This window comes from Protopterus annectens, chromosome 2.part1, assembly GCF_019279795.1.
Source record: "Protopterus annectens isolate FY-2018-M chromosome 2.part1, PAN1.0, whole genome shotgun sequence".
Lineage (NCBI taxonomy): Eukaryota > Metazoa > Chordata > Ceratodontiformes > Protopteridae > Protopterus > Protopterus annectens.
Genome location: NC_056729.1, coordinates 1,507,881,869 through 1,508,026,047, shown reverse-complemented (window position 1 = coordinate 1,508,026,047; position 144,179 = coordinate 1,507,881,869).

Here is a 144,179-nt window from a genome sequence, read left to right as displayed (position 1 = left end):
AAAACAATCAGTGAGAAGTGAAAGAAGCACTGGGTACAGGCCAAGGTAGGAGTGGCAAAGAGAAGGGGTATAGAGAGGATGATAGATAAGGTGGGAGAGATGGAATACAAGTTTAGATTCTCAGAGAGGTAGTACAGTTGGGTGTAGTAGAGAGATAGAAGTGGGGTTGAGACCAGGATGATATCATGAAGAGAACTAAACTCTGGTGAGATAGTTAGGGATAAGAGGTTAACTAGGACTAGGGTACCACCTAGTGGTCAAAGTAAAAAATAAGAAGAGGCAGAGCAGGCAAAGAGCAAATTACTGGGAGTGTGGGGAGGATTAATAGTACAAAGACTAAAATTTTATAGAAAAAAGATAAAAGTATATATAAACTTATCTCTTCACTAAAGTTGCTTGAGAGCCTAAGGCGACCATGTCCAAATGCAAAGGTGACAACCGAGATGAGGTAGATTAGGGGTTGGTGTATTATGGCTAAGAGAGGAGCTTGACAGTTTTTTGGTGGCCACGAGCTAAAATAACATCAGAGTCAGATCTGAAGGTTGGATCCAAATCCAACTGTTGAATGAATGAAAAAGTACAGTTGTGTACACTTACCATAAATGTAGATGATCGAGTGTATTCACTGTTGCAGTCATTATATTTGGGTAATCCTGCTGGCAGGTTGCCCTCAGTCGGCCTGAATTCCAAAGTCTTGGGTTCTGCATCAGCTGCTGTTGCCCCTTCCCTGACATCAGGTTGTCAGGGGTATAAAAGAAGCAGGTGACGCCATTTTCTTTAGTTTTTCTTGCCCCAGATGTCAGGTGCCCCCTACAAGGGTAGCCAAAATGTATATGCATATATATATATATAGAATTACATGCAGCAATATAAACTTTACCTTCATCTACCAGCAAATACACCACATAGGTTGTATAATCAGAGAAGGAAAGATAGGTTCCATCAGAAGAAAAGGGGGATGGTGGGTGGGTAACCTGGACTGCAACAGTGAATACACTCAAACATCTACATTTATGGTAAGTGTACACAACTGTACTATGTTCTTCGTGTTTCACTGTTGCAGTCATTACATTTGGGTAGAGTCCCAAAGCTATGGTAGGGAGGCTGGTGCTAAACAGCATTAGGAGCGGCTATGAGACCCTGCAGAACTGCAGTGGCAAAGCCTGCCCTGGATTTAGAGTAGAGTGGCAGATGATAGTGCTTTGTAAAGGTGTGCACTGAACTCCAAGTAGCTGCCTATAAAATGTCCTTGGTTGGTACTCCGCTGAGGAAGGCTGCTGAAGTGGCTGCAGCTCTGGTGGAATGTGACCTAATGCCCTTAGGCACTGACTTGCCATGGTGTAAGTAGCAGAAATGAATGCAATGGCCTATCCACTTTGAAATAGTTTGCTTTGAGATAGCCTTTCCTTGTGATCCTGCAGCATATGCCACTAGTAATTGCTCTGTCTTCCTGAAAACTTTGGTTCTGTCCAAGTAGAATCTAAGCTGTCTGTGTACGTCCAAAGAATGCAGAATTCTCTCCCCCTTGTTCTGCGGATTTGGATACAAAGTTGACAGATGAATGGTTTGGTTAAGAGCCACACTGGACACCACTTTAGGCATAAATGTTGGGTTTGTCCTCAGGGAGACCCTGTCTGGATAAAAAATGATAAAAGGTTCCACAGCCATGAGTGCCTGCAGCTCTGAAACTCGTCTTGCAGAAGTTATTGCTAGGAGCAGAGCTGTTTTCCAAGATAAAAACTGTATATCAGCAGTAGCAGCTGGCTCAAAAGGAGGCAGGGTGAGTTTTTCCAAGACATAGTTGAAGTCCCATGCAGGCATTGGTGATCTCCTTGGAGGCCTTACATTTTTGGCTCCTCTGAGGTACTGTTTTAATAAGGGATAAGAAAAGATTGGTGGCTCTGCATTGTAATGAGCCAAAATGGCAGAGGCATGAATTTTAATAGATGAGAAAGATAGGCCTTTGTCTAGCATCTCAGTTAAGTATTGCAAAATCTGAGGAATATTTGGCACACCTGGCTCCAAGCACAGAATCTCTTCCATTTTCCAGCATAAGATTTTCTAGTACTAGGCCTTCTGGCTTCCAAGATGACATCCATCACAGCTTTACTGAAAGGTGTGTTTTGCATGACTACATTATCCGCCATGCTGCCAGGTTTAAAGTCCTGAGTTGGCTGTGCAGGATCTGATTGTTTTACTGGGACAGTAGATGAGGTACTTGAGGTAAGGTCCAAGATGGGCATTAAGACAAGCTCCTTAGTATTGGATACCAGTACTGGTGGGGCCAGTCTGGGGCAATCAGTATCATCTTTGGCTTCTCCTGTCTGACCTTTAGGAGTACCTTGGGGAGGAGAGGCAGAGGGGGAAAGGCATATACTGATAGGTTTTTCCAGCTGAAAGATAGTGCATCCACTTTCCATGCTTGTCTGTGATAAATCCTTGTGCATAATCTTTTTAGTTGGTAGTTGTGAGGGGAGGCAAATAGATCTATGTCCGGGCATCCCCATTTGCTTGTTATCATGTGGAAGACTTGTGGATCCAGCTGCCACTCGTGGTGATCCATAAGGTTTCTGCTTAGTTTGTCTGCCAGAGTATTTTTCCTTCCTGGCAGGAATTGTGCCTGCAGATGTACTTGGTAAGTCAATGCTGTGTCCCACAAAGTCATGGCTAGTCTGCAAAGGGGGTAAGAATGTGTGCCCCATGCTTGTTTATATACCACATGACCGTGGTGTTGTCTGTCTTTATCAGTAGTTGTCCTGGATGAAGTAGGTCCTTGAAGGCTGTCAGGGCATTTTGAACAGCTAGCATCTCTTTTTGATTGATATGTAAATGCATTTGGTTTGAGGTCCATGTGCCCTGAATGCATATTCCTGCCATGTGGGCCCTCCAGGCATAATCTGAATCATCCGTTGTTAGTGTCTGCCTGGCTGGGGGTAATGTGAATGGCTGTCCCTTGTTTTGGTGACAAGACTTTGCCCGCTATTGAAACTCCTGTTGCAGGCAGGGAATGAGAGTAATCATAGTTTCCAGGCTGTGGCAATGTTGAGTCCAAACCCTTTTTAGGTACCATTGAAGTTTCCTCATATGCAGTCTTGCATATGGTATTAGTAGGATGCAGGATGCCATGAAGCCCAAAGCCTGCAAAATGTTTCTTGCAGATAACTGGGCCTTTGTTGCTAACATTTTGAAATAGGTAGTCAGTTGCCTTTGTTTGTCTGGCGTGAGATAAGCCATCTGGGCAGTTGCATTTAAGTTTGCACCCAGGAATATTAGCTCTTGAGAGGGTACTTGTTTTGATTTCTTTTTGTTGACTGTGTACCCTAGGCATGTTAGAAGTCTTTTCGCAAACGCCAGATGCTGTAGTAGAATGTCCTTGTTCCCTGTTTGAATTAGACAGTCGTCCAAGTAAGGATATATTTGTATTCCTCTTTGTCTGCAAAATGCAATTACTGGTGCCAGGCACTTTGTAAAGACCCTGGGCACAGTAGATAAGCCAAACGGCAGTGTAGAGAATTGGTAATGCATTGAGCCAGCCTTGAATCTGAGGTATCTTCTGCATATTTGTCTGATTGGGACATGCAGTTATGCCTCTTTTAGGTCTAAAGTCACAAGCCAAGCGTTCTTGCCCAGCATGGGCAGGAGCTGCTGCAAAGTCAACATTTTGAATTTTGGTATATCCAGGAATGTGTTCAGAAAAGATAGGTCCAGTATTGGCCTCCAGCCCTTGTCCTTTCTGGGTACCAAGAACAGTCTTGAGTAAAATCCTTGTCCCCGTTCTTGCTCTGGCACTTGTTGAATGGCCCTCATGTCCATGAGGGATGAGACTTGTTTTTGTGCCTCTGCCCATTGATTTTTTGGCAGATCTGGCCAACCGTTTGCCTTTGGCAGGGTATGGAAATGGAACTTGTAGCCTTGTGACACAATATTTAGAACCCATTTGTCCTGGGTTATAATGTGCCAATTTTGAGAAAAAAGTGCTAATTTTCCCCCTAAGCTGCCAGGAAATAAGTGCTTGGTGCAGGCAGGGGGAAGTCATTGGGACTATTTCCTGTAAGGTTGTGATTTGTCTTCTCCACCTTTGGAGGTAGAAGCACCCCATTGCTTTGACCTGTATGAACCTTGCTCCTGTGATCTGCCTCTAGGGTGTCTGGATCTGCCCCTTTGAGGTCTGTCTGACACAGGAAAGGACCAATTCTTTGTAGGCCAGTGTCTACTAAACCTCGGTGGCTGTACTTGTAAAAAATCTTTGACAGTTTGCATAGATTTAGCTTTGTCCTCCATTTTCTTTAACACCTCTTCTGCCTTAACATTAAACAAAGTATCATGCTGTAAAGGTGCATCTAATAATTTAACTTTGACATGATCAGGCAGATTTTGTTCCTTTAATCAAGCATGCCTCCTAATTACAGAACCTGTAACTGCGGCCCTGCAGGAGGCCTCCAGAGAATCAAACCCACATTGCAAAGTATGTTTTCCAACTTGTTCAGCTGCATGCAATAAATCCTGCATTTCCTTGTTTTCTGCACATCCAGAATTTAATAACATTTTCTGTTTAAGCAATGCCATGACATGTTGCTGATATTTAAGCATATGAAACTGACAGTTTAAGGCCCTTATAGCCAAAGTAGCAGATGTGTAAACCTTTTTTCCCCATCTATCCAGTGCCCTTGAATCTCTGTCAGAGGGGGTAGGGTTTTTTGCAGCAGAAGCCTTAACCCCTTTAGGACCCTGTGAAATAGTTTCTAGGTCTGCAGCAGGGTTTTTGAAAAGGAATTTATGAGAGTCAGGAACCCTGTAATATCTGTCAGGCTTGACAAGAGCAGGAGGTAAGGAGTCAGGGGTCGACTAGACTCTGAAAACACATAATCTACAATGTCTAACACAGGTGGAATGGCTAGAGGCCTGTGTTGAGGTAGTAAAAGGAAGTCCCTGAGCCTCTTTTTAGATTCTGAAAAATCTTGGCTCTCCCAGTGGAAGTGCTCCCTCATGGTATGTAAGGTTTCCCCAAAAGAATAGTCCTCTGGAGGAGAAGCTGAAGGAATAGATTCTTCAGCATCAGAATCCTTATAGGGGGAATAGAATATTCCTGGTCAGAAGAGGAATCAGAAGAAATAGAAACCCGATCTGAAGATTCATAGTCTGTATCTTGCCTAGGCCTCTTATCAGGAGGGGGATGGGAACCTCTGATCAAGGTAATCAAGTCTTCAGCCATTTTGAGCATCTGTTTTTGGGCATGGAGGCCTGTCCATGTGGATCTTGAGTTTGTTTCTTTGTCTTTGAAGGTGCTTTAGTCTTTGCCTTTGAAGCTGAAGTCGGTTTAATGTATAGATGTTTAGGTCTGAATACACCCTCAGAAGCCGGTGCCTGCTCAGCGGCTCCAGACCCATCTGAAGGAATAGTGTCCGAGGCTCCAATACCTTGAGTTTCCAGCTGCATAGCCGACTCCACGTGGGAGTCGGTAGTGGCCTGCGACTCTAAAGTAGCGGGCGTCAGGGGCTGTGAAAGCGCCTCACTGAGAACCGGCGAACCGGCGACTGGCTTAGGAGAAGCTTGTCGTCGGTTTTGGGCCTCGGTTGTCTATCTTTTTCTTTTTCTATGTGTTTTTTGTGAACTCCGGTAGTCAGATGGCTATCCAACGACATTTCTGGATAATTAAACCTGCGTCCAAAATAGTTTAATGCAAAATCATACCGATGCTTAATAGTGCATTGGTTAAATCTAGCACAAAACCGACAACCTGAAAAGTTATGGTCAGGGCCTAGTCAAGGAATACAGTAAGAATGAAAGTCCTTATGAGGTATTTGCTTTCCACAAGAAATACAATTATTTTTTCTGACATCTGTCTGCAGCAAGAAAAAAGTTTCCCCAACGGGGTACTTAGCTTTAATGAAGACTTTGGATCTGAAATTCGAACATGAAAATCTCAGGAGTCGGCCGACCGGCACTTGCGAACTGCTTCTGCTTTGGGCACCGCGCGGCAAGAAAAACAAAAGAAAATGGCGTTGGCTGCTTCTTTTATACCCCTGATGACCTGACGTCAGGGAAGGGGTGACAGCAGCCGACGCAGGACCCAAGACTTCGGAATTCAGGCCGACTGAGGACAACCTGCCAGCAGGATTACCCAAATGTAATGACTGCAACAGTGAAACACGAAGAACATCAGATTACATATTTGCTTATATTTGTTTATTTTCAGGAAAGTACTAAGAATCTCTGCTGAACTGGACTTTGGTATTGCTTTGCTGCAGGGGGAAATGTGCTAGATGGGAAATATTAAAGCAATGCCACCACCCTTCTTCTTTATATGGTCATTACGGATGATATTACAGGTGTGTAATTTCAGAAATTCCAGGATTAGGATGAATATCTCCTCCTAGAAAAATGTTGATATATTAAGGTATTATTGAATGTTGTGTTTTGAGGAGTATTTGACAGTGGTCAGCTTAGTAAGTGGTCCTTAGAGTGTAAGGACTACTCCTTTGGGGGAAATATCCCAGCCACTTTCCAACACAGAGCAGACATGCATTTGACTAGTTAAAGTTAATACAGACAAGGAGCTTCATGTTAAACTTGCTTACACTACACAATGACAAAGTTCTCAGTGAAAACTTTTGAGAGTTTGGCCTTGTGGCAGAGTTCCTGCAGTATCAGGGTCAGGATTGGATGGATTGACCACTGGCTATTGCACAGTAGTAAAGTTCTCAGTGAAAACTTGTTTGAGACAATGTCTTGCCAACTGCTCGTATAGAGGAAAATAACTTCTTTACTTCTGTCAGTATTGCTTTTTCCTGTGCGTCTCACATTCCACACGTGCTTAGTTTAGCAGAAGCATATCAGTGTTAAGCAGGAATGGAAATCAAACCAGAAACAGACAAAAATCAGGCAGCAACTGAATGTGCCAAAAAAGAAAAGAAAGAAGAATGTAAGTCGAAGGAAGATGGGTAGGCAAGAAATGTGGAAAATGCATAAATATAGCTGTAAGTATAGAAAACTCCTGGAACAACCTCATTTTGACCAGGATCTAATGCAGGAATTGTTAAGAAGAGGTGAATTTAAACCAAAAGATGAAAAGTTAATATTGGCAGCCCATGATTGTGGACTATGTACACGTTGGTTTATAAAGTCCATTGAACATGTCAGAGAAACAGACAAATGCAGTTTTATAAAACAGATTTGATAATAGTCGCATATCTTGTTGCTGGATAGGATACACTAATGGCAAAAGGCCTGTATATTGAAAGGCATAATAATGTAGCAAGAATGTTGCATTGGGGACTGTGCAAACATTATAATATTGAAGCAGCTGAGATGCATTGGGATAAGATCCACAAAGTATTATAGAAAATGATAAAATTTATATCACATGGGATCACCCATTACCAACAGTTCAAAAATAGATGCGAGAAAACCAGATATAGTAGTTCATAAAAAGAAGGCAAAAGCGGCATTGATCATTGAAACTGCTACACCCAGTCATAAAATATCAGGATTTGCAGGCAGAAATGAGGGCAACATGGAAGGACAACACCCAGACAGTTCCAATAGTAGTAGGAGCAATGGGTCTCATAAAAAATAATTTACAGTCACATTTAAGATACGTTATCAATACATGTACCTCTATATGAAATACAGAAGGAGTCAGTTCTGGTCACACTGCAGGTGCTGCGAAGAACACTTTTGCATAACATCAAAGACTGAAATAATACTAAATTCATGAAGTTTAATCATACTTTGACTAAGAAATAAGGTCCATTCCCATCATGGTATTAGAAACCCAAAAGTCTTGGTGAAATTAAAACAGTGAAATTATTTAAAGCTCTTTTCTGCATGTGTTAATAAAATAACTTCAGTTCCCTCCAAAGTACTGTCATGTTTTTTTTCCAAGTACAGTGACTACAATCTGCTATACATTTGACAAGCCCTAAACTCCTGCCATGTTTCTTTTATCTTCTCCATTCACCCATATACATGTTTCTGTTGTAAAACTGAATAATCATTCAACATAATGAACTTTTCTCACTAATCCCTTTGAAATGTAAGTGAAGCAGAAGCTAAATAAAAACAGTCTTATCACTAACAACTTGGGGCCTCATTCATTTACTCTCCAACCACTCACTCAATGCAGGATTGCTGAGGATTTGTTGTGTATCCCAGTACTCACTGTGCCTAGTGCAGAAGAACTAATCATGCAGGGGGTACCACCACATTACAGGATGTGCACACTCTCTATGTCTTACATAACAGTGAAGCCCACAGGAAATATGGAAAAATATCAATTCACCCATGTCTTTAGGATGTGGTAGAAAATAGCAGCACCAGATAAAAATCAACAGGTATGATGGAAAGTGCAGACTCTGCATAGAAAACTGTTAGGAACTGAACTGTAGAATCAGGTACTGTGAAAAAATCTATGCTAATCACTACACCACTCTGCCCCCCATTTGAGACTTCACTAGTAAAAAAGACTGTTTTCTCCAATGCATGCACATTACCACTGTTATGTAGCGATCTTTTTATGCAAACAGTTACCATAAATTTCCCTTTAAGTGTCCAACTTCTGTGCTAAACTTTTGTGTGGCACCAGAAGCTACATCAAAAGAACACCCTGGCTTATGACTTTAGTTACCGAAGAACAATTTCACATTTGATTGACAAGATTTTCTTATTGTTGCACATAGTAGGATTTTCCTGTTGTTAACCCAGAATTGTTTGGCTCTGGCATTCCACTAGCATCTAAGTGTTAAATAAGTCTTTCCTCCACTTTTTTTTGTGTGTGTGTGTTTAGTTTAATAAACATGGTGCTCTGGCCAGATCCAAATAGGAACATTTTCAGACAAGTCAAAACATAATAATATAAGTCATAGAGATATGTATTATGTGAAATGTATTATATAAAATGTCAAGATATATCAAGTGTGTATTAAATAAAACCATCACCAAGCACTAACTGTGACAGAGAGTCAAAGAAAAACAGTAAGAACGTTATGCCACAAAAAATGAAAAACTTTATCAAACTTTCATTGGGAAACAGCCACGTGTAGAACTGGCAAGCATGTTAAGTTTGAATTTTCTTTATTAACATTATATATTTGCTTCCTGGATGTTTGGTTGTCTCCTGGCTGATGGTTTGATGTTTGGTAATCATATTACCGATAGCGAAGAGCGGAGCAGTATTCTTTTAGAAGTGAAACAGGGCTTTAAAATGATTTATTTTTCATTAAATGCTTTATGTGATGAGTGGTGAGTCTGGACGCTGAAATTAGCAGCTGAGTGGATAGAGGTTTGCGGCTGTCAACACATCACAGAGGTGTAATGGGTCTAAACTTTCAAATGGTGCTTGATGAGTACACTGAGCACATTTTTAAACGGGACTGGCTGATGCTTTGTTGAGGATAGGGCAGTCTAACAGTTTGATATAAATAATTACTCTGAAAGTTCCCCATCTCCCCAAAATGTCAAACTTATGGAGCATGTTGCATTCATCATACAGCTTTGCTTTATTTTTGTTAAATCATCCACACAGCAGTAAACACTGCTAGTAGACCAATACAGTTACAAAATAACCATTTTATAAATGTGCTACAGGGAGGGTTTAAGACTAGTTGATTTACCTGAGCATACAATTAACACTTTTAGGGAAGCAACACGATCTGGACACACTGACTTTTTTGTAAGATCAGACTTCCACAGCGTACTACTGCAAGACTGTTTTATTTTTATGTCTTGTAGTTTAGATATGTAAAAGCAAAGATGAGGTTTTTGATTAGTGAAATATTAAAGGTTGATGCAAGTGGGCGAGTGTCCTGGTGCTGAGGATGTTAGTTTTGCAAAGGAATGTTAAAAAGGAAGAAACCTATACTTTTTATGGGTGTAGCTTTCATTATTGTGGACAATGTATGTAACTCCACCAACATACTTCAATGACTTATGCATTTGGAATTTATAAAGTTCAATCCTGTTTAACAGTTATGGAATTTAATTTGACATTCTGTCAAGCTAATTTTAGGTAAGTACACTATATCCTTTGATTTGTTTTTATGGTGAAGCTTATAATACCCAGTAATATTGAATAGGCTGCATTGTACATTTAGTTTCATCAAGATATTTTTCCATTACCCTGTATGGTCTTCTTCCTGTTTCTCACTAGCTCAACTGAAGTTGAAGAAGCATCACATTTTGGTTATGCCGTTCATTTGGGAACTAATGAAGTAATAATTTCATATTGTCATATTTTTCATAAGCATGCATGCACACCCCTGCACTGCAGTTACTAATGTGTGCTAACCATAACCATAACTGTGGACCTTATGTTAGAAAAACCCTTGCCATAACACCATAACTCTGCCAGGCAGTTTCAGACAGACAAACACACACGAAAAAAACATGCACAAACTGAAAGTGATCCTTTACCTAACTCTTACTTTAACCCTAACCCACAAACACTCGTACAAACACATTCCCACTTCTTATATTAACCCACTTAATTCTATCTACACACTAAATTGTCAACATTTTGATACTTTAGCCCAGACTGTTGACATTCTGGACCATCAACATTTTAACTGCACTTGTATACGTACATATGGGTTTCATTTAAGGCATCAAATACTGATTGGACTGAACATTTTCAGTTGCAGTAAGATTCACTGAATGCATAAGTAATCAAAACTCATGCACATCTGATCAAAAGTTGCTGCTTCTGTATTATGCAAGGTCATGGCATGGGGGAGTGAGGTTGGAAATATTTATTTATTGTTTATTGACATTTGATTACTGGGAAAGCCCGACTGAGTAGAAGCCCATTTTCAGTGAAGGCCTGGACAGAAAAGCTTCAAACTGTTACAACACATTTTAAGAAAAAGAAGTTATGTACTCACCATAATGTTCCATGTTTGTAGTCCATCTCGCCCTTCATTCTTACATATGGGATCGGAGCCAATCCTCGGCTCTGACTCGGCCTATTTACAAGCTGGAAGTCTTCTAGTTGGCTTGTGGCTAGGTAGGTATCCCATGGTGCACCAGTACAATCCCCAGATCTTGTTTGCTGCTAACTAGGAGAGATAATAACAAATATACAGAAGAAAGCCAATACTAAAAGGTCTCCATAAAAAAAGGTAATAGTATTTTTCTGTCTCCAGGTACTTCCAGGATGGGGGTAGGAGCATGGGTTTGTAAGAATGAAGGGCGAGATGGTCTACAAACATGGAACATTATGGTGAGTACATAACTTCTTTATGTTCTGTAGTCCTATCTCACCTTCATTCTTACATATGGGACAGCGTCCCTAGCGCCTTATTCTTGGGTGGCTCAAGGAAAAATACTCCTGAGTACCGTGGAACCAAATGATGCTCTACCCCTGGAGGTTAAATCCAATTTGTAATGAGTACTAAAAGTGTGAGGGGTAGCCCACGTTGCTGCTGCACAAATATTATTAAGTGGGACCCTGGCTTGAAAGGCTGCAGAGGTAGACTGAGATCTGGTAGAATGAGCCTTGATTTTAAATGGTAAAGGTCTACCCTCAGAGTTGTAAATGTAAGCTGTACAGCTAGAAATCCAATTTGAGAGTGTTACTTTGGAAACTGGTAAGCCTGACCTCGATTCGGAAAAGAAAATAAGTAATTGATCTGATTTCCTGATTTCCTTAGTCCGGTGCAAATAAAAACGTAATTATCTATGGACATCCAGCTGATGAAACCTGTATTCAGCTGCGTTGGAATGATTTGGAAAGAACACGGGAAGTTCTATGGATTGATTCAAGGTGGCATGGGAACAGACCTTGGGGACAAAAGCAGGATTAGTACGAAGGGACTAGTCTTTGTGAAAAATCAAGTAAGGAGGGTTCAGACAATGCTTCCTACTCTGACACCCGTCTGGCAGACGTGACAGCCACCAGAAGCAAAGTCTTCCAAGATAGGAATTTCAAAGGGGATGAATGAGAAGGCTCAAAGGGCGGAGATGTTAATTTGGATAACACAGAATTTAAATCCCATGAGGCCACAGGTTCTTGCAAGGGAGGTCTTAACAAAGTGGCACCTTTAAGGAAAGTTTTGCGCAGCCTATGTGACATCAGATTAGAATCTGGAAAGCCTAGATGAAAATTTGAAATTGCTGCCAATTGAACTCTGATAGTGGCAGCCACAGATCCCTGGCGAAAAAGCTCAGACAGGAATTCCAAAACCACTGGAATAGAGGCAGTGTAAGGATCAACATTCATTTTCTCTGCCCAGATAGAGAATCTTCTCCATTTACTGGAATAAAGTCTCCTAGTGGAAGGTTTATGAGAAGACATAAGGATATGAGTCACAGAGGGTAAGTCATGAAGCCTGACTAGGGATGGAACTGGAGCAGCCACACTGTCAAATTGAGGGTGTGTAAGGAGGGGTGAAGTGAACCTGACATGCGAGTCAACAGGTCTGGAACTGGGTCCAGAATCCAAGGATTGTCTAGGAGAAGAGGCCCGAGAAAGGGTAACCAAATCTGACAAGGCCAGTAAGGAGCAATGAGGATCAGTTTGCTTCCCAGCCATTTCACTTTCTAAATAACCTTGAGAATGAGAGGAAAGGGAGGAAAAACATAAAGGAGACCCAGGGGCCAATCGTGAACAAGTGCGTCTCTCTGTGACACCCCCAGAGGGGGGATGAGGGAGAAGTAGCTGCTGCATTTGGCATTGATTGGACTGGCAAAGAGATCGCAGCAAGGCTCTCCCCATCTGCGGAAAATCTGTTCTGCTGTTTCTTGTTTCAGAGACCACTAGTGAGGCATCAGGATTGCCTGGCTGAGCTTGTCGGCTATCACGTTGGTTGTCCCTTGAATGTGCATTGCCACCAGAAAACACTGGGAAGATATCGCCCATTTCCAAACTCGAATGGCCTCTCGACATAGTGGTTAAGATCTGGTTTCACCTTGTTTGTTGATATATACCATTCTACCAACATGTTGTCTGATTGTATTGCAATAGTCCCCAGAGACAGAAGGTCGTGAAGTGCTTGCAATGCCAGGAGCACCGCCCTCATCTCTAGAATGTTGATATGCAGGTGAGCCTCATGATCTTGCCATGTGCCTTGGACAGTCCTGCCTAGATAATGCCCCCCCCCCTATCTGTGAGGCATCCATGGTCACAGTGGCAACGGGTTGGTGAGGAACAAATGGAGTGCCCGTGGTTAACTGATTGGGTTGAGTCCACCAAATGAGGTCCTTCTTGCAAGAGTCTGTCAGCAGAATATGATGAGATAACGGTAGGTGCTGAAAAAAACATTAGGACAACAAGAGCCACTGAAGAATCCTCATGTGTAGTCTGGCTAGTGGCACTAGCAATATGGTGGAGGCCATGGTCCCTAAAAGCTGTAGAATAGTCTTGGCTTTGGCCTTTCATAAGGGGAGAAGACATTGAATTTGAAGAACCAGATTCTGTGCCCCTTCTACAGGAAGATGAGCCAACATGTCTACTGTGTCTATCTCTGCGCCCATAAAAATTACAGACTGGGATGGCAATAAGGCAGACTTTTCCCAATTTAAAGAAATTCCCAGCTAGGCACACAGCTGAATGGTAGCGTCCCTGGTCTGAAGAAGTAGATGCCTGGTGGGGGCTGTCAAGAGCCAGTCATCCAGATACAGAAACACCTGGAATCCTCGATGTCTCAGGTGAGCTCTCACTACTGCCATACACTTGGTGAACACCCTGGGGGCTGTGGTGAGACCAAAGGGCAGAGCACGAAACTGGTAATGACTGGGTCCCAGCCAGAAGTGTAGATGACTCCTCGACACCCTGTCCATTTTTATGTGGTAGTAAGCATCATGGAGCTCTTGAGCACATCCAATTGTCTTTCCCTAATAACAGGAGTATAGACTGCAGTGTCACCATCTGGAACTTGTCCTTCTTCACTGATTCATTCAATCTGCTGAGGTCCAAAATGGGCCTCCAGTTCCCTGTACATTTTGGCACTAAGAAGAATCAGGAGTAAGTTCTGGATCCTATTTGGTCTGCTGGGACAGTTTGGATGACTCTTTTTGACAGCAACTTGTTGACCTCCACAGTTGCCTGATCCCTGTGATTGGGTGGAATATCTGGGATCCTCTTGGGAACAAACGGTGGAAGAGAAAAGGGTATGACATAACCTCTGGTAATAATTCTTTGTACCCGCTTGTCTTAAGTGATACCCAGCCAGGCTTCTGGATACAAAGAAATGAGACTCCAGACTGGCCCCAGAGAAGCACAGTCAGGCCCCACATCAGGAGCGCTGGTAAGGCTGGCCCCGTAAGGAATCGCGACCTCCCTGGTTTTGCGGACCGCCTCTGCCTCTAGGGCAATGTCTACCATTTCCTCCTCCTCCTCTGCCTCTGAAGAAGGAGTCACCCTGTGCATCCTGGAAAAACCTCTGGGACTTCTTGAACCACATCTTACCGCTCCTCTGACCCTTAGGATATGGTCTAGAGGGTAGAGTAAAATATACTCCCCTGGCAGAGAGTGTTTTTCCTTCTTGCTTGCACCAGGTGAGAGTGTCCTTTACCTTGGGTCCAAACAATAAGGAACCATCTAAGGGGCTGTTGGTAAAGGTAGACTTGAATGGTTCCGCAAAGTTACACAAACGCATACAGGAATAACGCCTTAGGGAAATTCCTGAACCCGCTGCTCTACTCACTCCATCGACTGCATACGAAATAAGCCACATGGATGAGTTGATGATAGAGTTCAAGGTGGACAACTGGGCAGACACCTTATCAAGGACTCCCTCAGTACATGTACTTTGTAGAGAATCTCCTAACTCCTTAAGGAGATCTCTCTGAAGCCTCGTGAAGTGTGTAAGGTAGTTGAACGATCTACGGGTAAATGCTGCTGAAGAGAAGATACCCTTCCAATACCTGTCCATCATTCAAGACTCCTTATTCGGTGGACAAACAGAAGAAGAAGTCTCTGCTAGCTCCTTCTTAGTGGCCACCGCCACCACCATGGCATCTACGGGAACACCTTTAGACAAAAAATCCTTTTCTGGAGGTGCAGAAAGAAACTTATTCGGTCTCCTGGGGACTGGCTCCACAGCATCAAGAGTATCCTACACCTTTCGACTAACTAGCTCCATCAGTTCATCAAAGGGTAGAGACACCCAAGAGGCTAAAGGTTGAGACCAGAAAGCCTTCAGGTACACCGAATCCTCATCAGAAGGGGTGACAGTGGGGCAGCCGCACCTCTGTTTAAGGATTTCCAGGATGTCTACGAAGAAGACATCATCAGAGGATGACTTGGGGGATCCTTCTGACTCCTTGAGGTCAGTGTCAGATGTCAGAGACTCATCCTGGGAGTCTACATACTTCCACTTACATGTTCTCTTCTGTGGGGACCCCTCGGAAGGATATTCCAGGGAGGTCTTCAAAGAGTGGGGGCCACCAGCCGGTGGCTCCTGAGGCTGAGGATCTCTGCTTTCCATGGAGAGAGTAGGAGCTGAGACAGAAGTAGGTGCCTTAGGGGGAAGAGAGTCGGTACCCTTGGTAGGAGCTGAAGATCGGGACAGCACACTTCTCATCATCTCAAATGCCGACCACTCTGGCTCCAAAGACCTCTCCGGCTCTGAGGAGACCAAAGATGCCATCGGCATCAGAGCCATTGACTCCGAGATAGACGTAGGATCCAAACTCACCCTCGCTGACATGCCGAAAGGAAGACTCGGAACTGGGGAGCTTTGGCTCCTAGACACAATGGACAGCACCGAGAGTGTCGGAGCGGAACTCGGCTCCGAAACAGCCACAGGGGGAGCTGGAGCCGAGGGTTCCACCAGTGGTACCAAACACTCTGGCTCCAAAAGGCCAGCATGGCTCGCAGGAGGAATGACCAAAGGAGGCTTAATGGACTCGAGTGGCTCTGGAACTGACTGGGTCTGAGCCAACAATTTCGGTAAGGCAGATGACTTTAAGAGTCTCAGCACTACCCTCTCCACATCTTCTTCCGATAAACTCCTGGAAGACCTGGCGGACAGAGTAGGAGAACGGGATCTCTGCAGTATCAGTGACTTCAATGTAGGTGAGACCGGTAGAGGATCCATAGACCGGCTCCATAAAATACTCTCCGAGGTCGGCTCTGAGCTACTTGGGGCTGACCCTGTAATCACAGTACTACTCTCAATCGGCACCAAACTCTGTGGAGCCGGTGAGACAGTGGACTTATCAGAATTAGTCATTTTAAGAGGTGGCTCCGAGACACCAGCCGGTGCCGGAGAGGGCCTCTTAGAGGACTTAGACTTTTTCTTTTTAGATCTCTGAGCTCTAGAAGAAGAGGAAGAGCTAGCCAGATCTTCATCAAAGGAAGGATTTAGAAGACCTTTTAGGATGAGCTTATTTTTTCTTTCTTGCAACACCCTAGCACTGAAAGAGTGGCAAAATAAACAAGCTTCCTGTAAGTGGATGGCCCCTAAACAGTAAACCCAGTTACTGTGGCCATCCGTTATGGACATCTTCTGTGAGCATTTTATGCATTTCTTAAAGCTAGATGGCTTATGGTCCTTGCTTTCTTTAGACATTCTCACAGAGAAGAGCTCACACACACACACAGAAAGAAAAAAGGAGAGGACTAGGTCCTCTAATTTAAACGGGTCTAGCCCTGCAGAAAGAGAAAGACACCACAAGGACTAGGTCTTCTAACTTAAACGGGCCTAGCTCAGGCAGGAAAAGGAAACGGAAAACTAGGTTTTCTAATTAAAACAAACCTAGGGAAAGGTACAATAAGAAGAGTTGTCACACACTCAAACAGGAATAAAGTGTAAATTTCAAATTTACTCAACAAGGAAAACAAAACCTCATTCTGTTAACAACACTAACCAATTTAGCAAGTGGAAATCCACAAAAAACTTTGACTTATGACTATTAAACAACACACAGCCTAACTGAGAGCAAAAGGTGCCTACAAATACTAAACTCTAATTATTAAACAAGAAAAACCAGCAGAAAGGATACCAAATACTAGGAAGCCAAAAAGCCAATTGTACTAAAGAAATTGCACACAAAAGGCGCACTTATAAATGCTAACTATTCTAGCTTGCAAACTACACTAACTATGACTAAACAATGATATAATAACAGTTTAAGTAGAAAAGTCCAAAAATTTTGTGTAAACTTTGAATAAATTGAAAAACTTAGCCACAGCTAAAGAGAAGCACAACTGAACTCGTCGACGCGGCAAACGAGATCTGGGGATTGTACTGGTGCACCATGGGATACCTACCTAGCCTCGAGCCAACTAGAAGACTTCCAGCTTGCAAATAGCCAAGTCGGAGCCGAGGATCAGCTCCAATCTCATATGTAAGAATGAAGGTGAGATAGGACTACAGAACAATAATAATTTTACAATCTTTAAAAATAAAACAAAAACATCTGCAGTTTAAATAATTATAACAAATTACTAATAATATAAAAACATTGGTTAAGAACTGATACAACTTATATGGCAATCATTTAATATATATAGCAAATTTAGATAGTTTATAGAGAAATTAAAGGTAAGTTAGTCTAATACAAATAGGAATTGCAATATAAAGTCAGGGAAAAACGGGCTTATGGTATATTTAGAATGAAAGACAGGGAAGAGAATTTAATAGAAGTAAGGAAGTAAGTGAAGAAGGGTAATTAAGGAGCTATAAGGAATGAAAAGGTACTTGTTCACATTTAGGGATATAGTTTATCCTGGTTTTGAGCAGGAACACAGCCAGATTTTAGCAAGGAAGTCTTTCAGAGTGGTTTTGAAAGATAAGAGGGAGGGTATAGACCTGATGAATACAGGTAAGGCATTCCAGGCCTTAGCAACCTTGTATGAGTACAGACAATGCCCAGCAGATCTGACAGTTTTGTAGATGGACAGGAGTTTTTGGTCAGTGGATCACAATTACCAACTGGGAACACAGTTGTGTAGAATGTTTTTTTTACTGCTGGACAGGCAGATGGATTCTGGATAATTTTATAGGTGGTGAAGTTGTGTATGTTAGTTGATGAGGCAGTTCTAACCAATTTAGTCTTTTTAGTACTATAAAGTGGTGGGTTCTGAAAGGGGTAATTGCTGCAAATTTAGCAACGTTGTTATAGCACTGTCCAGGGTGGCCACAGTGGTGCAGCGGTTAGCGTTGCCGCCTCACAGCAAGAGGTTCTCCGGTTCGATTCTCGGCTGGGATGCCTTCTGTGCGGAGTCTGCATGTCCTCCCTGTGGTCGCGTGGGTTTCCTCAGGGTGCTCCGGTTTCCTCCCACATCCCAAAGACATGCTGTAGGTGGATTGGACACTCTAAATTGGCCCTAGGCGTGACTGCATGCCTGTGTCTGCCTTCTGTGGAAGGTTGAGTGCCAGGATGGCAACTCGAAACTGTAAAACTCCACTGCCAATCATGAATGGTGATCTGCTGTGGTGACCCCTAACCGGGAAAAGCTGAAAGAAGAAGAAGAAGAAGTTATAGCACTGTTCAAGTTTTAATGTTTGTGAAGCCTGAAGGTTAATAAGGATGAGTGCGCCATAAGGAATTGTGAAGAGGAGATAAGCAGTGGCAAATGTAGTTTCAGTTGCGCTGGTGAGAAAGTTTCTGGCTCTGTAAAGCATGCCTAGTATTTGATGACTTCTTATGCAATTCTGTACATGCAGGTCAAACATTTGCTTATCATCTACTATCACCCCTAATAATTTCCTATGAGAAGTGACTTCAGTGGTTGCATTATCAAGAGAGAGGACTTTAAATTTTGTTGTTTCATGAGAGATGAATTTGGAGAAAAAAGTAGTAGTTTGGCCTTTTTTGTGCTGAGCATGAGTTGTGAGTTATGAAGCCACGTTTCAGTGGCTGTTAATGCTTCCTGAGTAATTTTTTGGAGGTGTACCATGTTGTCAGATATGCAAATGTGACTGGAATCATCTGCATATTGTATTAGGGTGGCTTGTTGCGTTAATGTATAGAGGGTGTTAGTGAAAATGTTAAAGAGGAGGGGACAAAGGATAGAGCCTTGTGGTACACTGATGGTGACTGAGACATAAGGAGACAGCATGGAGTGCCATTTTACTAACTGGTGGCTTTTGAACCACAGAAGGGTGGATTTAGAGAGACCTAGTGAGGACACCAGAAGTAGATGTTTGCTGTGACAAACTGTATTGAAAGCTTTAGACAAGTCAATAAATAAGGAAGACACTAGTTTGCTGTTACCTCTAAACTTATTGACAGTATCTTTGTAAGTTAGAAGGGCAGTGCTAGTACTGCGGGAATGATGGAAGCCATGCTGTGTGGGGAATAAGAATTCTATGTACAAGAGATAGTCTAGTAAGTGTTTTTGATTATATTTTTCAAGTATTTTGGTAAGGGGAGATAAGATTGCTACAGGCCTAAAGTTATTGATGTCTGTTGAATTTCCTCCTTTGTGCAGAGGGATAATATGTGACTTTTTCCAGAGAGAGGGAACGTGGGATTCCCAGACTAACTTACTTATAAGAAATGAGACAGAACAGGCAATGCTACTGGCTGCTGTTTTTATATACTTGCTTGGAAGATCATCAGCTGAAGAAGGGCACAGTTTAAGTTTGTTTAAGAGTAGTTTTTTATAGGATGTGGGCACAGGTTTGAAGATGACAAGGTTGTGATTAGATGTTAAGGAATCCTTGGATAGAGATTATACACTATCTTTAAAATAACAGTGGAACTGTATCGCAGTTTCGAGTGGTTTGAATTTTTGGCCGAAATGTAAGATTTCTTTAATGGATGTCCAACATTTTTTAGAGTTGTGTTAAGTATTATTCTGAAAGTTACAGTACATTTTTTTGTTTTCATTTATTTGCTTTTTACTACAATTGCAAACCATTCTAAAGTTTTCAAGATATTGAGGTGTTTTATATTCTGCCATTCTTTCCATGCTTTTTCTCTGCCATGCATTAGCCTTTTACTCTTTTTGGACAGACAAATTTCATTATTTGTTTTAAGTTTCTTCCTTCTAGGAGGTGCAAGGCTATTTAGGATATGTAGAAGAGTTGTATTGTATTCATTTACAGCATCTTCTAAGGGGAGGATTTTAGGAAGTTTCAGTTAATAGATGATTCTGTAGTAATGAACATTTCTGTGTTAAACTTGAAAAGGTTTCCTGTTGTTTTATAAATACGCTATTTAACTAGATGTATGAGATGTCTGGTCATATAGCTTAGCAGATGATCACTGAGAGAGTCTGACATTATACCTGATACTAGGATCTAGTCTAATAGGGAATTTGATGTCTTGCTATAATGTGTAGGGCTATTAATTAGTTGTGTGAAACCATATAAGCTCAGGCTAGATGTACAGGAGGAGAGTTTTTGTCCAACCAACTGACATTCACATCACCTAGTAATATTTTTTATTGTGGAAATGTTATGGCTATCCAATGGATGATATTTCAGTACAGCTGTATTGTTGCCAGGAGGAATGTAAAGGACAGCAATACATATTTGTTTCTAATTGTTTATTTTGAGGAAAGTAATAAGAAGCTCTGCTGAAATGAATTTGGGTACTGATTTTCTGTAAGGGGAAATGTGGTAGGTGTTTGAAAATATTAAAGCTATTTTATCATATTTCCTCTTTATACTTTCATTATGGATGATATTACAGCCAAGAGGGCTAACTTTAGAGTTCTTTAATGCTGGGTTTAAACCAAGTTTCAGTTAAAGTGAAAATGTCAGGCTTTTGTTGGGTAATCCAGGCATGTAGTACAGCAGTTTTATTTCTTATGCTTCTGCTTCTAACATTTATTGCAGCAAATATTATATTACCAGGGTTGGGGATTAGCTGTTGTTGAGTTAGACAAAAGTATGGGATAGAATGATCTTTCTGTTCATTGTGATAGGTGGAGCCAGGATTAGGGTGGATATCTCCTCCAAGAAGGATTTTAGTATACTGGAGAATTATGCATACTTGTTTTTTGGAGATGATTCTTGCACTTAATTTTGTTTTGGTTTGAGTTGAATTGCAGTTAGCCAGTCTATATTTCCAATAAAAGTGAGGGGCAATATTAAATAGGTTTGGTGCAATGTTTGGAGAATGTAAAGAGGAAGTATGGATACATGGTTGGGACAGACTTGGAGAGATGTTGAGACATATTATTAAGTCATGGTAGGAAGAAGGATGGCACAGTAGAAGGAGAAGAATCGAGGATACACTGAAGAGTAGTATAATTAAGTACAGGGGTCTGTATTTTATAGATGTCAGGTAGTACAGAAGTAGCAATGAAGAAAGAAACAAGAAGTTGCAGGGCAGTAAGAGATTATGTGATGGTGGATTCTGAAAGCTGGTAGAGGATAGGTAAAAAGAGAAGTACTTTCTATAAAATAACAGAGTTAGGTTGTCCTGGTATCTTGTCTGGAATGTAAAGAATAGAGGGGTACGAAAGGCTAGAGTATAATTATGTAATCAAATTAAGAAGAAATATGGCTTTATTTGAAAAAAGTAAACGATATAATGTGGAATAGAGAGGTATTATTAGGGAGGATTGTGATTATGAATGGATATAATGCAAAGCAGTATGGGAGGGAGAAACAGTTGGGAATGTCAGTTGGTTGGACAAAAACTCTCCTCCTGTACGTCTAAATGTAGATAAGGAAACATGAAAAAAGAAATAGAAGTGTATGTATAAAAGTAGTAAGGTCATTTGGGGAGGATTTTGAGAGCAATCAGTTCATAGCTAGTACAAAGCAACTAACAAACATATACAAAGTAAAACAGGTTTTCTGTCACTTCCTATGCAGTACATTCTACTGCTAAAGAAAAAGGGAACTTTGACCAACTTAGTAAGACGTCCCTAGAGTGCATGTACTATTTCACAGAAACTTTCAGTTACAGAGCAGGCATGAATTCAACTGATTAAAGTTAAAAGACAGTAAAGCTATTCATGATAAATGTGCCTGCATTATACAATGACAAATTTTTCAGTAAACTTATAGGAGTAGGGCCTTGTGGCAGAGCTCCTGCATTATCGAGATCAGATGTACTGACCACAAGCTCTACTCTTTGACAGAAGGTAGTGACTAATTGTAAGAGGAGACAACACTCCTATGCTCATCTATGCTCATATGCCCTTCCTCACTGTTGTGTGATATGGGACTTGGTATAGGCCTCCTATGTAATTATAAAACTAGTAAGTGGGAGTCCTGGGATTATGAAAAAATGTATGAAAATATAGGAGAACAGCAAATGTAAAGCATAGCTGTTCTCCTTTAAAGTTATTTTTGCAAGGACGGCAAGGCCTCCTGCACACCACTGTGGGATGCAAGACCCCCACCCCCAAATATGTATGCATGTGTATCGATATGGGTTCCCTTCATAAGATCGAAAGTTCAAAAGGCTGAAAATCAAAATATCTAAAGCTCAAAGTAACAAAAATGGAATTTGCCCCTATGTTGTGTGATCTCGGAGTTGGTATATATAATTAGCAGCGGGTGTGGGGGAGCAGCCCCCCACTTGAGGGGTACAGGTGGGCTTGTCCCCTGCATTAAAAATGTTTTCAATATTTTGAGTTTTAGAGATTTTGATTTTCAGTCTTTTGAATTTTTGATCTGCTGACATAGACCCATATATATATATATATATATATATATATATATATATATATATATATATATAAAATCGACTTTTCGGAAAACTCAAACATCAAAAAAAAAAACAAAATCTACCCTTTTTATATTTTTACGGGGGGGGGGCAAGCCCCCCTGCATCCCCATACCCCCTGCAATTATATATACCAACTCTGAGATCACACTACAGTGAGGAAAAGGGTAAATTTCCTGATACTTGCTGTACTGAGACCTCCATTCAAAAGCTTTGAGTTTTCAAAAACTTGATCATGTGGTCTTTCTGATCAACTGATAGGGACCTATATAGGTTCATAGGTTCATAGATTAGTACTAAGCTAACTGCCCTTGCGAGCCATTTTAAGCCTAGCCAATTATCCCTTGTGAGACTCAAACCCTGCACCTTGTGTTTGTAAGGCAAACACCTTAACCATTAGGCCACCCTCCCACCCTTATATATACCACACACACACACACACACACACACACACACACACACACACACGCACGCACACACACACACACACACACACACACACACACACACACACACACACACACACACACACACACACACACACACACACACACACACACACACACACTCTGAAATTGCTGTATCTTGGAGAAAAGGGAATACTCACAGACACATCATACTCAGCGTTGGTATATATAAGTCTGAGTTTCATTAAGTTTTGCTTTTCATGGACTCCTCACAGTAATGAGCTTGGAATATTAAAATTATCATTGGTATGCATAAAGTTGTTGGTGTTTGTGGGCACAGTCCCTCATGTGGGGGAGCAGAGGCAAATAAAAGGTGGTGGTGTATGCGGTTAGTTATTTTTGACTGCCTAAGTTATGATCATTATTACTTCAAGGCCGGCCTTAATGCCAATTGGCCTAATAGGACCCCTAACCCTCAGGGGGCCTGTACTTAGCTGTGGTAGGGTCATTATGTTTTACATGGCCCAGACCCTTGCCTGAGAGACACTACAGCAAAGTGCAAGGCATTTCTGTACTGGTAGTCTTGCTCCCATAATGAGGCCACAGCTGGACTAATTGTTAAGGAATTCACCTTCTATGCACAATTTTCAAGGTTTGATCCTTACTGCTAACCAATTCCTGAGTGTACTTTTAATTTTCTCTCTGTGTCTCTATGGGCACCCTCCACCTCCCAAAAAGTTTGGGGTCTGTATCTATAAAGCCCAGCAGCCCCACATCAGTAATCTACTGGCTGGCGGGCTGTTGTCAAGTGGCCTAGCTTGGGTTACCTGGGATAGCTCTGTTGAGTAAAAGCTAATGGAAAACTAATCAACCTGTCAAACAAGAACTAAGTATTGCTACACTCAACACAGGTTCAATGGGGATGACTTCATAAAAGGAGGAGAATGGACATCCTGTGTATCCAAGTGAAGGCAAGAGGATACAAGGGCATTCAACAAAGAGATGAATGGATTGAGTGAGAGAAGACCTTTGGCAATCAGGTATGACCACTTTGGAAGGTAGGAAAATGGCACTGAATCAAAAAAGATAATGAAAATTACAGCTGACATGGCAGCCCAACCCCATGTAGAAAAATGTAAAAAGGGGTTGTTGATGATGAGTCTTTGTAACTCCCTCCTTTGCCCCAGGAGGAGTCTTTGCCACATGATTCGTGGAAAGGTCCTTGGGATTTTCTAAAACCTGGCTTCCCACTTCTATGCTTCCTGGAGTACAACTGCTGAGGATTGGAAAAGTGTAATCCAACAGCAGAAACGGTCTTTCCATACTTCTCACATCTGGCAAGGGTCTCTTTAACTTTAGGGCCAAAAAGGGATGCTCTGTTAAAGGTAGCACTGATGAAAGAAGACTTGAATGGCTCCACAAATTCACATAAGTGCATCACAGTGTGTCTCCTCATGGCTACGCCAGAACCTGCTGCCCTAGTCGTCCCTTTGGCTGCGTGCGCAATGAGCCTCATGGACTGATTTTATACTGAATCAAGGGTTGCCAGCTGGGACGCTACTTTATCCTGAACCCATCTACTCTCCAGTTAGAGTATCTGATAGCTCCTTTATCAGTTCTCACTGAACTGTACTGAAATGTGCAATGAAATTCAAGAATCTGAGTGCAAAGATCAATGAAGCATATACGAGCTTCCTAAATCTATCTTGTGTCCTACACTCTTTATTAGGAGGATGTAAGCAAGTTCCTTTTTAGTGCCTGCTGCAACCACCATGGCATCTACTGGTATCCAATTAGCCCAATATTGCTAATCTTCAGGAGCTGACAAAATGTGGTCTGGTCTCTTGGGGATTGGCACGATGGAATCAGATATCTTCCAAGCCCACTGTGCAATCAATTAATTAGATCGTCATTGGGCAGAGAGATCCAAGAGATAGATGGTTGAGCATGGAACGCCTCCAGGTATACCGATTCCTCTGAGTAAGGCTGATGGGAAGTCCAGCCACCTCTCTGCTTCATGATCTCTAGTATTTCTCCAAAAGAGACGTCTTCCGTGGGTGACTCTGGGGAACCTTCCCCTTCACTGAAATCAGTATCTTCTGAGGAAGACTCTTCAGGGGAGTCCAAGTGCTTCCTCTTGCACTTTCTCTTCAGGGGTACCTCCTTGGTGGGATGGGCTGGAGAGGTGTCTGAAGAGGACATGACCACTGTGGTTAAATCCTGAGGTTTCCATGTCCGTTGTCGCAGAGTAGTGGCTGGAGGTAGCTCTGGAGAGGGGAAGGGCAAGGATGTTTATCCAATGAAAAAGGCATTGACTGTGAGCCTGCAGAGGACAAGGCCCTCTCTATGGCAAGGAAAACAGGCCCCCCATACAAGAGTGGGAGCCCCGGAACAGATATAGACTCCCTCGGAGCCATGGTCCCATCCCGCACTGAAGAAGTCACCTCCGAAGCCGGAGTCAAACTCACTTGTGTCAATGCCCCGAAGATTATGGATGGCTCTGACAACATTGGAGTGCATCCATGCTCCCCAGAACCAACAATGAAGCTCTGACTCCAACAAGTCTCCTGTTCCAACAGAACCAAAGAGCTCAGGGTAATTACTGGTGCCAGAGATGAAGATCTAACTGGCAACAATACAGTTGACACCAGGACTGTTGGAGCTGAGAACTCTGAAGGCTCAGAGTCAGAGGAGAAATAAAAAACAGTGTTGAGATAAGGTTCCAGAGCCACGGCGGCTAGGAACTGATGAAGTGGCTAATCCCCTCGCCACCAGTAGCTGGTCCACCAGCCTCAAAACATTGGACTCCATGAGGGTCTTGGTGGAACGGATCAAAGAGACCAACAGGGAGCAGGGTTTCTCCAAGAAGGAGCTTGGAGGTCGGTCTGGAAAGGGGTCTGATGCTGGTGAGTACCTTGTGCAGGGCCTGTCTTTAAATGAAACCTCCTTCAGTTCTGAAACAGCTGGAACCAAGGAGAGAGGAGGTACTGAAATGGTTTTGTCCAAAACAGTAATGGTTGCAAAAATGATCGGCACCAACAGCACCGATGTTCATAGGTTCATAGGTAGGTACTAGGCTATCTGCCCTAGGGCATTTATAAGCCTAGCCAGAATGTGTTGGCTTTCACCACCCTTTTAGACTAGATTCCTGAGCCTCTGTCCAGCAGGGCCATAGAAGTGATCCCAGGAATAAATTTACGATTTCCCATCTACTCATCAAGATTTCTCTTGAAGAGGGTCAGCAAGGGGCTCTGCCTAACATGAACCGGGATTCTATTCCAGAGCGAGGGAAGCCTCTGGGATATGACTCTATCCCTCCAGCATGTCCTATTTATTGTTGTGCTGAGGTTTAAATCCATGAAGCGTGTAGCTCTAATGGATTTGGCTTTCTTGAGGTGGAGCATGTCCATCAGTTCTGGGTTAGACATGGCCTTGTACGTCAGGCAGAGATGGTGTCTGAGTAGGGAGTAAGCAACTGAGTAGAGCTGGAGTTTCTTTAGTCGAGCAGCATAGGGCATCTGTTTGAGGCCCACGATCCTCTTGGTGAGGTACTTTTGAGGTCTCTCCAGCTGTTGCAGGTGTCGGGTAAGATACATCCCAAATGGGGCATTGTACTCAATTAAGGGCCAGATGAGTGATGAGCAGAGGGGCACAATGACCTCTCTTGATCCAGATGCGGACCCTTTTGTGATTAGGTGAGCTATATAGAAGGTTTTTCTAACCACTTTGGCAATGTGATTGTCAAAGGAGAGGTTACTATCTACTTAGGTCCCCAGATCCCTAATTACTTCTTCCGTACTTAGTGGATTACCTCCTATGTGGTAGTTTGTGGGCACTTTGTTTTTCCCAAATGGGATGACTATGCACTTTTTGGCATTTAGCTTGAGGCCATGATTCTGACACCAGGTATCCATCTCTGTAAGTCCCATCTGGAGGATGCTTGTGTCAGCCAGAGAGTCGATTATGGCTCCCAACTTGCAATCATCTGCGAACTTGGTCAGCCACAGTCCTCCTGTGCTTGCCTGTACCTCAGAGAAGTATATACCAAACAAGAGGGGTCCCAGGACTGAGCCCTGTGTGACGCCACTTGTAACCGGTTTAGAGTCGGACATGGCACCGGCAACCCTGACCATGTGAGTTCTATTGGAAGCAGTTTCCCAACTGGTTTGGCTGAAACTGCGGGAACTGGGGAAGTTTTTGCCATTTTAATTGGTGGTGCCAACGAGACTGTTGGAAATTACTGGCTCCTCTTCTTGGAACCTTCATGTTTGGATGAAGAAGAAGAAGGGAAGCTAATGCCAGTTTTAGATTTGGCAGATACAGATATGGCCTTGTCAAAGCTATATTTAATAAGGCCCTTTAAGATGAGTTTGTTTTTTCTTTTTACAAGGGCCCAGTGACTGATGCCATGATAGACAGCACAGTCTTCTTGAAGGTGCATCAGGCCCAAGCAGTAGACACATAAGGAGTGCCCATCATAGTTTGGCAATGTCCAATCACACTTCTGGAATCTTTTGAAGCCAGAAGTGCCTTTAGCCTTCTCAGCCATGTCAGAAGGGACACACACATGCAAACAGTCTGAAAGAAGGGAAGTTAAGGTTACAGTTTAAGTTTGTTTTTTTTTGTTTTGTTTTTTTAAAGATAACCAGGGAAAAAAATGTACCAACAATGGTACAAAAGGTTTACCATTAACAGTAATTAGAGAGAAAGAAGAAAAGTACTAACAATGGTACTAACAGTTTACCGTAAAGGTAAAAAGGGAGAAGGCAAAGCAAAAGAGAGGGGAACTACCAATGACAATATTTAGTAGAAAAACACTACTCATGTTAAGGAAAAAGCTAACAGAGGAGCTGGATAAGTGAAATATAGATAATGAGCATCTAACGAAATATTTTTTTAAAGAAAGAACACTTTCACTTTTGAAGAAATAAGTTTGCTCAACAGCTGACAGGACAAATGCGTCTGGCACTAAAAGCAGCAAATGAGATCTGAGGTAATCCTGTGAGGAGCATTATGGGTAAAGCTAAGCTCGAGAGTCTTTGTAAGGCACAAGCTGAAATAACGGCCAAGTCAGTTCCGAGATACAGAACCGAACCCACAGTCAAGGATAAAATGAAGCTTGACAACATCAGATCAATAAACTTTAATCAGTGTCAGTATAATGGTGGTCAGGCAGCAGAAAACATGCAGATGTATGATCCAAGATATGTAGCATAAATGAACAGACATGATACAAGAATTTGGTCAGTAAAATAGGTAAGATTAGTACCTGTACATTGTCAAAACAGTATATAGTATAACAATTCTATTGGGAAACAATATACATGTATTCACATACATTCTTGATTAAATGGAGGGATTGAAAGGAGTCACTGATGCTTTAAAGTCCCTCTCCTGCAGGGTTTGTTGATATGACTGGAGCCTCATTTCTACATTATTCTACTTTTACTACATTTACACTTTATATACTTTGATATTTTTTGTTTTTCAGTTGGGGCTGCATAGCTGTTTCTAACTTGCTTGAGCATTTATGATTTAAAAACTGAATACATAACTTGACTCCAATATTATATAACATTTAGTGCTTAATTAAGAGAGGTTTGAATAGGATAGGTTTGAGTAGGGTAGAGATACCAGGGCATGAATGTATGAACGTATGTCAGTGAATAAAGTTATGCAGCACCTACGTTCAATGTTTTACCCCATTTCACCCACGTACTTGGATTTACATATTCTTAAGATGATAAGCTATCCATTGAAAAGGTTTTTAAGAACTTTCTTGTATTGCGAGAAACATTATGGTACAGCATTACAGTGAAACAGCAATTAGTGTACATAACGTTATACAGCCTATTGTTAATTCAGGAAATCTGTATTTAATTACAGCAAAACAGAATCTGTTAAGCATCATAAGTGTATTATATGTTGCACTATGGATAACATTAATTCTACTGAGACATAATAATGTATCAAATAATGCTGCACGATGCCTGCATCACCATCCAATGTGTTGCAACATCAGTATTTTTTTCAGATCTGAGAATAAATATTAAGAGTACACGCTCATTTATGTTCAGTTGTCCACTAAGTAGGTAGCTGACTATTTGCTCTTGACAGTAACTGATCTTAGTCTGGAGGGTGTTCTTTTATGATCCAAAATAACCAAAGCGGCCTCTTTGGGAGCTTTGTTGGAGGACGCAAAAATGATTATTTAATCATGGTACAGAAACTGTAGCAATGATCATGTAGTATGACTTGGAGTTTTAAGAGTTTTAGCTTAGGATCTGTGACACTACAATCATTTAATTCATGTCAGACAGATTTTACATTTTAATATAAAAGAATTCAAAATTAAGAAATTTGCCATCATCTACATATAAAGAAAACAGACAATTCATGGAATCACAAATATACTCTTACACTGAAAACAATAAAATAGTTGAATGTCTCTACAAGCAGTTTCTAAACAAGAATTTGTGTTATGACTTGGTGATTACTTCATATTCCACAGCAAGAACATGCAGTTTATAAATACATGTAATCACCTCAGTTTATGTACTTGACGTAAGTATGGTAAAACATAATTGCAAAATAACAACTATGAAAGTTATTTGGGTTGGCTTGCTTTACATGTTGTACGAGTGTATGCTCTGTAGATAAATTTGGTTTTGAATAAGTAGGTGGATTTATAAATCCCCTAGTATGTAATCAATGGAAGAGAAAAGAAGATGGGAAGAGGTAGTTCACGCAACTCATTAAGAAAATGTTATTAGAATAACTACAAGATTGCACGTGTTCAATGTATGATTATTGTGTTGAATACGTCAAATGACTTATACATTGAGACTGATATGGTTTGTAAAGCTTATAGTTTAGCACACATGAAAGAATGGGTAATATAGAATGAGATCTTTATTGTGAATATATGGTTGGCAGAATACATGGATTGCACACAAATACATATATATATATATATATATATATATATATATATATATATATATATATATATATATATATATATACATATGTAAAATAAACTTCTTTGGCATAGCATAAATGAAGCAAGGACAAAAACTTCTCTGGAACCTATTTATTTTAGACTTTTGTTCTCCCATATTTAAGAACTTTTTCAAAAAAGAGATCAGAATCACAAAGGAATGGAAAAATACTGTTACACAAAGCAATAAAATCAGGATGAACCAATGAGATCTTAGAAATGCAAAACAGGTAACACTTCCTGAAACATGAATATAGCATGACTTGATGTTCTTTGATTCTATCTGACAGTTTGTGGCAAGTCTTTCCAATTTCTTGTGTTACAGTCAAAATGATGTGCAAAGGACAGTTTTAAATTAATGTGCTGGAAAATGTAAAAGGTCCCCATGTAGATGTACTGACAATATACACATTTCCCACAAGTGAACATACCTGCAGGAGCTGTAAAAAGAAGTTATGTACCTACCATAATGTTCCATGTTAGTTGTCTTCATCTCGCCTTCTCTCTTGCTTGTTGGGATCGAAGCCGACCCTCGGCTCCGACTCGGCCATCTTCTATAGCTCGAGAGCTGTTTACTGGCTCGAGGCTACCCCTTATCCCATGATGCCTAGTGCTAGCTACCCAGATCTCATTTGTAATAACTAACCCCAGACATATCAAGAATAATCTGACCAAACTAACAGGTTGTGCATATCTGTTATACTCTTTAAATCAGTAGAGGAAGCAAACCAGAAAATACTCAGCTGGTGAAATCTAAATTCCTCTCGGTCCAATAGGACAGGGGGATGGAGGGAGGGACACAAGAAAGAAGGCCAGATGAAGACAAGTAACATGGAACGTTATGGTAGGTACATAACTTTTTTATGTTAAGTTGTCTATCTCGCCTTCGTTTCTTGCTTGTTGGGACAGCGTCCCTAGCACCTATGATCCTGGGTGGCTCATTAGAACAGACTCTTCAGAACAGTGGAACCAAAGTTAGCTCTATTCCTGGAGGTCATATCTAACTTGTAATGAGAAATAAAGGTATGAGGTGTTGCCCATGTGGCTGCGGCACAAATAGAGTCCATTGGTAACCTAGATTGGAAGGCTACAGAAGTAGCTAAAGCCCTAGTAGAATGTCCTTTCAGTTTGGCAGCCAATTCTTTGTTTCTTAGTTGATAAATGAAGGTGATAATGTGAGACAACCACCTAGACAGGGTCACTTTGGAAACTGGGAGACCCTGTTTACCCCTAGCATAGGAGAGGAAGAGTTGATCCGACTTCCTTATATCCTTAGTTCTGTGCAGGTAAAAACGCAATTGTCTATGCACGTCCAAAAGGTGTAACTTGTATTCTGCCTTGTTGGTGTAGTTAGGGAAGAACACTGGAAGGTCTATGAATTGGTTTAGATTATTTTCTGAGCACACTTTAGGAAGGAAGGATGGATTAGTTCTCAGTGCTACCCTATCCTTGTGAAAAACTAAGTATGGAGAACGAATGCTTAGTGCTTGAAGTTCCGATACACGTTTGGCTGAAGTAATAGCTACCAGAAAAAGAGTTTTCCAAGATAGAAACTTAAGGGAGCATGAAGCCGCAGGTTCAAAAGGGGTCATAATCAAGGAGGTTAATACCAAATTAAGGTCCCAAGGAGGAGGGGGATCTCTCACTGGGGGCCTAAGGAGAGTAGCCCCTCTAAGAAAGGCTTTACACAGCTTATGAGACATGATATTTAGATTAGCAAAGCCAACATGATAGTTAGAAATGGCTGCTAGTTGAACCCTGATCGTGGCAGAAGCGGACACAGAGTGAAAAAGCTCAGTTAGGAATTCTAAGATCTCATGAACTGGGGCTGAAAAGGGATCTATGTTCCTAGCCTCTGCCCAATAAGAGAAGCGTTTCCATTTACTAGCATACATTTTCCTAGTAGCTGATTTGTGAGAGGATACAATAATATCACGCACAGCTGGGGAAATGCTGGGAAGCCTGGCTAGGGTTGGAATTGGATCAACCAAGCTGTGAGCTGGAGGGTCTGGAGGGATCAATGCAGCTCTCCTGATTGATGGATGAGCAGGTCTGGAATAGGATCCAGGATCCAGGGCTGCTCGAGGAGATAACGGTGCAGGAATGGAAACCAAATCTGTCGAGGCCAGTAAGGAGCAATGAGGATCATTTTGCAACCCAACAAAGTCGCTTTCTGTATGAGTTTGGTTATAAGAGGAAAGGGTGGGAAGGCATAAAGAAGTCCTTGAGGCCAATCGTGGACTAGAGCATCTCTGGGAGGATGACCGGGAAGCGGTAGAAGGGAGAAATAGTTGCTGCATTTGGTGTTGAAGGGGGTTGCAAACAGATCGCAGCAAGGCTGTCCCCATTTGCGGAAGATGAGATCCGCAACTACCTGATTCAGAGACCACTCATGAGACATGAGAATAGCTCTGCTGAGCCTGTCCACTATGATGTTGGATTTCCCAGGGATGTGTGTTGCAATCAGAAATTGTTGGGAGGAAATCGCCCACTGCCAGAGTCTGAGTGCTTCTCGACATAGGGGGTAGGACCTGATTCCGCCCTGCTTGTTGATGTACCACACTACTGACATGTTGTCTGTTTGAATTGCAATTATCCCAGGAGGGAGTGAGCTCTGAAGTGCTTGCAATGCTAGAAGCACGGCTGTCATCTCCAAGACATTTATGTGCAGATGGTACTCGTGAGGTTGCCATGTGCCTTGGACTGTCCTGCCCTGATAATGCCCCCCCCACCCCATCAGTGAGGTGTCCGTGGTCACCATGGCAACTGTAGGGGGTTGGATGAATGGTCTGCCCAGAGACACTAGTGGGAAGACCATCCACCAGGAAAGGTGTGTTTTGCAAGTTTCTGTAATTATAATCATGTGGGACATGGGGAGTTGTTGAAAGGACCACTGTGTGAATAGAAGCCACTGCAGGATTCTCATGTGAAAGCGGGCTAGAAGTATCAGAATAATTGCTGCGGCCATAGAACCCAGAGTTTGAAGGACCAACTGGGCTTGTACCTTTTTGCATTGCATGAGGATATGAACTTGCTGCCGAATTGTGGCCACCCTGTCCGGCGGTAGTCTTGCGGACATACTTCTTGTATCTAGATCTGCTCCTATATAGGTAGCAGATTGACAGGGCAACAAGGCAGATTTTTCAAAATTTATGGTAATGCCTAACTTGGCACAGATTGCGATTGTATAGTCCCTGGCTTGAAGAAGTTGATGCCTGGTAGTAGCAGTAAGGAGCCAGTCGTCTAGATAAGGAAACACCTGGAATCCTTGACATCTCAGGTGAGCCGTGACCACTGCCATACATTTGGTGAACACCCTGGGGGCTGTGGTGAGACCAAAGGACAGAGCTCTGAACTGATAATGACTGGCTCCCAGCCGGAAGCGAAGGAATCTCCTGGAGCGCCTGTCCATCTTGATGTGGTAGTACTCATCCTGGAGATCTATTGAGCACATCCAATTGTCCTGACCCAAAAAGGGTAGACTGGACTGATGCGTGAACATCCAAAACTTTGTTCTTTGAACAGACTTGTTTAGTCTGCTGAGATTCAAAATTGGTCTCCAGTCCCCTGTCTTTTTTGGTACCGAGTTGGTCTGCCGGGACTTCCTGGATGACTCTTTTTTCTAGCAGTCTTGAAATTTCTATGACTGCTTGGGCCCTCAGATTGGGTGAAACATCTGGGGGGATTTGTTTGACGATAGGAGAGATTGGAAGAAGGGAATTACGTAGCCTCCGGATATGATTGATTGTACCCATTTGTCTCGCGTAATGTCTTGCAAGGCTTTTGGGTACAATGAAAGTCTTCCCCCGACTGCCTCCAGAGGCGGGCAGTCGGGCAACCCTTCAGGGGTGCTGGAAGGGCTAGTCAGAGAACGATTCCCTGCTGCCCTGGTTCTGCGGACCCCCTCTGCCTCGAGGGCGGCGTCTGTTGTTGTTATTCCCTCCTCTGCCCCTGGAGGAAAAATCACTATGTGTATCAGACGAGGCTCCCTGGGATTTCCGAAACCACATTTTTCCACTCTTCTGACCTTTGGGATATAATCTGGAAGGAGTGGAAAAATGGACTCCCACGGCAGAGAGAGTCTTGCCTTCCTGTTCACACCTAGTGAGAGTGTCCTTCACCTGTGGTCCAAAGAGAAATGAACTGTCAAAGGGGGTGTTGGTGAATGACGCTCTAAAGGGCTCTGCAAAATTACACAACTGCATCCATGCATGTCTCCGAAAGGCCACGCCTCTGCCTGCGGCTCTAGCACCATCGGCTGCATAGGAAATGAGCCTCATGGAGGAGTTAACCACTGAATTAAGGGTCGCCAGCTGAGAAGCTTCTTTAGCTTGAACTCCTTCAGCTGATGGATCCTGGAGGGTATCTCCAAGCTCTTTTAAGAGATCCCTCTGAAGCCTGGTAAAATGGCATAAGTAATTCAGTGACCTCATGGAGAAGGCCGCTGAAGCAAACATTCACTTCCCATATCTGTCCATAGTCCTAGACTCCTTGTTAGGAGGATGGACAGAGGAAGAAGTCTCCGCTAATTCCTTTTTAGTGGCCGCTGCTACCACCATGGCATCCACAGGAACACCCTTTGTAAGGAACTGTTTGTCAGTGGGTGCAGTAATAAATTTGCTGGGCCTCCTCAGGGTTGGTTCCACTGTGTCCGGGGCTGACCAAGCCCTTCGAGCCACCACAGACATTAGTGGATTGAAGGGGGGAGACACCCAGGAAGTGGAAGGGCGAGAACCAAACGCATCCAGGAATATGGATTCATCCTCAGTAGGGGCTAGGGCAGTCCAGTTCCCCCTCTGCCTAAGCATTTCTAGGATGTCCGAAAAGGAAACATCTTCAGAGGGAGATCTCGGGGACCCTTCTGATTCATCCAAATCCGTATCCAAAGTGACAGACTCAGGGGAGTCAATGTGCTTCCTCTTGCACTTCCTCTTCCGAGGGATCTCCTCTGAATGATCAGGGCAGGCCTCGGAAGAGGAGGAAACACCCAGTGGGGTGCTCTGGAGTGCTGTTTCCCCACGCTTGGGGTCTGGAGGAGGGACAGAGGGTGACGCAGGTACTACAGGGGACGGAGTCAGTGGGGTTGAATGTGGTGCTGACTCATGGGCCAGTACACTCCTCATGACATTGAAGGCATCCCTGCCATGATGCAAAGAAGGATCCGGCTCCGAGGAAACCGGAATCCTCCTCCGCACCGAGGGGGATGGCTCTGAGGCCGATGTAGGAGCCGAGCTCACCTGCGCTGAAGCTCTGAGAGGGAGAACGGGGTCAGACAAGGGTCGGATGCCACTAGCCCCCTCGGAGCCGACAAAGGAGTCTCGATGCCCAGATCCCTCGACGGAAGGTAGCATCGAGAGGATCGGAGCCGATGATGGAACCGAAGGGGAAATCATTATTGGTGCCGATGGTTCCACGATTTGAACCCCAACAAACACCGGCTCTGAGCTCAGAGGAGTTGGAGGAGGAACATCAATTGAAGCGGACAGAGCCGACACCTGTTGAGGAGGGCTGGATAACATTTTGGCTAGTGCCTGTGATTTCAACAACCTACTGACCACTCTCTCCACGTCGTGGTCTGAGAGTCTAGAAGATCGAGAGGAGTGGGAGGATTTATGACTGCGGTCACTTTGCAATAGGAGAGACCGAGGGACCAAATGTATCGACTCTAAAGACAAGGACCTCGGTCTCTTGTGGGTCCGAGACGGCTCCGACAATACTGGTGGAGCCGACTGGGAAGCAGCCTCCTCAGTTACAGCCGGAACCGAGGTAGTTGGTAATGTCTGGACCAATGACAGCTCTGAGCTGGGAGCCGACAATTTGGTCGGTTTAGAAGATTTCACCGGCTGAGCCTTGGCTGGTGAATCCTAGGGCTTAAGGAGACCCCTTAAAATCAACTTATTTTTGTGCTCCTGCAGAATGCGTGGCATACAGAACAAGAGTCCTGCAGGTGCACTGCGCCTAAACAATAGACGCAAGAAGTGCGTCCATCTGTCGGAGACATTTTCTGACAGCATGAGTCACACTTCTTAAATCCAGATACTTTGGATTCTTTAGACATCTCTACAGAAAAAATCTTTGGCCAAAGGCCCAAACAACAAAAAACTATAAACACTATCTATAAACACTAATCTATCCCAAAAACATGAAAAACCACAGTGAAAAGTTGTTTTTTTTTTTTTTTTTAAATAGGAAGCCTCTAACTTAAACGGCTACCTATAAATTAAAGGACTAAACTAAAAGAAAATAGTACAATAAGAAGGGAAGAATGGGGGGGGGGACTCTCTAACTTAAACGAGTTCTTAGAGAAAATTCAATTACACTAAAAACTACAACAAGCTAGTTAATATGTTGAAAGACTAAACTATCAAAATATATCCCTAAATAGCTAGAAAAAGTGTTAAACTAACTTACTACAGCCTCAGCCAGTAATAATGAACCTCGCAGCTGAAGCGGCAAATGAGATCTGGGTAGCTAGCACTAGGCATCATGGATTAAGGGGTAGCCTCGAGCCAGTAAACAGCTCTCGAGCTATAGAAGATGGCCGAGTCGGAGCCGAGGGTCGGCTCCGATCCCAACAAGCAAGAAACGAAGGCGAGATAGACAACTTAACATCATTCGTTATTCTCTCTGTAGTAAATGCAGAGTCCCTGTTTTCAAAGGCATGTCTACATGTCTTAGATCTTTTATGAGAAAAAAGTGGAGCATTTCCCAGGATACTAGACAAGTGGTCAGAACTGTTAATAATGTTCCAATTATTAGAGACAATGGCCCTAATGCTATGCATATCTCTGCTGATAGGAATAGGAAAGCTCAGAGTTCTGACTTTTTCAGCTTGGGATTTAATGTTTTTTGGGGGTAAAACCACATTTAAGGATGGGTTGGAATTTATTATATCTGTCATTCATAACTTCCACAGCAGTTCTGTAAACCAAGTTCTCAGGGTAATGTTTCTGTAGAAACAGATTGCATAAAAAGTCTGCTTCTTTTTTAAAAAGTAAGTCATTACTAACCACCCTGGATAATCTGATAAATTGTTCTTTCAGTACATTCATTTTCATATAAAATGGGTGCTGGCTAGTAAAGTCAAAAAAATTGTTTCTATAAGTATCTTTTCTGAAAATGTTAGACACAAGGCAGTTGTTAGTGTAATCAATGGAAATTGCAGTATCAAGAAATGGAACAGAAGCTCCACAACCAGATTTAACAAATTGCAAAAACGTAATACTATCATTCATAGCAGTTAATAAAATCTCTAGTTGTGACATGGTCCCTGTCCATGCAAAAAAAAAATGTCATCAAATTAATGGTGATATAACTGAGTGTAGTTAAAACCTGGCAAGTGTATCAAAGATTCCATTTCCCAAGCTGCAAAAACAAGACTGGCATTGGATGGGGCCATCTTAGACCTCATAGCTACACCCTTGACCTGTTGAAACACTTTTCCGTTAAAATAAAAAAAAATGATTACACAGTATATATTTATATATGTGTGTATATATATATATATATATATATATATATATATGAGACCATAATAAATCGTTTCAAAACTTTTCCCACCTTTAATGTGACCTATAACCTGTACAATTCAACTGAAAAATTGTTAGGGGAAAAATATAAAAAATGAAAAACGTACAATACGCTGGTTGCATAAGTGTGCACACCCTTAAACTAATACTTTGTTGTGTGTGCAGACTGCACACCCTTAAACTAATACTTTGTTGAAACACCTTTTGATTTAATTACAGCATTCATTCTTCTTGGGTACAAACCTGCCATCAATTAAAGAGACTCTGATTAACCCCAAATAAAGTTCAGCTGCCCTAGAAGGATTTTCCTAACATTTACTGAGTTGCCTGCTACAGCAAAAGCCATGGTTGGAGAGCTTACAAAGCATCAAAGGGATCTCACTGTTTAAAGTATCAGTCAGAAGAAGGGCACAAAAAAATTTCCACAGTATTGGATATACCATGGAACACAGTGAAGACAGCCATCAAAAGTGGAGAACATATGGGACAACAGCGATGTTGCAAAGAACTGGATGTCCCTCCAAAACTGATGAAAGACAAGATGAAAACTGGTCAGGGAGGCTGCCAAGAGACTTACAGCAACACTGAAGGAGCTGCAGGAATTTCTGGCAAGGATTGGTTGTGTACTACATGTGACAACAATCTCCCGTATTCAACATATGTCTGGACAATGGGTAGGGTTGCAAGCCAGAAATCTTTTCGTACACAGAAAAAACATTCAAGTCCAGCTAAAATTTGCAAGACAATACAAGTCTCCCAAAACTATGTGGGAAAATGTGTTATCTTCTGATGAGACCAAGGTTGAACTTTTTGGTCACAATTCCAAAAGGTACGCTTCGTGCAAAAACAACACTTCGCATCACCAGAATAACACCATCTCAACTGTGAAGCATGGTGGTGGCAGTATCATGCTTTGGGGTTGTTTTTCTTCAGCTGGAACTGAGGCTTTAGTCAAGGTGGAGGGAATTATGAACAGTTCCAAATACAAGTCACTTTTGGCCCAAAACCTTCAGGTATCTGCTAGAAAGCTGAAGACGAAGAGGAATTTCACCTTTCAACATGACAATGACCACAAGGATACATCCAAATCAACAACAGAATGACTTCACCAGAAGAAAATTAAAGTTTTGGAATGGCCCAGCCAGAGCCCAGACCTAAATCCAATAGAAAATCTGTGGAGTGACCTGAAGAGGGCTGTGCACAAGAGATACCCTTACAATCTGACAGATTTGAAGCACTTTTGCAAGGAAGAGTGGGCAAATATTGCCAAGTCAAGATGTGCCATGCTGATAGACTTCTACCCAAGAAGACTGAATGCTGTAATTAAATCAAAAAGTGCTTCAACAAAGTATTAGTTTAAGGGTGTGCATACTTATGCAACCAGCGTATTGTATGTTTTTTTATTTTTTTATATTTTTCCCCTAACAGATTTGTTGTTTTCAATTGAATTGTACAGGTTATAGGTCACATTAAAGGTGGGAAAAGTTTTGAAATGATTTATTGTGGTCTCATTTTTTTATATCACAAAAAGCTGGCATTTTAACAGGGGTGCGTAAACTTTTTATACCCACTGTGTGTATGTGTATATATATATATATATATATATATATATATATATATATATATAAATAAACATAGATACATGTCAAGCAGAGCACCTCGCTGTCCCTCTTCAAGAGAAATCTTGATGAGTGAATGGGTAATAGAAAGTTCACCCCGGGGATCACTCCAGTGGCTCTAGTTGATAGAGGCACTGTGAACTAACGATGGGCGGCACGATGCCAGGGTACGTCTATGGACTAGGCTTGTAAAGTCTCCAGGGCCATTAGCCTAGTACACACCTATGAACATATATATATATATATATATATATATATATATATATATATATATATATATATATATATATGGATTCACTTTAGAAGATCGAATTCCCAAAATCTCGAACCTCATATAGTCGAGACCAAAAGATCGAGTTTTGGAAACTCGAACTTCTAAAATGAAACCCAAAAAAAAAAAAAGTCAAACATCACTTTTGCAGGGGGGCTTTGCCCCCCTGCACCCCCCATGTGGGGGGCTGTGACACCCCCCCTACTTAAATATACCAACTCCGAGATCGCGCTACAGTGGGGAAAAGGGAAATCTCCCATATTGCGCTGTATGCGGAAGTGCAAAACGGGAGATTTCCCACGTCCTGTCAACACCACAAAAAAGATAAAAACATTACGTACACACAGAGCATACAAGAAGCCTTGCCTCTGTGTGCACGTAACGTTTTAAGGTAAGTAAAGTGTTATTTTTTAAAACTTTACATATTCGATTTACTGAAATGTCGATCATATGGTCTCGACCATATGACATTCGAGATTTCAGTAATTCGATTATGCAAAGTGCTTCCATATATATATCTATGTTTAGATGTCATTTGTATATTTCTCAACTGTGCCACTGAAATATAATTTACCAAAGTATTTTTGTAATCAATTAATGTATACTCATCAGGCAATGGAGGAGCCAATGCCTTTGCAAGAATAGAAATGTGATCTAAATCAGGGCTTGGCTTAGCAACTGTGGGGCTCAATTTGGACCACTTTGGTGGGGCATCCCAACTAGCCACACCACCTACAACCACATCCCCACCACATCCTCCTTCCATCCTCAGATCTCCTGGACTTATGATTCTTTCAAATTAGGTATCAGGAGCATATGCTGTTACTGTCTATTAAAAACAGCATAATATTTAATTACTTTCCTGAGGAAACAAGCAGCAAAACCAGTAACATTTTAACGTCTTAAAAATCACTTTAATACACTTTGCCAACCACAAAAAGTAAAATAAACAACAGGTTCTCCACAGGAAAAAAGAGCACTCCCATTTATAAGTGTAGTTAAGTCTTGTGACAGTAAAACATGCACCGCTAGCTAAAGAATAAATTTCCTAAACAACAAAGTACAATAAAATTATTTCTATAATGTGGAATATTTTTCCCCAAAGAGAACATATCTTCCCAGCAAAGGAACAGCACAACTGACCATCGATCCTCGAAAGCCCGCACAAGAACTTACTTTTCTGCAGCAGAAATGCTCTCAAGGGCTGGGCACCCAAACCTATCTTTTTCAGCAACTCAGCTCTAGCAGACTGATGGTTTGATATGGAAAGTGCATTGAGGCTTTGGAAGCTGGCTGGCTGTTATATTTGATACAAGATATAACCCATATAGCTAATTCTACAGCAGCAGTCATCAACAGTCATTAACATGATGAGTATCATTGGACTTCCTCAGTTTGTTGACTGCTATTAGAAAGTGTTGAGAAGTCATCACCCATTATCAAACCCTCAAGGCCTATTGAAACATTGAGTAAGAATGTGTTCTTTTCTGTTTGTTGATACACCAGACTACTGGCATATAGTCAATCCAGACAGAAATCACACCTCAGGGGAGGGAGTCCTGGAAAGTTTCCAATGCCAGCAAGACTACCCTCACCTCCAGGATATTTATGTGAACACTGGCCTCTGAAGAGACCAAATGGCTTGGACAGTCATACCAAGAAAATGTACCCCACACACACTCTAGCTAGGAAGTATCTATGGTCACTGTGGCCTGGGAAGAGGGAAGAACAGTCGACCCTAAGATGCAAGTGGATATTCTAGCCACCACTGAATGCAAATCTTGCAAGTTCTCAGAAGAAACACTGGGAAACTCATGGGCTGATGATTCACTGACCATTGATCTGCAAGAGTCAACTGCAGCACCCTCAAATGAAATCTGGTTAGGGGAACTAAGGTAATGGTGGCTGCCATCAAGTTGAGAAGATGTAAAATGGGGACTTCTGAAGGTACAGTATTGCTACTGCTTGTGTCTGAAGCAAAGCAATGGGAGGTGAGCAGTACAGATTCAGATCAAGCTGAAACACAACTGACCCAATATTTGCAGTGAGACAGATAGTTGAGAAGAAGCTAGAGATAAATGAGTCAAACTGGGCATTCTTAGACTTGAAAAAAGCATAAGACAAGGCCCAAGAAAGTTGATTTAGGCAGTCCTGCAGTGGTGTGAAGTCTCAGAAACATTAGTAGAGTTAGTGCAAGCTATGTACAAGGACCCAATGACTCAAGTATGAACAGTGTTCAGTCTCACAGAGGAGTTCCCAATACGAGTGGGTGTGCACCAGGGTTCAGCTCTGAGCCAACTGCTCTTTATACTGGTGATGGACTACATTAGCAAACAGATCAGAGGGGAGAAATCAGCAAAGTTGCTCTATGCAGATGATGTGCATTTCAGGCAGACTCTGAGCAAGAACTTCAGCAAAGGATAGGGAATGGAATGCAAAACTGAATGTACAGAGGATGAAACTGAGTACAGATAAGACCAATGTAATGGCAAAACATGGTGGAGTTCAGAAGAAGCTGCAAATTGAGACATAAGGGAAAATAGTAGACCAAGGTAACAGATTCAAGTATCTGAGAGGGGCACTTGTGGAGAAGGGAAGTCTGAATGAGGAGGTCAAAGCTAGGATGGGTGGAATGGTATAAACTGTGGGACAGACAAAGAAATGAGGACACAAGGACAGAAGCCAAAGTAACTCCAGCTGCAGAAAAGGTCAAACAGATCAGATTAACATAATCTGGGCACAGTTAAGAAAAAAAAGACAATCTGGTGAAGAAGATTTGTGACAGACAGGAAGAAGGCAAGAGGAAAAAAGGCATCCAGCAAGGAGATGGATGGATTGTGTGAGAGAGGTCCTGTGACATTCAGGCATGAGTTTTGAAGAAATTAGGAGTGCGGCATTGAATAGAGAAAGATGGAGACAGCTGACACAACACCCAGGCCTCATGTAGAAAAATGGGAAAAAAGGCACTGATTATGAAGATGATGATGTGGAGTCAATGTGCATGAGTGCTTTCTTTTTTTAAACACCTTTACTGAATTATCACTTGAGACATAGGCAAATTTACATTTATATAAAAGCAATCAAACTGTATTAACAAGTTAACGTTTGCAAACATTATACTTCATGTATATTGCTATATATATATATATATATATATATATATATTATATGACGTAAGCAACATTACATAAATTATTCAGTTCCTACTTTTTTTTTAAACAAGAAACCTCTTTAATAAACCATCACTTATGACATAGGCAATCATACATTTATATAAATGAAAACAGTCCACACGGACACAATCCTACATGCAAGCATTTTACATCACAGCCCATACTGACATACTCTCAAACATTATACATCACTTAGAATCTACCACATCATTTTCAGTCAAACATTACATAGATCATTTCAGTCCTCTCTTCTTTTAAACTGCATTCCTCCCCCTGTATGTATTGTTCCCACAGTTCCCATTTTTTCCTATGCAGTTTGGTCATACCCTTTTCTAAAGATCTCAATTCCAGTTCTTTTACCTCTGTTACTATATTCACTACTTCTAGTCCAGTTTGTTTAAATTATGATTTCCATTTTCTAGTAATTACTTTTTTGGCAGACACCATAAGTAGACACAGCAAGGCCTTATCATGTCTAGGCAATTCCGATTCTGTATCATAGCTCAGAAAAATCATCTCCGTCATCACACCAACCTGCCCACTCAGCATCTCTGACAGTGCATCCCACAGAGAATCCTTAAAGTCCACCAACTCACCACACTTCCAGAAATATGTTCCTAATTACCTCTTTCTCCCCGTCACACCTCCAACATTTGCTGTCTACCTGAGGAAAAATTCTCTGGAATCTACTTGGGGTATAAAAATATCTACCTAAGCATTTCCAAGTAAAAATCCTAAATCTTCTGGATTTTGTTGCATATTTGGGAGACATACATATATCAGCCCACTGTTTCTTTGTGAATTGATTATCCAATCTCTCTTCCCAATCCCTTCTAACCTCTTCTGATTAATTCTTAAACTTATCATCCAATATTTATATGCTCTACTAATTATTCCTTAGCTTCTGTTCTATATTCTATTAGAAACTCTACCAGTGCTAGTTTTTCATTTAGGACCCCCCATTTCCTTCTCTTTGCCTATACTCTGCTATCAATCCAAGATAGGGAAGGCAATCTCTATACTACAGTCCAAATAAATTCTTAGTGTCTTCCCATTCTATCTTTCTTCCCTCTCTAGTTATTTGTTCCCAATACCTTGGTTCCTTGACCAGTTTTCTCCAATAAATTCAAGCCTCCTCTTGTCTGTTGTCTATATCCCTAATTGGAGTAATCCCTATCGGCAGAATCTCCTTTCTCCATTTCCATATTGGCTTAGTTCTTAGGATACTTTCTGTTACTTTATAGATATAATATTCTGTATGATTACTGTTGTTCTCCTTAAAGACCTGCAACCAAAATCCCAGTCTCTTATTTTTTTTGAGCTTCCCACCTGTTTCATCATTACCATCCCTTTCCACGTTGAATTATAGTTTCCTGCTAGTGCTATGTATAGGAGCCTTAGCTGCATAGCTCTGAAATACTCCTTAAAATCAGGGAATCCCAATCTGCCCTGCTCTACTGGACAAATCAGTTTATCCCACTTGACTCTTGCCATATTCCCCTCCCAGATAAAGTCCTTCAGCTTTTTATTAATTTTTATCCACAACTTCTCCTCTGGTTGATAAAAATATGCCTGACCTGCTTATAAGACTAATGGGACCAAAATATTTTAACTGCTTGTATCTTACTATCCATATCTATAAAACAAAGCTTCCATTTTCTCAGTGTTTCTATTATCTTTTGTTTAGTCTCTTCCCACATACCCTTAGCTGCCACACCAGAATACTTTTAATCCATACTCCTAAATACTTAATTTTATCATGTCCCCATAAATGTGGATATTGCTGAACCAATTCATATGTGGGTACATAATTTACAGATAATGCCTTTGCTTAAGCTTCATTAATTTTATATCTCAAAAAGATCTGAAACTGTCTCAAAATGTTCCACAACATTATAATGTCTCATGCAAATGCTTCCCTTAGTCCTAGCTTACTCTGTCAAATGCTTTTGCTGCATAAAGACTCACCAACAACAGCAGTATTTTCTTACATTTTGCTTCCCTCTGAATCATCAATGTTCTGTTTATGTTGTCAAATGTTTCCCTCCCCTCCATCAAACCACACTGATCCATATCTATCAATTTTGGCATTACATTTGCCATTCTTTTAGACATTATAGACAAACACTTTATAATCATGGTTTCATACCGAAATTGGTCTGTATGAAGCTGGATCTGATGGATCTTTATCCTGCTTTCTTCCAGATTGTTGGTACTTCTCCTCCTCTTAAAATACTGTAAAATAAAACCTTCCACATCTTTATCAGTTTTTCCCTCATAGCTTCCAAACCTCCACAGGAAAACCATCTATTCAGGTGGACTTTCCTGTAGATTGGCTATACATTACAGTTTTTATCTTATCTCCTCCTATCATAAGGGTGAGTAACTGAGCCTTATCTACCTCTAACCTTAGGATATTTAATTCTTCCATAAACATTTTAATTTGCAACTTTTCTTGATTTCCATATGTCATGGAATTTCCAAAATATTCCTAATACCTCTACAGGATCTCTTGTTACCTTTCTTGTTCCCTAAGTTAGTGACAGCCCTTTCTACTTTCTGTTGCCTGAGTCATTGTGCTAAAATATTTTGTGCTCTTGTGTTATCAAAAAACAGTTGCTTAACAGCAATCTTTCTAAACTCATACACATTACTGATGTAGTCTCGTATTCTCTGCTTAGTATTCTCCAGCTGATCCTGTTCTTGTTCTGTGAGATTCCCCCTATTCTGCAATACTTTAATAGTTGTCAGTAAATAATTCTTGTTACTTAACCTTTCTTTTATTTCCACCCTCCCTGTTTTTAAACTCTACCTTAACTTTATCCCACTCCCTAGCTACATTTTCAGACATAATTTCTATCCTCTCAAATAGCTTTTCAATAATCTCCACTACCCATTCCTTAAATTCCTCTCTTTATAACAGATAGGTGGGAAAGTGCCAATGTCTCATTTTTATTTCATTATCCTGTGTTTTTTATGTTAGTTATTATTGGAGCATAATCTGAAATAGTTATTGGGTGTGTATCAAGACCTTAATTTCCTGTGAAATGTAAATTCGGTCTAGCCTAGCCCAGTCTTTATATATTGGGGAGGGAATAATATGGAGTGAATTCACATCTTCCATGCCAAATGTTTTCATAAATTTCTTCAAAAAATCTATCCTCCTTTGTTAAACTTTCCCTTCTTGGCCCCCCAGACACATCTTCACTGCTACAAATCAAATTCCAGTCCCCACCTATAAGTAATATTCCTTGCCATAAACTGATTGTTTTTTCAGGAATTTCCCCCAGAATTTTCTTAAGCTCCATTACAGCAGTTTCAGGTGGAATATAAATATATGCCAGTGTAATCCTCCTACCTTGCCAATAGCCCCTTAGCACTACAAATCTGCAATTTTTATCTTTTTCTATTCTATCACTATTGGAGCTCCTCTTGCAATGAATATAAGTACTCCTCTTTTCCTTTATTCCAGATATCCCACTGAATAACCATCCCAAAAAACTTTTTTTATCAAATTCACATGTTCAGTTCTTTCCAAGTGTGTCTCCTGCAACTTAGCTATTTGCATTCTACATTTTTAACACGGTTCACTATTCTTTCTTTTTTGCATTTATCTGCGAGGCAATTGACATTTAAAGGCATTACAGAAAGCAACATTGTATTAAAAAGTTATTTTTCTCACCATTTATGTAAAACATATTTTTGTTAAATGGCTAGTTCCAGCTTTTGTGTTAAATGCATACACTGTTTGGCAGGTTGAAATTGTATATAGTTGTTTCTTGTCATATGCATTTGAGCCTATGTCACATCTTACAAAACTTTTTGTTTTATTGAAAGCTCTTAAGCAAAAAAACAAACAACCCCCAAATACCCCCTTAAAACCTATTAATTTATTACTAACACACAAAACTATATACATTTTCATGTACTGGAGTTTTATACTCCTAATAGGAACAAATGTCCCAAACTGACAGCCATACTTACACACCTGAATTAATTTAAAAGAAAGGTATTTCATGCTAATATGCATGGTGCAGCCTGTACTTCTACTAAGTGCTAACTAGTTTTGTCTTATCTTTATAGCCCTCCCAGCTGTGAAAACCCCTGAATGCTTTCAGAGAACATTATCTCCTAGCCAGTTTCTCTTTTATTTTCCCCCTAGCCAATCACGCTCCATCAGAGTATAACCACTTTCTCTTTATCAGATTGTCTCCATGGAGACATGAAAACCAGACAACCAATTTCAAGCTATCAGATTGTGTCCATGGAGACATAAGAACCAGAGAGTCAATTTCTCTTTATCAGATTGTTTCTATGGAGGCATGAGGGCCAGATACAGAATTGCCACTAAGCATACATTCATTTGCTAGAAAAAAGCCTCATAATATTCAATATTCTTTTTCATTTACTTGCTTTCTCTTAAAATGTGTTACTAAATCAATCCAAGGTCCTTAATCTAGTCAACTCCTATGGAAGAAGGAGAAAAAGCATATTACTTTTTTCTTTTGTCATGCTCTTTTAACATTTTTTTATTTTTACATTGCAGTGTCTACATTTCTTAAAACTGAACAAGAAGAAAAATAGATGGAAGAGAGAAATGGAAAAAAAACAGCAGCACCTACTTACAATCCCCAATTACATTTAAACATAACTGAGAAAACTTTACTTTATAGCATGCAAAGAAAACCATACCCCACAAAAATACTGCTATTATTATCACATTATTATGAAAAAAAATGTTTTATTTACATACAGTTAACTCCCCCCCCTTTCTTCCCTCCCCAAAGCATTTTCCGAACATTAATGACATAAAGCATGAAAAGTCCAATATTTCCAGATTTCCAGATTTTCTTGTTCTACGATATTTCACAAATATAATTATTTCATTGTAATCCCATAATAAGTTACTGGTTTTATTACTGTTCATCTCTATCTCCCAAATCCTGCCTCTGCTTCATTTCCAGCTTCATTTCCAATGTACTTGTTTTCTGGTTTTCTCCCACCTCCCTATCCTGTTGCTGTTGTGCTCTTAAAGTTGATAAAACTGGTCTAACAGCTTTTGTGTTATCTGACTGCCTGAAGGTTTTGCCTCTATCTTGCGGGTATAAAAACATTACCATTTTGTAAAATATTATTGCAAGAATCTCATTGTGTTCTGACTGAGAGTGCTTCTCAAACAATCTGGAATATAGAGCTGATAAGTATATTGTTGGCACCTTAACTGTTTAGAGGTCTGCACTGTCTTTATCTTTGCTTGACTGAATAAATTTGCTGGTAGAATTTTGTTTTCTGATCTTGCTGAAAGTTTTTTTCTCCCAACACTCACCCTATTGCTGTTGTGTTCTTAAAGTTGGTGAAACTGGTCTAATAGCTTTTGTGTTATCTGATTGTCTGAAGGCTTTGCCTCTGTCTTGCTGCTATAAAAATTACCATTTTGTAAATTCTTGCATATCATTGCTAGAATCTCCTTGTGGTCTGACTGAGAGTGCTTTTCAAACAATCTGGAATATAGAGCTGATAAATATATTTTTTTGGGACCTTAACTGTTTAGAGTTCTGCACTGTCTTTATTTTTGCTTGACTGAATTATTTATGCATTTGCTGACAACATTTTTTTTCTAATCTTGCTGAACCTTTTTTCTCTCTCCCCCTACCCTATTGCTGTTGTGCTCTTAAAGTTGATAAAATAGGTCTAACAGCTTTTGTGTTATCTGATTGCCTGAAGGCTTTGCCTTGGTCTTGCTGGTATAAAAACATTACCATTTTGTAAATTCCTGCATATCACTGCTAGAATCTCAATGTGTTCTGACTGGGAGTGCTGCTCAAACAATCTGGAAAATAGAGCTGATAAGCATATTTTTGGCACGTTTAAAGTTCTGCACTGTATTTTTGCTTGACTGAATTATTTATATATTTGCTGGCAGAATTTTGTTTTCTTATCTTGCTGAAACCTTTTTTTCTCCCAACCCCACCCTATTGCTGTTGTGTTCTTAAAGTCGGTAAAACTGATCTAACAACTTTTGTGTTATCTTATTGTCTCAATGCTTGGCCTCTGTCTTGCTGGTATAAAAATGTTACACTTTTGTAAATTCCTGCATATCATTGCTAGAATCTCAATGTGTTCTGACTGAGAGTGCTTCTCAAACAATCTGGATATTTCTGGCACTTCAACTGTTCAGAGTTCTGCACTGTCTTTATTTTTTGCTTGACTGAATTAATTATACATTTGCTGACAGAATTTTGTTTTCTGATCTTGCAGAAACTTTTTTTCTCCTGCCCCCATCCTATTACTGTTGTGTTCTTAAAGTTGGTAAAACCAGTCTAATACCTTTTGTGTCATCTGAGTGTCTGAAGGCTTTGCCTCTGTCTTGCTGGTATAAAAACATTACCATTTTGTAAATTCCTGCATATCATTGCCAGAATCTCCTTGTGTTCTGACTGAGAGTGACTCTCAAACAATCTGGAATCTAGAGCTGATAAGTACATTTTTGGCACTTTAACTGTTCAGAGTTCTGCACTGTCTTTATTTTTGTTTGATTAAATTATTCATATATTTGCTGGCAGAATTTTGATTTCTGCTCTTGCTGAAAGTTTTTTTCTCCCACCTCGCACCCTATTGCTGTTGTGTTCTTAAAATTGGTAAAACATGTCTAACAGCTTTTGTGTTATCTGACTGTCTCAAGGCTTGGCCTCCATCTTACTCATATAAAAACATTACCATTTTATAAATTTCTGCATATTATTGCTAGAATCTCATTCTGTTCTGACTGAGAGTGCTTCTCAAACAATCTGGAATATAGCGCTGATAAGTATATTTTTGGCACTTTAACTGTTCAGAGTTCTGCACTCTTTATTTTTGCTTGAATAGATTATTTATATATTTGCTGGCAGAATTTTGTTTTCTGATTTTGCTGAAACTTTTTTTCACCCACCCCCCACCCTATTGCTGTAGCGTTCTTAAAGTTGATGGCTTTTGCAGTTGCCCACCCCTACTGTAAATTTGATCAGGGACACTCCTCCCAGTCCCATCTCTTTAGCTCATTCTACCTAATACAGAGATCATTTGGGAAGGCCAACCCCCTTAGTCCCTTAACCCTGAATTATCTTCTGTTCCTGCTCTCTCTCCCTTTTTACTTTATAAAAAAAGACACTTTAGAAAATATAAGCAGCTGAATAATTTATGTTTCTTCCTACTACTCTGTTACTTCATCTTGCTTTGCTTTTTCCTGCTACTTGTTGCCTGTTCTCTAAAGTGTTCAACTGCAGCTTTTTTGTTGCATTTATTATTGTTTGCTTATAGCCTGTCTAAATTGTTAAGTGTTATTCTAAGCTCTTAGTTTTGGTTTAAGCACTTGGGCTTTAGGCCCACCCCTTAGCTGTCCCTGGCCCCTTTCTCCCTCAGATTCTGAGAAATATGGACGGACAATTTCCTACAGTTTCTACTGCCAGTCTGGTTGATATGAGCATCTTGATACATTATAGCAACTGCCTCATGTACACAGACAAGCATCTACTACCACTGCCTAGGAACACAATTTGCGAGAGATGCAATTACTTTAGGAACCTAGAGTCCAAGCTCTCATCCCCAAGCCAGTATATCTGGCACCGAAAAGGTTCTCAACAAAGTCACTACACCTCAAACAGCACCCACACCTACAAAACACACACCTACATATGCGGAGGTCCTCCACATAAACATACCCAAACAAAGGAGACCTCAGAGGTAAAAACACATGCAATCTCCACAGCCCTCTGCTCCACATACCATTCCACACAACTGTGCCTCACAGTCACTAAGGCTTCACCATAAACCCAACATATATTAGTCATAGAAAACTCTAATGTGAGACACACAGATGTGCCTCTCACCAGGATGGATAAGGAGAAAGTCATGGTTAGTTGTCTGTCAGGTGCCAGAATCCGCCATATCACATATGCACTCAAGTCTCTCAACAACAGGTACTGTTATGACTCTGTCATAGTCCATGTTGGCATGAATAACTTCAGACATACCTCTCTGGACTATATGAAGAGAGACATGATTCAGCTCGCTGATTATGTGTCCTAGGCAGGTATGTCCCTAGCCTTAAGCAGTATTCTGCCATCACCCAGAATTATGCCTCAATACAAACAGAAAATGATTGACTTTAACAACTGTCTTAGTTTCTGATGTCATTCCAGAGGGATTCAGTACCTGACAGCCTGAAAAAATATTACTGACAGACCACAATGCTTTGCCAGAGATGGCCTGCATCTCTTCAGGCTTCTGGCAAAGGCTCTTGCCTCCCCTATAATGCCTTTTTTAGGCAAAGTGATGAGGTTAAAACTACCAACATAAAAATTTCAACAAAACACAAATTAAAGGTCATGCTGCCAAATGCTAGGAGTCTAAACATGAAACTACACTCATTACAAGAATTCCTAACCCTGGAAAATACTGACATCTGTGCAGTCACAGAAACCTGGTTCAAAGCTGTGGAAAGCACCCCAGCCTTACCTGGTTACTCATCCTATCATACATTCAGACCCCAAACTGTGGGCAATAAAGCCAAAGGAGGTGGAGTTTCAATATACATTAAAGATATACACACCTCCAGGCTGGTCAAACAGTATGACACACAGGAGATACTCCAGGTGCAGTTAACCACTGACAAGACCGCTATTCAAATCATAGCTATCTACCGGCCCCCAAATCTGACTCAAGATGCCCAATCCGCCTATTTGGACCTGTTTGAATCTATCAAGATTCAACCCTTTACCCTGATCCTGGGTGACTTTAACTTTCCAAACATTGATTGGAAGAACTATGTATGTCAGAACACAAATGCCCAGAGATTCCTTGATTTTGTCAATGCAAATGCCTTGGAACAACTAGTCGATACTCCCACAAGAGATGATAATATCTTGGACTTGGTACTAACCAACATGAGTAACCACTGCAGCATCCCAATAGTATCATCCTCTCTAGTAAGATCCGACCACAAAGCAGTCACTTTCAAAGTCACCATCTCCCCCAACCTCCCTCTAGCTATGATCAGGCATAAAAACTTCTCTAACACTGATTACAGCCTCCTGAGGGAAGGTATAAACAACTTCATAGCCCCCTCCCCCTCTGTAGGAACTGGCACCAATATCCAAAACTACACTAAAGCACTACAAGAGCATTTATACAGATGCATGAAATCAGGAATACCCGAAAGGACTAAATCATCCTCCGCAAGGAAGAGTAAACCTGTCTGGTGCACATCTGCAATAAATAAACTCTATAACAAAAGGAAAAAAATGCTGTCCAAGACCAAGAAGGAGCAGGTGCCCAACGGGAAGCAATGTTGCCTTAGCCTGAACAAGCAAATAAGAGCACTAGTGAAATCCTCCAAAGCAAACATCGAGTCCAAATTGGCCACATCTACTAGAGACAATCATAAGGCATTCTTCACGTATGCCCGCAACCACAAAGGAAGCACCCAGATTTTTTCAGAACTGGTGGTCAAGGATACCACATATACAAATGCATAGATATAGCAAACTTGCTGGCTGACAGATTCAGCAAAAACTTTACCCCTCTGTCCCCCCCATCAGTAAATCATTACATCCCCAGTACCTGCCCCCTTCCCGTTATATCTAGGGAACACGTTATCACTGCTCTCCCAAAGGCAAAAAATACAGCCTCCATGGGACCCAATAACATCCTATGCTGCATCCTAAGTGAACGCAGACAGGAACTTGCAGCACCATTGGGCACCCTATTCAACCAAAGCCTGAGTACTGGCTTCATTCCAGCTGAGTGGAGGACAGCCACTGTCATCCCTTTACACAAAGGTGGAGCATCCACCAATCCAGGAAATTATAGACCCATCAGCCTAACTAGCCTGATCTGTAAGGCCATGGACTGGATTACCACGGACCTCATCAACAAGGATACTGGCAACCTGCAAACACTTGATCCCACACAGTTTGGCTTTGTCATGGGGAGGTTATGTCTGTTAAATTTGGTCAATTTCTTTGAGACAGTCACCAAAGCCATGGACGAGGGGAAGACGGTGTGCACTGCCTACCTTGACTTGGCCAAAGCCTTTGACACTATTCCCCACTCAGGTATGATAGATAAACTCTCTCAACTAGGCATCAATCCATATGTTACCAGATGGGTAGCAAACTGGCTCAATGACAGAACACACACAGTCAAAATAGGGGAAGCCACCTTAAGCAGTAGACCCGTAACAAGCAGCGTGCCCCAGGATTCGGTCTCTGGGCCTCTTTGATTTGGGATATACTTTTCTGAGGTGCAGGCCAAAACCAGGGGCTATGGCTGACCAACTTTGCAGATGTCAAAGTTTGTAGATGACCTCCTAGCCATCTATTGCTGTCCCACTCCTTAGCTAAACAGTGGAACTCTCTCCCCACACACCTTCGCAACCTACCTAACCATACAAATTTAAAATCTCAGCTATTCTCTCATCTTTCTTCCAAATGGGAATGCCCTTGCCATGCACCAACTTAAACTACCCCCATTCCACCTTGCACTGACTCATCCAACTACTTCTACTATTATTTCATCCCACCCAAAACAATCCCCCCTACCAAAAACTATTTTTTTCTCTAATAGCTATTGTACTATACTCTCCAATCTCAATTATACTATTACCCTCTCCATGCATAACATTTTCATAACCTACTAATGGCTAGTAGATATATATTTTGAAATGTTAAACCTACAATTGAGTTTATAACAAAAATATTCACCTTATGTAAATGTTGAAATTTCTGTATTGAATTATGTCTTTTCATTTTTGTAACATTGTGACAAGCCAATTGCAAACATCATGGACTTATTTGTAAATTTTTAATTAGCTGTATGAACTATGTCCTTTTGTAACATGTGAAATCTAACTTGCAATTATTGTGGAGCTTTTCTCCCTGGGCCTCCAATGAAAACGGGCTCTTCTTGGCCCAGTGGACTTCCCCGGTCATCAAACTTAAATAAATAATAAAATGCATGCGCCCTTCGGCTTTTCCCGGTTAGGGGTTACCACAGCAGAACTCCGGTCCGCTAATGATTGGTAGTTGATTTTTACGTGCCGAGTTACCAGCCCTGATGCACAACCTTCAACGAAGGTACACCCATTCATGCATGTCTCCACGCAGAAGACGCTCTAGCTGAGAATCGAACAGGACAGCGTCTTACTGTGAGGCGACAACGCTACCTCAGCACCACCACCATGGGTTTAAATAAATAAATAATAAAATAATAATAATAAATGACTGCAAGCTGGGTGTTGTCATCAGTTCCCCTAGTGATGTGGACATCCTCCAGGAGGGTCTCACTCAGACAAATGACTGGTGCCAGAAACATGGCCTTAAGCTGAATACTAAAAAATGCACCATCATCCCCTTTGGGGAGAGTGACATCCCCACAAATGATCACATTAATCACAATGTCCTAAGCATGCAATCAGTCGTGAGGGATTTGGGCACCCAGGTTAATAGCAACCTGACTTCTGACCACCATGTTGCTTCCATTGTACTGAAATCCTTCTACATGGCCCACCTCATAAGTAAGGGTATATCATCCAGGGACAAGGAGGTCATAACATCCCTGTATTCTTCCCTTATAAAGCTTGTTATTGAGTACAACTCCCATTTTGCCATGCACCTCGCAAAGCACATGCAGCAACTGGCAAGACCACAGAGGTTCCTCAACAGGAGAATCCAGGGCCTTAAACATCTACCATACACAGATAAGCTAAAAGCCCTGTCCCTCTACTCAGTTTCATACAGGCTCCTCAGAGGTGACCTCTGTCTGGCATACAAGGCAATTCTGGACCTCACCTTGATGGGACTGCTGCATATCCGCAAGATAAGCTCCACTTGAGTAACCCGCACGCTCAACCTCAACTTGGTCTGTGACTTCAACAAGACTTGTTGGTGGGATAAATTTGTGTCCCAGAGGCTCCCCCATCTAAGGAATAGACTCCCTTTCCACATCAAGCATAGTACCTCTTTACCCGTTTTTAAGCGCAACCTGGATAACTGGATGGGAAACTGAAAATATACCCCTGGGATTTCACCCATGTCCCTGCTGGACAGGGGCATCGGGTGCTGATTTGTCTAAACATTGGCTAAACTCTTGGCTAGGTTTATAAGGGCCTCAAGGCCAATAGCGTAGTAACCTCCTATGATCCTATGATCATTCTCCACAAATACTCTGCTGTCTCCCACTTTTAGTATTTTGTCCTTCTGCCAGAGTTTTGTCAGAATCAACTCCTTCTGCTAGTAGGAATACATGTTTACTACTATTAAAGGTCTAGCTTGCTTTCTCATAGCCAGGTTTGGAGCATACACACAATGTGCTCTTTCAGCTAACAACTCCTGCTGTGGAATACCAGTCCAGTCGCTTCTTTGTGCTTTCATAAAATTAATGCAGTCTGTTTCTTCCAGCTTCCCTGGTATAGCTGAAAAATCGCAGGCTTTCCTTATGTTCTCTGTCCTCTAATTCCTTTTTGAAATATGTCTTCCTGAGCAGTCTCATATTCAGCCAGCTTTTTCTTCATTTCAACCTCTGATTTTTTTAGTTTTATCACTTCACCTATCTGTTTAAAGCTTCTTCCATTTTTGTCCAGCTTTTTGTTGTTTGTGTTGATTCCATTTTTGTCCAGCTTTTTGTTGTTTGTGTTGATATACTCCATCAGTGTTTCATTTATTTTAACCAGGTCTGTGTGCAGTTATCTTATATCTTTGTGTAGGTTAATGGAAGTCATGTCTGGAGTTTGCATTGCCTTTTGCTGAACTGCAGAACTTTCCCCAGTTGGTGAAGAAAAGACCTGAAGAACTCCACTGGCTGATGGACAGATTTGAGCAGGAAAGATAAGTATGCTCCCTAGATTGAGACAGTACCCTCTCGAAGGCCTCAGAAGAAGTTGGGACAGGTCCTGAGGCCAATCCAGCAGGATCTGAGGATCCTAACAGGCTCGTCCCAAACACACTCCCATCTCGGCTCTGAAACTGTCTAGCTCCACAGCCCTGAGGGGAATGGATGGTTATGAAAACCTTAGCATCAAGTCCAAGTGCACAATATCAACAACACCCTGGCTCTAAGACCCTTCAAGCTTCAAACCACTCAATGCCAATTGAATCATGGGCATGGTCAGAGTTGGCAAAGACCAGATCGTTGGATCCAACACAGACAAACACCAGGAAGCACCCAGATCCAAGAACCATCAGTTTGAAGATCAGAGAAGAAGAAACAATTTGATGAGTGGATGGTCCATGTCCTGTAACTGGGCAGGGGTCAGCAGTGATAGAACCCCTAACTGAATCTGGGTCCTGAGGAACTTCCTCATCATTCTCTATATGCCTACTTCAGAAAGGCTGCTGGAAGGCCACACCAAACCAAGGCATGAAAAAGTGGAAGGGGGTCTGGAAGTTGTATGAAAGGGACTTGCCTTAAGAAAGGGCAATCAGAGCCTAAGAAAGACGTGCCCTGGGGAGATGGGCAGTTCTGGTAGAGCATGAGTGCTGGATCAGATAGTAATAAGTTCAAGAACAAAATGGGTATGAGTATCTCTGCATCTTTGGGGCTAGACTCAAGGAACTTGACTGATCCAGTGACCTCTTCTTAGGATCCTTTTGTTTGTCTTTATCCTTATCTTTGTCCGTCAGCTTATCAGTCCTCTTCTCCCCTTGGATTTATCAAGAGACTTCTTGGTAATGAGGGAAAAAGAAGATGAAGACAAAGCAGGATGTGGGAAATAAACTTCTCCTGCTGTGGCAGGGAGAAGACCCTCAAGCGCTAGCATAGTCCTTCTCTTGGTTAAGGCCTGAGAGCCAAAAGAAGTACACATTGAGCACTGTTTATCTAGATGAGATGCCTGTAAGCAGTATATGCATTTGGTGTGTGCATCAGCATTAGAAACCTTGTGGCCATAGGCCACACATTTTGTGAAGTTGTGTTTTCCACAACTGTACCAAACACAAGTGAAACAGCAGGTACAACATATAACAGTTAGCAACAATTCAGATAAAAAACAATTATCAAAAAACAACCAATTGTAAAAACCTCAGTAAAGTCAGAAAGAAAAGAAAAAAGCAATAACACTTAACAAGTAAAGATTCAAATCAACACAAGGGGATAATGTTAACAAATGCCACAAAAAGGGCAAGACAGATACATTTTCTTTTTTTTATAGTTATATAAAGACAAGGACAGGATGATAACTAGGCAGAAAGGACAAAATATAACAAGAGAGAGTTTCAAGGATTCAAAAAATATTCATAAAAAGCATTCAGCTGTCACCTAAGCCTGTGTATTAGGGTTCGCACCTGATGCAAATGAGAGGCAGATAAGATGTGGGGTAATTTGATACCTACAAGGGGATTGTGGGTAAGGAGAGGTGCCTGAGCCTTGGATACAAACTCTGAGAGTGGATAAATTTGGACCCTGGTCAGATCCAATAACCCATCCATTAAGGAACGGCAGAAGAGATACAATCTGATCTTAAGGATTACAATCTACCTCACGTTACAGTACCTGTTCATGTTTTTGTTTGTGCTTACAATTGTTTGTTTACATACTGCCTGAGGCTGATTAGTCCACAGTTATTTTTTATAATTATATTCATTAATAGCCAGTAGTGTACCACATAAAGAAGAGAAGCAAAATAAAACACAATACCACTCTCAGTCTTCATATTAAACACAATCTTACTATGTTCTGCAATGGAGAGATTGGGCTGAAAAACTTTGTTGAGCACTCAGTGATTAACTACTATGGGAGAATGAGCTGCTAAAACTGTGAGTCATGCAAGTGTCATAAAACTGCAGTATTAATAATGCTGTATGATCCACTAATGCAATGACTGCTAGGAAATGTAGTCTGCTCCTCTGAAAAGATTCATAGCTGCTGTTGAAGCAAGACTACAGGTAGGAAAATGCCTTAGACATGTCCATTATGGAATGGAACACATAAGACATAACGATCCTGCTACAGCCCAGTGTAGGCCCCCTGTCTGAGAGAGGTCCTATTGGACCATATAGGTCCATCTGGCCTAAGGCCGACCCTGTTCTTAAAAAAAGGTTGATCTAGTTAATCATGAAATAACTAGGTAACTGAAATACAGCAAGAACAAGGCCAAAGGCTAGCAACATCCAGAATTTAGAGTGCTTCAGATATGGGATCCACCAGAGGACAGAATAAACCCATATGGACAGATGGAGAAGATAAAAACCTTTAAGAAAATAAGTGGAGATTGGGGGACAAAACATCAAGCAATGAGACACCAACACTAAACACTGTGGCTCCCTTTAAAGGTTGAACAATGAGTATAGGTTCAGGAGGTGGTCGGGAAGTTACTCTGAATGACACAGAATGAACATAAATTTTGGATGGTGGAAATTGGCCATAGTTGAGAATGTATGTGAGATTGAGTGGTACGAATGAATGCCCACAGCAGAGCTAGCCACCTGGCGGTGTAAATCTTGGCTCAAGATGACTGTCACTGCTGAAGTGGCACTCCAACCCCATATGCAAAAATGGGAAAAAGGGGTTGAGGATGGATGGATGGAAGAGTGACGGAAGCATAAGACATGAATTTGAAAGGTAAAGGTGTCCAAGGGCAGTGTAGTTGTTCACAAGACAAGAACTCATATATTACATTTTTCATATCTGTTGTAAAATGCTGAACTTTAATAAGGATACAAGGACAGATTTGCCAAATTAAACACAGACTCAACTTCTGCAATTAATAACATATTGCTACAACACTTTCAGGACAATTAAGCCGCGGTGGTGCAGCAGTAGTGTTGTTGCATCAGAGCAAGAAGCGTTGTTGCCTCACAGCAAGAGGTTCTCCCATTCGATTCTCAGCTGAACCACCTTCTGTGTGGAGTCTGCATGTCCTCCCCATGGTTGAGTGGCGTTCGGAAGACATGTGTAGGATGGGTGTGCCTTCGCTGAAGGTTGGACGTCGAGCTTGCACCTCGGCACCCGTAAAAAATCTACTGCCAATCATTAGCGGACCGGAGTTCCGTCTAACCGGGAAAAAGTCGAAAGAAGAACAACTTTCAGGACAATTAACATTAATTGCCTTTAGAGAATGGGTGAACTATACATATTCACTCTGCATGGAGAATGAATGTTCTCCAACAGGCTGTTAATGTATAGATATGACTAGTAAAAACAAATCTGCTGCTTCAAAGCAGCATACTGAAGAGCCATAAAGTACAGACAGGAAAAAAGCAAACAGACCATTTTTATGTTCGTTAAACATGGCTTTGCTTCTAAGTGTGTGTGTGTGTGTGTGTGTGTGTGTGTGTGTGTGTGTGTGTGTGTGTGTGTGTGTGCGTGTGTGTTTGTGTGCGTGTAGTCATTAAATAATTTAAAAACTTATATTTTGGATATAAACTACTTTGTTCAACAACAATTACATATGCTACAACATTTTGAATCATCAGGCAGAGGAACTAATTTACATCAAAACTGCAATAACAAATATATAGTAATAAAAAATTAACAAATACAAAATAAGATGGCTCCTTCTCTGAGTACAATAATGCCTGTGGTATTTCAGTCTCACAACACTCCCCGGGATGATAAGATCCACCCTGTCAAGCATTACTGCCTGTATATTATGAACTGTAGCATCATTATGCAATTGGGTCTTAAAAGTAGATTTTGCTGTAACTGCAGTCACTGCACAACAAAATATTTCCTGCTAGAAATCACCTTATGAGAGGAAAATATGTCAAGACAATGCAGCTTCTCATGAAACAAAATCCTGAAAATGGCATTTTGTAAACTTAAAATACATTTCATAAAGCTACGAGGATATGCTCACCATATTAAGCATAAAACATGTTGACAGCCACTTGTATTTTGGGTCAAAACTTCAGAATACGTATCTTAGGCATTCTGATATTTTAAGATATTCAACCTCTACCCTGCAATACCCCTGGGGTGAAGTAAAATATTACTGCTGCACCAAGACTCCTCAGCATCTATATCAATGCATAAGCTACCCTACTTCAACATTAACTACATCCAGAAAAGACTTGTGTTCCCTGTAAAGACATATTGTCAGTTATATACTGCAGGTAGAATGCCTTGTATAAAACTGAGTATGAGAGATGGCACAGGACTGAAATCACAACTAAAGTGTTTGCCTGTACTTCGGAAGGATCAAATATCTTTGATGCTTTGCTACTATATGCAGATACCCATTTACATCATTTTGAGAGTGAGGCCACTTAGGGAAACAATGCATTCAAGAAAACAACAGCAAAAACAAAATATGTGTATTTGTTTTATTAAATAAATTATAACTTCAGTATTTACAGAGTATGTTGTAATGAAGCAGTGTTAAAGAAATGGGATGGAATGATGTTTTATACATTTTTTTCACTGTTAAATAAGCATGCTGACAAATAATGGTACAATGACTATCACTAACATAATTTGGTAGTATTTAATGATATCAGTACACAACTGCATAACTGTTTTTGTTGGAACAGCTTTTAAAATCAATTTTAAAAATTTTACACATCTAAGTAATTTCAAATAAAAAAATCTTGCATTATTACTAAGGTAGAGGCACTGTAAAGCTCAAACAAAATGTAAACATCTGATATTTAAGATGAAATTTCAGATACAATATTTGACCCAGCCAAATAGAAAGACTTAATGCACAGACCAACTAAATAATGATTATTTCCAAAGTTACATAAAGAATTAAGTCAAAGAGAAAATGTACCTTATGGTGCATCTGAAACAAAAAGAGGACATCCTGATACCAAGTTCAGCAATAAAGTGCTCCAAGAGACACCTTAACATCCAGCATATAACCTCCAAATGGCCAATACAGTTAGAGTTATAACAAGTAATTCCAGTAAAAAAACACTCGCTGAAAATGGACAAATGATGACTTAGCATTAGCCCACCAATACAAAGTCTGAAAGGATGAAAACAATGCTCCTCCAACTCATTATGCACAGCAAAGCAAACACTGCGGAATCCAAGAAAATATTAATTTGGCACTTAGGGCTAAAAGGTGAGTGGGTTATTAGGCTGATTGTTATATTAATACACATGTATAGCTGACTGAGAATCTCTTTTGTAAATTGCAGTTTTCAGCCTAAACATTAAACAAAATTGTCAAAAAGCATTAAATGTAAAGGTGGTACACGTTGTAGTGACCCTGGAATTAATGGAATTAATTGCAGTGTTACGGGATGTTATGCATTCAAGAAAAAAGGTGAAAATAAGTGAAAATATGCTATTTTTTCCACTTTTTAGTGCAGATCACAGTTATTGTTTCCTTAGGTGATTTTCTTTCCATACCCGCTGACCCTCAAACCCCTCTCCTTTCAGCACTGAGGCCATTCATTGCTCTGCCACTGGAGAGATGACCAGGACGGGCCATTATATAGGCAGTCAGGAAGATAGACTCTGCCTTAGCATCTTGTAATTCAGCCTGTGAAAGCATTCTTGGGTGTCTGATGCGGGCACTCGTATCACAGTCTACGGTCTACAATGCCATCCCTAGAGATGTTGGATGCTTCCACTCACACATGCCACTGAGGATCATCACTGGTATCCCTTCAGTCTCGCTGCTTTTTCATTGCCTGTAAGTTTCCAACAGTATGTCGTAGAATGGTGGACCAGCCCCTGTCCCCCCGAATGGTATCAACCACTCCCTGCCACCATCCCCTACCTTGTTCCTCCAGCAGTCAATCTGCTACTTGAACCTGGGTAATCATAACTGTAGTCATGGCTTTTTCCATCTATGTCATCTATGTCATAACGCCAGAAGAAAGAAAAGAACAATGGCTGATAAAAGAGTAGCCAAAAAACAAGGAAGGAGCCCTAAAATTCCACTGAAACTATTGAACAAATCCAGTTAAAAAAAACAAAAAAAAAAAAATAAACTGAAAATAAGTCAGCAGTGTAGCCAGTATAAAGAAATATAATGAAATTAATATTCTAGTCTCACTTTAACAGTGACTATTGAAGTTACAGCGGCCAACTACTGTTCTCTTCAGGCAAAACAGTACAGTACTAAACATGGGGGCCTCTTGCTGTTGGGGTGATCCAGGAGAATAGCTCTGGTTAAATGATTTGTTGAGAGAGAGAGAGAGAGAGAGACAGAGAGAGAGAGAGAAACAGTACACAAGCAGTGGCTGAGGTCAGTTCAACCCAGAACTACAAGACGAAGGTCATTTGCAGCTCATAACTCCCTGCTCTATACTGCCAGTTTAACAGTCTACCTTACACTGAGATGGTACATGCTCAGCCTTTTCCTCGATTATCAAACTAGTGTTACTCTTAGTTCCTACAACAGGACATGACAAGAGAATCTAGTTCTGGGAATGTACCTTGATGATAAAGAAAAGTGTTTTTCTGTAAACTTTCTACTCACCGGAAACCAATCTACTGTTTCTCCAGCAGAAGCAGTGCTACTGTCTACACAGACAGTACTCACACAGTTCTTAAGTTTTCAGAATGCAGTATTCTACACAGCTCAAGAAATGTCTTTCTTCTGCAGCAAATGTGCAGCATGTTCTTTTACTTTGAAACCTAGAATTTTCAAATGGAATTTCAAATGTATTTATACTTGATTTTTGGATAATATGCTCTTTATATGCAGTGATCATTCTTGTTTAATGCCAAAACGTATTTCCAGTAAAAACTGACAAATGATATTCATTACTGAAAAGTTTACTGTCTGATACATTTGCTGTACTACAGAAAGGTATGGGAGTGGTTACCTTGCTGTTAATAAGAAAATGTAAAATTAAAGCCATTTCCTACTTGATTTATCTTCATGTTTATTATGTAGCATGCTCACCACACAAAATTAAGAATCATCAACAAAAACAGTATTTCTAGAACTATGGGAATGTCAATTTCACAACCCAAAGGACTTAGATGAAAATATCCCAGGATACTCAGTTCTGTATAAACAAATTAAACCATGGAGCACCAATGTAAGACAAAAAAAAATCAAATCATAAAATTTCCAGACAATCTTTCTTTCTTTCGGCTTTTCCCGGTTAGGGGTCGCCACAGCGGAACTCCGGTCCGCTAATGATTGGCAGTTGATTTTTACGTACCGGCTTGCCAGGCCTGACGCACAACCTTCAACAAAGGTATGCCCATTCACGCATGTCTCCACGCAGAAGACGCTCTAGTTGAGAATCGAACCGGACAGCATCTTACTGTGAGGAGACAAGGCTACCACAGCACCACCACCGCGGGTATAAAATTTCCTGACAATAAAATGTAAAAATAAATAACAGTCTATACTATACCGAATATATGCAAACTAGCAAACAGCTATCCCTCACAAAGATAAGAGAGGATAAATAGCAGTTATGTTAACAGCATTGATAGTGTGACTGCGTAAACAAATATTAAACCAGTAACAGAAAATATGGTGGTGAGGATAAAGATGTCAAATCAGGAGAAACAAATACTAGATGAACATGGTTGCAGGACTCTGCAAAACCGAACAGTTAAACACAGTAAGAGTTAAGGTACCCTAAACCTCATAAATTCAGCACCAGCAATTCACCATATGGAAGGGCAGGGTAAGTGAGCTTTGATATCACACATTGCCTTCTTATGTTTTAGCCATGTATTTTTTCAGCACTGCAATAGTCACATTCCCTAAACAATCCTTACCTCAGCCAATGGGTAGCTAGAATCACCGCCCCTAAATGAGCTATTTCCCCATCACCCATGCTGGTTGACATGCCCTAGTGAATGTTTGAGTGTTAATTGCCCAAATTGCCAAATCTGAACGGAAAGATGAAGCAGTCAACTTACAGCCTGTTAATGGCAATGACCCAAAACTAAGTCTGTAAGCAAGTTCGACCAGACATTTTCTACAGACAATAAGTTAAGCTCTAACTGATTATTGCAAAGAAAATGTGTTGCATGAAGACTGTATGTCAGCCATTCACTACTAACTGTTTCTGGAGCATGTCCTGTCAACAGCTGTCTGATGACTCTGTCATCTCATTCCACATGTGCTGTTGTTTCAGCCAAGATGACTTTCACATACTGCTGGCCAAGACAGACTAGTCTCCAACAGACATTTCAAACTATCAATGCCTCTGTCTTTTCCTGCCAACATTTGCTTCTGTCACATATTTAAAGCAATGTAGGAGGCGTTGTATCTAGCTGTAACACTCCAATTCTCCTTATAGAAAACAAGTATAGTTTTTGGTCAAGATGGGAATACAGAGATTACTATGCACTCATTCTGCTTCTGTTATTTGTCTTATGCTGTGGCATATATTAGTTTTGGTCAATCATTTTTGCATTCTTTAAGTGGTTACAGGGTTACTGCTCAATGCTGTGTTTACACTCATTTAAACTATGTCATGGATTCTGTCTGCAATGATTTAATTATTTTAAACATATTTTTTACTACTGTACCTTAAAGCAGTCAGAAATAATGAGTACACTTAAATGCAGCAACACAATATACTCACAGTAATCAGTGCATAAATATTCCATTATTGTCATGACTGGGACCTTGCCCACAAAAACAGGGCTTTTCTAGAGTCTCAAAATGTCCCATCTACATAGTGTGCTCCATAACTCCTTTTTAGATAATTCCAGTGGTGTTCTACTTGTGAAACTGCCCTACTTAAAATATGTTTTCGGCACCACTTTGTGTTATCTCTCGTACCTCCTATAGCCAACAAGATTACTAGAAATGTATACTGCTGCAACTCGGCCACAAAAGCCACTGCCTTCATATTTTAATCCATAACATGCCTACTCATTGTTTCCATCTCCTCATCATGTACAACGTTTTGAAATGAGGTAGGAAAGTAACTATACTACTCTAACACTAAGAGGCATTAGACAATTTAAGCCTTTGTCAGATCCCCTTTTCCCATAGCCGTGCACTTGGCATAGGCTACCTCACCATAAATTGTGCAACACTAGTGTACATAAAATGTGTTATCACTAAATTGTGCAGTTTTAGTCTCAACGTGCACAGTATACCAATGGCTGACTCATAGGTTTTAACCAGCTGTTAACTCCAGAGACAACAACAGAGAAAAAACATAATCGTGGGCAATAGTCCCAAATAAGGTAGTTTTAAATATTAGTACTACTGATTATAATAGTTAAATGAACAAGAAGACTTTAATTAAAATATACATTTTCCGATGTAAAAACACTGTGACTTTAATGAGCGCTACCATTTATTGACAGTGAAATATAATCAGGGACAACTGAGAAGTATGAGTTGACTTCATTATCAGCACTCAAAAGTTTGAAGCAATGAATCTGAAACACACTGAACTGAAACAATTAATGAGTGATCTACAGTAAACTCCCTGTTATCCGGGACTCAAGCAACCGGCATTTGATTGTCTCGTATGCCAGCATACAAGCCAATCAAAAATCCCAAAGCGGAAACACTTATTCTCAATGTGAACAGCCTACTGTTCCGCATTGAACTGAATGAACAACAGCCATTGCAGTATCCGCATGTGCATACGACCCAGTGGTATGGCCAGAATTGCTGTTGCCATCACACCTAACAATTTCAGAACTTCTGATGTTGGTGCATTGTTTTTGGATATTAGAATGGGGACCTGCTGGTGGAGAAGTAAGACTCTTTTTACTGGAAGTCTTAGCATTGTGGTGGTCATGTCTAGTTCTGCTCCGATAAAGACGACAAGGCAGATTTCTCTGAGTTTATTGTAATGCCCAGCTGGTTGCAGAGTGACAGAGTGGATTCCCTGGCCTGAATGAATTGATGCCTGGTGGTGGTGGTGAGGAGCCAATCATCTAGGTACGGAAACACCTGGAATCCTAAATGTCTCAGGTGAGCCATGACCACTGCCATGCATTTGGTGAACACTTTGGGGGCTGTAGTGAGACCAAAGGGCAGGGCTCAAAACTGTTAATGATTGGCTCCCAGCCAGACGTGCAGATGATCCCTGGATGGCCTGGCTATTTTTATGTGGTAGTACGCATCCTGGAGATCTACTGAGCACATCCAATTGTCTTTCCCTAAGAAGGGAAGTATCGACTGAAACGTGACCATCCGAAACTTCTCTTTCTTTACATATTTGTTTAGTCTGCTGAGGTCTAATATAGGTCTCCAGTCCCCTGTCCTTTTTGAAACTAAAAAGAATCTTGAGTAAGTTCCGGATCCTGTCTGGTCCGCTGGGACTGGTTGGATTACTCTTTTTCTTAGCAACGTCTGGCCCTCTACTGTTGCTTGTTTCCTGTAACTGGGTGGAACGTCCGGGATTTTTGTTGTTGGTGGAGGGGATGTGGCAAATGGGATGAAGTATCCTCTGGAAATGATACTTTGTACCCAGTTGTCATTTGTTATTTTGAGCCAGGCGTCTGGGTACAAAGATAAGCGACCTCCGACTGCCTCCAGAGCAGGACAGTCGGGCCTCATTTCAGGAGTGCTGGTAGGGCTACACAAAGAAGTGATCTCTGTCACCCTGGTTTTGCATTCCCCCTCTGCCGTGAGGGTGGCGTCTTCCATTATTGCCCCCCTCCTCTACCCCTGGAGGGGGAATTCACCACGTGTGCCCTGAAAGGCTCCTTGGGTTTTTCAGAACCACATTTTGCCTCCCCTTTGACCCTTGGGGTAGGGTCTGGTATGGGTGGAAAAATGGACACCGACGGCAGACAAGAGTCTTTCCCTCCTGCTCACACCTGGTCAAAGTTTCTTTAACTTTGGGACCGAAAACGGACGAGCCATCAAAAGGGGTATTCACAAAGGATGACTTGAAGGGCTCTGTGAAGGAACATAAGCGCATCCAGGAGTGTCTCCTAAGAGTGACTCCTGTACCCACTGCTCTGCTCATTCCATCAGCTGCATATGAAATGAGGCGCATGGATGAGTTAACAATGGAGTTGAGGGTAGCAAGCTGGGAGGCAACTTTGTCTGCAGCTCCTGCACCCTGAAGAGTATCTCCCAACTCTTTAAGGAGATCTCTTTGTAGTCTCGTAAAATTAGTTAAATAGTTAAGCGAAAGGAGTGCAAAAGTCGCTGAAATAAATATGCGCTTCCCATATCTATCCATGATCCTGGAGTCTCTGTTAGGAGGATGGATAGATGAGGAAGTTTCAGACATTTCCATTTTGGTGGCTGCCGCCACCACCATGGCATCAACTGGCATACCTTTGGTTAAGAAGGATTTATCTTGGGGGGCAGATATGAACTTATTAGGCCTCCTAGGGACAGGCTGCATAGTGTCCTGAGACTCCCACGCCCTTCGTGAGACCAGCTGCATAAGCTCATCGAAGGGCGGAGACAACCAAGAGGTGGAGGGCTGAGACCTGAAAGCCTGCAGGAGAACCGACTCGTCCTCAGTAGGGTTGGTGGACTGCCAGTCACCCTTCTGCCTAAGGAGTTCAAGTACCTCTGCAAATGAGATATCCTCAGAGGGGGACCGTGGGGGCCCTTCTGATTCATCCAAGTCAGTATCGGATGTTAGGGACTCATGTGAGGAGTCTAAATGTTTCCTCTTACACACTCTCTTCCTGGGAATCTCATCAGTGGGAGCTTCTGGTGAGGTCTCGGAAGAGCATGGGCCACCCAATGGGGCTTCCAGAGGCTCTGGGTCTCTGCGCTTAGCTAGGATCTGTGAAGCAGAAGCAGATACAGGTGCTTTAGGGGATGAAGAAGCTGGACCTGAAGTTGAGGATGTCTTGGGAGACATAACTCTCCTCATGGCTTTGAAGGCACCCCTGCTCCGATGCGAAGGGACCGACAGATCCAAGGAAACCATCAATACCCCCAGCACCGGGACAGTGGGCTCCGAACCCGAGGTAGGAGCCAAGCTCATCTGAGCCAAAGCCCCGAGAGGCAAAGTCGGAACCGACAAGTCAGTTCAACTATCCTCCCTGAACCCAACCAGAGAGTGTCGGCTCCTAGAGTCCTCGATCGGCACCGAAGATGTCAGAGTGAACTGAGCTGAAGACACTGGAGCAGGCATCAGCTCCGAAGGCTCCACAATCAGCAAGTCTGACTCCTCCAGCTCCAACAGGACCGGTATGGCTCAGCGGAGGAAGAGTTATAGTTGGCATAAGGGTCTTTGGCTCCGAAGCTGCCTGGGTTGGAGCCAATAACAATTTTGCAAAGGCCGGTGCCTGTAAAAGCTTCTGCACCACCCGATCCACATCCAAATCTGAAAGGCTGACAGAAGACCGAGATGAACGGATCGATGGTATCGACTGAAGCAGCGGAGATTTAGGAATTTCGGATACCGGTTCCAAAACCGGGGACCGGCTCCGAAAAGAAAAAACAGTTGGCTCCGAGACCTGTGGAGCCAATGTCACAGACTCTTTTGACTTTTTAGACTTTTTCGAATCCACAAAAGTCCTGGAGGACTTTGACGACTTATTAGATCCATCCTGGTCATTCAAAGCCTCCTGGAAAGAAGGTTTCAACAACCCCCTGTCAATGAGCTTCCTCTTTCTCTCTTGGAGAACCCGAGAGGAAAAAGAATGGCATATAGAACATGTTTCTTGTAAGTGCAAGGCACCTAAGCAGTAGACACAATTAACATGGCAGTCAGTAATAACATGGCAGTCAGTAACAGACATCTTCTGCCCACATTTAGGGCATTTTTTCAAACCTGACTTAGGGTGTTTGTCCTTGTCATCAGCCATGACATAAAAGTTGGACACACCCAACAACAACAATACAGATTAGCCTACTAATAAAAAACAGACTATACACACTAACACACAAGCCCTTTAAACCAAGGCTGACAACAAGCAGAAATGTAAGTAAATCTTCTAATAAAACAGGCTAAATATAATCACACAAGCCTTTAAATAGGCTAAGAAAATTACACACACACACAAACACACACACACACACACACACACACACACACACACACACACACACACACACACACACACACACACACACATTTCTTTTTCTACCAGATATATCAAAAGCAATCACTAAGCTATACACTACTAAAGTTTAAATCTAAAGCTGTAACAAAGGTCACTAAGTAAGCACACAATACTAATAATAAGCAAAAAAGTGACAAAGTCACTTACTAACTACTTTTTAGTTAGAAATCTAATAGGCCTAATAAAAAATGAGGCCAAGTATATAAGTAATAAAAGGAAACAAGGGAAAGGGAAACTACAATATGAAGCTGTAAGAGCTTAGCTAACTAACTATCTAACTATAATATTCAAGAACCATCGAAAGTATTATGAAACATAAGAAAAATAGAAGTTATGTTCTTACCATAACGTTCCATGTTAGTTGTCTTCTTCTCGCCTTCTTTCTTGCTGGATGGGTTTGGAGCCGACCTCGGCTCCGACTCGGCCACTCTAAAAGCTCGAGAGTTGGTTCCACCGGCTCGAGGCTCCCCTATATCCCACAATGCTAGGCGTGAGTTACCTCAGATCTCGTTTGTAAGCTAGGCCCAGCTTATAATAGCAATAGAATAATTATAAACAAAGTCCACCTCTATAAACCAGGGGGAAGAGAAGGGTGACCTACATCCTGATCCAGGAAAATATGCACAGCAGCATATACCTAAAGTAAAGAGGTGGTAGAAAGAGAGGTCACAATCAAACTCCTCTAGGTCTGTCCAGGCCAGGGGAAGGAGGGTGGGAGAAAGAAGGCGAGAAGAAGACAACTAACATGGAACGTTATGGTAAGAACATAACTTCTATATGTTAAGTTGTCTATCTCCTTCATTCTTGCTGGATGGGACCGCCCTAGCACCTTGTCCCGGGTGGCCTAACGGAACAGACTCTTGAGAACAGTGGAACCAAAGTTAGCTCTATGCCTAGAAGCTAAATCCAACTTATAATGAGAAATGAAAGTGTGAGGAGTAGCCCAAGTAGCCGCTGCACAAATGGTGTCAATAGGCAGTCTGTCTTGAAGGCTATAGAAGTAGCCAAAGCTCTGGTGGAATGGGCTTTAGGTTTGTTAGGCAGCTTTTGGTGTCTAATTTCATAAACAAGGGAAATCAAAGATGTTAGCCATCTAGATAATGATACCTTTGAAACTGAAAGTCCCTTTCTGCCTTCTGCATAAGAGACAAACAGCTGGTCAGATTTTCTGAATTGTTTGGTTCTATCCAAATAGTACCTTAACTGACGATGAACATCTAGCCAATGCAATTTTTGTTCAGACCTGTTAGAATATTCTGGAAAAACACAGGGAGGTCAATGCTTTGATTCAGGTTAGGCCGAGGCTATCTTAGGTAAAAAGGACGGGTTGGTTCAGAAGATACCCTGTCCTTATGGAACAATAGATAAGGAGGTCGACAGCTGAGTGCATGAAGTTCTGAAACTCTTCTAGTTGAAGTAATAGCTACCAGAAAGAGTGTCTTCCATGATAGCAATTTTAAAGAACAGGAGGCTGCAGGTTCGAAAGGGGAAAGAATCAAAGAACTAAGAACTAAATTTAGGTCCCAAGGAGGAGGAGGATTTCTTATAGGAGGTCTGAGTAGAAAAACTCCTTCAAAAAAGCTTTGCAAAGCTTGTGGGACATTATGGCAGACTCTGAAATGCCCACATGAAAGTTAGAAATAGCTGCCAATTGAACTTTAAGAGTAGAAGGAGATGAACCTGCATGGAAGAGTTCAGCTAGAAAATCAAGGACCATTTGGATGGAAGCAGTGAAAGGATCTATGTCCCTTCCTTGAGCCCAATAGGCTTCCACTTACTCAAATAAATCTTCGAGTGGAAGATTTATGGGAAGCTATCAAAATATCTCGAACAGAGTGAGATATTTGAGGAAGCCTGGCTAAGGTTGGAATAGGAGGAACCAAGCAGTGAGGTTCAGAGAGGGAAGGGAGCGATGAAACTGACCCGACTGATGGATCAAAAGATCTGGAACTAGGTCCAGATGCCAAGGTTGCTCCAACAGAAAATGATGTAGAAAGGGGAACCAAACCTGTCAAGGCCAGTAAGGAGCAATGAGGATCAAGCAGGCCTTCTGAGCAATAGCTTTCTGTATCACTTGAGTAATTAGTGGGAAGGGAGGAAATGCATACAGAAGTCCCCGGGGCCAAACTTGGACTAGAGCGTCTCTGCTGGGCTGGCCTGGTAGCGGGAATAGGGTGAAATAATCTCTGCACTTGCTGTTTTGGGGAGTAGCAAAAAGATCGCAGCAAGGCTGACCCCACTTGAGAAAAATTTCTCTCACCACAGAGTCTTTCAGAGACCACTCGTGAGGCATGAGGATAGCTCTGCTCAACTTGTCCGCAATTTGATTGGACTTCCCGGGGATGTGCGTTGCTATCAGAAACCGCTGAGAAGAAATCGCCCATTGCCACAGTCTGAGTGCTTCTCGACACAGGGGTAGGACCTGGTTCCGCCTTGTTTGTTGATATACCACACTACAGACATATTGTCCGTCTGGATTGCTATCGTTCCCAAGGGAAGAGAGTCTTGAAGGGCTTGCAACGCTAAAAGCACTGCTCTCATCTCTAGAACATTTATGTGCAAGTGGCATTCGACTGGTTGCCATGTGCCCTGGACAGTTCTGCCCTGATAATGCCCCCACCCGATCAGGGAGGCGTCCGTTGTCAGAGTAGCAACCGGAGGAAGGAACAAAGGGTCTTCCCAATAAGAGCTGAGGGAAGACATCCACCACAGAAGATGATTTCTGCATGTTTGCGTGATCATAATGGTGTGAGACATTGGAAGTTGCTGGTACGACCATTGCGTGAAGAGCATCCATTGAAGGATTCTCGTGGAATCTGGCTAATGGAAGCAGAGGTATGGCAGCCACCATAATCCCCAACACTTTCAGAACTAGCCTGGCTTTGATTCTGTTGCTGCTGAAGAGGAGCGAGACTATTTGTGTATGTCTGTTATTCTCTGATCTGTTAGTCTACAGACATGTTGACTGTGTCTAGATTTGCCTATGAAGGTAATAGTACAAGGCGACAAAACAGACTTTTCAAATTTATAGAAATGCCTAATTTTCCACAAGCGCTAAAGGTGTAGTCCCTGTCCGTTAGAAGAAGATGCTTGGTGGGAGCTGTGAGGAGCCAGTCGTCCAAATATGGAAACACCTGGAATCCTTGTCGTCTCAGGTGAGAAGCTACCACTGCCATGCATTTGGTAAACACCGGGGCAGTGGTGAGACCAAAGGGCAGGGCCCTGAGTTGAAAATGACTGGTTGCGAGCCTGAAGCGTAGGAATCATCTGGAGCGTGTTGGCATTTGTATGTGATAGTACAGATCCTGAAGATCTATAGAGCACATCCAGCTTCCCTTTCCCAAAAGGGGAAGGATGGACTGCAGCGTAACCATCCGAAATCTTGTTTTCTTGACTGACTTGTTCAAGATACTGAGATCCAAAATTGGTCTCCAGTCCCCTGTTTTCTTTGGAACTAAAAAGAACCTGGAGTAGATTCCGGATCCTTGCTGGTCTGCTGGAACTGGCTGAATTGCTCTTTTTGCAAGCAGCTTTGAAATTTCCAAAGCTGCAAGATCCCTTTGAAGGGATTTTTTTGATTGGTTTGGAATGCGAAGGAAGGGAATGGAATAACCCTCGGAAATGATGGACTGTACCCATTTGTCTTGAGTCAGGGATAGCCAGGCTTTTGGGTACAGTGACAATCTTCCCCCGACTGCCTCCGAAGGTAGGCAGTCGGGCAACACCTCAGGGATGCTGAAAGGGCTTATCAGAGAAGACTTCACTATTGCCCTGGTTCTGCGGACCCCCCCCTGCCTCTAGGGTGACGTCTACCATTGTTGTTCCCCCCTCTGCCTCTGGCGGGGAACCGACTTTGTGCATCAGGCGAAGTCCCTTGAGATTGTTTACGGAACCACATTTTCCCACTTTTCTGGCCTTTGGGGTAAGGCCTAGAAGGAGTAGAAAAACGGACTCCAACGGCAGAAAGAGTCTTGCCATCTGTCTCGCACCTAGTCAAGGTTTCTTTCACTTGAGGACCAAAAAGAGATGATCCATCAAACGGGGAATTAGTGAAAGACGTTTAAAGGGGTCCGCAGTTGCATAACCGCATCCAGGCGTGCCGCCACACCTGTCCCTGCGGCCCTGCTCGCTCCATCAGCCGCATAAGAAAGGAGGCATGGAGGAGTTAGCTATGGAGTTCAGGGTAGCCAGCTGAGTGTTCATCTTGTCCTGAAAACCCGCAGCTGTAGGATCCTTCAACATATCACTCGCTTCCTTGATCAAGTCCCTTTGAAGACGAGTAAATGGCATAGGTAGTTCAGCTTAACGCATTGCAAAGGTCGCTGACGAGAACATCCGCTTCCGCTGTCCATAGACCTGGATTCCTTGTTAGGTGGATGGACAGGCACCGAAGGATCAGCTAGTTCCTTCTTGGTGGCAGCAGCTACCACCATAGCATCCACAGAAACACCTTTTGTGAGAAATTGCTTGTCAGTTGGTGCTGTTATAAATTTGGAGGGTCTCCTGGGGTAGGGTCTACTGAATCAGGAGCCGTCCAGGCCTTCTTTGCAACCACCTGCATGAGGGGATCAAAGCGGGGGGACACCCAGGAGGTGGAAGGACGAGAGCCAAACGCCTCAAGATACACAGATTCATCCTCCGAAGGGTTAAGGGCTGGCCAATTTCCCTCTGTTTCAGGATCTCTAGAATGTCTGCAAAGAGACATCTTCAGAAGGGGAACGTGGGGAACCTCGAATCCTCTAAATCTGTGTCAGAGGTGACAGACTCAGGTGAGTCTAAGTGCTTCCTCTTACACTTTCTCTTCCTAGGGGCTCCCCTGCCAATTCAGGAGAGGCCTCGAAGAGGATGAGATCCCCACAGGGATTCTTGAGGAGCTTGCTCTCTGCGGTCTGGGATGAGGGAGTGAGTCGACAACCAAAGGCACCGAAGTGGGAGGCGGACGGAGCCGACTGTGGAGTGAACAAGGTTCCAACACACTCTGCATGACCTCGAATGCACCCCTGTCAGGCAGAGCCAGAGGTCCCCGCTCCGAGAAGCTGAGAACCTCCCTCGGCACCGACAGAGACGGCTCCGAGGCCGATGTCGAGCCGAACTCACCAGCGCCAAGCACCGAGAGGGAGAGGGGGTCGACAAGGGTCCGATGCCACTCACCCTCGGAGCCGACGAGGAAGCCCGCCGAGATTCTTCAAAGGAAGAAATCGGAGCCACGGAGCCGAAGACAAATGTATCGGCTCCGACGCTACCACAGTCTCGGTTCCGACGCCGCCCGAGCTCAAAGGAGTCGGAGGAGGAATATTATGGAACAAGCTGAGGCATCGACTGATGAGTCGGACTCTGGAGCATTTGGGCCAGTGCCTCGACTTCAAAAGTCTACTCACTACCCTCTGGAGGTCGTGATCTGATAGCCTCGATGACCTGGAGGAGTGAGATCTATGGCTCGTTCAGACAGCAGGGAGATGCTGGAGCCGAATGAACGGAGCCAAGGGACGGTGACCTCGATCTCTTTCTAGATGTCGGCTCCGATGGTATGATCGAGCCGACCCATGACTTCTAATGCCTCGGCTCCGCCGGAGCCGAGGAAACCACTGAAACAGCAGTCACAGACTCATCGGCTCCAGCCGGAGCCGATGAAGCAGTAGGCTTCAAAGCCTTAGGCCTCGACTCTGAAGCTGGAGCCGAGGTCCTAGAAGCCTTAGAAGGTTTCCCAGAAGACACAGGAAGGGAACCTTCAGGCTTAATTAAGCCTCAAAATGAGTTTATTTTTTCTCTCCTGCAGGACTCTAGGGCTGAAGCCATGACATACAGTACAAGAGTCCTGCAGGTGTAAAGGTCCCAGGCAGTACACACAAGAAGTGTGACCGTCTGTCAGAGACATTTTCTGACAGCACGAGTCACACTTCTTGAAGCCTGAGACCTTTGTATCCTTGGACATACTCAAGGAACCTGAAGTGTAATCACACACAAAAACACACACACACAGATTACACTGATAGGATTAAAAGGGAATTATTTAAAACTAAAGGTAAGTTAATAAAATTCCCTAAGTAAAACACAGACACACTTCTAAGGAAAGGGAAGGAAGGGCCCGAAGGCCTTAGGGAAGAACTAAGTGTTCTTTATAAAAGGAGGGGGCTGGAAAGATAGTAAGGGATAAACAAGACCACTACACTAAGTGGGAAATAATTTTACACTAACTAGCCTAAGTTTAAAGAATTAAACTAGTCTAAACTTTCACTAACCTGGAGCCGGTAGAAAACACACCTCGATCGCTGTAGCGGCAAACGAGATCTGGGGTAACTCACGCCTAGCATTGTGGGATATAGGGGGAGCCTCGAGCCGGTGGAACCAACTCTCGAGCTTTTAGAGTCGGAGCCGAGGTCGGCTCCGAACCCATCCAGCAAGAATGAAGGCGAGATAGATAACTTAACATATAAGGTTTTTACTGGCCCAAGCTAGTGGAACCTCCAATCTGTTGCAGCGGCAAACTAGATCTGAGGTAACTCTAGGTGCATCATGGGATAGGGACTTGGCCTCGAGCTATTTGGAAACCTCGAGCTTTGTAGTAGGCCGACTCGGAGAGGGATTGGCTCTGAACCTATATGTAAGAATGAACGGTGAGATAGAACAACTTCACATCATTACATTAGTTTATATCATGAAGTTCTAACCGTAAACATAGAAATTCATCTTAACATAGACAGCATACAGTTGTGTTCATGTTAGCAATTACACAGCAATATAACAGAAAAACATTTTGCAAGATCTCAACTGGTTGTTAGAATTAAATATCAAACCTCTTGAAAAATATGACTTCATAATGATGGCATTAATAATTATACAAGAAAGATGAAATTATAAGTAATCATAATAATAAATTGTGAGTAATACAGACATGCAAGACTAATAATATGTGTAGCACATTACAATTAGAGCTTATGATGCGAATGGAACATTCAGATCAGAAAGTGCTTTCATGTGAATATAAGAATAAAAATACAGGATACAGGCTCATCCAAGATGGCTGCACATTGAGTAACAGCTTAATTCTAGCTCTCCCAGTGTGAAAACAGAAACTTAGCAGAGAAAGACAGTGGAGCTAGATTTCTGTGTAAATTTCAGTAACTGGCTAGTAAGTGCGTCGTCTGGATATCAGGAAAAAAGAAATACAGAGGACCTGAAGGAAAATCAGCTACAAAAGGTGAAAAAAAACACTGACTGGGAAAAGTACTGTAGCTGTTCAGCAAAAAGCAGTGCAAGTGTAACCACACTAATGGAGTATATCAACTCAAACAGTAAAAGGATGGAAAATGGAAGAAGCTTTAAACAGATATTCAGATAAGGTGATAAAACTGCAAAACTCAGAGGTTGAAATAATGAAAAGGCTTGCTGAATATGAGATTGCAGAAGAAGAGATGTTTCAAAAAAATAATAAAATTAGAGGGTGTCTATATGTTTACAGATCGAATGGCACATTCCCTGAATGGCGATTCAACGCACACATAACATTGAACATAACCTTTATCGAAAGGCCATATGATCATAAAAAATATCATCAAACGATCGGAGTTGGCCATCATAAAGAAAACAGCACAAAGTACATACTTATCAGTTACGTAGAGATAAGGAAATCTGGCCTTTCCCCACTGCAGTGCAATTTCAGGGCTGATATATATAATTAGCAGGGTGTGTGGGTGCACAGCCTCCCACATTAGGAGGGTTCAAACCCTCTTTATGGGGGAGGGTCGTACCCCCCACACCCCCTGCTAATTATATATATCAACTCCGAGATTGCACTACAGTGGGGAAAGGGCAGATTTCCTTATCCCTAAGTTACTGATAAGTACGTACTTTGTGCTGTTTTGTTTATAATGGCTAGCTATGATCATTCAATGATTTTTTTTATGATCATATGACTTTTCCATGAAACGGGCGTTTAATGCTATGTGTATCATGAACAGCTGTTTGGGCAATGTGCCGTTCAATCTGCAAACATAGACTCAATTACAAGACAAAGCATGTAGGGAAAACCTGAAATTTTCAGCTGTACCCAAGAAACTGGAAGGAACAGACTGTATTAATTTTTGAAAGCACAAATAAGCAACTGGACTGGTATTCCACAACAGGAATTGTTAGTTGAAAGAGCACATCGTGTGTATGCTCCAAACCTGGCTATGAGAAAACAATCTAGACCTTTAACAGTAAAGATGCAATCTTACCACCAGACGTAGTTGATTCTGCCAAAACTGTGGCAGAAGGACAAAATACTAAAAATGGGAGACAGCATAGTGTTTATGGAGAATAACTTCTCATTGTATACCATGCAGAACAGGAGTAAATTTTCCCATTATTCAGGGAATGTCGAGAAGCAGAAGTGAGATTTAAACTGCTGAACCCAGCTATTTTCAAAATATTTTCCCTGGAGGAACAAAACCATTTTTTTGATCGTAAAAATCGATGATGACGTACATGCTAAGGAAAAATACAAACATCTGACCAACAAAAAGTGAGCTGTGAAACATGAGATTCTGCTTTTTGTTCTTCTGGTTATAAGGACCACAGAGAGACTGTGCCACTGAAACCTTTTCCAGTGTTTCAACAGAAAATGCTTCAGAGAGGGAAAAAGCACAAGAGTTGACTAGAAGAATCGAGAGTACATTGGAAATGAAGCAGAGACAGGGTTTGGGAGAAAGACATGACCAGGAATAGAACAAGAAAATCTGGAAATATTGGATTTTCTTGGTCTTTGTTAAACTTATAGGGTCTCTAAAGCATATGCTCAACTTCATGTCATTAACATTTGGAGAATAAAATCAGTAACTTGGAAATTGACAAATGTGGGATTACAAAGCATTAATTATACCTATATAATTAAACCCTACACCGCCCATGACATTGAACTTCCACAACTTCAGGGACACAGTGTACATCTCCCCACACCTATGTGGCATATCTACCTCACTTCATTACTCTTTCAAATACTTTCAAACCCACAGCTCTCCCCCTTGCCTCTATAAACAGTTTAGACTTTTCTCCAAACTAAAGTCCCTTACACTCCACTGCCTCACACACATCAAACTCCAATCTGACATTCACCCAAACCCTGGCCCTGCACACACACCCACCTCAAACCCTCTTCATTCACCAGATTCAATTACTGATATCTCCCTTCCACCACTCCACAGACACAACTCTAACCTACTTGTGATACACTTTAACCTCAGAAGCCTCCTTAATAAAGTTCACGTGTTCCATGCTGCCATTGTCCTCTACTCCCCAGACAAGCCATAATTGCTGAAACTTGGCTCAAGCCCCATATAAAAACTGAAGAATTACTTCCTCCTGGTTATAGTATCATAAGAAAGGACAGATTATCCAAATGTGGTGTCAGTGTTGCTATAATGTTCAAAGTCAACCTCAATTTAGTACAACTTAATACCGCTCCACCTCACCTCCCTTCAGTAGAAATCTTAATAACACGTCTAGATATTAACATCCAAAAATCCATTATTTTTATAGCCATCTACCTCCCCCCTGCTAATAATCTCACACATATTGAAAACATCCTGGAACCGGCCTCCTCCTCTTTTTCTCAAGAAACTATTATTCTTGGTGAATTTAACCTTGACTGGCTTACCTGTTCTTCTACCTCTTCCACCAACTTTATTAACTTATTTGCCTTTACCCAATATATCACTCATTCCACACGTATAGACAAGGTCACCAACTGGCATTCTACACTTGACTGGATTCTAACTAACAAATCCAACAATAGGTATGTTACTGGTTGTCTTCCAGATTCCCTAAGTGATCACCACCCAACCTATCTTATCAGAAAACATACTCATAATACTAATGTACGTAATAAGAGGCAGTTTTCCCCCACTATATTTAACACACTTTTACAAGAATATGACTGGTCACCTCTTTATCACCTCAATAACCGCATTACTTAACAATACCAAATATTAACCACTCTCCATACCACTCCCTTCTTGTCTCAACACTCCTTCTCTCTCAATTAAACCAATCCAAACCAGTTATATTAAAAAATCTCCTAAGTAAAATAAAAACCCTGCACTCTTTTTGCAGCTCAGTTACCAGGTGAATTTTTAAAACTTGCTGCTTCATCCATCTCTTGTCCTATATCTATACAAATTAACTGCTCTATCTCTGAACAGTATCTTCCCCTACAGTATAAAATATATTCCATGTCATACCCCTTCACAAAGGAGGTTCATCGACTGATCTTTCCAACTATAGACTCATAGCCATCCTTTCCCCATTACCTAAAATCTTTGAAAAATGTTTACACAAACAAACATTAGACTACCTCCTTAAGAACAACCTTTTATCTGATACTCAGCATCGCTTTCACCCCAAACAGAGTATTAATACTGCTCTAATAACTTTCACCAATACCATAAATCTCCTCACAAACAAAAAACAATTTGTCTCTGCCACCTTCCTTGATATGTCAAAAGCTTTTGGCACCGTATCTCATCAATTACTTCTCAGCAAACTTGCTACATTCAATTTTAGCACTGAAACCTTATGCTGGTTTCATAGTTATCTCTCTAACCATAAACAAGCCACCTTTTGGGATAATAAACTCTCTCCCTTACTATCCGTTACTGTTGGTGTCCCACAAGGTTCTATTCCTCGCCCACTTCTCTTCATTATTTTCACTAATGATCTTTGCTCTGCAGCTAATCCCGTCTCAACCATTTAATATGCAGATGATCTTCCCTTATCTGCTTCGCCCCCACTTTGAATGAGCTCCAAGATAAAACTCAAAAGGCCCTGCACAGTATTGAAAAATACTTATCAGACCATCAACTCATTTTAAACCCTAACAAAACCAAACGTATGGTCTTTTCCAACACCTCTATAAAAAATAATCAAGCTCCTCTTTCTATCTGTTCCTCCAATGGCAAAACTATTGAACACATAGAACAAACAAAACTTCTTTGTCTGAAGTTTAATAGACACATAGCATTAACAATCAAAAAAGTCCATATAAAACTTGGTGCTCTTTATCGGGCTAAACCATATCTGACCAATCATGTCAGACTCACTACAGCCAGGACTCATCTTCTATCTACGCTACTTTACTTGTTCACAAATATTCACTAACCTTTGTAAATCAGACTTAAATAACCTTGAATCTTGCCATAATAAAATTGCTAAATTTGCGGCAAACCTCCCACATAGATCACATCACTGAACTGCTCTACAACATCTTGGCTGGATTGAACTCCCTAACTTACAGTTGCTCATTCTGTTATCTATAAACCAGACCACTGTCCAGCCCTATCTGACCTTGCTCACCCCTATACTAATCTGACCTTACTTAGGTCAGCTGATAAATTACTGCTGAAAGTTAGCAAATCGTTTCATGGTGAGTCACTATATAACCACTCAGTATCTAAAGCTTGGAATTCACTTCCATAGTATATTCTATCCTTTCTTGATACTCAGAACTTCAAACGACACCTACTAGAATACTACTCAAATCACTTGTTATGTTCATGCACTTCATCTGGCTAAGTTATCTCCACCCTGCTCTTCTGTCTTTCTGTTATTTCTGTTATTTTCCTTGCTCTTATACTAGGACTGTGTAGGCTATAAATGACATCATTTGTAAGTACTACCTTTACAAAATAAAAATAAAAAATAAAAAAGGTCTTATTTTTTTCATGTAATGTGAACTCTAATATATTCATATGTACATTTTTGACATTTTCCTATCTTGCCATATCTGTACCTTGTTTATTTTAAAAACATTATTTGTACAATGTGTGTATTTTTTATCTTAACTTTTGTAACTTTTGCTTGGGAGCTTTTCTCCCTGGGTCTCTGCTGAAAACGGGCTACTTGCCCAGTCGGACACTACCCGGCAATCAAATGTAAATAAATAAATAAAATAAATAACATTTGTGAAACATGACATAACAAGAAAATCTGGAAATATTGGACTTTTTTGGATTTTGTTAAACTTGTAGTGGACTCTAAAGCATATGCCCTACTTCATGTCATTAATGTTCGGAAAAATACTTAGGAGAGGGAAGGGGGAAGGAAAAATTTAATTGTAAATAAAATATATTTTTTTCTTAATATTACTATTTAAATGGTGCACAATTTTCTTTGCATGTTATAAAGTTATTTCAGTTATTTTAAGTGTAATAGGGATGGATACTAATATAAATATGTGTTCCTGTTTTTTTTTTCTTTTTCTTTCTTTCTCATTATTTAGTTTTAAGAAATGTAGGCACTGCAATGTAAAAAAATCTGGTTTAAAGAGCATGACAAAAGAAGAATTAGTCTGCTTTTTTCTTATTCTTGCATAGGGGAATGACTGGGTTAAGGCCATTAGCTTAATCTAGTAACATGTTTTAAGAGAAAGCAAGTACATGAAAATATTGAATATTATGAGGATTTTTTTCTAATGAACAGTTTTGTTTCTGGTTCTCATGTCTCTAGCAGACAATCTAATAAAGAGAAATGGCTTGGAATGTTTTCTGAAAGCATTCAAGTGTTTTCCCAGCTGAGAGAGCTACAAAAATAAGACAAAACTAGACAGTACTTAACAGAACCACAGGCTATACCATGGGCCTTAGCATGGATGACCTTTCCTTTAAGATAGCCTCTGTCTGTGGCTGTCAGTTTGGAACAACTGATCCTAGTAAGAGGGTAAAACTTCAATATTTGAAGATGTACACAATTTTGTATGTTATTATTAAGTTAAGAGGTTTTAGGGAATATGGAGTGTGTGAGTATTTTTCTTTGAGGGTTTTCAGTAACAGAGAAAGTTCTATAAGATGTGACATAGGAGATGACAAGAAACAAATGCATAAAAGATTAACCTGCCAAACAGTACATCCATGTAACACAAAAGCTGAAACTAGACTTTTAACAAAAAAAGAAGTTATGTCCTTACCATAACGTTCCATGTGGAGTGTTCATCTCGCCTTTGTTCTTACACATGGGTTCGGAGCCGATCCTCGGCTCCGAGTCGGCCGCATCACAAAGCTCTGCATCTCAGAGAAGCTCGAGACCAGACTATATCCCACAATCCTCCATGCCATTACTCAGATCTAGTTTGCAAACAAACCAGACCGATAAACCAACACCTCAGGTGCAAGAACTACACATTCTCTCAGACATCCAGAGACACTCTCTCACCATAGCAAAATAACTAAGGGTAGTAGCATATACCCCATGAGACACAGAACCATACACCCCGGAAGGGGTTAAGACATTTCAATCAGAGTCTAGTCCTACCCGTTCTTTCAAAACATGTGGGGGGGGGGGATGTAAGAACAAAGACGAGATGAACACTCCACATGGAACATTATGGTAAGGACATAACTTCTTTATGTGAGAGTGTTCAATCTCGCCTACACACGGGTAGCGTCCCTAGCTCCGTCACCCCGAGTGACTCATGGAAGAACGTTCCTAAGCACAGTGGAACCAAAAGATGTCCTGTCTTTGGAGGCTTTGTCAACTCTATAATGAGTGATGAAAGTATGTGGCTTAGACCACGTGGCTGCTGCACAAATCGTGTCAAAAGGCAAACGAGCTGCATGAGCCAAGGAAGTGGAAACGGATCTGGTAGAATGGGCCTTAGGTTTGGTAGGTAAGGACTGATTCGACTTAGAGTATACAAAGGCTATACAATCAGCAAGCCAGTTAGATAATGTGCGTTTTGTAATTGCCATGCCCTTTTTATTGTCTGCAAATGCAACAAAGAGATGATCTGTCTTCCTGTAACTTTTAGTCCTATCCAAATAAAATCTTAACTGCCTGTGAACATCCAACTTGTGCAGCATATACTCCAACTTGTTAGTATGGTTCTTGAAGAAGGTAGGGAGTTCTATGGATTGGTTAATATTTGTGATGGAACATACCTTTGGAAGGAAAGATGGATTTGTACGCAAAGAGACTCTATCTGGGTGGAAATTCAAGTAAGGTGGTCTGACCGATAATGCTTGCAGCTCTGATACTCTTCGAGCTGAAGTAACAGCTACGCGAAAAAGAGTCTTCCACGATAAGAACTTTAGGAGGCAGGACGAAGCAGGTTCGAAGGGTGGCAACATGAGTTGTGACAGTAACAAATTTAAACTCCATGGAAAGAAAGGCTTCCTGACGGGTGGCCAAAGATGGAAGGTTCCTTTCATAAAAGCCTTACAAAGTCTGTGAGACATAATGGGAGAACCGTCCTCACCAATATGGAAGTTCGATATGGCCGCCAACTGTACTCTTAGTGTGGAAGTAGAGGCTCCTTCGTGAAAGAGGATAGATAAAAATTCCAATACTTTATGTAAAGGAGCTACCAGGGGGTCTAAGTGTTGGCTAGACGCCCAGTATACAAAGCGTTTCCATTTACTCCTGTAGAGTTTTGTAGTGGAAGCTTTATGAGAGGCAACCAGAATGTGTCGAACTGCCGGAGAAAGTAGATCAGACCTGGCTAGGCAGGGAAGCGGAGCAGCCAAGCTGCTAGTTTGAGGGATTGAAGAGACGGGTGAGGAACTCCCGACGAATGGGTCAGTAGATCTGGTACTGGGTCCAGAATCCACGGCTCCTCTGTTTGATGGGCTCGAAGAAAGGGGAAAGTACAGTTGTGTACACCTACCATAAATGTAGATGTTCGAGTGTCTTCACTGTTGCAGTCATGACTGTAGGGTTCTCCCCTGCCGGCAGGCAGCCCTCGGTCGGCCAGAATCCCAAAGTCTGGGTCCGGCATCGGCTGTTCAACCATGCTCCCTGACGTCAGAGCGCCAGGAGTACAAAGCTGACAGCCGACGCCATCTTCTCCAGTTTTCTTGCCCCAGATGTCAGGAGTCCCAAAATGAAAAAGGTCCCATAACCTTTGCAAATACACCTCAGAAGAATGGTGAAAAAAGGAAATACACAAAAGTAAAAATAAGAGGGGACAGGAGGAGAACCCAGACTGCAACAGTGAAGACACTCGAACATCTACATTTATGGTAGGTGTACACAACTGTACTATGTTCATCGTGTTTCACTGTTGCAGTCATGACTGTAGGGTAGAATCCCAAAGCTGAAAGAAAGGGAGGTGGTCATAAAGAGGAAGGGGTGGCTAAAAGGCCCTGCAAGACTGCAGAGGCAAAGCCTGCCCTAGACTTAGAGTAGAGAGGTAGATTGTAGTGCTTAGAAAATGTATGCACTTAACTCCAAGTTGCAGCTTCCAAAATGTCCTTGGTAGGAACTCCCCTGAGGAAGGCCGCAGAAGTGGCAGCAGCTCTTATGGAATGAGTCTGTATACTCCCTGGGATTTGCTTTCCATGGTGAGAATAACAAAATCTGATTCCATGAGCAATCCATTTAGAAATGGTCTGTTTTGAAATGGCTTTACCTTGGGAACTTGAAGCATAAGAAACAAAAGTACAGTTTTGTACCTACCATAAATGTAGATGTTCGAGGATCCCATTGTTGCAGTCCTTACTATTGGGGTAGTCCGCTATCCAGTCAGCCCGAATACCAGAGTATATGGCTGACGTCGGTCAGGGCGCATTAGACTGACGTCAGTACGTCAGGGTACTAATGCGCATGACCGACGCCATATCCTCAGTCTTTTCTTGCCCCAGATGTCAGAAGACCCTAAAAAGACAAGGCCCAAAATACCTGCACCAAAAATATGTACAATATATACAAGAATATACACAAAAATATCAGCATGTAACCTCACCTACACAACCACCCCTAAACACAGAGGGGAAGGAGGGAGGGTAAATTGGACTGCAGCAATGGGATCCTCGAACATCTACATTTATGGTAGGTACAAAACTGTACTATGTTCTTCGTTTCCCATTGCTGCAGTCCTTACTATTGGGTAGAATCCCAAAGCAGAGGTAAGGGAGGCTGGCAAATCATAAAGAAGCAGGAGCTGACAACATGCCTTGCAAAACAGCTGTGGCAAAACCAGCCCTAGACTTAGAGTAGATAGGAAGGTGATAATGCTTAGAGAAAGTATGCACTGAACTCCAAGTAGCTGCTTCCAAAATATCCTTAGTTGCCACCCCCCTTAGAAATGCTGTTGAAGTGGCAGTAGCCCTAGTGGAATGAGGCCTAATCCCAGCTGGAATCTCCTTGCCATGATGGGAATAACAAAATGCAATGCAAAAGCCAATCCACCTAGAAATAGTTTGTTTTGACACAGGCTTGCCCTGAACTCAAAGCAAAAGAAACAAACAACTGCTGAGACTGCCTAAAATCCTTAGTCCTGCTTAAATAATAGCAATTGCCTGTGTACATCTAAAGTGTGCAAAATCTTTTCCCCTTTATTTTGGGGGTCTGCATAAAAAGTAGGCAAATGAATAGTTTGGTTTAAAGCCACACTAGAAACCACCTTAGGCATAAAGGAAGGATTAGTGCGTAATGATACCCTATCCTTATGGAAAATCAAAAGGGCTCTACTGCCATAAGGGCCTGCAACTCAGACACCCTTCTTGCAGAAGTAATAGCCAACAGAAAAGCAGTCTTCCATGACAAGTATTTCAATTCAGCAGTAGCCGCAGGCTCAAAGGTTGTAGAGTAAGTTTTTCCAACACAAAATTGAGATCCCAAGCAGGAGTAGGAGCTCATTGGGGTCTTATATTCTTTGCCCCTCTAAGAAACTGCTTGAACAAAGGATGCGAAAACAATGGTGGGTCACAATCATAGTGAGCTGAAATTGCTGCAGCATGAATCTTAATGGAAGAGAAGGACAAACCCTTGTCCAATAACTCAGTAAGATATTGAAGAGCCACACTCAAATTAGGCTCAGAAATCTCCAAATTCTTTGCTGTACTCCAAAATAAAAATCTCTTCCATTTTTCTGCGTACACTTTCCTTGTACTAGGTCTCCTAGCTTCCATAATCACATTTAAAACTTGTTGAGGAAGTTGAGACCTGCTGTGTTTCAACACAGAATATGCCAGGCTGTTAGATGAAGAGAGTGAAGCTTGACATTGAGCAGATGACCGTCCTTCTGAGATAACAGATGGGGAATCAGAGGTAAAGGCCATGGAGGCTTCTTTACCAGACTCCGTAGTAGTGGGTACCAGTGTTGCCGAGGCCAATCTGGAGCTATCAAAATCATCCTTGGCCTGTCTTGTCTGACCTTTAATAGTACCTTTGGAAGAAGAGGCAGAGGTGGAAAGGCATACACATGAAGATTTTTCCAACTGAAAGACAGAGCATCCACTTTCCAAGCTGTGTGATGAAACCCCTTTGTGCAATACTTTGGCAGCTGGTGGTTTAGTGGAGAAGCGAACAGATCTATGTCTGGAGTTCCCCATGACACTGTCAATTTCTGAAATACATGAAGATCCAGTTTCCACTCGTGGGGATCCATGATTTGTCTGCTTAACACATCTGCTAAGGAGTTCTGTGCTCCGGCAGAAACCTTGCCTGAAGAGTTAGTTGCAAGCTTAGCGCAGTGTCCCATAAAATCATTGCTTGCCTGCATAGAGGATAAGAATGTGTTCCCCCTTGCTTGTTGATGTACCACATGACAGTTGTGTTGTCTGTTAGAATCAACACCTGCCCTGGAAGAAGTAACTCCTTGAAAGCCATTAATGCAAACTGGACTGCTAACATCTCCTTCATGTTGATATGTAGATGCTGTAGTCTGGCAGGCCACATGTCTTGTATCCACTTTCCATTTAGATGAGCTTCCCAAGCAATGTCCGAGGCATCTGTCGTTAAAATCTGACTCGCCTCTGGCCGGGTCACAGAGAGTCCCTTGTTTAGGTGACATTCCTGAGCCCACCACAAAAATTCTTTTTGAAGGCAAGGTATTATTTGAATGACAGTGTCCAAATCCTGGCAGTGCTGTGTCCATACATTTTGAGATACCATTGTAGCTTCCTCATATGCAGTTTGGCATTGGGAAGCACCAGAATACAAGATGCCATGAACCCTAATGCTTGAAGGACTGTCCTTGCAGTCAGCACGGACTGATGAGATAGTTGATGGAAGTAAAGTGATAGACTCTTTTGTTTGTCCGGGGTTAAAAAGGCCATCTGGGCTGCTGTATTCAGTCTCACACCCAGAAAGCACATGTCTTGAGAGGGTACTAGACTGGACTTTATTTCGTTCACAGAATACCCTAGGCATCTTAGCACTGCTATAACATATTCCAGATGCTGTAGAAGGTCTTCCTTTTCTTGAGCCAGAATCAGGCAGTCGTCCAAGTAAGGATAGATTTGAATTCCTTGTAACCTGAAGTAAGCTATCACTGGAGCCAGAACTTTTGTGAATACTCTGGGCGCAGTAGATAAGCCAAAGGGCAATGCAGAGAACTGATAATGAGAATTTCCAGCACGAAACCGCAGATACTTCCTGCAACTTAACCTTATAGGCACATGAAGGTAAGCTTCCTGGAGATCTAAAGTTACCATCCAGTGATCTTTGCCCAGCAGAGGTAAAAGCTGTTGTAACGTCAACATCTTGAACTTGGGAATGTCCAGATAAGTGTTGAGGAGAGATAAATCCAAAATTGGTCTCCACGTGTTCCCCTTCTTTGGTACTAGGAACAGGCGAGAATAAAATCCTAGGCCCCTTTCTGATACAGGCACTGGCTGAATGGCCCCCATCTGGAGTAACTGAGAAATTTGCTTGTGAGCCTCTTTTCTTTGTGGAGGAGGAACGTCTGGCATGCCTTTGAAAGGAGGCATTGTATGGAAATAAAACCTGTAACCGTGGTGAATGATATCCAACACCCATCTGTCTTGAGTAATTAAATCCCAATTTTCTTTGAAAAGAGACAGTCTTCCTCCCAAAGGAGCTACCAGGCGAGAATCTACTGGTAGCTGAAAAGGCAGGTCATTGGGTCTGTTCTGAAAGGACTGACCCCTGCCCTCACCAGAAGTCTGAGCAGGTGAACTCCCTGTTCTAGGCCTAAAAGAACCTTGAGCTCTGCCCCTACCACGTCTAGACCTACCCCTAGACTGGGAATCATAAGCAGGATATGTCCACCCCTTAGCAGGCCAATTTCTACTAAACTTTGGTGGCTGCACCTGCAAAAATCTTTAACAGTTTGCATAGACTTAGCTTTGTCCTCCATTTTCTTTAAAACTGCTTCCACAGGCGAACCAAACAACACATCAGACTGTAAAGGAGCATCCAAAATCCTTGTCTTAACATGCTCAGCTAAATTCTGATCCCTCAACCAGGCATGCCTGCGAAGAACAGAACTAGTGGCAGCCACCCTCGAGGAGGCCTGTACAGCATCAAAACCACATTGCAAAGAATGCTTACCCACTTGTTCAGACACATGAACCAAATCCAGCAACTCTTTACACTCAATACCTTCCGCCAAAGCATCCACCTTAGATTTCAATTGTGAAAGGAGATAATTTTGATATTTTAGCATGTGAAACTGACAATTTAACGCTCTCATAGCTAGAGTGGAAGAAGTATACACTTTCTTTCCCCACCTATCCAAAGCCCTAGCCTCTTTATCAGAGGGAACAGGATTTTTAACCACAGAGGCCTTAACACCTTTAGGCCCCTGAGAAACAGTTTCTGGGTCCGCCCTAGGACTCTTAAACAAGTATTTATGAGCTTCAGGCACTCTATAGTACCTATCGGGTTTAACAGGAGCAGGAGGCAAAGAGTCAGGGTTCAGGGAAGCCTCTGCAAAAACATCTTCCACCACATTTAACACAGGAGGTATAGCTAAGGGCCTATGCTGGGGTAAAAACAAGAATTCCCTAAGCCTTTTCCTGGAATCAGAGTAATCCTGGCCTTCCCATTTAAAGTGCTCCCTCATGGAATGCAGAGTCTCTGAAAACGAGAAATCCTCAGGAGGAGAAGCGGTAGGAGTGGAATCATCCACATCAGAATCAGAATAAGGAGGAAACTCCTGCAAATCTTCCGCAGAAGACTCTGAAGCTTCTGAATACTGCTCCAAACACTCAAACTCCGGTTCCACCCTAGGCCTCTTATCAGGAGGGGGCATAGAACCTCTAATCATAGTAATCAAATCTTCTGCCATTTTAAGCATATGTTTCTTAGGCACAGAACCTGAAGTGCTAGGAGAAGCCCCCACTGAAGCTAAACTTGGCCTACCTCTCAAAGAAGTTTTGGCAACAGAAGGAGAGGCTCTAACTACCTTGGGAAGAGAGGGAAGAACAGTTACCTGAGAAGCCCCCTCAGCCTGGCCTACCTCCTGAGAAGGCACATCCTGTAACAGTAAAGTCTCTGCCTGAGACTCCAAAGAAACTCCTGGTAAAACCTCTGGCTCCACAGAGCCTTCTAAAGAACCGGCGTCCGGGACTGCGGTTCATCAACCCTAGGCTTCGCTGTTTTGTCCTTGCGCTTCTTGAAGCGGGCGTCGGAACATCCGGCGGCATTTTATAATTACAACGCTTCCCAAACACTAACCTGGCACAGTCTAACCGTCTCTTAATAGTGCGTTTGTTAAACCTAGCACAAGAGCGGCATCCAACAACGTCGTGCTCAGGCCCTAAACAAGGTATACACAAGGTATGGTAATCCCTATGAGGTATCTGTTTCCCACAAGAAATACAGTTATTCACTTTTCTGACATCCGGTTAAATACTGAGGCAAGAAAAAACCAAAATGTTCCCCAGCGGGGTACTTAGCCAACTCTGATTCGGTCTGAAACTCCGGCTTCGGAAATATTTCAGAACGCCAACCTGCACTCGCAAAACTGCTTCTGCATCGGACCATGCGGCAAAAAAGACTGAGGATATGGCGTCGGTCATGCGCATTAGTACCCTGACGTACTGACGTCAGTCTAATGCGCCCTGACCGACGTCAGCCATATACTCTGGTATTCGGGCCGACTGGATAGCGGACTACCCAATAGTAAGGACTGCAGCAATGGGAAACGAAGAACATCAATTGTTCTGATTTTCTGATGTCCTTGGTTCTGTTCAGGTAAAAACGTAGCTGTCTGTGTACATCCAAGGAATGTAAGATCTTTTCCCCTTTATTTTGAGGAGTGGGGAAAAAGGTTGGCAAGTGTATAGTTTGATTTAAAGCCACTTTGGAAACCACCTTAGGCATGAAGGTAGGATTAGTCCTCAAAGATACCCTGTCTTGATGAAAAATAATATAAGGTTCCACAGCCATAAGAGCTTGTAACTCTGAAACTATCCTGGCAGAGGTTAGGCCTAACAGGATAGCTGTCTTCCAAGATAAAAACTTGATGTCAGAAGAGGCAGCAGGCTCAAAAGGAGGCAAGGTTAGTTTTTCCAAAACATAGTTGAGATCCCAAGCAGGAATAGGAGGAGATCTAGGAGGTCTTAAGTTCTTAGCTCCTCTAAGAAACTGTCTCATGAGCTGGTGGGAAAAGATGGGACGGTCTGTATTATAATGAGCAGAAATAGCAGAGGCATGTATCTTAATGGAAGAGAAAGAGAGACCCTTATGTAAGAGACCTGTCAAGTAAAGTAAAATTAAAGTAATTTTAGGAAGAAGAGGATCAGAATCCTGAGCCTGCATCCAGGAACAAAATCTTTTCCATTTTCCTGCATAAGATTTTCTAGTGCTAGGACGTCTGGCTTCTAAAATGACATCCATAACCTGCTTGGGCAGTAAAGAAGAAATCAAAGGCCCTGGATTAACCAGGACACCAGGCTGAGAGTTCTGACATGAGAGTGTAGAACCTGACCCTGATGTTGGGACAGAAGGTTCGGAGACTGAGGTAAAACCCAAGGGGGCTCCAGGCATAGGTTTTTTAGAGTTGGATACCAAAACTGCCAAGGCCAATTTGGAGCCAACAAGATTATCATCTTGGGCTTGTCCTGTTTTATCTTCAATAAAACCCGTGGAAGAAGAGGAAGAGGCGGAAAGGCATATCCCGAGAGGTTCCTCCAACTGAATGACAGGGCGTCCACTTTCCAAGCTTCTCTGTGGAAAGTCCTGGTGCAAAAAGTCTGTAGTTGATGATTGAGATGGGATGCAAAGAGGTCTATGTGAGGACATCCCCAGACTGCTGTTATCATCCTGAATATTTTGGTGTCCAGCATCCACTCGGGTTTCTGCTCAGACTGTCTGCCAGGAAGTTTTGTTTCCCTGGTAGAAACTGAGCTTGAAGATCCAGATTGCAAGCTAGAGCTGTGTTCCATAGATCCATGGCTAGTCTGCAAAGGGGTAGGAATGAGATCCCCCTTGCTTGTTTATGTACCACATAACTGTGGTGTTGTCTGTCCGTATTAGCAGTTGTCCTGGTTGTAAAAGATTCCTGAAGGCCAATAGAGCTTTCTGAACGGCTAACATTTCCTTTAAATTGATATGCAGGTGCTTCTGATCCTTTGTCCAAAGGCCCTGCAAACAATTGCCCTGAAAATGGGCTCCCCAAGCATAATCCGAGGCGTCAGTGGTTAGAATCTGAGAGGCAGGAGGCAGACGGAAGGGCTTCCCTTTGTTTAGAGCACATGCCCTGGACCACCAAAGAAATTCCTTTTGAAGGCAAGGAAGGACGGAGATCAGTATGTCTAAACTGTGGCAATGCTGAGACCATACACTTTTTAGGTACCACTGTATTTTCCTCATGTGTAGTCTTGCATATGGTACGAGAAGGATGCAGGAGGCCATGTAACCCAAAGCCTGCAGGAATTTCCTTGCAGATAGATGAGTTAAAGTTGCCAAGGTTCTGAAAGTTGAAGCCAGCTGTAACTGTTTTTCGGATGTCAGAAATGCCATCTGGGTTGTGGTGTTTAGAAGTGCACCCAGAAAAGTTATCTGTTGTGATGGTGTCAAATTTGACTTTTTTATGTTTACAGAGAATCCCAGGAACTTGAGGAGGTTCTGTACAAATTCTAGATGCCGGAGTAAGACATCCTTGCTATCTGCCTGAATTAGACAATCATCCAGATAAGGGTAAATTTGAATCCCCTTGAGTCTGCAGTAAGCTACTACTGGAACCAGGCATTTGGTGAAGACCCTGGGCGCAGTAGACAATCCAAAGGGCAGCGCAGAGAATTGAAAGTGCCTCGATCCGGCCTTGAACCTGAGGTATTTTCTGCGATCCTGCCTGATGGGAATGTGTAAATATGCCTCCTTTAAATCCAAAGTTACCATCCATGCATCTATGGACAGCATTGGAAGTAGCTGCTGTAGAGTAAGCATCTTGAATTTTGGAATCTCTAGAAAGGTGTTCAAGACCGACAGATCCAGAATGGGTCTCCATGAGTTTTGCTTCCTTGGGACTAGAAAGAGCCTTGAATAAAAACCTTTTCCCATCTCTGAAAGAGGAACCAGTTCTATGGCATTCATAGCCAAAAGAGCTTCTACCTGGTTTAAGGCCTCCGTCCATTGATGTTTTGGAAGGTCTGGCCATCCGCTTGGCCTTGGCAAGGTATGAAAATGGAATTTGTAACCTCTTAAAACCACATCCAAAACCCATTTGTCTTGGGTTATTTGAGTCCAATTTTGATAAAAAAGAGAGTTTTCCTCTGAGAGGGGCTTCCAGGCAAGAAGTTCCTGTAGCCCAACAGAGGGAGTCATTGAGTTTGTTTCCTTTGAGATTGTGACCTGTCTTCTCCTCCCCTAGGGGTGGAAGCAGTCCACTGTCTTGGTCTATAAGCAGCTTGTGTTTGAGGCCTCCCTCTGGAGCGTCTATCTACCCCTGAGGCCTGTCTGAAGTGGGAAAGGACCAATTTTTGAAGGCCAATTCCTGCTAAATCTAGGTGGCTGTACTTGTAAGAAATCTTTAACTGTTTGCATGGATTTCGCCTTATCCTCCATCTTTTTAGTCACCTCTTCAGCTTTTGATCCAAACAAAACATTATGCTGAACAGGAGCATCCAATAATTTATTATTTATTTATTTTACATTTGTTGACCGGGCTAGTCTAGCTGGAATTATTTCCATTTTCAGTAGAGGCCCGGGGAGAAAAGCTCCACAAGATATACAAAAAACATACATTTGAAGTAATATACAAGAAAATCACCAGGATAAATGTAAAGACAATAAAAAAGTTAGTATACAAAAACTATTTACAAGTAGGAAGAGATATCATTTCCTATAAACAAACTAAACTACTGAGAAGCATAAATCAGGGAAAGGTGGTAGGGAGAGGAAGTGGGAGAAAAAGTAAGAGTCTAGTAAAAAGAAAGGATATGAAAGGATTAAGCAAACTTTCAGAGAAGAGGAAAAGAAGTAAGTGAGAGAAGGGATAGTTGTTCAGCGAAGAGGGAGAGAGATATGGGGGTAGTAAGGAGATAGAGTGGGGTAGAAATGTAGTCAGGTTTAGTGCAGGAACAGAGCCAGTGGTTTTTCAAGTGTTCTTTTATTCTTTGTTTGAAGAGGGGCAGTGATGAGATTAGTGTTATGTCACTGGGTAGTAGATTCCATTTCTTTCCTACTGTGCTAGAAAAAAGAGAGTCACCAGCTGAGTTATTGGACTTTGTTAATTTAGCCATAAGTTTCCTAGAAGAACGAAGGGAGTTAAGATTATTGTAAGGTATTAAAAGTTCTGAGAGTATAGGGGTGTTTGAAGGCTGGTACAGTATTTTGTGGGCAATGTTTAGTTGGGTGATGAGCAGAAGGTTTTGGAATTCCAGCCAGCCTAGTTGTTTCAGGTTATTACAGTGGTGGGTTCTGAAGGGGTTGCTAGTGGCGAAGCGGGCGATGCTATTGTAGCATATAGTCAGTTTATTGAGGTTGGTTTTCTTAAGGTTGGTAAATATAGGTGAAGTGTAGAGAAGTGTTGACAATAGATGGGAGTGGGCAATCTTGGCTCTAGCAGATTCAGTTAGGAAGGGTTTAATTCGTATAAGGATCCTATTTTTCTGTTGACTGATTTAATGGTGCTGTTAATGTGTTGATCAAAAGAGATTATTGTCAATGGTTATTCCTAACAGTTTTGTTGTAGGATCGGTGTGATAGCCGTAGCATTATTAGAGGTAATGGTGAAGTGTAAGGAAGGGGATCGGGTGGTGGGAGTAAAGAGTAGAAGTTTAGTTTTTGGCATTTAGTAAGAGGAGCGTTTATAGAACCACGTTTCAACTGCATTGAAGATCATTTGATGCATTGAGCAGAGTTCAGAAGGAGAAGTACCAGAGCAGATAAGGGTAGAGTCATCTGCATATTGGATGCAGGTAGCTTGAGGGATAGCAGAGTGGAGATCATTAATGAAAAGGGAGAATAGAAGTGGCCCAAGAATAGAGCCTTGAGGGACACCAATGTTTATGGGTAGGAGAGAAGAGAGTTGATTGCCCCATAGGACTGCTTGTTGCCTGTTGCTTAGGTATGCTTTGAACCATTTAGTGGAAAGGTTGTCAAAGGAGAGGGATTCAAGTATGTTAATTAAGGTGGAATGGTTGACCATATCGAATGCATTGGAGAGGTCAATAAAGAGAGCAGAAGAGAGAAGGTTGTTATTGCGATTCTTATTGATGGTTTCTACAAAGGATAAGAGAGCAGTAGTAGTACTGTGATGAGGTCTAAAACCATGTTGACAGTTTGCTATTATGTTGTGCAGGGTGAGATGCTGTAGGAGTTGCTGGTGAATACATTTTTCCATAATTTTTGCTATTGGGGAAAGGAGAGCAATTGGTCTGTAGTTAAAGTAGTCGATAGAGTTACCCCCTTTATGTAATGGAATAATATGGGAAACTTTCCAGATCTCAGGGATGGTTCCTTCTTGGATTGTTCTATTTATGAGTATGGATATAGGGTATGCAATCACTTTGGCAGCCCTTTGGAGGTAGAGAGATGGGAGATTGTCCAGAAGAAGTACCAGGTTTAAGTTTGTTAAGAAGTCTGTAGATAAATGATGTGGGGATAGGTTGTAGTGTAAAGTTATAAGATGGGTCCTTAGGGATACTAGGAGGGGAGACATAGTTGTTGTTCATTTGTTTGGCTAGGGTTTGGATAGAGTCAATAAAGAAAGAGTTAAAAGTATTAGCAGTTTGGTGGGGTTGTCTGGGTCAGCGTTAAGAGGGTTGGAGTTTTGGTGGTTCCTGGGGAAAGGAGTTTATTAATGGAAGACCAGAACTGTTTGGGGTTGTTATGGTTTGTTTGTTGGAGTCTACAGTAATAGTTTTTTTTGTCAGTAATAATTGCTTTTTTTGTCAGATTTCTAAGCTGACGGAAGTGGATAAGATCTGGGTTATTTCTATGGTGTCTCCATGAAGCCCATACTTTATTTCTGGAAAGGAGTAACGTCTTCGTTCCTTTAGAGAGCCAGGGTGCAGTGTGTGGTTTCATTCTGACAGTACGTTCTGGGGCATGTTTATTAAGAATGGATAGGAAGGTAGTATTAAAGTATAATACTGCATTTTCCAGAGGAAGTGTTTTAAGGGTTCCAGTTACATGAATTTAGTTCAGCTTGAAATAAATCTATGTTAAAGTGTTTGGTTGGCGAACTTTTCTAGTGTTTGGGAGATTTGAAAATTCAATTTTGTGTCTAGTAATATAAGTCAGACAGTGGTCACTGATATCATCTGGCAGGGTTCCTACATCATAAAATTGTTTGTCTTTGTTTATAAGTATCCAGTCAAGAATGCTGCCTTTATTATTAGGTTTATTGATTCTTGTGGTTGAGGTCATGGTTTGGGAGAAACCATAGAGGTTAATGTGAGAAGTAGGATTTTCAGCATTAATACTATTCCAGTCTATGTTGAAGTCACCAAGAATTACAGTTTCTTGGGGGTAAGTTGTGGATACCCAGTTGAGAAAGGCTTCTAAAGTGGGTATATTGTTGCCAGGAGGTATGTACATACAAATTATGTAAAGCGCTTTCTTTGAGTTCAGTTGAAGTTTTGTAATAATGATTTCTGCTTTGCTATCTGGAGTTGGGTCTACAGGCAGGGTGGAGATGTTTAAATGATTCTTATAGAGGATTGCAACTCCACCACCCTTACGTTTTAAACGGTCAAGTCTAGCAATATTATAGCAGTGGTAAAATGGCAGTATCTTTGGTATAAGGTTTTAGCCAGGTTTCGAGAGGCAAAGGATATCGAAAGAGTGGGTGTCTAGGAGTGCATGAAGGTGAGATACTTTGTTATTTAAACTTTGAATATTAAGATGACCTATTAGGAGAGTGTTATTAGTTTTTGATGTAGGAGTTTGGGAAGAGGGTTTCTTGGTCCTGGGTTGGGATGGATGTCTCCATCTTGTAAGTGAGATAAATAAGTTTAGTTAATGAGTTGTTTATTAGGTGGATTTGGAGCTTTAATTTTTTGTCAGTAGTTGGGACATAATTTATATGGGAGAGTCTATGATATTTAGATAGATGGTATCTAGGGGTGTAAGAAATGATGGGGTATCAGTTGAGAGTAGTAGAAGGGTAAGTTAAAGTTTGTTTTTGTATGTGGGTAGGATGGATAAGAAGTTGGTTTTCAAAGAAGGTAAGATGGTAGGCTGAGAGCAGGATAGTTAAGAGTAAGAGTGAGACTATAGGTATAGTAAAATGGGTGGTAGGCATTATAGAGGTAAGGTAAGGTAGAGGTAAACAATAGAAAATAGGTAAGTAGCAGGTTTTTAGGAATTAAAATATGAAGGTAGTAGAGTAGGGAGTGTGTGAGATAGGATTATGGAATCCTGAGAGTAAGATGAGAGTAAGATATAGAGAGAAGTAATAGGTTGAAAATAAAAGGGGAGGGTAAAAGGTCAGGGAGAGATATTGGTTTAGAAGGGGGAGTGGTGAGGGGTGGGGTTTAGAAAAAGAGAGGGAGAAATGAATAAAGCTGATAGGATGGTAGAGGTAGGGGGAGTGTCTAGAGAGGTATAAGTGTAGGACCCCTGGGGGTGGGTGGGAATTGGGGGTAGGGAGGGCCGGAGTGAGCCCATGAGGGCGGAGGCTAGAAACAACAGGAGGAGAAGCAGGAGGAGAAACAATCAGAGATACAGGAGAAGCAGGAGGAGAAACAATCAGAGATACAGGTAACTGTAGGTAAGAGAGGTAAGACGTGAGTATGAGAAGTTTAGTATGGTACAGAAGCAAAGGAATGAGTGGTAGAGTAGGGAAAAAATAGTGTTTAAACACAGAGTAGAAGTAGGAGGATGAGCAGATCAAGAAAAGTACAGTATAGAACAAATTGCCGGGGTAGGAAGGCAGAGAGAGGCAGTGTAGGAGGATGGAATGAGGATGAAGATAGAAAGTGGAGGAAATATATTACATATACAGAGGTAGGACAGAGTAGAGGGGTAAAGAAGGAGTAGAATAAGGGTGCCACCTAGTGGGCAGATCTAGTAAATGTAGGAAAGTGAGTGAGAGAGCTGTTTAGAGAAGAAATATAGATGGTGAGATGCAAGGTAAGAAGTAAGTTAGTGTAATTAACAAGGAGTGTTGGCTATAGGGCAGCTTGAAGGGTAAAGTTAAGGCTGCTGTGTACTCAAGCTAGTAGCTAACTAAAGGGCCCTGATAAAAATAGTAGATAGGGGTCAATTATGCAATTGTAACTGAGTCCATAACATACTTTCTTCCTTCCTTGAAGGTAGGTGCAGTGTGAAAGAGTCAAATAGAAGAGGCCACTGGAGATTGTAAGGGTTCTTATATCTCCTGGTAGGATTTGGCTTGGGCGAGTTCAGGACAATGCAGAGCTGGGTTTTTCTTCCTTCCTTGAAGGTAGGTGCAGTGTGAAAGAGTCAAATAGAAGAGGCCACTGGAGATTGTAAGGGTTCTTATATCTCCTGGTAGGATTTGGCTTGGGCGAGTTCAGGACAATGCAGAGCTGGGTTTTTCTTCCTTCCTTGAAGGTAGGTGCAGTGTGAAAGAGTCAAATAGAAGAGGCCACTGGAGATTGTAAGGGTTCTTATATCTCCTGGTAGGATTTGGCTTGGGCGAGTTCAGGACAATGCAGAGCTGGGTTTTTCTTCCTTCCTTGAAGGTAGGTGCAGTGTGAAAGAGTCAAATAGAAGAGGCCACTGGAGATTGTAAGGGTTCTTATATCTCCTGGTAGGATTTAGCTTGGCGAGTTCAGGACAATGCAGAGCTGGGTTTTTCTTCCTTCCTTGAAGGTAGGTGCAGTGTGAAAGAGTCAAATAGAAGAGGCCACTGGAGATTGTAAGGATTCTTATATCTCCTGGTAGGATTTGGCTTGGACGAGTTCAGGACAATGCAGATCTGGGTTTTTCTTCCTTCCTTGAAGGTAGGTGCACTGTGAAAGAGTCAAATAGAAGAGGCCACTGGAGATTGTAAGGGTTCTTATATCTCCTGGTAGGATTTGGCTTGGACGAGTTCAGGACAATGCAGAGCTGGGTTTTTCTTCCTTCCTTGAAGGTAGGTGCAGTGTGAAAGAGTCAAATAGAAGAGGCCACTGGAGATTGTAAGGGTTCTTATATCTCCTGGTAGGATTTGGCTTGGGCGAGTTCAGGACAATGCAGAGCTGGGTTTTTCTTCCTTCCTTGAAGGTAGGTGCAGTGTGAAAGAGTCAAATAGAAGAGGCCACTGGAGATTGTAAGGGTTCTTATATCTCCTGGTAGGATTTGGCTTGGACGAGTTCAGGACAATGCAGAGCTGGGTTCTGTGTATCTAAACGTCCTTCTTGCAGTGTTGTCACCAGCACTTCCTCATGGTCTGCATTCACAATACTTTCCATATTTTCTTGTTCTACTTCACTGTCAGCATTCTCCTTCTCCCTTCCATCTTGGAGTTGTCCTTAGCCTTTACTTGTTCAGGTAAATTTTGTTCCTTTAGCCATGCATCCCTTCTAATGACTGTGCCAGAGGCCGCGGCCCTACAAGAAGCCTCCAAGGCATCAAATCCACAGTGTAAACCATGCTTCCCAACCTGTTCAGTGGCATGCAATAAGTCATGTAATTCCTTATCATCTGCACAGGCAGAAATGGAAGTAAGCTTTTGTTTTAAGACAGACAAGAGAAATTGCTGGTATTTAAACATATGAAACTGACAGTTTAAAGCCCTAATGGACAAAGTAGCAGAAGTGTACACCTTTTTGACCCATCTTTCTAAGGATCGAGAATCCTTTTCAGTAGGAATGGGATTTTTGGCAGAAGCAGCCTTAACTCCCTTAGGACCCTGAGAAATGGTTTCAGGGTCAGCAGAAGGGTTCTTGTATAAAAATTGATGGGAATAAGGAACCCTGTAATATCTATCAGGCTTAACAGGAGCAGGAAGAAAAGAGTCAGGGGTTAAGTTAGCCTCCGAAAAGGCACCCTCCACAATATCCAAAACAGGAGGAATAGCCAGGGGTCTATGTTGGGGAAGAAGAAGAAATTCCCTCAGTCTTTTCTTGGATTCCGAATACTCCTGTCCTTCCCAGTGGAAATGTTCCCTCATTTCATGCAAAGTTTCTCCAAAAGAGAAATCCTCAGGGGAGAAGCTGAAGGAATGGATTCTTCAGCATCAGAATCCTCATAAGGAGGGAAAGAATATTCCTGATCAGAAGAAGAAACTGAGGAAATAGAAGCCTGATCAGAGGAATCATAAGAAACATCCTGCCTTGGCCTTTTGTCTGGACGGGGATGAGAGCCCCTAATCATAGTAAGTAAATCCTCCGCCATCTTGAGTAACTGTTTCTGTGACTTGGGAGCTGGTTCAGCAGAGGCCTGTGTTGAAGTCTTTGATTTTGAAGGAGTCTTTGCCTTAGTCTTTGGCTTTGCCTTTATTAGTAGCTGAGTAGGCCTGAAAACCCCTTCGGAAGCCGGTACCTGCACAGCGGCTCCAGACCCATCCGAAGGAGCATTGTCCGAAGGTCCTACAACAGAAATATTTAAAGGCCTGGTTGGCTCCTCATGAGAGTCCATTTCGGCCGTCGGTTCTGAAATGGCCGACGACAGGGGCTGCAAAAGCGCCTCACTGACGACGGCCGAACCTGAAGCTGGCTCTGCTTGTGCGCTATCATCAGATTTGGACCTCGGAGGCCTGTCTTTATCCTTGCGACGTTTGTGAACTCCGGTAGCCGGGACCGTATCCGACGACATTTTGTAGTTAAAGCGCCTACCGAAGTAATGAAAAGCAAAATCGTACCTTCGCTTAATTGTACGTTGATTGAATCTAGCACAAAACTGACAACTAGCTACGTCATGGTCAGGGCCCAAGCAAGGAATACAGTAAGAATGAAAATCCTTATGAGGTATTTGCTTCCCACATGAAATACAATTATTAACTTTTTCTGACATCGGAGTGGAGCAAGAAAAAAGTTTCCCCAATGGGGTACTTAGCTTTGAGTGAAGAAGAAAGTCTTCGGACCGAAGTATATCAGAAAAATTCGTCAGGAGTCAGCCGACCGGCACTTGCGAACTGCTATCACCGCACGGCAAGAAAGACTGGAGAAGATGGTGTCGGCTGTCAGCTTTGTACTCCTGGCTCTCTGACATCAGAGAGCATGGTTGAACAGCCGACGCCGGACCCAGACTTTGGGATTCTGGCTGACCGAGGGCTGCCTGCCGGCAGGGGAGAACCCTACAGTCATGACTGCAACAGTGAAACACGATGAACATCCATATCTGACAAGGCCAGAATGGGGCTATGAGTATTATTGTCCTTTCCAGGTTCCTGGCTTTCTGTAGAAATCTGGGAATCAAGGGGGTAGGTGGGAATGCATATAGGAGACCCGGGGGCCAATCGTGTACCAGTGCATCCCTGGGGACATCCCCCAGAGGGGGTAGAAGGGCAAAGTAGCTTCTGCATTTTGCATTCAACGGGGAAGCAAATAGATCGCAGCAAGGCTGGCCCCATCTGCGGAAGATCTTTTCCGCCATGTGTGGATTGAGGGACCACTCGTGAGGTAACAGGATGGCTCTGCTGAACCTGTCCGCAATGACGTTGGATGACCCCGGGATGTGCGTTGCTATCAGAAAGTGACCCATGGACTCTGCCCATTGCCAAATTCTCATGGCCTCTCTGCATAACGGGTAAGACCTGGTTACCCCTTGCTTGTTTATGTACCAGACCACAGACATGTTGTCCATCTGAATTGCCACTGTTCCTAGAAGTAAGAGGGCTTGGAAGTGTTGCAACGCCAGGAACACCGCCCTCAACTCCAGAACATTTATGTGCAGGCTGTACTCCATCTTGGACCATTCCCCTTGGACTGTTCTTCCCTGAAATAGACCACCCCCACCCTATCAGAGAAGCGTCCGTGGTTATTGTGGCCGTCAGACTGGGTAGAACAAACGGACGACACATAGTGAGATCCTGACTGTACACCCACCATGACCGGTCTCGTCTGCAAGAGTCTGTTATCAGAATCTTGTGCGCTAGGGGTAACTGCTGGAACGACGACTGCGCGAAAAGCAGCCATTGGTGGATCCTCATGTGTAATCTTCCTATAGGAACTGCGATCAGGGACGCTGCCATTAGTCCCAAAACTTTCAACACCAGTTTGGCCAGGGCTTTCCTGCTCTGTAGTAGAAGAAGAACCTGTTGTTTGAGGGTTGACGCCCTTATTAGAGGGAGCTTTAGCAGTGTTAATCGTGTATCTAGGTCTGCTCCGATGAATGAAATATGCTGTAAGGGCAATAAGCAAGACTTTTCGAAGTTTATCGAAATCCCTAGGTGGGAACAAAGGTCAACTGTGTAGTCTCTGACTTGTATGAGGCGACGCTTGGTGGTAGCGGTGAGGAGCCAGTCGTCCAGATAGGGAAACACCTGGAATCCTTGTCGTCTCAAGTGAGACGCAACTACTGCCATGCATTTGGTGAATACCCTGGGGGCTGAGGTGAGTCCAAAGGGCAGAGCTCGAAACTGAAAGTGACTGGCTCCCAGCCGGAAGTGCAGGTGATGTCTGGACGGTCTGGCCATTTTTATGTGGTAGTACACGTCTTTGAGATCTATCGAGCACATCCAATCTTCCTTCTGTAAAAATGGAAGGATCGATTCAAGCGTGACCATCCGGAACTTTTCCTTCTTCACGAAGGTGTTGAGATTGCTGAGATCTAAAATCGGTCTCCAGTCCCCTGTCTTTTTTGGAACTAAAAAGAACCTTGAGTAAGTTCCGGATCCTCTTTGGTCCACCGGGACTGGTTGGATGACTCTATTTTTGAGCAGCTTCGAAATTTCTATTGCTGCTGGGCTTCGCAGATGGGGTGGCACATCTGGAAACCTTCTTTGTTGAGGTGGAGTTGATATGAAGGGGATTTTGTATCCTCTGGTTATAATGCTTTTTACCCAGGAATCCGAAGTAATATTTAGCCAGGCCTGTGGGTATAAAGCCAAGCGACCCCCGACTGCCTCCAGAGCAGGACAGCCGGGCCTCCGTTCAGGAGTGCTGGAAAGGCTTCCCAGCCTCGGTATCCCTGTCGCCTTGGTTATGCGGACCCCCTCTGCCGCCGGGGTGGCGTCTTCCATTTCTACCCCCCCCCCCTCTGCCTCTGGAGGGGGCATCACTCTGTGTGGCTTGGAAAGATCCCTGAGTCTTACAGAACCACATTTTCCCGCCTCATTGCCCTTTGGGGTACGGTCTAGTTGGAGTGGAAAAATGGACCCCGACAGCAGACAGGGTCTTTCCCTCTTGCTCACATCGAGTCAGAGTCTCCTTCACCTTGGGCCCGAAGAGTGTGGCACCATCAAAGGGGGCATTGGCAAAGGAAGACTTGAAGGCTTCCGCAAAGGAGCACAGCCACAGTCAGGATTGTCTTAGAAGAGCAATCGCTGAAGCTGCAGCTCTACTCGATCCTTGACGCATCTGAGATGAGCCTCATGGATGAGTTTACTATGGAGGTAAGGGTGTTAAGTTGTGCTGTTACCTTATCTGAAACAGCAGCATCTGTGTTACCCTGGAGGGTATCTGTCAGCTCCTTGATGAGATCCCTCTGCAGACGTGTGAAATGTGTCAAATAGTTTAGCGAACGCATGGAAAAAGTTGCTGAACTAAAAATGCGCTTCCCGTATCTGTCCATAGTCCTAGAATCCTTATTAGGAGGATGAACAGATGAGGAAGACTCAGACATCTCCTTTTTCGTGGCTGCTGCCACCACCATAGCGTCGACCGGAACTCCCTTGGTGAGATAAGTCTTGTCCTGGGGGGCGGTGATAAATTTGTTTGGTTTTCTAGGAACTGGTTCCACTGTGTCAGGTGTCTCCCACGCCCTTCGAGCAATCAATTCCATTAATTCATTGAAGGGCGGAGTCACCCAGGAGGTAGAAGGTTGAGCCCCAAAAGCCTTCAACAGCACCGACTCGTCCTCAGTGGGGGCTAGGGACTGCCAATCACCCCTCTGTTTCAAGATCTCCAGGATGTCCGCAAATGATACATCCTCAGAGGGGGATTTTGGGGACCCCTCTGCCTCATTCAAGTCGGTGTCAGACGTTAGAGATTCCTGCGGGGAATCTATGTGCCTCCTCTTGCACAACCTTTTCCTCGGGACCTCATCAGAGGGGCTTCGGTGAGGCCTCCAAGAAACAGGGGAACCCTCTGGGGGTGGCTGAGGCAAGGGGGCTCTACGCTTTGGATGGGTCGTGGGGGCAGAAACAGAAAGCGGCCCTTTAGGGGAAGGAGAGGACGCCTCTGATGAAGTGGTTGTCTGTGCAGACAATACCTTCCTCATAAGGTCAAAAGCCCCTGAACCCCAGGCCGAGGACTCCCCCGGTTCCAAAGAACACGGGAGCATCCCAGACACGGGGGCCGTGGGCTCCGACCCCGAGGACGGAGCCGAACCAATCTGCGCCGAGGCCCCGAGAGGGAAAGTCGGCACTGAAAGGTCGGTACGACTCTCGGTCCCGGAACCGAGGAGAGACCGTCAGCTCCGCGACTCACCTACAGGTTCCGCGGGAGTCGAAGTCAATGGTGTCGATCGTGCAATGGACGGTTTCGGCACCGAGGGCTCCACTATCATCAGCTCATCCTCTCCCGGCTCCGAAAACTGGATGAGTCTCGAAGGAGGACCTGTTGAAGACATGGGGAGGCCTTCTAGTTTCGACACCAATTGGGAGGAAACTGCAATCAACTTGGAAAGGGCCATGTTTTCCATGAGTTTCTGCATGACACGATCCACATCTGTCTCAGATAACAGTCTGGAAGAACGGGTCGAAGAGGCCGAAGATGGCACCGACCGAAGAATGGATGGTGGCGACAGCTCCGACACCGGTTCCAAGATCTGGGGCTCCAGTGAAAGATAAACGTTTGACACTCGGCCCCGAGGTCTGTGGAACCGGCGAACAAACCTTCGAAGATGAACTCGGAGCCGATGACATGGGCTCCGACATCTTCGACCCCTTCGAGGACTTAGAACCCTGATCCGATTTGTCTAAAGCCTTTCTGAAAGGCAGGCTTAAGCAACCCTCTATCTATAAGCTTCCTGAGTCTATCTGTCATGACCCTCCTACTAAAGGAATGACATATAGAGCAATCCTCTTGCAGGTGGAGAGGGCCAAGACAGTAAACGCAGGACATGTGGTTGTCAGTGATAGACATCTTCTGCCCACACTGACATCTTTTAAAGCCGGATTTGGCTTTCTCCAACATGACTGGCAGAAGTAAATGACACTCTACTAGGTTTATTAACAAGAAAAAAAAAAAACTAACTTCTATATATGAGTGTATATATATATATATATATATATATATATATATATATATATAGTGAATATCTATACAAAGTGTAGAAAGAACACTCAAAAAAACACACCAAGAGAAAAAAGGGTAGGCCACAAAAGGTGCCTTAAGAATAATATTATACAATATATATAATAACACACACACACACACACACACACACACACACACTTCCTATGTTATAACTAACTATTAGAAACTTTTTTACACAAAAAAAGAAAGTAGCTTATCTGAAAATTAGCAAAAAATTAGCAAATTCTCTCTGGTCCGAGCTCTCCTCGATCCGATCTGTTGCAGTGGCAAACTAGATCTGAGTAATGGCAGGGAGGATTGTGGGATATAGTCTGGTCTCGAGCTTCTCTGAGATGCAGAGCTTTGCGATGCGGCCGACTCGGAGCCGAGGATCGGCTCCGAACCCGTGTGTAAGAACAAACGGCGAGATTGAACACTCTCACATAAGCTGTTATACATGAAAAGTGGGAATAATAATCTCTCAAGAATATGATGCTTTCTGTAATGTCTTTAAATATTAATGGTCTTGCATAAAGATACAAAAAGAAAAGAGTAGTGAACAACATTAAAATATGTAGAGCGCAAATAGCTATGCTACAGGAGACACACTTGGAAAGAAATGAACATGTGAATTTGATAAAGAAAGGTTTTCAGCATGGTTATTCAGTGGAATAACTTGGGTAAAGGAAGAGAGGAGTACTTACATTAACAGCAAGAAGAGCTCCAATACTAATAGAAGAGGATAAAAAAGACAATAATGGTGCATTTCTAGTACTAAGGGGCTACTGGCAAGAGAGTAGGATTACACTGGCATGTATTTATATTCCACCAAAAATTGCTATAATGCAGCTAAAGAAAATTCTTGGATAAATAATCTGCATTCAGCAAGGAATATTACTTACAGGAATTTGATTTACAATAGTGCAGATGTGTCTGGGGAGGCCCAGAAGGGAAAATATAACAAAGGAGGGTAGATTTTTAAAGAAATATATGAAAACACTTAGCATGGAAGATGTGAATTCAGTACTAGGAGTTTGGAGTGAATTTACATATTATTCCACCGAGATGTAAAACCTGGGCTAAGCTAGACAGAGTTTACATTTCACAGGAAAATGTGCATTTGATATGCACCCAATAGCTATTTCAGATCATGTGCCACTGGTGCACTTTCCCACCTATCTGTTGAAAAGAGAGGAATTTAAGGAATGGGTAGTGGACATTACTCAGAGGCTATTGGAGAAGATAGACATTTCATCTGAAAATATAGCTAGGGTGTGGGATAAAATTAAAGTGGAGTTTAAAAATAAAAGAAAGGGAGTTATGGTTAAGAAGTAACAAGCATTATTTAGAGGGAGTGACAAATGTTAAAGTACTGCAAAATTGGGAGAACCTCACAGAAAAAGAGGAGCAACTGCAGAATGCTATACAGAAAATAAGGGATTACCAAGATAATATGCATGAGTTTAGAAAGATTGCTGTTAAGAAATTGTTTTTTATAATACCTCTAGAGCACAAAAATGTTTAGCACAATGACTCAGGCAACTGAAAGTAGAAAGGGCTGTCCCCAAGCTTAGGGAGCCTATAACAAGGAAAATAACAATGGATCCTGTAGACGTATTAGAAATATTATGGAAAATCTGTGAACGTCTGTATAAAGCAGAGAAATATGGAAATCAAGAAAAGGTACAAATGAAAATGTTTATGGAAAATTAAATACGCCAAGGTGACAGGTATGAGGAGAAGGGATAAAAATGGTGATGCATAATCAGTCTAAAGGGAAGTCCCCAGGAATAGATGGTATTCGTGTGGAAGTTTGGAAGCTAGGAGGGGAAAAAAACTGATAAAGACCTGGAAGGTTATGTTTAACACTATTCTAAGAGGAGGAGAAGTACCAGCATCCTGGAAGAAAGCGGTGGTAACTGTAATACCTAAAGAGGGTACAGATCCATCAGATCCAGCTTAATACCGGCTTCATACAGGCCCATTTCAATACTAAACCATGATTGTAAATTGTTTATGTCTATAATGGCTGAAAGAATGGCAAAAGTGATGCCAAAATTGATAGATATGGATCAATGTAGTTTTGTGGAGGGGAGGCAAACATTTGGCATTAACAGAACACTGACGATCCAGAGGGGAGCAGAATGTAAGAAAATACCACTTTGGTTGGTAGGTCTTGATGCACTGAAAGCATATGACACAGTAAGCTGGGACTTTAATAGCAGAGCAATGGAAGCATTCCCATTCCCCGATAAAATTATAAGGTAGATTAGAAGGATATATAAGGAGTAGGAGATGAAAATTTAAATGGGTGGGGTCCTCCTGATAATCTCTGCTTGAGCAGAAGAATTAGGCAGGGGTGTCCTCTTTCCCCTTTGCTATTTGCATTGTATTTAGAACCATTGGCAAAGAAAAGGGACTCAGAAATTCAAGGATATAATTGGTATGGTAGTCAAGATAACTGTCTCTATTTGAAGATGACATTATTTTATGTTGTTGTGTCTTTCGGCTTTTCCCGGTTAGGGGTCGCCACAGCGGAACTCCAGTCTGCTAATGATTGGCAGCTGATTTTTACGTGCCGAGTTGCCAGCCCTGACTCACAACCTTCAACGAAGGGACGCCCCTTTACACATGTCTCCACGCAGAAGACGCTCTACCCGAGAATCGAACCGGACAGCATCTTACTTTGAGGCGACAACGCTACCGCAGCACCACCACTGCGAATAGATGACATTATTTTATACCTGACAAAATCAGAAAGGGACATTACAGTGCTGTGGAACATATTGAGACAGTTTCAAATCTTTGTGGGATACAAAATTAACGAATCTAAAAGAAAGGCATTAATGGTAAATTATGTACTCACATATAACTTGGTTCAGCAATATCCATACCTATGGGGACGTGATAAAATGAAGTATTTAGGAGTATGTATTAAAAATAATTCTGGTGTGGCAGCTAAGGATATGTGGGAAGGCACCAAACAAAAAAAAATACAAAATCTGAGAAAATGGAAGCTCTGTTAATGGATACTGATAGTAAAATACAAGCAGTTCAAATGTTTTAATCCCTTTAGTCTTACACACAGGTCAGGCATGTTTTTTTTTTCAACCAGAGGAGAAGTTGTGGATAGCAACTAATAAAGAGCTGAAGGATTTTATTTAGGAGGCGGAAGACAGCACTAGTCAAGTGGAATAAGCTTATTCTTCCAATAGAACAGGGCGGATTGGGATTATCCGATTTGAAGGCATGTTTCAAGAAAACAGTTAAGGCTCCTATACACAGCACAAGCAAAAAACTATAATTAAAAGTGGGAAGAGATTATGATGAAACAGAGGGAAAGCTCAAGAAACAAGGAGAGACTGGGATTTTGGATACAGAACTTTATGGAGAAGAATACTCATAAAGAATATTGCATTGATAAAGTAGCAGAAAGTATTCTAAGAACTAATCCAACACAGAAATGGAGAAAGGAGATTCTGGCAATAGGGATGATTGCAATTAGGGATACAGACAATAGGCAAGATGGAATTTTGGAGTTCTGGAATTTATTGGAGAAAACTGGCAAAGGAACCAAGGTATTGGGAGCAAATAACTAGAGACAGAAAGGTAATAGAAGGGGAAGACACCAAAAACTTATTTGGACTGCAGTTTAGAGATTGCCTTCCCTATCAAGGATTTAGAGTACAGGCAAAGAAAAAGAAATACGGGGATCATAAAAGAAAGACCAGCATTGGTAGAGTTTTTAGTAGAATCTAGAACAGAAGTTGCTGTTACAAAAGGAATAATTAGTAGAATATATAAAATATTGCATGATAAGTATAAGAAATCAGAGGAGGTTAGAAAGGATTGGGAAGAGAGACTGGATAAGCAATTCACAAAGAAACAAAGGGAGGATATATGTATTGTCTCCCATTTATGCAACAAAGTCTAGAAGATTTAGGATCTTTGCTTGGAATTGTCTACATTGGTATTTTTATACCCCAAGTAGACTCCAAATAATTTTTCCTCAGGTAGACAGCAAATGTTGGAGGTGTGACGGGAAGGAAAGAGGTAACTGGCAACATATTTTCTTAGAGTGTAATGAGATGGCAGACTTTAAAGATTCATAGGTTCATAGGTTCATAGGTAGGTACTAGGCTATCGGCCCTAGGGCCCATGCAAGCCTAGCCAAAAAATGTACCCTGGCTTTCGCCACTCAAGAGAATTATGTTCCTGTGCCCCTGTCAAGCAGAGCCACAGAAGTGATCCCCGGGGTGAATTTCCCATTTCCCATCCAATCATCAAGGTTCTTCTTGAAGAGTGCTAATGAGGAGCTCTGTTTGACATAGATAGGTAGTCTGTTCCAGAGTATGGGAAGTCTCTGTCCCATACAAGCCTAGCCAAAAAATGTACCCTGGCTTTCGCCACCCAAGAAAATTATTTTCCTGTGCCCCTGTCGAGTAGAGCCACAGAAGTGATCCCCGGGGTGAATTTCCCATTTTCCATCCAATCATCAAGATTTTTCTTGAAGAGTGCTAATGAGGAGCTCTGTTTGACATAGATAGGTAGTCTGTTCCAGAGTATGGGAAGTCTCTGGGACAGGAATCTATCCCTCCAGCATGTTCTGTTTATTGTGGCGATAAGGTTTAGGCCCCTAGAGCGTGTAGCTCGGAGGGATTGTGATTTCTTTAAGTGGAGCTTGTCCAACAGCTCTGGGTTTGACATAGCTTTGTATGTTAGGCACAGATCACCCCTGAGGAGGCGATATGCGATGGAGTAAAGCTGTAGTTTTTTTAGACGTTCTGCATAGGGCATCTGTTTGAGGCCAGTAATCCTCTTTGTGAGGTATTTCTGTGGTCTTTCCATTTGTTGTAGATATCTTGGGAGGTACATACCAAAAGGGGCATTGTACTTCTGGATGAGAATCCTTTTGTGATGATATGAGCCATGTAGAAGGATTTCCTGACCACTATGATTCCCTACAGACTGTTCTCTCAGAGATGTTGGGTGAGCAAATTGGTGTAACTAAGGAAATTATTTTTTGAGCTATGATACAATATCAGAATTGCTTAGGCCTTGCTGAGTCTAATTATGATGGCTGCCAAAAAAGCAATTACGAGAAAAAGGAAATCAAAGTCTAAACAAACTTTACTAGAAGTAGCGAACATAGTAACAGAGATAAAACAACTGGAATTGGGATACTTAGTAAAAGTACGAGAAAATTACATAGGAAAAAATGGGAAGTCTTTGATCAATACATACAGAGGAGGAACGAGGCTTAAAAGAAGGCAGGAATTGAATGCACTATGTAATGGCTCATGACAATCAGTTGATATATTATAAGTGATGTATAATGTTTGCAGCTACAGTTGTGGCAGCATGGTTTGTAATGAATGTTTGCAACTGAGATTGTGTCAGTATGGTTTATTTTCATTTATATAAATGTAAGATTGCCTATGTCATACATGATAATGTAATAAAGATGTTTGTTGTTTAAAAAAAAACACTATAAGATTCAGTTCTAGATATGGTTCATTTATTCTGGTCATTTGAGGTGTCAGATGTTTGATATGGTGAAAAGAATTCACATTCTGACTCCACATTTACAATGTTTAAAAATAAATATAAAATAAATTGTTATTGGGTATGGCATCATTTATACTATTAACTGGCATTTTGTTGGCAGCCAAATTGACTTGAGCTGGAACACTATATAGTGGTGTATAGGTTCTTATCTGAAAGTGGATAATGACAACTAAGCATATGCATTTATAGTTATTGATTGAGAAACATTCATGCATCTTTTCTAGAAAGACCATTATTTTAACTAAAAGTAGTTATTTTTTTGAAGTTTAGTCCCTCATTTTAGTAGTAAAGGAAAAATGCTACTGTCTGCATGCAATATGAATTTGCTACTGCTAGACCACTGAGTATTGATGCTTAGTTGCACTATACATTATTTTGGTTACTTAACTGTAGTGGTGGTGCTCTGTTTGACATAGATAGGTAGTCTGTTCCAGAGTATGGGAAGTCTCTGTCCCATACAAGCCTAGCCAAAAAATGTACCCTGGCTTTCGCCACCCAAGAAAATTATTTTCCTGTGCCCCTGTCGAGTAGAGCCACAGAAGTGATCCCCGGGGTGAATTTCCCATTTTCCATCCAATCATCAAGATTTTTCTTGAAGAGTGCTAATGAGGAGCTCTGTTTGACATAGATAGGTAGTCTGTTCCAGAGTATGGGAAGTCTCTGGGACAGGAATCTATCCCTCCAGCATGTTCTGTTTATTGTGGCGATAAGGTTTAGGCCCCTAGAGCGTGTAGCTCGGAGGGATTGTGATTTCTTTAAGTGGAGCTTGTCCAACAGCTCTGGGTTTGACATAGCTTTGTATGTTAGGCACAGATCACCCCTGAGGAGGCGATATGCGATGGAGTAAAGCTGTAGTTTTTTTAGACGGTCTGCATAGGGCATCTGTTTGAGGCCAGTAATCCTCTTTGTGAGGTATTTCTGTGGTCTTTCCATTTGTTGTAGATATCTTGGGAGGTACATACCAAAAGGGGCATTGTACTTCTGGATGAGAATCCTTTTGTGATGAGATGAGCCATGTAGAAGGATTTCCTGACCACTATGATTCCCTGCAGACTGTTATCTCAGAGATGTTGGGTGAGCAAATTGATGTAACTAAGGAAATTATTTTTTGAGCTATGATACAATATCAGAATTGCTTAGGCCTTGCTGAGTCTAATTATGATGGCTGCCAAAAAAGCAATTACGAGAAAAAGGAAATCAAAGTCTAAACAAACTTTACTAGAAGTAGCGAACATAGTAACAGAGATAAAACAACTGGAATTGGGATACTTAGTAAAAGTACGAGAAAATTACATAGGAAAAATGGGAAGTCTTTGATCAATACATACAGAGGAGGAGCGAGGCTTAAAAGAAGGCAGGAATTGAATCGCTATGTAATGGCTCATGACAATCAGTTGATATATTATAAGTGATGTATAATGTTTGCAGCTACAGTTGTGGCAGCATGGTTTGTAATGAATGTTTGCAACTGAGATTGTGTCAGTATGGTTTATTTTCATTTATATAAATGTAAGATTGCCTATGTCATACATGATAATGTAATAAAGATGTTTGTTGTTTAAAAAAAAACACTATAAGATTCAGTTCTAGATATGGTTCATTTATTCTGGTCATTTGAGGTGTCAGATGTTTGATATGGTGAAAAGAATTCACATTCTGACTCCACATTTACAATGTTTAAAAATAAATATAAAATAAATTGTTATTGGGTATGGCATCATTTATACTATTAACTGGCATTTTGTTGGCAGCCAAATTGACTTGAGCTGGAACACTATATAGTGGTGTATAGGTTCTTATCTGAAAGTGGATAATGACAACTAAGCATATGCATTTATAGTTATTGATTGAGAAACATTCATGCATCTTTTCTAGAAAGACCATTATTTTAACTAAAAGTAGTTATTTTTTTGAAGTTTAGTCCCTCATTTTAGTAGTAAAGGAAAAATGCTACTGTCTGCATGCAATATGAATTTGCTACTGCTAGACCACTGAGTATTGATGCTTAGTTGCACTATACATTATTTTGGTTACTTAACTGTAGTGGTGGTGCTGTGGTAGCATTGTCGCCTCACAGTAAGACGTTGTCCTGTTCGATTCTCAGCTAAAGCGTCTTCTGTGTGGAGACGTGTGAATGGGCGTACCTTCGCTGAAGGTTGTGCGTCAGGGCTGGCAACTCGGCACGTAAAAATCTACTGCCAATCATTAGCGGACCGGAGTTCCGCTGTGGTGACCCCCAACCGGGAAAAGCTGAAAGACACAACAGCAACAACAAATGTGTATTTGGAAAATCTGCAGATTGAGTTTAAATCTGCAAAAAGAAAGCACTCTCCTAAAACTGCCAGTTGTTCCACCGAGAAAGTACTTCTTTATGAACCATGTTCATCAGAAACCCTGGCACATGCATTCTGTTGATAACAACTCCAAGCTGGATAGTTTTAATTTGCTACCTGTGCGAAGATGCATATTTCTTCTACTTCTATTTGGTACAGTACTGGCATTTAAAGTGCATCAGACATTGCAAATATTATTAAAGTGGTGTTGTTAATATCACAAATGACTTGTTATTAATACTAATGACATATTAGTGCAGTGTCAGACCAAAGATGAGCATGGTGTGGGACTGACTGAGTTAAGAGATATATAAATACAACCTCAAGCTGAGCAAAACTAAGTGCAAAATTATAGAACTGAGTGTTAATAACTTCAGATTTGTTACACAAACCCCGCTTAGTTAATCTGCATGTACAATTGCAAATTACAGAGTTTACTTATACTACTAGCCAATTATTGTTTGTTCAAATCTCCCAAGATACAACCAGACTTGCATATACAGAGCCCATTCAAGATTCCCACAAAGCCTTTAACTTACTTATTGAACTTGAACTATGTATTCAGCCACAACAACCCTACAACAATGTCATCATTATTCTACAATGTAATCACTGCCATGCAAGACAGGCTACATCCTTTAATGAAACTAAGAACAAAGGGTTCTACCACTCCCTGACTAAACTCAGGTTTACTACAATTGTTAAAAGCAAGAGATAAAGCTTAGGCTATATGGAAAGCCAATCAACACAATAATTAGAAGTTATGTACCTACCATAACGTTCCATGTTAGTTGTCTTCTCTCGCCTTCTTTCTTGCTGGATGGGTTCGGAGCCGATCCTCGGCTCCGACTCGGCACTTGCTTTAGCTTAGGAACTCCTTTTACCAGCTCGAGGCAACCCTATATCCCATGATGCAAGGCGGAACTACCTCAGATCTCGTTTGGTAGCTAACCTACCCTGCTAAAGACTATCCTAACATAATTAGGAACACAAGTTCCTAATAGAAGTCCTCATATGAAGGCTCGGAGGAAACAACCTAATAGGAACTCTTCAAGATCTGTCCAGGCCAGGGGAAGGAGGGAGGGACACAAGAAGAAGGCGAGAAGACAACTAACATGGAGCGTTATGGTAGGTACATAACTTCTAAATGTTAAGTTGTCAATCTCGCTTCATTCTTGCTGGATGGGACAGCGTCCTAGCACCTGTATCCCGGTGGCTCAATGGAACAGACTCTTGAGAACTGTGGAACCAAACTGGCCCTATCTCTGGAGGCCAAGTCCAACTTGTAATGAGAGACAAAGGTATGGGGCGAGCCCAAGTAGCTGCTGCACAAATGGTATCAATGGGTAGTCTATCCTGAAAAGCTGCAGAAGTGGATAGACTCCTGGTTGAGTGTGCTTTGGCTTAGAAGATAGCTGTTTGCCTCTGAGAGAGTACACATAGGAAATAGTGGAAGTCAACCATCTGGATAAGGTCACTTTAGATACTGGAAGACCTATCCTGTTTTCTGCATAGGAGACAAATAATTGGTCCGATTTTCTGAATTGTTTAGTTCTATGCAAATAGTACCTGAGCTGACGATGGACATCCAAAAAATGCAGTTTCTGTTCAGCTCTGTCGGAATAGTTTGGGAAAAAAGACTGGTAGGTCTATAGATTGGTTAATGTTGGTTTGAGATACGACTTTGGGGAGAAAGGAAGGGTTAGTTCTTAATGATACCCTGTCCTTATGAAAAACCAAATAAGGGGAACGAATGCAGAGAGCTTGAATCTCATCTGGAAACCCTTCTTGCAGAAGTGACAGCCAGTAAAAATATAGTTTTCCAGGTCAATAACTTCAAAGAACATGAAGCAGACGGTTGAAGGGAGGTAGTATCAAGGATGCCAACATTAAGTTTAGATCCCATTGCGGAGGAGGATGCTTTATAGGTGGTTTTAGGAGGAAAACTCCTCTCAGAAAAGCCTTGCATAACCTATGAGACATAATGTTATTGTCATGCAGGCCAACATGATACTTGGAAATAGCAGCCAGTTGTACTTTGACTGTAGATGAGGATCCTGAATGAAAAACCTCCGCCAGGAAATCTAAAACCGAATGTACAGGAGCAGTAAAGTAAAGGCGGTCGATATTTCTGGAATTAGCCCAAATAAAAGCGTCGCCACTTGCTAGCATAAACAGTCCTAGTGGGCGACTTCAAGGAAGACACTAAAATGTCTCTGACTGAGTCCGAAATCATCGGTAGCCTGGCTAGGGTAGGAAGTGGAGCAACCAAGCAGTGAGGTTGAGAGAATGAATGGCCCGGTGCTGCTGACCGATTGGTGGATCAAGAGATCCGGAACTGGGTGGATGCAGAGATGCACCAGAAGATGCCAGCTGCACCAGAGGTGAAACCAAATTTGCAGAAGCGGAATGCATGAGGCCAATATGGAGCAATGAGGATCAATCTGATCCAGCAGCTCTCAAAGCGGTGGCTTTCTGAATGACTTGTGGAATCAGGGAAAAGGAGGAAAAGCATACAGAAGTCCCGAGGCCAATCCTGGGTTAGAGAGTCTCTCAGGGTTGGCCTGGAAGAGAGAGTGAAGAAATCGGGGCACTTGTTGTTTGAGGAGTAGCAAAAGATGCCAGCAAGGAGTGCCCCACTTCAGAAAAATCTGATCCACTACAGATTGATTGAGAGACCACTCGTGAGGCATCAGAATGGATCTGCTCAGCCTGTCAGCTAATAGGTTGGACCTGCGGGGATGTGCATTGCTATCAGAAACCCCTGAGAAGAGATCGCCCATTGCCAAAGTCTGAGAGCTTCGACATAGCGGATAGGACCTGGTCCCGCCCTGTTTGTTGATGTACCAGACTACGGACATGTTGTCCGGCTGTCTGTACCAATAGTCAATAGTCACCGGAAGAAGTCGTTGAGGGCTTGCAGCGTTAAAAGCACTGCTCTCATCTCCAGGACATTTATGTGCAGATGGTATTCTATGGGTTTTGCCACGTCCGTGGACCATCCTGCCCTGATAATGCCCCCACCCGATCCAGAGAGGCATCCGTAGTGACTGTGGCAACTGGAGGAGGAGGGAATAAAAGTAGGCCCTGATGAAGAAGAGGGAAGATATCCACCAGTTCAGATGAGCTTGGCGCGACTGTGTTACCAAGACCGTGCCTCATCGGGAGACTGTGTGCGACCACTGCGTGAATAGCATCCACTGCAGAAGGCATGTGGGAGGCGAGCCAGTGGTAGAAGAACAATGGCGCAGCCATGAGACCTAGAACTTTCAGTATAAATCTGGCTTTGATCTTGTTGCTTTGCAATAGAAGCGACGAATTTTGGATGTCCAGAATTCTTTGATCTGTTAGTCTGGCTAACATTTTGATGGTGTTTAATTCTGCCTATAAAAGGTGATAGATTGGCAAGGGCAGCAGCAGAAGATTTTTCAAAATTTACTGAAATTCCCAAACTCCTGCAAAGCTGTAGAGTGTAGTCTCTGGACTGAAGAAGCTGACACTTGGTGGTGGCGGAGAGGCCAGTCGTCCAAATAGGGAAACACCTGGAATCCTTGACGTCTCCAGATGAGCTGTGACCACTGCCATGCATTTGGTAAACACTCCTGGGGCTGGAAGTGAGGCCAAAGGGCAGTGCTCTGAATTGGTAATGACTGGTCCCTAGCCGAGGGAAGAAACCTTCTGGAAGCGTCTGTGAATCTTTTATGTGATAATGCATCCTGAAGGTCTACAGAAACACATCCAGTTGTCCTTGCCCAGAAAGGGCAGAATGGACTGAAGCGTGACCATCCGGAATCTTGCTTTCTTGTCATATTTGTTTTGATTGCTCAGTTCTAATATTTGTCTCCAATCTCCCGTCCTTTTGAGGGACCAAAAAGAATCTCAGTAGGCAGCGGATCCTACCTGGTCTGCGGCACAGTCTGGATGGCTCTTTTTCTAGGAGCTTTGAAACCTCCTGTTCTGCCAAATCCCTTTGACCGGGTGAGATGTCTGGAAGGGATTGTAGAGGTATGAAACCTTTGAAGGGATTTTGTAACCCTGGATATGATCGACTGTACCCACATCTCTTGAGATAGGGATTGCCAGGCTACTGGGTACAGCGAAATCCTTCCCCGACTGCCTCCAAGGGTGGACATGGGCAACACCTCCAGGATGCTGAAAGGGCTTCTCAGGAAGAGACTCCCTGTTGCCCTGGTTCTGAGAACCCCTGCCTCTAGGGCGGCCATCTGTGTGTTACCCCTCTGCCTCTGGGGTAAACTGATACGGTGTCGGTGTAGCTCCTTGGGCTTCACAGGAACCACATCTTCCCCTTCTGACCCTTGGGGTATGGTCTAGAAAGGAGTGGAAAACTGGACTCCAATGGCAGAAAGAGTTTACCATCCTGCACACACCTGGTCAAGGTATCCTTCACCTGAGGTCCGAACAAAGCGAACCATCAAAGAGGGTATTAGTGAAGGACACCTTAAAGGGTCGCCAAAAGGTACAAAGCCGCATCCAGGCTTGGCGTCTAGAGCAACTCCTGTGCCTGCTGCGGCCCTGCTAAGCTCCATCGGCCGCATGGGATATGGAGTTGCAGGAGTTAGATATGGAATTCAGGATTGCAAGCTGAAGGATCGAGGCAATCTTTTTGAGCCCCAGCAGCAGAAGGATCCTGGACTACTTCACCCAGTTCCTTGAACACATCGTTGAAGCCTGGTGAAGTGACAAAGATAATTCATGAGCATAGCAAGGTAAGCTGAAGAAACATCCGCTTTCCATACCTGTCCATGGTCCTAGAATCCTTGTTAGGAGGATGGACAGGTACTGAATCCACCAGAATAGTTTGGGAAAAGACTGGTAGGTCTATAGATTGGTTAATGTTGGTTTGAGATACGACTTTGGGGAGAAAGGAAGGGTTAGTTCTTAATGATACCCTGTCCTTATGAAAAACCAAATAAGGAACTGATGCAGAGAGCTTGAATCTCGAAACCCTTCTTGCAGAAGTGACAGCCAGTAAAAATATAGTTTTCCAGGTCAATAACTTCAAAGAACATGAAGCAGACGGTTCAAGGGAGGTAGTATCAAGGATGCCAACATTAAGTTTAGATCCCATTATGAGGAGGATGCTTTATAGGTGGTTTTAGGAGGAAAACTCCTCTCAGAAAAGCCTTGCATAACCTATGAGACATAATGTTATTGTCATGCAGGCCAACATGATACTTGGAAATAGCAGCCAGTTGTACTTTGACTGTAGATGAGGATCCTGAATGAAAACCTCCGCCAGGAAATCTAAAACCGAATGTACAGGAGCAGTAAAGGGTCGATATTTCTGGAATTCGCCAAATAGAAAAAACGCCACTTGCTAGCATAAACAGTCCTAGTGGACGACTTCAAGGAAGACACTAAAATGTCTCTGACTGAGTCCGAAATCATCGGTAGCCTGGCTAGGGTAGGAAGTGGAGCAACCAAGCAGTGAGGTTGAGAGAATGAATGGCCCGGTGCTGCTGACCCGATTGGTGGATCAAGAGATCCCGAACTGGGTCCAGATGCCAGGGCTGCACCAGAAGGCAGAGACGGAAACCAAAAACCAAATTTGTCGAGGCCAATATGGAGCAATGAGGATCAACTTGGCTCAAAACGGTGGCTTTCTGAATGACTTGTGGAATCAAGGAAAAGGAGGAAAAGCATACAGAAGTCCCGAGGCCAATCCTGGGTTAGAGAGTCTCTCAGGGGTTGGCCTGGAAAGGAAAAGAGAGGAAGAAATCGGGCACTTGTTGTTTTGAGGAGTAGCAAAAAGATCGCAACAAGGAGTGCCCCACTTCAGAAAAATCTGATCCACTACAGATTGATTGAGAGACCACCGTGAGGCATCAGAATGGATCTGCTCAGCCTGTCCGCTAATAGGTTGGACCTGCGGGGATGTGCATTGCTATCAGAAACCCCTGAGAAGAGATCGCCCATTGCCAAAGTCTGAGAGCTTCTCGACATAACGGATAGGACCTGGTCCCGCCTCTGTTTGTTGATGTATCAGACTACGGACATGTTGTCCGGCCTGTACTGCAATAGTCCCGTGGGAAGAAAGTCGTTGAGGGCTTGCAACGTTAAAAGCACTGCTCTCATCTCCAGGACATTTATGTGCAGATGGTATTCTATGGGTTGCCACGCGTGGACCATCCTGCCCTGATAATGCCCCCACCCGATCAGAGAGGCATCCGTAGTGACTGTGGCAACTGGAGGAGGGGAATAAAGGGTCGGCCCTGATGAAGAAGAGGGAAGATATCCACCAGTTCAGATGAGCTTGGCACGACTGTGTTACCAAGACTTCGTGCCTCATCGGGAGACTGTGGTACGACCACTGCGTGAATAGCATCCACTGCAGAAGACGATGTGGAAGCGAGCCAGTGGTAGAAGAACAATGGCCGCAGCCATGAGACCTAGAACTTTCAGTATAAATCTGGCTTTGATCTTGTTGCTTTGCAATAGAAGTCAACGAATTTTGGATGTCCAGAATTCTTTTGATCTGTTAGTCTGGCTAACATTTTGATGGTGTTTAATTCATGCCTATAAAGGTGATAGATTGGCAAGGCAGCAGAGAAGATTTTTCGAAATTTACTGAAATTCCCAAACTCCTGCAAAGCTGTAGAGTGTAGTCTCTGGACTGAAGAAGCTGACACTTGGTGGTGGCGGAGGAGAGGAGCCAGTCCAAATAGAAACACCTGGAATCCTTGACGCCTCAGATGAGCTGTGACCACTGCCATGCATTTGGTAAACACTCTGGGGGCTGAAGTGAGGCCAAAGGGCAGTGCTCTGAATTGTAATGACTGGTCCCTAGCCGAAAGGGAGAAACCTTCTGGAGCCTCTGTGAATCTTTATGTGATAGTACGATCCTGAAGGTCTACAGAGCACATCCAGTTGTCCTTGCCCAGAAAGGGCAGAATGGACTGAAGCGTGACCATCCGAATCTTGCCTTCTTGACAAATCTGTTTAGATTGCTCAGGTCTAATATTGGTCTCCACTCCCGTCCTTTGGGGACCAAAAAGAATCTCGAGTAGGCGCCGATCCTACCTGGTCTGCGGCACAGTCTGGATGGCTCTTTTCTAGGAGCTTTGAAACCTCCTGTTCTGCCAAATCCCTTTGACCGGGTGAGATGTCTGGAAAGGGATTGTAGAGGTATGGGAAACCTTTCAAGGGGATTTTGTAACCCTCGGATATGATCGACTGTACCCACATCTCTTGAGATAGGGATTGCCAGGCTACTGGGTACAGCGAAATCTTTCCCCGACTGCCTCCAAGGGTGGACAGTCGGGCAACACCTCAGGGATGCTGAAAGGGCTTCTCAGGAAGAGACTCCCTGTTGCCCTGGTTCTGAGAACCCCTGCCTCTAGGGCGGCTATTATTGTTACCCCTCTGCCTCTGGGGTAAACTGACCACGTGTCGTGTAGCTCCTTGGGCTTTACGGAACCACATCTTCCCTTCTGACCCTTGGGGTATGGTCTAGAAGGAGTGGAAAACTGGACTCCAATGGCAGAAAGAGTTTTACCATCCTGCTCACACCTGGTCAAGGTATCCTTCACCTGAGGTCCGAACAAAGCCGAACCATCAAAGAGGGTATTAGTGAAGGACACCTTAAAGGTCCGCAAAATTACAAAGCCGCATCCAGGCTTGGCGCCTAAGAGCAACTCCTGTGCTCATGCTGCCTGCTTTCGCCCATCGGGCGTGATAGGATATGAGCCAGAGGAGTTAGATATGGAATTCAGGATTGCAAGCTGCAGGCAATCTTTTCCTGAGCCCCAGCAGCAGAAGGATCCTGGACTACTTCACCCAGTTCCTTGAGAACATCTCGTTGAAGCCTGGTGAAGTGACAAAGATAATTCAGCGCGATAGCAAAGGTCGCTGAAGAAAACATCCGCTTTCCACACCTGTCCATGGTCCTAGAATCCTTGTTAGGAGGATGGACAGGTACTGAAGGATCCACCAGTTCCTTCTTAGTGGGCCGCCACCACCATAGCATCCACAGAGACATCCTTGGAAAGGAACTGTTTGTCCGAAGGGGCTGATGAATTTGGATGGTCTCCTGGGGACAGGTTCCACAGAATCTGAGCGCCCATGCCTCCCGAGCCACTACCTGCATCAGTGGGTCGAAGGCGGAGATACCCAGGAGGTGGAGGTGGGATCCAAAAGCCTCCAGGTATACCGACTCATCCTCGGAGGGGTCAATGGAGGCCAATTCCCCTCTGTTTGAGGAGCTCAAGGATGTCTGAAAAGGAGACATCCTCAGAGGGGATCGTGGGGAACCCTCTGACTCATCTAAGTCGGTATCAGATGTAGTAGACTCAGGAGTCTGTGTGTTTCCTCTACACGTCCTCTCCGAGGGGGTTCCCCTGCAGGATCAGGAGAAACCTCTGAAGAGGAGGAAATTTCAATGGGGAAACCTGGGGCGATGGATCCCTGGGCCTGAGAGCAAGAGGCTGGCAAGAGGCGCCTGCAGGCACTGATGAGGGAGGAGCTAGAGGGATGGACCGTTGACCAGGCTCAGAGGCCAGGACACTCCTCATCACCTCAAAGGCTCCCTCCCGGGAGGCTGGAATATCCCGCCCGAGGAAACAGGAATGCCGGCTCCACTGAGAGGGAAGGCTCCGAGGCCGATGTCGGGCCGAGCTTACCAGCCGAAGCCCGACAGGGAGAGCGGGTCGGACAAGGTCCGATGCCACTAGCCCCTCGAGCCGACAAGGAAACCCGACAACGGATCCCTCCAAGGAAGGTCTCAAGGAGGAGATCGGAGCCGAGGATGACGGAGCGAAGGATGTATCGGCTCGCACCGAAACAGTCGCTGTCGAGCTCCGGCTCCAACCGCGATGTGGAGTCGGAGGAGGAAGTTCAAGGGGTGAGGCTATAGCCGTAGTCTGATGAGACAGGCTATGGAGCATTTGGGCCAGTGCCTGAGACTTCAACAGCCTGCTTACCACCCTCTCCAAGTCGTGGTCAGACAGCCTGGAAGATCTCGAAGATCGGCTCCGATGGCTCGCTCCGACAAAGAGGAGACCCCGAGCCGAGTGGATACTCAGTAACGGCGGGGACCGAGATCTCTTCGGGACGGAGCCATCGGAGCCGAAGTCCCTGAACTCCAGATGGAGCCGAAGGTTTCTCAGCTCCGATGCTGGATAAAGTGTCGGCTCCAGCCGGAGCCGACAAGGCTACAGTAGATAAGGTATCGGAGACAGCCGCACCGAACCCACTACCTTCGAGGCAGATACGCCGGTTCCAGCGGCCGATATCGGCTCCGACGGAGCCGATATCGGCTCCGACGGAGCCGGAGCCACCGGAGGAGGCTTAGATACTGAAGCCTGAGCCTTCGGTGGCTTAGAAGGTTTCCCAGACCCTGCCTTCGAGGGAGAACCTTCTGACTTAAGTAAGCCATGGAGGATAAGTTTGTTCCTCCTTTCCTGCAGGACTCTCTGGCTAAAGGAGTGACACAAAGCACAGGAGTCCTGCAGGTGCAAAGGCCCCAGGCAATAAACACAAGAAGTGTGAACGTCTGTCAGAGACATTTTCTGACAGCACGAGTCACACTTCTTGAAGCCTGAGACCTTGCCTTCCCTAGACATATCCTAGGTGGAAGAAACACAGACAAACCCCAACAAACACCCAAATTAATCCCCTACACACAACACACAGGAAGGGATTAACAACTGGGATTTAAGGCCTAACTAAAACTTTTACACTAAGGTTTAAAAAGAAGTTATAAAAGTTTGAAAAACAAGGGAATAGGGTGGGCTGTAATCACTACAGACTACACTATGACTAAAAAAGGGGAAATAAAAATACTAACTAAGCTTCTCTTTCTTTTACAAGAAATTCACTTACCTCTGCTGGTAAAGGAGACCTCTTTAAGCTGCAAAGCGAGATCTGAGGTAGTTCCGCCTTGCATCATGGGATATAGGGTTGCCTCGAGCTGGTAAAAGGAGTTCCTAAGCTAAAGCAAGTGCGGAGTGGAGCCGAGGACCGGCTCCGAACCCATCCAGCAAGAATGAAGGCGAGATTGACAACTTAACATCAATTATTGCTATAACTATCAAAATCTAAAAAGAAATGCTAGATTTACAACAAACTCAGTGAATATCAACCACATTAGACAAAAACAAACAGATTATCTTGGACTGCCAACATCTTTCTAGCAAGCTAAAAAGCCATTAGGTTCAGATAACGTACTCTCCAAAACCCATTCTAAAAAATAGTACAAGATAGTAAACAAAACCTTGCTTCTACAAAACTCTCCAATATGATCATTTTCACAAGCACCCATAAAAATCAACCCATCAGCTCCTTTCCATGGTATCTGAAATGACCCCAAATTTTACATTAACAACCATCACTATTCAGATACAGGATCTGATGTAATTGACACTTCATACAATCCTAATGTATACATTATTCACTGTAAACGCATTCAAGTCAATATTAACACTCTCTAAACCACTTACATACATCTTTGATAGAGGTAATGGACAGTTCATAATAACTTAATTTATACATTATTCACAATAAAATCAACCAATTTAACATTAATGTATTCTCCAAACCACTTAGATATATTTACAATAGACACTTCATAGAATCCTAATTTGTACATTATTTACCATACAATCAACCAATGTGGCATTAGTTTATTCTCTAAACCACTTAAATACATCTTTGACTTTACACTGAAAACAAAAAACATCCCTCCTAACATAAAACATTATTTTACAATTTCCCTTATCAAAATCTCCCAGTTCTTATAATATAAATAATTTCTGGCGTATAATCAATATCTGTTTCATTGCAAAAATATTAGAAAATATAACTACAAACAAATACTTGAATACATTCAAACCAGTGACATGCTGAATGATAAAAAGTGTAGTTTCAGACTCAATTTCAGTAATATTACAGCTCATGCATGGATAATAAACAATTAAATGGTGCTACCTTTCTTGTCTTAAAAAAGCTCTTTGACTATGTAGACCATGAACCACTTTTGTTACAACTAATACACTGTGAATTTTCACAGGCAGTTATACTTTGGATCCACTCATATCTAGTTAACTACGCATTTAATTTTATGCAACAGCTGCACATCAGATAAAGGAATCATAGATGCACTACAAGACACTGCATTAGTGCCTTTTCTCTTTAATTATCAACAATCTGTCTTGGGACCTACCTATCATCATCATCAAGCCCCCTCTTGAGGTTGGGGTGTCATGTCAATTGTCACCACATCTCTCAGTTCACAGTCACTCTCTTACCTTGTTCAACGGTCATGCCAGACTATCATAGGTCTTATGTTATACAATCCATCCACATCTTGGCTGGACATCCTCATCTCTTCTTGCCTTTTTCTTGTTTCTCACAAATCTTCTTTACCAAATCATCTTCTGCTTTCCTGCACATGTGAATGAACCACCATAATCTTCTGTGGATCCCTAGTGACATCTGCATTGCTTACTGTACTTATTTCCTTGTTTCACTTGAAAGAAGGTTACTGTTTGTCATTTTTGCATTTAAGTTACCTGTAACACATTGCATTTAAGTTACCTGGCACTTGCTCACTAAAGCAATTATATAAGTCAGCACTAAAAAATTAAAAGCACTACACCCTCACAAACTCCCCTTGAGTACCTTGTTCCCCATTGGCCCTTTTTTTCAATTATAAAGGAATTCCCAATACTATTCTAGCATGTCCAAAGGTCAGTTGTCAATCTCCTCTCCGGTCCAGCTGGTGAATCTGGGAATCTTGAGGCAATGTTACAACTGCCCCATGTACACAGACAACCCTCTCCTCCTCCCAACAAATTCCAACACATGTGAGAGATGCAACCATATAGCCAAACTGGAGACTAAGCTCTCTCAACTCAGTACTGGCGAAACCTGTCAGGAGGAGAAGGAAATCACACTCACTACAATTCCAGTCTCACATAGACCTACCACGACAACAAACCAAACACATAAACACACAAAACATACTGAGGCTCTAAATAAAAATCTGCCTAAACAGCAGAGACCTCCAAAGCAGACACCCAAGCAACCGCTACCCCAAAACAAAACACGTGCAACACATAGCTCACAAAGTTAGTGTGCTGAACAGTCACAGCCCTTAAGGCTAAAAAACACACCTGATACACTTGTAATAGGTGACTCTATCGTCAGGCACACTGATGTCCCGCTCACCAGGCTGAACAAGGAGAAGGTCACGGTGAGCTGCCTGTCGGGCGCTAGGATCCGCCACATAAGACAAGCACTCAGGTCACTCCAAGGCAAGTACAAATATGACTCCGTCATTGTCCATGCTGGTGTGAATGACCGGAGACGTACCTCCCTGGACTACATGAAAAGAGACATAGAGGAGCTCTCTGAGCATGTGGCCCAGGCCGGTATGACCCTGACCTTGAGTAGCATCTTACCCTCACCAAGAATGATGCCACAATATGAAGACAAGATGATCAATTTCAACAACTGGCTTAAGTATTGGTGTCATTCAAAGGGGATCCAATGCCTGTCAGCCTGGGATGACATGCTCGACAAGCCACGATGCTTCACTAGGGACGGCTTGCACCTGTCACCCCTGGGCTTTTGGATATTGGCAAAGGCTCTTGCTACCCCCATAATGCCTTTTTTAGGCAAGGCTCAAAAGACAAACCCACCTCCATAGGTATCACAAGGGATAAGAAACTAAGAGTAATGCTACTCAATGCCAGAAGTCTAAACCTCAAGATGCATGCACTCGAAACTCTCCTTAGCATGGAGAACATCGATATCTGTGCAGTAACAGAAACCTGGTTCAAGGCTCACGAGAGCACCCCAGCACTGCCAGGTTATACCTCATACCATGCTTTTTGGCCCCAAAACTTGGACCGAACCAGAAAAGGAGGGGGAGTATCAATATTTGTCAAAGATACCCACACCTCCAGGTTGGTGGCACAGCACAAAGCATCAGAGACTATCCATTTGCAACTAACAGTGGGTAAAACTGCCTTCCAGTTTATAGCCTGCTACAGACCACCCTCCCAAACCCAGGAACCCCACTCAGCCTTCCTGAGAACACTGGAAAATATGAAGGTCTCTCCAAACACCATTATATTGGGTGACTTCAACTACCCAAACATAGACTGGGAGCATTACTCTAGCTCCAACACCCTAGCTCAAAGGTTCCTAGAATGTATAAACTCAAACGCTATGGAGCAACTTGGTACCACTCCCACAAGAGAGGAAAACATACTGGACCTGATCGTCACCAACATGGGGACTCTATGCTCCAGACCAGAAGTGTATCCCTCACTGGTAAGATCAGACCATAAACTAATCTCACTGGATATTCACATTCCGACCCCACCCCCTGCCCAGAAAACCACAGTGAAAAACTTCTCTAAAGCAAATTTCACACTCCTCAAAACTGAGGTGGAATCCTTCAAAGCCCCCGGGCCTGTGGAAAATACAGCCCAGACCGCAGAATCCTTTATAAATGCATTCTATGAACACCTTCAGGAATGCATGGATTATGCAATCCTAAATAAAACCAAGACCCAATCCTCCAAAGGCAGACATCCTGTCTGGTGGACCCCAGCCATAAACAAACTATACAATAGAAGGAGGAAGCTACTACATGATAGAGCAAAATCGCGAAAAGGGAAGGCATCTCTGATCAGTGTTAGCAAAAAACTACGGGCACTCATAAAATCGTCTAAGGCCAGCTTCGAGAGAAAAATTGCACAGGACACTAAGGATAATCACAAGGCTTTCTTTAGTTATGTTAGGAACCTGGGTGAGAATTCCCAGATATGCTCAGAATTGGTCAAAAATGACAAAAAATACACCAAACCCACAGACATTGCCAAAATCCTAGCTGACAGGTTCAGTGCAAACTTCTCCCCCCCCTCCCCACCAAAGGGCAAATATCTATCCCAGCAGAGTGCTGCCCCCCTGACATCTCAGATGCTCAGGTAAGAGCCGCCCTCTCCAAAGCAAAAAACACAGCATCAATGGGACCAGACGGTGTCCCGGGCTGCGTCCTACATGAACTCCAAGAAGAGCTAAACCCAAACATAAAACTACTGTTTAATATCAGCCTTACCACAGGATATGTACCCAAAGAGTGGCGTACAGCAACAGTGGTTCCTCTCCACAAAGGTGGTGCCTCAACGGATCCTGGAAACTATCGCCCCATAAGCCTGACTAGCTTGGTCTGCAAAGCTATGGAAAGGATCATCATGGACCTCATAAAAAAGATATTGGGGACCTACAGACACTGGATCCTACCCAGTTCGGCTTTGTTAAGGGCAGATCCTGCCTCTTAAACCTGGTCGATTTCTTTGAAACAGTTACCAAGGCCATTGACGAAGGGAAGGTGGTCCACACAGCCTACCTGGACCTCACAAAAGCCTTCGATACAATACCCCACTCTGGCATTATAGATAAGCTCACCAGCTTAAATATAAACCCCTATGTCACTAGATGGGTTGCAAACTGGCTCAAGGACAGAACCCACGTGGTTAGAATTGCTGGAGCCATGTCAGACTCCAAACCAGTTACAAGTGGCGTCCCACAAGGCTCAGTCCTGGGACCTCTCCTGTTCGGTATATATTTCTCGGAGGTACAGGCCAACACGGAAGGACTGTGGCTGACCAAGTTCACAGATGACTGCAAACTGGGCGCTATAATTGACTCTCCAGCCGACACAAGCATCCTCCAAAAGGGCCTCATAGAAACAGACAACTGGTGCCAGAGCCATGGCCTCAAGCTAAACACCAAGAAGTGTATAGTCATCCCCTTTGGCAAAAACAAAGTGCCCACAAATTACCACATAGGTGATAATCCATTAAGTACGGAAGAAGTAATTAGGGACCTGGGGACCCAAGCTGATAGCAATCTCTCATTTGACAACCACGTGGCCAAAGTGGTTAGAAAAACATTTTATATAGCCCACCTAATCATGAAGGGATTCACATCTAGATCAGGGGAGGTCATCGTGCCTCTTTACTCATCCCTCATCAGGCCCATAATTGAGTACAATGCCCCTTTTGGGATGTACCTTACCAGACACCTGCAGCAACTGGAAAGACCCCAAAAGTAACTCACCAAGAGGATCAAAGGGCTCAAACAGATGCCATATGCTGCCCGGTTAAAGAAACTCCAGCTCTACTCAGTGGCATACCGCCTGCTCAGAGGCGATCTGTGCCTGACGTATAAAGCCATGTCCAACCTGGAATTAATGGACATGCTGCACCTCAGAAAATCCACATCCCATCGAGCTACGCGCTCGAGAGACTTGAACCTCAGCACTGAAATAAATAGGACATGCTGGAGGGACAGATTCATAACCCAGAGGCTCCTTTCACTCTGGAATAAAATCCCAGACCAGGTAGGTAGAGTCCCACACTGACTCTCTTCAAGAGGAATCTTGATGAGTGGATGGAAGATAGTAGGTTTACCCCGGGTATCACTTCTGTGTCACTGTTAGACAGAGGCACAGTATACTAACCTCGAAAAAGGGCATAGCAAAATTAATTTAAAATGGGTGGTGAAAGCCAAACACACTCTGGCTAGGCTTATAAATGCCCTAGGGCAGATAGCCTAGTATGAACCTATGAACCTATAATCTGGTCTCTTCTGCAACCTGGGCTACTTTGGCTTGGATGTCTTCATTTCTGCACCTATCCCACAATATGCATTGTAATACACATCTCAGGCACTTCATCTCCATTACCTCAAGCTTCCTCAGCTGCTCTGCCTTCATTGTTCAGGTTTCTGTGTTACACACTAGTACTGGTCCTACCACTGTTTTGTACACCTTACTCTTCAGCTTATTCAGAATTCTTCTTTAATATACAACCCCTGACAACTTGTGCCAGTTAGTTGTGTAACTTCTGATTGAAGGTGACTTTCTCATTCAGACTTCTTTTCTTTCCAAACACACCTCCCAGATTCTTGAAATAATTAAACTTCCCCAGTATGTCCCCTTATATCTCACTTTTCACCTTCTTCTGATTCTCCCATTTGCTGCCATGACCAGCATTTTGTCTATACTCAGTTATATCCAGTGTGCCTTTAGTTTTGCATTCCAGTCCCCTATCATTTAATGAAGTTCCTGATCAGAGTCTGTTTGTAGTGCCACCCAGTCTGCATACAGCACTTTGTTGATCTGTCTCCTCTGATTTGTTTGGTGATGCATCCCATCATCAGTATGAACAGCAGTAGGCACATAGCCGAACCCTGATTCACATCCACTCCCACTGGGAACCCCTTTGTGAGTCTGAACACTATTTATACTTGTGTCACTGGGTCCTTGGATGTATTCTGCACTAATTCCACCAATGTTTCTGGGACTTTGAAACACTGCAACACTGTCCAAATCAACTTTCTTGGGACTTTACCATATGCTTTCTCCAAGAATACAAGTACCTATTTGGACTCCTTCCTCATTTACAACTTCTTATCTGCTATCCTGATCTTAGTATCAACCACTCTCATTTTATTTTGTACTACTTTACAAACTTGTTTACCAATCACTCTCATCAGAATTTTCACATAGTGTGACAGGAGTCTGATACTTCTGCACTGCTCATAAAAGTGAATGTCACCTTTGTTCTTCAACACTAGCATTAGAATACATATATCCATTCATCTGGGATACACCTCTCTCTCCTACACACTGAAATGTTACCTTATATCCAGATGTCAGGCATTACTAAGGTGCATGCTTCCCAGCCTGCTGTACAACATCTTCTACAGCAAGATTGTGAATAAATTTGGAATGGGTTTTCCCTTAGCAAACTTCAGCAAAAAAAACTTCCAAAATGACTGTAATGACATTCTCAGCATTACATAAATTGAATTCTACTAATAATTTATTTATTTAAAATATTAAGAGGTCATAAGAGGCTCCTTATACAATATTTGTTTGTCATTTTGTTATTAAGACTTCTCGCCAAGAGCCAATGACCCGCATGTGTATTCAAAATATTTGATTCTGTTAATCTCCAATTGTTTTAATTCTGTAGTCTGAATAATCTATGACAATCATCTTGATGCTATCACTTCTCCCCATGGGTAAATTACTCTGAATAGTCTATTACAGTCATCCTGATGTTCATAGGATCATAGCAGGTCACTAGGCTAATGGGGACCTTACAAGCCTAGCCAACAGTTTATCCCCAAAAAAGAAACTTCAATCAGCACCTGTCAGCCCTGTCAATGAGGGACACAGGTGGAACCCCTGGGACAAATCTGTGGTTTCCCATCAACTCATCAAGGTTATGTTTGAAGAGGGTCAGTAGCATACTTTGTTTGATGTGTATGGGGAGTCTATTCCAGAGACGGGGCAGCCTCTGGGAGACAAACCTGTCCTTCCAGCAGGTTTTGTTAATGTCGCATATTAGATTTGGCCTTTCAATTGGGTAATGCACGAGGAGTTAAACTTATGGATATGGAGCATCTCTATGGCAGGGTCTCAGACTGCCTTGTAGGCGAGACACAGATCACCTCTGAGCAATCTGTATGATACCGAGTAGAATGATATTGACTTGAGCCTGTCCACATAGGACAGGTGTTGGAGGCCATGGATTCTCTTTGTGAGGTATTTCTGTGGCCTTTCCAGTTGGTGCAGGTGTTTGGAGAGGTACATCCCAAACCGGGTGTTGTACTCAATTATTGGCCTACTGAGTGAGGAGTACAGAGTGGTAATAACCTCCTTTTTTCTGGATGCAATCCCTTTACTTATGAGATGAACCAAGTAAAAGGCTTTTCTGACCACTGCCTCTATATGATGGGAGAATGTGAGATTGTTGTCAACCTGTGTACCTAGGTTTCTCACCACAGGTTGTGTACTTAGGGGGTTGCTGCTGATGTAGTAAACAGTAGGGGCTGTGTTTTTGCTGAATGGTATGATAATACATTTTTTTGTGTTTAACTTAAGGCCATGACTTTGGCACCAGTTATTTGTTGCTGTGAGACTCTCTTGTAGTATGCTAACATCATTTGAGGATTCAGTGACAGCACCCAACTTACAGTCGTCCGTAAATTTGGTCAGCCACAGGCCTTTTGTCTTTGCCTGGACTTCTGAGAAGCAGATGCCAAACAGTAGGGGTCCCAGGACAGATCCTTGGGGAACACCACTAATGATAGGTCTGCTGTCAGAGGTAGAGGCACCTATTTTGACCTTGTGGGTCCTATCGGTGAGTCAGTTGGTCACTCACTTGATGAGCTAGGGATTTACGCCAAACTGTGTTAGCTTTTCGATGATGCCCCAGTGGGAGATTGTGTCAAAGGCTTTGGCCAAATCAAGGTAAGCAGTATGTACTGACTTTCCCTCATCCAGGGCCTTGGTGACAGTCTCAATAAAGTAAGCCAGGTTCAACCGACAAGATCTGCCCTTGACGAATCCAAAGAGGGTGGGGTCAAGTGCTTGGAGATTGTCTATGTCCTTGTTTATGAGGTCCATAATAATACGCTCCATGGCCTTACAGATTAGACTTGTCAAGCTAATGGGGCAATAGTTTCCAGGGTCAGTGGTGGCATCATCTTTGTGCAAGGGGATGACAATGGCAGTTCTCCACTCTGCTGGAATGAAGCCTGTACCTAGGCTATGGTTGAATAGGGTGCTCAATGGCAAGGCTAGTTCTTGCTGGGATGGTGCAGAATATAGCCAGGGATACTATCAGGTCCCATGGAAGCTATGTTCTTTGTCTTGGATAGGTCTTTTAACACTTGATCTATGGAGATGTGAGGTGTGGGACAAGTATCGGGGATGTCGAATGGGCCTTTGTGGGGGGACAGGGAAGTGAAGTTTGCACTGAACCCATCTGCTAGCAGGTTGGCTAAATCAACAGGATCAATGTAAGTGGTACCATTAAGTACTAATTTGGAACAAACCTGGGCTTTTCCATGGAGGTTCCTGACGTAACTGAAAAAGGCTTTGTGGTTACCCTTTGTTTGGGAGGCTGATTTTGATTCATAATTGGCTTTGGAGGTTTTCACTGGTGATCTAATTTGCTTGGTGAGAATAAGGAGGGTGTTTTTCCAATAGGGAATTTGTGCCTTTTTAACCTTGGACAACAGTTTCTTCCTTTTGTTGTAAAGCCTGTTGATAGAGGATGTCCACCAGATAGGTTTGTGCTTCCTTGAGGAGCAGGTTTTAGTTCTATTGGGTATGGCTGAGTCCATGCAGTTGTATAGGTGCTTGTATACTGCAAGGGTGTACTGTTCAACATAGTTGTCTGCATCCTCTGAGGGGGGACAGTAGTGTGAAGCTACTGATACCCTCCCTTAGAAGCTTGTCAACTTTTGAAGTTGTTTAGCCTAGTTACAGCTGGGGCGGGGGGGGGGGGGGTTGGATGGGATAGAAACTTAGAATGAGACAGATCGATGGTCTAAACTCACCAGGGAAGAACTTACTATGGGTGTGGTGCAGCAATCGCCCATATTGGTAAGAATCAAGTCTACAATGTTATCTCCTCTTGTGGGGGATGAGACAAGCTGGTCTAGTGCATTAGAACTGATGAAGTCACGGAATCGTTGGGTGAATGCATTAGAGCAGGAATAGTTCACCCAGTCTATGGTGGGGTAGTTGAAGTCACCAAGGATCAGGGTGTTAGGGGGTACCTTGATGGAGTCAAGTAGGTCCAGGTAGGAGAAGTGGGTGTCCTGAGTCATGGAGAGGGATCTATAGCTGGCTACAACTTGGATGGGTGTCTTGCCAATTGTCAGTTGCACCTAGTGCATCATGCTGGCAAACCAGTCTGGAGGTGTGCTTGTCTTTAATGAAAATATAGCCTCAACTATCCTTAGTCTTCTCAACCTCATTTTAGGGTCAGAATGTGTGGAATGAAGTACAGCCCGGTAAGGAAGGAGTGCTCTATGCAGCCTTGAACCAAGTTTCTGTGACTGCACAAATGTTGGCATCTTCCAGTGCAAGGAGAGCCTCCAGTGAGTGCATTTTCAGGTTAAGGCTCCTAACATTAAGCAGCATGACCTTCAGTTTGCTTTTTGACAGATCTTTTGTGTTGGAAGATTTGTCTTTGGGACATTGTCTAAAAAAGGTACAATGGGGGAGGCAACACCCTTGGTCAGAATCCTGAATCCCAGGGGTGACAAGTAGAGGCCATCTCTGTCACAGCATCAAGGCCTGTCAATCATGTCATCCCAGGAAGATACTGGATACCCTTGGAATGACACCAGAAACTAAGCAAATTGTTGAAGTCAGTTACTTTTTGTTGGTACTGTGGTATCATTCTTGGTGAAGATAGGATAGTGCTTAGGGCTAGGGTTATACCTGCCTGGGTCACATTCTCTGAGAGCTCAACCATGTCCCTTTTCACATACTCCAGAGAGGTACATCTCAAGTCATTCAAATCAACATGGATAATGACAGTCATACTTGTACCTGTGGTGGATAGACTTAAGTGCATGCATGATGTGGCAGATTCTGGCACCTGACAGGCAACAGACTGTGATCTTCTCCTTGTTGAGCCTGGTGAGGGGGACATCTGTGTGTCTCACAACTGAGTCACCAATGACTAGTATGTTTGGTTTATTGTTATGCCTTATGGGCTGTGTGAGTTTATTTTTATGCCTTATGGGCTGTGTTTGTGAGACACTGGTGTGTTGTCTGCTGTCTGTGATGTGTTTGGTGTTATGTGTGGAGTGTTTCTGAGTGTGTTTTGGAGGTCCCTGCTGTTTAGGTAAGTTTTTATTGAGGATCTTTGAATAGATGTGTTGTTCTTGATTATGTGATGTGGGTGGTGTAGTGTTTGTGCTGGCAATCTCCTCTTTGTCAGAAGTACTGACTGTGGTGCGAGACAGCATGGATTCCAGGTTACTGATATAGATGCATTTCTCGCAAGTAGAAGAATTATAGATTCATAGGTTCATAGGTTAGTACTAAGCTAACTGCCCTTGCGAGCCATTTTAAGCTTAGCCAATTATCCCTTGTGAGACTCAAACCCTGCACCTTGTGTTTGTAAGGCAAACACCTTAACCATTAGGCCACCCTCCCAACCCTATGTGCTAGGAGAAGAGGGTTGTCGGTGAACAAGATGCAGTTGCTATACTGTCTCAGTATGCCCATGTTGACCAGACTGGCAGGAGAAACTGATGGGAACTTGGATGGACTCATGGAGAGCGAGTTTTGATAAGGGTTTGTCCACAAGAGTGTAGACCACAAAAACCTTCTTAAATGTAAAATAACTGGCCTGAAGCCAAAGTGCTAAAACCAAAACTAAGAGGCTTAGAATAAAAGACAAATTTAATCAGGCTAATAACAAGCAGTAATAAATACAGCAGAATAAAAGCACTTCAACACTTAAGAGCAAGCAGCAAGGCAAAATAAGGTAATAAAGTAGGAAGAACACAATTACAGTAAAAGCAGTTGAAAAAAGTGCAAAATGTATTTTTTGTCTTTTAGTGGAGAGGGAAGAAACAGAAGAAATTCGATATTAAGAAACTAAGGGGGTTGGCCTTCCTAAATGATCACACTGTACTCAGTAGAGTGAGCAAATGAGGTGGGACTGGGAGGAGTGTCTAAAATCAAATTTACAGCAGGGGTGGGCAATTTCAAAGCCACCAAGTTCAGGAATAAAACACCACTTGGGCAAGAGGGTGTGGAAAAACAAAATGCAGACAGAGGGACCAGCAATATCAAGCAAATAAATAAATGCAGCACAGTTTTGTTATACAATTTATAGGACATTGTAAATACTTTATGATGTATTTACTGTACTGTGACGTGTATGAGTTGATGTGATCACATGTCTCCACGGGTAAATAACCTACTGTAGTATACAATTTATAGAACACTTTAAATACTATAAGATGTACTTACATAATGCGACATGTATGAATTTATGTATTTTGACAATTGATTACTGTATTGTTTACTTGTTACTTGGAACTTTTCTCCCCGGGCCTCTGCTGAAAATGGGCTACTGGCCCAGTCGGACTTCCCTGGTAAACAAATATTAAATAAAATAAATTAAAAAAAAGAAGTTATGTACTCACCATAATGTTCCATGTTTGTTGCCCATCTCTCCCTTCCTTCTTACTGGATGGGTTCAGAAATGATCCTCGGCTCCGACTCGGCCAAATATACTAGCTTGAAGTCTCTAACTTTGCTCGTGGCAGAGTAGGTATCCAATCATGCAATGGTGCATTCTCCAGATCTATTTGCTATCTATTACAAAGGCTAAATAACCATATGACATCAGGTCAAGGAAAAACAAAGAGAGTCAAAGGAACTCATTTATCAGAGGAAACAACTGTCCCCTAGGTCCTCTAGAAATCCTTGGATGGGGGAAGGTGGGAGGGTTGTAAGAATGAAGGGTGAGATGGACAACAAACATGGAATGTTATGGTGAGTACATAACTTCTTTATGTTATGTTGTCCAATCCTGCCTTCATTCTTATAGATGGGACAGCGTCCCTAGCAACTTTTTCCTGGGTGGCTCAAGGGAGTACACCTTTGAGCACAGTGGAACCAAATGAAGCCCTGTCCCTGGAGGCCAAATCAACTTTGTAATGAGTAATAAAAGTATGGGGATGTGTCCACATAGCAGCAGCACAAATACTGTTCATTGACATTTTGGCCTGGAAAGCAGAGGATGTTGCCAATGCTCTGATTGAGTGACCTCTAATTTTGTAAGTTTCTATTATTGGAGGTGTAAATAAAAGTGATACAATTTGAAAGTGTGACTTTTGAAATTGGCATGCCCTTTTTAGCTTCAGAGAAAGAGATGAACAATTGGTCTGATTTTCTGAAATCTTTAGTTCTATGGAGATAGAATCTGAGTTGTCTATGCACATCCATTTGGTGGAGTTTATACTCTGCCTTGCTGCCATGATTGGGAAAAAAGACTGGAAGCTCAATAGATTGGTTTAGATTGGATTGAGAACAAACCTTAGGTACAAATGACGGATTAGTTCTTAGCAATACCCTATCCTTATGAAAAATCAAATATGGTGGTTTGTTTGATAGTGCTTGCAACTCTGAGACTCTTCTTGCAGATGTTACCGCTACTAGAAGTATAGTCTTCCAAGAAAGAAATCTGACGTCACAAGATGAGGAGGGCTCGAATGGAGGCAATGTTAGGTGAGACAGTACAAAATTAAAATCCCAAGGAGGGAGTGGTTCTTTTAAAGGAGGTCTCAATAAAGAAGTGCCTTTAGAGAATGCTTTACACAATTTGTGTGACATTAGGTTAGGAGAAAATTCGCCAATGTGGAAATATGAGATCGCCGTCAGCTGGACTCTAATTGTGGCTGCAGCCAAGCCTTGTTGGAATAGTAAAGTAAAGTAAGAAATTCTAAAATCGAGTGAATTGGAGCAGAGAAGGGGTCAATCTTTCTGGTTTGAACCCAGTAGTAGAACCTCCTCCACTTACTAGTATATAATTTTCTGGTAGAATCTTTATGAGAGGATATCAAAATGTGTCTGACTGTTGGAGTGAAGTCTTGAATCCTGAGTAAGTTTGGAAGTGGAGCAGCCATGCTGTCAAATTGAGGGTGTGGAGAGAAGGACGAAGTGCTCCTGAGATATGGGTCAGAAGGTCTGGAACTGGGTCCAGAACCCACGGCTTCTCCTGCAGATAAGGCCAGAGGAAGGGGAACCAAATCTGACAAGGCCAATATGGGGCAATGAGAATCAGCCTGATTCCCAAGGATTTTGCTTTCCGGATGACTTTGGGTATGAGGGGAAATGGGGGAAAGGCATAAAGAAGTCCCGAGGGCCAATCGTGAACAAGTGCGTCTCTCTTTGTCTCCCCTGGAGGGAGAATTAGAGCAAAGTAGCTGCTGAATTTGGGATTCATGGGAGTGGCAAAAAGATCGAAGCAAGGCTGGCCCCATTTCTGAAAAATCTCTTCCACTATGTTCTAGTTTAGAGATCACCTGCTGAGCTTGTCTGCTATCATGCTGGATTTCCCTGGGATGTGCGTTGCTACTAGAAAGCGTTGGGAAGATATTGCCCATTGACAAACTCTCAATGCCTCTCAACAAAGTGGGTATGATCTGGTTCCTCCTTGTTTGTTTATGTACCATACCACCAACATATTGTCTGACTGCATTGCAGTGCAGCGTCATCTCTAGAACACTGATGTGCAAATGGGCTTCATGGTCTTGCCATATACCTCGGACTGTCCTTCCCAGATAATGCCCCCCCCCACCCTTTCTGGGAAGCATCTGTGGTCACTGTAGCAACAGGTTGTTGTGGAATAAAGGGTCTCCTGATGGTCACATGATTGGACTGAGTCCACCACCATAGATCCTTCTTGTATAACTCTGTTATTCTGATCAGATGGGACATAGGAAGTTCTTGTAGCGACCACTGAGAAAACAGGAGCCATTGAGGGATTCTCATATGCATCCTGACAAGAGGAACTAGAGTTAAAGTTGAAGCCATGGCTCCTAGAAGTTTCAGAACTACCTTTGCCTTTACCTTGTCCTTGGGAAGACGGTAGAATATTTGCTGTCTGAGGGCAGAAATTCTGTCGGGTGGAAGACATGCCATCATAGAAACAGTGTCTAGGTTTGCGCCTACGAAGGTAATATGTTGACAGGGCAACAAGGCAGATTTTTGCAAACTGACTGTTATGCCTAGCAGAGCACAAATTTCCAATGTTACGTTCCTGGCTTGTTGAAGTAGATGCTTGGTGGTCGCAGTTAGGAGCCAATCATCCAGATACGAAAACACTTGGAATCCAAGACATCTCAAGTGAGCTGTTACTATTGCCATGCACTTGGTGAACACTCTGGGGGCTGTAGTGTGCTCGGAACTGATAATGACTGTCTCCCAGCCAGAAGCGTAATTGACTCCTTGATGCTTTGTCCATTTTTATGTGGTAGTACAGGATCACTACAAAATCCAGGATACTTACAATACTGAAGACCAGAATGCCCAGACCAGATACTCGGAAGACGAGAAGACCAGAAGACCAGAAGCATGAATTTCAAAATCGCAAAGTACGTAGATGTTGAAGTAGCACTTCTGGTGTTGCAGCTGAATGGATAGGTGGAAGGTCAGGTAAGTATTTATGTTTGATTGTATCGGTTAGGGGCTTTAGTGTGTGTGTGTGTAAGTGTGTGTTCTGACTGTGATGTGTGTGCGTGAGTGGAATGCAGGTGTGTGGTGGTGTTTTCGTGTGTTTGCCGTATAGTGCGACCTTGGAGTTAAAATATTTAAGTAGGGGGGTGTGGGGGGCATGGGGGGTGCAGGGTGGCTTGCCCCCCCCCTGCTTTTATGTAGTGTAGGTTTGTGTGTTTGTGTTTCGGTGAAGGTGTGTGTATCTGTATGTGTGTGGTGTATGTTTAGTGTAGTGTTCGGGATTTTAAATTTCGCGCTTCTGGTCTTCCGGTCTTCTCGCCTTTCATGTATCTGGTCTTGGGATTCCAGTCTTCGGTATTGTAAGTATTGAGGATTTAGCAGTCATCCCAGTAGTACGCATCCTGGAGGTCTGTTGAGCATATCCAATCATCTTTCCCTAAGAAGGGAAGTATTGACTGCAGAGTCACCATTCGGAACTTGGACTTTTTGACAGATTTGTTCAGTTTGCTGAGATCCAATATGGGTCTCCAGTCCCCTGTTCTTTTTGGCACTAAAAAGAATCTTGCATAAGTTCTGAATCCTATTTGGTCTGCGGGGACTTTTTTGATGACTCTTTTGTCTAGCAACTTTTGAATTTCTATAGTTGCTTGCTCCCTTAGATTGGGTGGAACATCTGGGATTGTTCTGATGTGTGCGAGAGGATGGCAAAAGGGAACGGAATAGCCATCGGATATTATACTTTGTACCCATTTGTCTTTTGTGATATTTTACCAGGCTTCTGGGTGCAAAGATATATGACCCCCGACTTCCTCCAGAGTAGAGAAGATGGGCCTGCTTCAGGAGCGCTGGTACGGATGTACACGAAAGGAATCTCGATCACCCTGGTTTTGCAGACCCCCTCTGCCACTAGGATGTCTGCCATTGTTGCCTCCCCATCTGCACCTGGGAAAGGAGTCACCTTATGCCTCTTGGAAAACTCTCTAGGATCTTTTGAACCACATTTTCCCACTCTTCTGACCTTTAGGGTAAGGTCTTGAAGGTACTGAAAAACGTACTCCAAAGGCAGAGAGAGGTTTCCCTTCCTGCTCGCACTTGGTGAGTGTGTCTTTAACTTTAGGTCCAAAAAGTGAGGAACCATCAAAAGGGGCATTGGTAAAGGCAGACTTAAAGGGTTCTGCAAAATTACACAAGTGCATCCAGGAGTGTCTCCTCAGGGAAACTCCTGAACCCGCTGCCCTACTCGCTCCATCCACTGCATATGATATCAGTCTCATGGAGGAGTTGATGATGGAATCTAAGGTGGACAGCTGGGAAGTGACTTTCTCTATTACCCCCACAGCCAATGAACCTTGTAGAGTATCTCCTAGCTCCTTCAGGAGATCTCTTTGTAGCCTTGTAAAGTGTGTGAGGTAGTTCAGCGATATGAGTGTAAAAGTCGCTGACGAAAAGATACGCTTCCCGTATCTGTCCATCATTTGAGAATCTTTATTTGGAAGATGAACAGATGAGGATGTCCCAGAAAGTTCATTCTTGGTGGCTGCAGCCACCACCATAGCATCTACAGGCACACCTTTTGTAAGAAAATCTTTTCCAGTGGGGGCTGACAAAAACTTGTTTGGCCTCCGAGGGACTGGTTCCATAGTGTCAGGTAACCCATGCCTTTCGACTGACTAACTCCATTAGCTCATCAAAAGGCGGAGACACCTAGGAGGCAGAAGGTTGAGATCCAAAGGCCTTCAGGTACACCGACTCCTCATCAGTAGGGGTGATGGTGTTCCAGCTTCCTCTCTGATTTAGGATCTCAAGGATATCTGCAAATGAGATATCTTCAGAGGACGACCGTGGGGACCCTTCTGACTCCTCCAGGTCAGTGTCTGAGGTGACAGACTCATCAGGGGAGTCTATATGCTTCCTCTTACATGTCCTCTTCAGAGGCGGAACAACAGTGGATGTAATAGTCTTAGACAGCTCCAAAACCTGTTGGGTTGGAGCTGAGAACAATTTTGCCAGTGCAGGCGATTTCAATAGTCTGCGCACCATCCTCTCCACATCATCATCAGACAGGCTCCTAGAAGACCTGGAGGATAGGGTTGGTGAACAAGATCTGTCTAAGAGAGGAGATCTCAAAGTAGGGGAGACCAGCAGGAGTTCAATGGACCGGCTCCCAGTCATACTTTCTTTCGGCTCCGAAGATCTTGGAGCCGAAGAACTTTATCAATGATAATTATTTCTGTCGGTTCCGAAGGCAGTGGAGCCAAGGAGGTTGATGCTTGAGATATTTTAGACAATTTTTCAAGAGGCTCAGACTGAGCCGTCGAGACTGGAGATGGCCTTTTGGTTGGTTTGTCCTTTGTAAAGAAAGAGGACTTACTGGATGAGGTTGAGGAAGAACTCTGTAGAGTTTTCTCAAATATTGGTTTCAAGAGTCCTTTGACAATAAGTTTATTTTTCCTCTCCTGTAGAACACAGGTGCTAAAGGAGTGGCAGAATGTGCAGGTTTCCTAAAGATGGATTGCTCCTAAACAGTAAACGCAAACACTATGTCCATCCATAATGGACATTTTTTGGGAGCACTTTTGGCATTTCTTAAAGCCCGAAGGCTTATGTTCCTTATCCCTAGTTTCCTTGAACATGGTAGGGATGAGGAAATCCTAAAACAACTATAAAACTATGTAGAAACCACACAGAAAAATCACGTCTAAACCAGAAAAATTATTAACACACACACCACTTCTAGTAAAGCTAAAGGGAAATAACTTGGTGTTTAAATAAACGAGCACTAGGTCCTAACGGACCTAGTAGCTGTCGGAAAAGGACACACACACACAGAACACACTATTACTAGCCCTCTAACTGAAATGGGCAGTTAGCTCTCTAACTTAAAGAAGCTAAGCTAACTAATAAATAATTAACTAATTAACTAACTAAACAATTAAAGCACACCACTACAATTAAAGGCAACAGGATACAGAATACAGGTCTAGCGAAAAACGACAGCCAAAAAGAAACACAGCAACAGTGATAAATTAGGAACTAAGGCTATGAAAAGCACAGCACTCACAACTAAACTAACTAAGCAATTCTAAAGACTAAATATGTAAAAATTAGCAAAAAGATAAAAACCTAGCCACAGCCAAGAAGAGAACATCCGAACTCATAAAGCGGCAAATGAGATCTGGAGATTGCACCACTGCATGATTAAGGGGTACCTACTCTGCCACGAGCAAAGTTAGAGACTTCGAGCTAGTGTATTCAGCCGAGTTGGATCCAAGGATCGGCTCCAAACCCATCCAGTAAGAATGAAGGCAAGATAGGACAACATAACATTAAAGGAATTTCATTACCCAAAACTTCAAAATATCTTTTAATATCACTAGATGACCATCTAACCTTTCAACCTCATACAAGATGGAAGTTAAATAAACTGAAAACCATATACAGATTTCCTTCCTCCCTCATACCAGAAACCAGACCAGCAATTGCAATAAATATTTTCTTTACCAAAACTTGAACAGAGCCTACAGTTATTGTACAATAAAACTTAATCACTAAAAATAAAAAAGTCCGCAGTCACTAAACACTACTCTCCTGAGCAAAAAATTGGGGGAATTCTAAAAAAATACTCTTTATTGAGAAAATACACTTCTAAACTTAAATGGCCCTCACCTTGGATCTTGTTCCACTACTTCAATAATAAAAAAGCCAAACCCATAACTGTCATTATTTTGTATGTGCCTCCAAAGGGCATTGGACTGATATTGATTTCTAACCTCCCTAACATGTTCGTAAATACATTCTTTTAATTGTCTTTCTGTTTTACCTATATAAAACGAGGGACAATTTTTGCAAACTTCAATGTAAACCAACATGTTTGTCTCACAGTTACATCTTCTAGGACAAGAAAAGTACAGTTTTGTACCTACCATAAATGTAGATGTTCGAGGATTCCCTTGCTGCAGTCCTGACTATTGGGTATAGTCCGCGTCCCAGTCGGCCCGAATACCAGAGTATAAGGCTGACGTCGGTCATGGCATTAGACTGACGCCAGTACGCCAGGGTACTAATGCGCATGACCGACGTCATTCCTCAGTCTTTTCTTGCCCCAGATGTCAGAAGACCCAAAAAGACAAGTCCCAAAAACAACCTGCACCAAAAAACATGTACAATATATACAACAATATATACAAAAAATATAAGCATGGAAACTCACCTACACAACCACCCCGAAACACAGAGGGGAAGGAGGGAGGGTAAATTGGACTGCAGCAAGGGAATCCTCGAACATCTACATTTATGGTAGGTACAAAACTGTACTATGTTCTTCGTCTTCCCTTGCTGCAGTCCTGACTATTGGGTAGAATCCCAAAGCAGAGGTAAGGGAGGCTGGCAAACTAAAAAGTAGCAGGAGCTGACAACATGCCTTGTAAAACAGCTGTGGCAAAACCAGCCCTAGTCTTAGAGTATATAGGCAGGTGATAATGCCTAGAGAAAGTATGCACTGAACTCCAAGTAGCTGCTTCCAGAATATCCTTAGTTGCCACCCCCCTTAGAAATGCTGTTGAAGTGGCAGTAGCCCTAGTGGAATGAGGCCTAATCCCAGCTGGAACCTCTTTGCCATGATGGGAATAACAAAATGAAATGCAAAAGCCAATCCACCTAGAAATAGTTTGTTTTGACACAGGCTTGCCCTGTGAACTCAAAGCAAAAGAAACAAGTAACTGCTGAGACTGCCTAAAATTCTTAGTCCTGCTCAAATAATAACGCAATTGCCTGTGTACATCTAAAGTGTGCAAAATCTTTTCCCCTTTATTTTGAGGATCTGCAAAAAACGTAGGCAAATGAATAGTTTGGTTTAAAGCCACACTAGAAACCACCTTAGGCATAAAGGAAGGATTAGTACGTAATGAAACCCTATCCTTATGGAAAATCAAAAAGGGCTCTACTGCCATAAGGGCCTGCAACTCAGACACCCTTCTTGCAGAAGTAATAGCCAACAGAAAAGCAGTCTTCCATGACAAATATTTCAATTCAGCAGTAGCTGCAGGCTCAAAAGGTTGTAGAGTAAGTTTTTCCAACACAAAATTGAGATCCCAAGCAGGAGTAGGAACTCTCCGTGGGGGTCTTATATTCTTTGCCCCTTCTAAGAAACTGCTTGAACAAAGGATGCGAAAACAAAGGTGGGTCACAATCATAGTGAGCTGAAATTGCTGCAGCATGAATCTTTATGGAAGAGAAGGACAAACCGTTGTCCAATAATTCAGTAAGATATTGAAGAGCCACACTCAAATTAGGCTCTGAAATCTCCAAATTCTTTGCTGTACTCCAAAATAAAAATCTCTTCCATTTGTCTGCGTACACTCTCCTAGTACTAGGCCTTCTAGCTTCCATAATCACATTTAAAACTTGTTGAGGAAGCTGAGACCTGCTGTGCTTCAACACAGAATATGCCAAGCTGTGAGATGAAGAGATTGAAGCTTGACATTGAGCAGATGACCGTCCTTCTGAGATAACAGATGAGGAATCAGAGGTAAAGGCCATGGAGGCTTCTTTACAAGACTCCTTAGAAGTGGGTACCAGTGTTGCCGAGGCCAATCTGGAGCTATCAAAATCATCCTTGGCCTGTCTTGTCTGACCTTTAATAATACCTTTGGAAGAAGAGGCAGAGGTGGAAAGGCATAGACATGAAGGTTTTTCCAACTGAAAGACAGAGCATCCACTTTCCAAGCTGTGTGATGAAACCCCTTTGTGCAATACTTTGGCAGCTGGTGGTTTAGTGGAGAAGCGAACAGATCTATGTCTGGAGTTCCCCATGACACTGTCAATTTCTGAAATACATGAAGATCCAGTTTCCACTCGTGGGGATCCATGATTTGTCTGCTTAATACATCTGCTAGGGAGTTCTGTGCTCCTGGCAGAAACCTTGCCTGAAGAGTTAGTTGCAGGCTTAACGCAGTCTCCCATAAAATCATTGCTTGCCTGCATAGAGGATAAGAATGTGTTCCCCCTTGCTCGTTGATGTACCACATGACAGTTGTGTTGTCTGTTAGAATCAACACCTGCCCTGGAAGAAGTAACTCCTTGAAAGCCATCAATGCAAACTGGACCGCTAACATCTCCTTCATGTTGATATGTAGATGCTGTAGTCTGGCAGGCCACTTGTCTTGTATCCACTTTCCATTTAGATGAGCTCCCCAAGCAGTGTCCGAGGCATCTGTCGTTAAAATTTGACTCGCCTCTGGCCGGGTCACAGAGAGTCCCTTGTTTAGGTGACATTCCTGAGCCCACCACAAGAATTCCTTTTGAAGGCAAGGTATGATGTGAATGACAGTGTCGAAATCTTGGCAGTGCTGTGTCCATACATGTTTGAGATACCATTGCAGCTTCCTCATATGCAGTTTGGCATTGGGAAGCACCAGAATACAAGATGCCATGAACCCTAATGCTTGAAGGACTGTCCTTGCAGTCAGCACGGACTGATGAGATAGTCGATGGAAGTAAAGTGACAGACTCTTTTGTTTGTCCGGGGTTAAAAAGGCCATCTGGGCTGCTGTATTCAGTCTCACACCCAGAAAGCACATGTCTTGAGAGGGTACTAGACTGGACTTTATTTCGTTCACAGAATACCCTAGGCATCTTAGCACTGCTATGACATATTCCAGATGCTGTAGAAGGTCTTCCTTTTCTTGAGCCAGAATCAGGCAGTCGTCCAAGTAAGGATAGATTTGAATGCCTTGAAGCCTGAAGTAAGCTATCACTGGAGCCAGAACCTTTGTGAATACTCTGGGCGCAGTAGATAAGCCAAAGGGCAATGCAGAGAACTGATAATGAAAATCTCCAGTTCAAACCGCAGATACTTTCTGCAACTTAGCCTTATAGGCACATGAAGGTAAGCTTCCTTGAGATCCAAAGTTACCATCCAGTGATCCTTGCCCAGCAGAGGTAACAGCTGCTGTAACGTCAACATCTTGAACTTGGGAATGTCCAGATAAGTGTTGAGGATAGATAAATCCAAAATTGGTCTCCACGTGTTCCCCTTCTTTGGTACTAGGAACAGGCGAGAATAAAATCCAAGCCCCTTTCTGATACAGGGACTGGCTGAATGGCCCCTATCTGGAGTAACTGAGAAACTTGCTTGTGAGCCTCTTTTCTTTGTGGAAGAGGAACATCTGGCATGCCTTTGAAAGGGGGCATTGTGTGGAAATAAAATCTGTAACCGTGATGAATGATATCCAGCACCCATCTGTCTTGAGTGATTAAATCCCAATTTTCTTTGAAAAGAGACAATCTTCCTC